At 31.1% G+C, this 144,179-nt stretch overlaps 4 protein-coding genes across 4 annotated transcripts; 2 read left to right on the plus strand and 2 right to left on the minus strand.

Moving 5' to 3' along the window:
* Window positions 1-3,448: 3,448 nt before the first annotated feature.
* LOC107451238 (uncharacterized) lies at window positions 3,449-4,894 on the minus strand. Its single transcript, XM_071180415.2, has one exon. It carries the CDS (start codon window positions 4,892-4,894, stop codon window positions 3,449-3,451), a length of 1,446 nt encoding a protein of 481 aa, XP_071036516.2.
* Window positions 4,895-10,237: 5,343 nt separating this feature from the next.
* Window positions 10,238-49,743, plus strand: LOC107451282 (glucose dehydrogenase [FAD, quinone]). The gene is made up of 11 exons (XM_071180252.2): window positions 10,238-10,479; window positions 20,364-20,566; window positions 22,268-22,457; window positions 23,724-23,855; window positions 30,737-30,858; window positions 31,302-31,472; window positions 34,685-34,838; window positions 38,266-38,429; window positions 44,959-45,136; window positions 48,049-48,271; window positions 49,464-49,743. The coding sequence occupies exons 1-11, from the start codon at window positions 10,350-10,352 to the stop codon at window positions 49,609-49,611; spliced, it is 1,815 nt and encodes a 604-aa protein (XP_071036353.2). The 5' UTR covers window positions 10,238-10,349; the 3' UTR covers window positions 49,612-49,743.
* Window positions 49,744-52,113: 2,370 nt separating this feature from the next.
* Window positions 52,114-98,827, minus strand: LOC107451275 (glucose dehydrogenase [FAD, quinone]). The gene is made up of 11 exons (XM_016067327.4): window positions 98,353-98,827; window positions 70,619-70,821; window positions 70,351-70,540; window positions 66,413-66,544; window positions 65,927-66,048; window positions 62,958-63,128; window positions 60,858-61,011; window positions 59,555-59,718; window positions 58,005-58,182; window positions 54,623-54,845; window positions 52,114-53,030 (listed from the first exon to the last, which is right to left on the minus strand). The coding sequence occupies exons 1-11, from the start codon at window positions 98,474-98,476 to the stop codon at window positions 52,874-52,876; spliced, it is 1,818 nt and encodes a 605-aa protein (XP_015922813.2). The 5' UTR covers window positions 98,477-98,827; the 3' UTR covers window positions 52,114-52,873.
* Window positions 98,828-125,317: 26,490 nt separating this feature from the next.
* Window positions 125,318-132,631, plus strand: LOC107451299 (tubulin alpha chain, testis-specific). The gene is made up of 4 exons (XM_016067355.4): window positions 125,318-125,403; window positions 126,810-127,350; window positions 130,201-130,728; window positions 132,267-132,631. Exons 2-4 carry the CDS (start codon window positions 126,823-126,825, stop codon window positions 132,564-132,566), a joined length of 1,356 nt encoding a protein of 451 aa, XP_015922841.1. The 5' UTR covers window positions 125,318-125,403; window positions 126,810-126,822; the 3' UTR covers window positions 132,567-132,631.
* Window positions 132,632-144,179: the final 11,548 nt, after the last annotated feature.

Raw genomic sequence — 144,179 nt, forward strand, 5'->3', positions numbered from 1 at the left:
AGAAAAAAAAATTAAGGGTTTACATAGAGAATTTAAGTCATATCTGTTCGATCGATAAATGCGAAAGCCAGTCTGTATGTATGTTTGTTAATTAACTCTAGTACGGGAACAACGATTTGGATCACTTTTTTTTCAGTAGTTCGAAAATTTTCTAAGGGTGGTTTATAAAAATTTATCTCTTCCTAGTGGTCCGGGTACAGTATTGAAAATCTGAAATTTCATTGATGAAAACCATTGTTATAAATTAAAACTTGCGCTGTTGTGGAAACAATAATTTTACAAAATGGTTTTAAAATGAAAGCAGACACCACTCTAAAAAGTTATCTATCATTAAAACTCGTAGTTTAAGTCGTGCAGAAGTAAAGCGTAAATTATCATAATTAAATTTTAAATTAGGGAATGTTGCAATAATATTACTTTCCTGAATAAATGACCACATGGATACAGGCGAAATAATATTTTTTTTATTTATGAAAGTCTTAAATTGCAATACTTCATTTTTCAGTTCTGCTAGGTTTAAATCTTGTTCATAACATTTTAATTCCTCTATTGAAGAGTCACTAACATCACTATCATGAAAAAAATTTTTGAATTTATTGTTAATAGTTTTATATCCCTCAGATCTTTTTTTTAATGTTGCTAATTAAAGAATTGCATGCAACAACAAAAAAATATTAACTTTAAAACATTCTTTGCCCCTGAATCTTATTTCATGTTCTGGAATTTCATCATGAAATAGTTTTCGTATTTTCTGCCGTTTTTTATCATTGGTATATCTTTAACTTTTTCTGCTTCTTTTTCTAAATTGTCAAAATCATCTCTAACAGTTTGCATGAAATCTATCAATGAATCATAGATTAAAACTGCTGTATTTAGGGATTCGTCTTTTTGTTGAAGAGTCTTGTCTGAAGCATCTATTATCTCTAAAATCTTTTCCCATATAGTAAGTAACAGTACATACTCAAATGTATAAAGTTTTTTTTTTGTGTAAATCGGCAGTTTCGGACCTTGTTAATAGTTTTTCATCTTTGTTTGAGGAAAAATGGCGTAAACAATGTTTAATTTCTTCATAATTTATACTTTTAAGGATTTCACAGCATCGGAACGAGCAGACCACCTGGTGTCACGAGTAGGTTTAATACTCAAGTTTTTGCTCTTACAAAATTTTTGTAATGCATTCCACCTTTGAAAAAAATACGTACAATCCTGAACGATATTGAAAAAAGTGGTCATTTCCATGCAACTTTCAGCAACAGCGTTTCCAATCAAATTTATTGAATGATTTGCGCATGGTATAAGATGGGCAGAAAAATATGTTGTTTTATTCTGGATTGGAGTCCTTTATATTTACTTGACATATCGAACGTATTATCATAACTCTGTCCCCGACAGTTAGTGATTTGTAAATCTATGTTATTTAAAAATTCTAAAATAACTTTCTCCAAGTTTTCACCAGTAGAAATCCCAAAACTCTTTCTTTTATACCACTTGGAAGAACATATAGCGAATAATGACGGTCAGCTGATCTACGTGAAATATATCAGATGTTGAATTAATAATTAAAGAGTAAAATTTGGCCTCCTTTATTTCGTTCACTATTGTGAGTTGTAAATCTTTCGATATAGTAGAAATAAACTCATCACATATTGTAAACGACAAATAGTTTATAATACCGGTGCCGCAGTTTGCATATTTTTTCATGTATTACCGCATAAATGGATCGAACTCGGATAAATATTCCAAAGCACCAATATAATTATAATTAATTTCAATAAAAAAACACTTTCATTTTTACCACGAAACGCAAAAGAGTATGAAGAAATAAATTTGATTGTCGCTACTACACGTTTAAGTACTTCCCTCCAATATTTTTTTTTTCATTTATAATTTGTTTTTCCAGTTCAGTGTCAATGTTTCCGGTAATTTTAGATCTTCTTCTTCTTTCAAATCCCCATTCCTAGCCTAGCTAGACAAGGTCCATGAGATTGTTCACCTTCAAAAAGTCTAAAACAAGTAAGGGTCTTTCAATAAGGTCTTGTTTTAAAAGACCGAGGCAGTCCAGTAGATGTTCAGGGGATGCTTGGGCCGAAGAGCACTTGGTACAGAGGGCAAAGCCCTTTTCTCCTCCAGAGTACCTCAGTGATTTCAGGTGTCCACAGCGGAGACGTGTGATGGCGGTTTGAGACTGACGATCTTCGTCAGCTGTCAAACAGCTACCCGATCTGGTACCAATTGTGACTGGGTGGAGTGAGCCATGCTGATTTATTTTTGGCTTTAGCAATGGAGAAGAGCTCTGAGGAGGTAAGAGACACTGGAGGCGCAGTGGCCTCAGCTGCACCTGCCTTGGCAAGACTATCTGCCATTTCATTGCCTGATATATCTACGTGTGAGGGTATCCATTGTACATGAATTCGACAATATTTGGAAAGGTGTAAAAGTTTACGAAGGATGTTCGTGCTAGTATTGTCCCTCACTCTGTGCCAGCTAGCCAAGTGCTGAACTGTCGGTAAGGATCCAAATCTCTTTCGGAATTGAAAGAGACAGTATTGAGGCAAGTCCATCATCGATTGCGATAACCTCGCTCCTAAAAACGGAACAGTGGTCGGGATTTTAGATCTTGTTATAATAATTAAAATGGAATTAATGTGGTCACAGGAGTTTTCATGCTCTGACAATTTTTATGTACATTTTTCCAATCATTCGTCCCTTTTGTCATTAGCGTTGTTTGCTTGGAAAATAATTTACAGACGTAACTGTACAATAAGTTGTTGGTTTCAGTATAAGCCAACCAATCTCTTTTAATTTGTTCCCCGCTATTAATTGTTCCGAAGAAGGAGGCAATAGTTAATTTTCTTGTGATTTGTTTTGACCCTTCGTTGCAAATGCTTCGTTTTTCTGTTAAATAAAAATAAAATTTAATTATAAAAATTAAAAACCTAATTTTCGGGCCCCAAAAATTACGGGCCCTAGGCACGTGACTAGGTTGCTTAGGCCTTAGTCCGCCCCTGTCTCCAACACAATTAATTTAGTCTCTAACAAATCATAGAGTCCTCTCAGCGATTTTCTTTGATTGCAATCTTTTTGAAGGATAAGAGAAAGTAGATCTCTTACATAAACTTGAATCAATAGCTCCTCTCTTCCAAATCTGCTTTTAAGTTGGCCTATAACTTCTTCATAGCACAATATCCACCAGGAGGAAAACTTTTAAATAACTCCTCAGCAATGCTTCCTTTCACCATGGCTTGTGATATTTACGAACATTTATCATGATTATCCACAATAGGATCTTTATCAATTATTTGAAATTGTCCCCAAAACCTAACAAGGTTCTGATATCTTCATTAAAAACTGGAAGTTGAATTTTAGGCTAACGTATTTCTTGACAAAGCATTCTCGTTAAATACAGAATCTTATTTCGCAAGACTTGCAAATTTTATAAGTTTCTGTTCTAAAAGACGCAACGATCAATATGTGTTTCTGATTCACCGGCAATAAAATTTTCTCTGGTTTTCATTTCAGTGTCTATCAGTGTGTTTGATTTTAACTTCACTAATAAAGTTTGTAAAAGAACCTCTCCAGAACAGCTTGTACTAGATAAAGAAGTTTTTCCATTGTCATTTCTCTGTACTTCTTGCGACTTCTGGTTGATTTTGAGCTCAGCGCACATCACAACCCAATGTTTTTTCCCACAATTGATGCACTTTACAAATGTTTTACACGCTTTTGATAGGTGTCCTACCTTAAGACAGCAAAAACAAGCTTTTTCTTGTTTTATCTTTTCTAGTTTTTCTTCATAAGACATCCTACTTGCCAAAAAACAATCTTTACTTTCATGTACTTTTTGGCAAAAAATACAATTGGCTAACTTTTCTTTTTTCTCGTTACCAGAAAATAAATCGTTTGCAGTTGGTACTACTTTATCATGCGCATTTGGCGATGTTTTGTCTTTCGTCAATTTAGGCTTCTTGAAGTCAAAACCGCCAACAGCCATCGAAATTCTCTGTTCACTTTCTACCTCACTTCTCATAAATGACATCAGACCATCAAGTCTATCTTTCGGAGTGTCGCCAATTTTTGACTGTCTTTGCCACACTCCAAGAAGCTCCTCAGGAATACATGACTCCAGTAACGGGAATAAAATTGCATCATACATTTTAGTGGTTGTACCTAATGATTCCAAAGTCCTCAATTGTGATTCTATTTGGTCATACAGAGAAGAAAGTGAAATAGACATTTGAGATATAGAGTTTTGTATCACTAAAGACAAGAGTTCTCGAATGTAAAATTCAACTAAAACATCATCCTTGCAGAATCTACTTTTAAAACTTTCAATTACTTTTGGGTAATTTTCGGCTGTTGCTGGATAACTTAAAACAAGTTCTCTCGCACGAGAATTGTCAATTGTACACTGTATAATATATTGAAATTTGTCGCCAAGATCTAAAGATGGATCGTCTTGTATTTTCTTAAACATTGACCAAAATGATAACCAGCCTTTTATACTACCGTCATATTTGGAAAGTTCAATTTTAGGAAGTTTGAATTTACGATTCAGCTGTTCTAAGTTTATCGATGAATTTTCTTCATTAAGCTCTTTAAAATATTCGTCAAAAATTGTTTTAACTTTATAATAATTATTACAATAATCATCAATTAACTCACTTTTATTTTCAATTTCTTCTTCTGTAACAGTATTATCGAATTGCAGCATAAGTTCCAATAATTCGTTATCCAACTTTTGAAGTTCTTCTTTCTTTATTTTCAGCGTTTCAAATTTAGCTTTAACGTCCACCAAATCTTTGGCTTCGTCTGATTTTATTCCATTTAAAATCTGATTACTTAACCGAGTGAAGGAGCTTCGAACAATCTTCCGTTGTTTTTGAATTTTCTCCATTGTATTATTGAAAATACTTCATATGCAAGTTCGGATTACTTCTTAATATCACGTCCGGGTCACCAAAATGTTACGAGACTCTATCAGAAAGTAAATTATTCTGTCGTTCTCTACTTCTAATCTAAATAATAAATTTGACTAAATAATAAAACTTCTACCAATAAAAGAACAACATTTTATTTACATAATAATTTTCAGATGATTATTTATTGTTCCACAAAAAGAAGAAGAAAAACGTTGCCATGGCAACTCGGCAGTTTTAACAGAAAACAAAAGTTAACCTTTAGCTTACATAAAAAGTAATTAACAACTTTTAACAATCAGTAAGATCGCTTCTTATTCAATGAGTTCAAGTTTAATTAATTAACTTGTCATCACTACATAAATTAGACTCTTCTGCGTCAAAATCATTGCAAGCTTTAGAGAATAATACTCGACCCTCTATTAGAGTTTCTTTAACTCGTCAATATTTTCAGAAGCCATATTCTGAAAAAAGAACAAATTTTTCACTCTGATAAATCATTTAAAAATGTAGGCAACTCAATGGCAGATTTCGCAGTCCTGCTGCTGACGCCAGATATTCCTAAAGTAGGTAGATAACAGATATAAATAAAAAAAAACAAGAGGTAATCACATAATACTTCATTTGACGACAAATACTGAATGTAGACGAATAGAAGATAGACTTGTAACAAATTCCGTGAAAATAACTCAATAAAATGGTATATTAGCTCAAATGATGCTTCATATATAAATTATAATGATGCTTCATATATATATTACTCATTTACCGCATTAAAATCAAACACTTGGATTCAGTAGTATAATTACCTACTCTCAACGAATTGTGCCATTTTGTTTTTGAGCTAAGCGCATCGCAAATAATTGATGCCTAATTTAAATAAAACACATTATGTATAAATTGTAAATCGATGATTGATTTATTGAAATTACATACATTTGCTGACTTGTGTGCTCAATATAGGCTTATAAGTCATTGTCAAGTAGAAAATACAGATAGAACAATTCAGAGAAAGACATCACAAAGAATACATCCAGGGTTACGGCGGGATTCGAACCCGCTACCTTCACGCTTAACAGAGCGTTTGGACCGGCGATACCGCTCGGCCAGGGAGGCCCCCGTAAATCGATGTAAAAAGCATTTATTAAATGTATTTATTCATCAAGCTATTCATTTCACTTCAATCCCATGTCTAATTTTCGATTGCGAGAAATATTCTAAGTTGTTGTTAGTTGCTTCATAGTTGCTTTGTTGCTTAGTTGCTTTGTTAGTTGCTTCATAGACGTCTGCTAAGGTCCACTGTGTGTTCTATCCACATTACTTCTACCATAGTTATTTATAAGACGTCTGCACTTAAATGATTGTGGATTATCCATCAATAAGCTACAGGAAAACGCCTAGCAGACGTCGATATTTGATCCACGACGTCTAAGGCAAAGAAGATATAATGTGTATATATATTCTTTGTCTAAGGGACGAATTCTGGGAGTCTACTGAAGGAATTGTGCTGTATGGGATAGGTTCATGAACGTGATCGTTATGGCTTATGCGTGTCAGTGCAACACCTCCTAGAAAAGAGCAGGCCACGGCACGGATTACCATAAATATCCTTTAGTAGTCCAAACGTAATGACATACTTCGTATTTTCAACCACTGCGCAGCTTAGTACCCCAAACGTAATGACATACTTCGTATTTTTCATCTACTGCGCAATTAACTTCGTCACATCGGACTATTAAATTGATCCGTGCTCAGGCCTTCCTACTTCTAGGAGGTGTTGGTCAGTGTCTGCAGGCATCGTGTACAATGGCCGAACACTGCTTCACATCTTTGAGGAAAGTAACGTTACATCGCAGTGGTATTGCAGAGAGATTATTTTGAATCATAATCTGTCTTTTTAGGTGTGTGGAAGGTCCTGACTGTCTGTTTATGGACGACAATGCGGGGCCACTCAACACCTCCTAGAAAAGAGCAGGCCACGGCACGGGTTACCATAAATATCCTTTAGTAGTCCAAACGTAATGACATACTTCGTATTTTCAACCACTGCGCAGCTTAGTACCCCAAACGTAATGACATCTTTCTTATTTTTCATCTACTGCGCAATTAACTTCGTCACATCGGACTACTAAATTGATCCGTGCCCAGGCCTTCCTACTTCTAGGAGGTGTTGGGCCACTCAGGAGTACTGAGGTATAGGACACACTGGAAAGTGAAGATATTGTCCGTATGCAATGGCTTTCGTACTCCCCGGATCTAAATCCTCGCTCTCTCCAAGCCGTGCAAGAGCTGAAAACCAATTTGAGAGAGGGGGGGATATCCCTCAGTACTTTTCGATAGTTTAGTAGACAACATAAATAACAGATGCAAAATGTGCATTAGTGTCCAAGGCAATCATACATCTTACTGCGGTACTCTTTTTCTGTTTCATTCTGACAAGAAGACTAATTTTTTATGGCTATTTGGAAATCATAATCATGGCTGCAACTGTTAACTCGACGCAGTTTTACACTTTATCATTTATAGTTACCACAAAATAAGAATGACGCAAATTTCAGCGCATTGAACATTATTTAATTTAGAACGTTATTTAATTTACAGCAATTACATATTTTTATTCAAACAAAATCACCGCTTCTTTGGTTTTGATATACTATCTAAATTTTTTACCATAAAAATGATTGGTAAAATTATTAAAACCAGGAGTGCATAACTATTTTGCCTTTACAAACATAAACTCACGCCCCTCTGATTCATAGGAACCTTTCGAGAGCTAATGACGGCATTGCTGATTACATTTAATTTTAATTCAGTATAGCAGAAAAAAATCAGCAGGGGCCGTAGCGATCGAAGTTGGAACTTTTTTAGCCCATTAAAGCTCAATCATTTTTTAGTTCCCTTTCATAATTCAGATTGTTTTTTCAAACGGATAAAAATTGATATAACCTTGCCCAAAATAAGGAAGAAAAGCCTAAATAACTTATAGATTTATTGATCGAATTATCAGGATGGTTCCAGGGATAGCATAAATAATTAACGCAGACTATGCAGAGATGCCTAAACTGACGTCACTTCCCTTCGCTTACTTACTACTGAAAATCCATCAATGATCAGTCAGTTACAGATTAAAACAATAGAAATGCGAATCGTCGTCTGATAGGAATAGTGCAAACTTGAATTAATTAAATGATAGTGGAAAAGTAATCTAGTTCAGCCTTGGACGTCTCTATTTTAAGTTTGTTTTTATTTGCCAATATACCCCGACCTGCTCCAATTTAGGGCATACGGGTAAATGTTTATTAAAATCAAGAAAACAAAAAAGTACATAAAATACAAAAAAGTAACATTACAGAGTAACATTATGTAAACATTACAGAGTCTGATGGCAACAGCAGTAAAACAATTAAAATGCTCCGAGAGTAAAGTGGTAAAACAAACAATTATCAAATACAATTAAAAGGAGACGCTAAAATTTGCAAAGCAAGGAAAGGCAATGTAAATAAGCCAATTAAAAAGCACAATGTAGTGAATAAATAGATTAAAACAGAATTAAAAAGCGAATGAGATAGATAAAACAACAAAACGTTGTCAAAATAACGGGAAGCGAACAGGCGGGCAGCCCAACAACCGGGACTGAGATTAATTCGTGTAGAGCGGATCCAAAATGTCATCAGGGGCGAGTGCGTCCTCCAGGGTGCGTTTAATGATGTTTTTAATAATTTGCCTCTGTTTATTAGTCCTGCACCAAGATCTTATGTCGCCTCTTCTGTCAAAACTATTTCTCCTAATGGTTGCAAATTTTTGACAGTCAAGCATCAGATGTTTAATAGTCTGATAGTGACCGCAATATTTACACGCGGAGGATTTTTGAAACATCCTAGCTTGGTGATCGCCAAATACACCATGGGAAGCTAAAAACTGATTAAAGTAAAAATCGCTGGATAAAAAACATTCGTTAACTGTAGGTATCAAATAGTGTGTGTGTCTCCCGTTTGCAGAGCTGCTCCACCTGTCCTGCCATAAAATCCTACTGACCTGCCTCTGTCTATGTTTGACCTGGGGTTTTGTTATATTTGCCAATATAAAAATAATAATTCTACTTTTGCATTTATTTATTTTCTTCCTTTTCAGAGTTTTCAAAACTACATTCCTTCAAATAAATTCAAGCATGTAATTAAATATGTACAAAATTACTTAATATATTCAAATAAACAACAATTTTATGTTTAAGTAATGTCCATTAAAATTAACTCATGTCCATTCCATTTCTAATAACATTCTTCATTAAAATAAACAGATTTATTCCATAAATATTTATTGTAATAAATGATAAAATTAACACTTTAATTGTTATATATTATCTGTAACTGCGATGAATTGATTATAACTATGTATTAACGGTTACTGTGATCATTGGAGCATTGGATAGATAAATTGAAACTAAGTTCATGGTATGCATTTTATAAAATAAACTATGTTATGGATTAAATTTATTTATATTATGCACATTCATGCATTCCATTGATTTTAATAACGCAATTTAGATGCTCATAAAATCGCGTACTTTTTCAAAGCGTTATTTTTTTTAATTACTTGCATATTGTACAATAGGATGGTATTTCAACATCGATTTTGTGACTTTTATTTCATGAGATATAAATAGAAAGGGGAAAAATATAAATCTAATTAGTTCAGCTTTAACATTCTTGATATAAAAAGAATTTTAAAAAAAAACTAACTTTGCTTATTGAAGATTTGTTACAATAAATGATAAAGATAATTATAACAAAACAGTATCAGAACTAATTAAATTACATAATTTTTCATTAAATATTGTATTTTTTATATATTGCATATAGTATTATGACTTTTCAATATCAATTATATGGCTAGTATTTCGCGTAATATTAATGGGTAAAAAATTAAAAATAGATAAAATACATATTTTAATGAATCTAAAGTTTGTCACTGTTAGTGATGCGTCTAAATAATATCTGCACCTCTTTGTTAATACCAGATCACACACAAAACACCGGAATAGATTTTTTTTTCAATATTGTTGAACATCATTCATGTATTCATTTTAGTTTAAACTTTTATGAAACACTTTACAAACGAATGCAAAAATTTAAATGATTTTGACCTTCCTATAATATTCCCTTTATTCCAAAGTGCGAAATTCGTAAATATTTATAATATTCCATCAAAAAACCAGAGTTCTTTTGGCGGTGAATCGCTTGGGTGAATTTGGCGACGTTTTTTAATGAATAACTTTTCACTCCGATTCCTTTTCATTAGCTTTCTCTAACTTCTAAAGCTCAGAAGTTAAACGTTATGGTTATGATAAACTCCTTCTTTTCCATCTCTTAGAAATGACAAGCGCCGGTAAACGGTTACAGAACAGTTAATGGATTATGGAAAGTAATCTGAATTATGGATACAACGCTTTTATCTTTTATTCCTTCTGTATTTTCCCTTCTTGCACTCCTATATATATTTTCAGATAATAGTTTTGTGCCCCCTATAACTATTGGAATTGATTTGGAATATGATTACATAGTTGGTAAGTCCATTCTATTTTTTTTTTCACGCAATATATTAAGAAATATTTATTACCTTATAGATTTTTAATTTTATACTTTAATTAAAAAAACTTGATGATGAAAATGAAACCGAATTGTTTTAATCACGGCTATAGCGAGCGATAGATTTATGGCGGGTTATGGATTATGCAAAATAACCCGACTCGAATTCGTTTTAAGGCCAACTAATGGATCATAAGAAAAAATTAAATAACAAATGATAATACCTTACCAGGGTGCGTAGCATTTTTAAAAAGTGCCTAAAGGTGATTATTTTTTATATAAGTTTTTTCAAAGCCCTTAAAAGCGCTTTTTTTATTGGTGGATTGTTAAAAGTGCTTAATTTTTTATCTTTCAAAAGGAGATTTTTTCTTTGCAGTTTCGATTGTCGTCATAAATTACAAAAAAGCATGATTTTCATAATTTTTTCTGCAATATTTATCAGAAACTAGTTATTTTATAATGACTATGTAATGTTTTGAAGATGTTTTTAAATTTTGTAGATTTTATGTTTAAAAATTAAGAACTTTAAACAATAGAAATAAAAAAAAATTATTACTGCATATATCTTAACTATAAATTTTTTTTTTTCGAAAAGTGATTAAAAATATTTTTGAGTACTTAAAAAGTGCTTAAAAGGTGCTTATTTTTTCTTGAAAAATCTGATTACGCATCCTGCTTACAATAAACTTTCATACACCGAAATATGATTGTATAAGGAACGAAAACATGCAAAAGAAAAAATGCTTTTATGAGAGATGATCCCTATTTTTGGTAAATCTTGTTTAATAGTACAGAATAAAATTTGTGGAAAATCTTTATCAACGTACGTATACTTTAAAGTACGTAATATACTAGAAAACTGATTTGAAACTTTTTAAATTTTAAAGATATTCAAATCAAGCTTTTTTTTTATTAGTTCTAAAAGACGATATATGCTACAAAATTAAGAAAAACAAATTAAAATTTTTCCAGCTCATACGCACTATAAAAGACAATTACTTACATATTACGCAGTTTTCAACGAATTCTTTTCAAATTTCAAAACAAAAAATTTTTATTTAATTTTAAACTGCTCTAAACATTTTATGGAATATTTTTAAGGTTGTAGCGAGAAAAAAAAACATAAAACAAAGAAGTTTATTTTTTTATAAAAGTGTGCTTATCTCTATAAATATTAAACCTATGCTTACGAAATTTTGTGCGATTACTACATATAATAACCAAAATAATTGTTACATTTTTTAGCATAGGGTGTTCAAAAACATTATTTTCCGTTTGTAATTGATTATCGGTCTCTTAAACCTCTAAAAAGCTTTAAATGTCATTGATAAGTATGATAAATCGCATGATCTAATTTATTCACCCCCTGTATACATACATACAGGATGTGAAAAACGTTTGTAAACTGTGAAATAGTCACATTCAATACTTTTTAAAAGTTATGCAAACATACCAAAGTGAATTCTATCACCCCCAGGCCCTAGGGAACAACTTTCAAATCTTAAGTGTGAAGCCCCCTACTTTTTTACTACAGCTTCGGATTCTCCGGGGGAAAAATTAATTCATTTGAGTTGCAGGTTTATGCATTTTGCCTTACGGATGATGCTGTAACCGAGGAAAATAAAATAGGGAAAAAGCTGTGATCCATCAACTCGAGACCCATCGGATCAAGAAGATAAAAATAGACACGTTGAAAAAAAATTTATAGATTTGTTTTTTAAAACAAATACCGAATTTTTTTTTTCTATTGGATGGGTCACGAGTAACCACCATTTTAAATAATTTATATCCTTTTTAATTTTTTTGTCACTTATGAAGCAAAAGTCAGAAATCTAACCTCAAGTAGGTTTACTTTCATCTGGAGAATCCGAATCTGTAATAAAAATGAGTGGCTCATATTTAAGATTTCAAAGCTGCCTCCTCTCCACTCGCGGGACTGGGGTTGAAAGATCGAGATTAGTATCATTGGATAGCTTTTAAAGTTTCACTTACCGATCTGATCTGTATTCCTCTAGATTTATGATCTAGATTATAAACTTTTTTTACACCCTGTATAGTTGAAAAAAAATACATAACTTTGCTACAAACTATTATTATTATTATTATTATTGCACTTAGTGTTTGTAAATAATGAACTTAGGGACAAATAATGCACTGGGCATAACACTGATTTTCATGCAATTTGCAACACATTTGGAAACATTATTAAAACATGCAATTAATTTCTTTTTAATTTGGCTGAAAAAGTTTTAATAACTGATCAACTCTACTCCTAACAAACATATGTAAGGAGAATCATTTATGTGTTCTAAATTACATGTCAATGGAACTTACACATTTCAAATTACCTCTTTTTTTTTAATAAAAAAAGGAGAAAAAAATTGTAAAAAATAAAAAAATTGTGGTCTCCGCAAGGGAATCACAAATAACCCATTGACAAAATGGTTGTTGTCGAATTTTTTGTGGAAAGGTAACTTTATTGTGTTTTCATCTTGGACATCTTTAACTGTTAATCCTGAACTGCTCGGTACTTCATTTCGCAGACATATTTGAATGCAGCTCAGACACATTCTGTGTAAATTCTTTTGATGACTGAATAGACATTGAGCATCCAATCAAGATCAATATTAACATTTTCGGATGGGTACAATGGTGTTTGTAGGAAATTGTCAGCTGCATATTGCACCCGTTCGGATTCACAAGTTCATACATGAAATATGATTTGAAAACTAGGCTTTTTTTCAATTTTACATGAACTGTGAATGAATCATTTATGTTGAGTGGAAGACAGTCTATGGTCTTGTGCAAGTCTTTGGGTACGTTGACAATGGATCCTTTTATCCCTAACTGGTGATCAACACCCAGTTCTCGTATTTGCATGAAAGGGGTACGCAGAGACGCCATTCGCTCTTCGGTAGGGTTTAATTCTCTCAACCACTTAAGTACTATTGTGAGGGACGGGCTTCACGCATGCGTTTGCGAACGGAATCCTTTCGTTCTTACGTTTGTGTGTAACGCTTAAGGTATTCCCGTCTACGTTCTTTGGCTTTTTTTTTTTTTTTTTTTTTTTCTTTTTTTTTTTTTGTTGCTTCATCTCTAACTTTTGAGAACAGTTTGAACCTTCTTTATAAGCGATATTCTCCTGAATTAGTACTTAAAACGATCCAGTTTGAACAGTAGGTTAGAATTTCTGATTCTTAATTAAAACAAGAAAAGCAAAAATATCGTTCAAATGATGAAATTCTCTTTTATTCACAACTCAAGAAGTAGTTATGGGATTTCTCTGGTCCCATATCTCAAAAATAAACTCACCCACTTAATGCATAACAAAATTAAAAGTGAAAAAATGAATTCTAAAAAAATTATCAATCAGCTGCTGTCGCCATCGCAACGCATGCAATGACGACGCGTGTGCACTGCTGACTATTACTCTTGATTATAGTAGTTGAAAAGTGCGAAGCCGCTAACTAATCCAAACCAAGACCCATTTTACCAATGGATAGTAAAACTTTTTTTTTTTTTAGTCTAACAATGCAGAAATGGTTTATCGCAATTGTCATAACTTTTGAGACTGAAACAAAATTCAAGTAGTTCACATAAAAATGGTTTCCTTTATGTTATACTAGCTGAACACACGTTTTTGGTAGAGGGTGAAAACAGGAAGTAAAGTAATCAACAAAGCTAGCGCTAGGAACTTTAAATTATTAGCCAAATATCAAAAGTATTAGACGAATTTCAAAATTCTTAATCAAAGACAAATTTTATCAATTTTTGTATGTGTCAAACCAAAATACAAATTTATTTTAAGATGAACTATTTTTTTTAAAAATAGAAATTCAAATCAAAAGTCATTTTAGGGTTGGGGGGAGAGAATATAAATGAACGTAAAAGGTTGTTTATCGTCTTTGAAGAAAAGAAATAGTTTAAGGTTAATTTTTGATAATTTCTTAGACTTAAACTAAAACATAAACATGAGGGATTTTTTTTTTTTTTTTTTTTTTTTTTTTTTTTTTTTTTTTTTTTAAGATTCCGACTATTTTTTCGATTAATATTTTTCATTTTAAATCATTCGTTCCCTTCTTTAAGTCTTGTATTTTTAAATTTTTTTACTATCTCACTTATTTTTGCTGTCACAATCGTAATTATTCAGAAAAAAAAGGATGATAGTAGAAGAGGAGTTATTTAAATCATTTAATTCTACTTTATTTTCTGTTTTATAGATTTTTATACTACTCACAGAGATTTTTTTGATCGAAATTTCGGCGGAGGATGAACACGTTCATTGCCAGCAGAGTGGCGGTGGTTATGTGTCATTTAAGAGTGGTAATTTATAAAGATAAAATTAAAGTTTAATTTTTTTATTTTAGCAACCGTTCCAGTTTTTACAATTATTTTATTTAAATAAACAGCATATGAAAACAAATTTTTTGTAACAAATAGTTGACAGATAATAGGCATCTTGGCTTCTACTTAATCTCTTTTACTGACAACTACAGGAAAAATTTCGCTCCTCGATATCGTGTGATCCGGCAACGAACCGGCTCACCTGTATTTTACGGTACTTCTTTTCATACTTACATCATCTCCCTTGTTGCTTTACATTACCTGGAGAACTTTATATAATTCTAATTGGTTATGCGACGTTTCTAACAGATATTATTGTAATCGAACAAGAAATACATTTCTTCAGAAAAATGCATTTTGGCGTCATTTTCAAAATCGAGGTGAATATATATATTTTCTTTCACAGCAGAAAAAATCATTCATCCATAATTTCACCAAAGTACACTATATTTGTCCGAATTTACGATTCTATCGCAATTGGCGAGGTGGCGAATGATCAGTATGGATCGAACGCTACGAAATGATGTGCAAAGACATCATTTGGCAGCGTTGTTCCAGCACAAAATGGAGCTAGAATAATTAATTAATTAATTTATTTATTTATTATTATTTTATCTATTTATTTGCCCTTCCTGTTGGCTGTACGTTGTTAGATTAAGCAGAACACTTTTTCAGTAGTTCCTCCTAACTGTATAAATATTGACTGTATTCAGTATAATTTGACCTGATGCTCTTGATTGAGGACAACTCGTGATAGTCAAAATTCAACACAATCAAGAGATTTTCTTTTGTTTTTATCCGTTTAGTAGGGACCGTAGAAAACTTCACAGTATGTTTTAAAACTGCATAGTAATGGTGTAGTTTTAATGGGAACCCAATATGCTAATATATTACTTTGTACCCCGGCAGCCGAAAACCTCCAACGGGCGCTGCAGATTACTACAACATGTGTAGATTATTTTTCAGTAAAGTTTTCTTTTTGCTTTTAAAAAGCAAATGAACATATGGGGGAGGGATTACTAAACATGTCTCTAATAATAATTCAAGCGCTGATTTTTTTTTTTTTTTTTTTTTTTTTTTTGTTACTTGATGACAGGCTTAACTGTACAGGGAATTTTTTTTTCATTTCTGGTGTCATTGAATAAACTGCGACTTAAATTTACACAACATTAATTTTTATGCATAATTACCATGTTAACTTGCAAATTTTTCTTTAAGTCTGTTAGATGAACCTGAATTTTTACAATAACAACCTCAGTCTAACTACGCTCAGGTCGCAGACAAATTTGTCCTGATGAAGATAATGTCACATATTTACTCCGCAAATTCTGCTACCGCATTTTGTACCTATAATAGTATATTTTGTAATTATTAAAACTGGACTAATATCAGTAGCTCCTATTACCAAGCATCTCATGAAGCATCTATAATACTATAGTGATTTTTTTTAAGTTTCTCCTAAATGAATGAGTACCAATTCTTCGTTAAATTTTGCTTTTTAATATATAGCTTATTTTGTTTTATTTCAATTAAAACCAATCATCAAAATGAGTTAAGCATCACTAGGGTCAATAATAGTAAGGCGATGTTTTATTTTTCTCCTGTATGAATTATTAGTGCCATTTCTCCATTCATTTTGCTCGTTTAGTAAATTATTTTATTTCGGTAGTAGCTATTTCGACCACAGCGCAAAATATCTTCAGTACTAGACAGATCATGGGTTAGGGTCCCCTTGTCGTCAGGTTTACCGCGGAGGTTTTCGTGTTTTTCCTTCCCATGTAACGCAAATGCGGGTAAGTTCCATAAAAAAATCCTCCACGAAGGCAAATTTCTCCTAATACTGGATCCAGGACCAACATTAACCGATATCATTTATAACTGCGATCCTTTTACTTATTGGGGAAAAGATTTATCTACGTTAACTCTACTTGCTTCCTTTTCGCCCGGTCTTTTTTAAACACCCAATCTATTTCAATAAATAACAGTGTAGCTTATTCCTTATTTCCAAATAAATCTTTCGGAATAGTTACGTCCATTTGGAGAAAAAAAATTTTTTTTTTCTTTTGTTACATTCCACGCTTTTTCATTTCTCGAGGTGTTTAATAACAAATTACAAAAGCAGCTTTAATTGCTTTTGCAAATCGCAAAATCATTTCCATTTACCATTCTTAGCCATATTATTCCTGAACGTAATCAGTATTGAAATGATGAGAGCGGTCACGGTATACCTCCCCTACATCAATGGCAGTGACACGCCCTAGATAGAAAGCCTGGTGACATTCGACCCATAAGCTCTTTTCTTTTGCTATCATGTCACCACTAAATCGAATCGTATGTTAGTTTTCTGGAAGTGAGAAAATGCTCTTTTTGTCTTACCCCCTTCTGATAGTCTCACTTCTCGCTGATCGCAAAAGCGGAACTGTGAAATTTATTGAAAGATCTCCCTCGCAATTAACCTAAGTACCACCTGCTGCCGATTTCCGCCTTTCTTCCTTAGATTTGCATTTTGACCTTTTTGCATGCGTAAACCTGCATCTGGAGTCAATTTACACGAATTTTTGTGATAAACTTTGAAAATTTATTTTAATGAAACCTAAAGTTCATGAACCCCAAGTGATGTTGTTTTCAACAACAGCAACAAAAAAGTTTTTAATAAGCAGTCAAACGAATGAATACATTCATTAATGGTAAGACGTGCTTTAGAGTTGTAAACATTGAGTCATAAAAAAATGTGTACATAATTTCTTTTTAATACTTAAACGCTTACAAACCTGAAGCACATATGTTTCATGCCTTGTTTCTAACACCCATGTGAGAATCACGAGTTTTAATGCATGTCTCATTAGATTCGTGAACAGGATGAACATTCGTCAGGGGTTCGAAGATTGAGATTTTTTGACGACAAAAAGAACTTTTATAAGCAAACATCTAGTCAATTGTGATTTCGATATATTTTGCAATTGCACGTCTTGGAGTTATATATGAACAACATTTTTATCAAAGGAAACAGTGTTTTTTTTTTTACAAAACTGTTCCTTTGTATTGTTTCCTTTCAGATAGACGCTTTACTACGTTTTTTTCTTATTTTCATTAAATGCAGAGTGCAGTAACTAAAAGCTTAATTTTTATTACATAGTGATAGTTGAATGTTTTCAAGTTCAAGCGCTTAGCTAAATAATTAGAAAATATGGCTTCTTATATGAGCCCTATCCCTTGAATTTTTTAAATCCAAGCCAACCCTTTTGGAGCCTTCATTGCTCACTTTCCTGTTCGAAAAATGAATGAACACTGTATGAGACTGATTTATGTATGTAGGACCATTAGAATTAAGTTACAGCTTTTATAACATTCTTCTATTATAAGGGAATATGAATTTTAACATCACGACTCCTTTACATTAATATTTGCAACATAGATTCTCAACTGTTACTTTTCTGTCGCGATCTTATTTAATTCCTCATATCCTTCAGAGTTAAGTTACTAACCTATATAACATAAAAATGTATCTTGATTAAATTTCAGATTAAATTAAATTTTTGGTAAACTCCCGGACTCTTGTAAACAATAACTTTTGTAAGAAACAATCTAATTCACCCTCTGTTATTTAAATGTCGATATCTAGCGATACATTTATGTACACACGCCATCTCATCGCAAAATAAAATAAATAAAACCTACCATTCTCAAATAGCTCACGCAATTCAGTTCATAGGCGTGACTATTTCCTAAGAATTAATTTAAAACATTTTTTGCTCGTTGAATAAGTAGAAACTCAACAAGCTTTTGTGAGGAAAACACATCCTGATAGAATATATTTAAGATCGGATGAGATTAAAGGAAAAATAAATTTATGAAAAAACCACATGCTTGTCCTTAGATAAAGTTACACTCAAAAACGATTGATTCACATAAAATGAATGGAACTTATTTTTCTATGTTTCCCAGTTATGAAATAAATATCGTTTATAAGAAAAACGTGTTCATTCTCCTATAAGACGTTTTCTATCCAGTCGTGAAATGAATTTTTAAGAAATAGCACTGAAGCTATATACAATACCCAAAATTCCCAAAATTCAACTCACTAAATCAGAAAGGAATACCCTCTAACATTTGAGGATTGTGTGAAAGTTTTTTTTCCAGTGGTAGTAAACTTAAACAGAAGTTTTTTTTTAAAAAAAAAATATATAATTATTAGTCTTTCGAATGTTATATAACCCAAAACAATGATAAATGAGGGCAATGATTTTTTTATGTTTAAAAGTGGCGATGAAGTTACGGCAAAATATACAATGATTTCCCTTAACTATCATAACTAACGAAAATGTAAGGGACATAATATATCGGGAAAATATTATCTTATTTAAAGGAAAAGTGAACTAAGTGATGTCACTGTTATAATGATCGAGGTTTAAATATCTTTTTATTAGCTTTAACTTTAAAATAAACTATTCAAAGCCTGAGAATTCTCCTCTATATTTTGGCCTAATCCTAGTATACCATTACACAGTAGATGCGACGACATTGGCGATGCTTGGGAGGGGATAAAGTATGAATCTGTAGGTGTAATAAGACGAGAGTCGGCAAGGCATGCTATTGCTTTTTTTATATATATGTTTTTTTTTCACGATATGTTCAACCATTTGCAATTTTCAAATTACGATTTTCTGTTTATGCATTTTCTGCTTATGCTTAAGCCAATTCTTGGCGATAAAAGTAAAAACTTCATTTCGGCGTTTGTAACAGTTTGGGGAAAAGCGTCAACGATTTACCAAAGTTTTTTTGAAATTGTGTGTTAATTACTACCATAATAAATATATCTTATGAGTCTTGCTACCATTTATAGAATTTTTAAGGACTTTGTTTCATTGCCCAAATGTGAAAAAATACATTAGAAAAATATCCTACATTTTGCATAAAAATACTAAAAATTGAAACTTATTTTTATGCAATAATGAAAATAACTAAAAAAATACTAATTAAATTTAATTGATTAAAATATTTCGAAAAAATAATATTTTATTGAATTTATCTGTTTACTTTCTTAAGATACGCATTTCTAAGTAAAAATCGAAAATTCTGACATTCTTTAGCACTCGGATTTCAAGAGGTACTCCTAGCCCCCAAAGAACCAGGGATTTTACCGCTCCAGTCGGATGATTACTCTCAACCACCAAAGATTTCACCGTTTCAGTCGTATGACTATTCTCAGCCACCATAAATATTACCATTCCTGTCGTATGATTATTCTCAACCACCAAAGATTTTACCATTCCAGTTGAATGACTAATACTGTCATCAACTTTACTTTCTAGTCTTATGATACTTATCACGAGCAATACTGTTCCCTCAAATTGATAGGTTTTGGATACAAATAAAATTCAAATACTGTTTTACTAATTAAGTTCTCTTTATAAAAAGAAATTTGCTTCTTTATTGTCATGTGTATTATGTTCTTCCAACTAAAATTACTTCCGACCAATATGGCTTCTAAATAACTCATAGATGTCTTCCTTTGCAGTTGGAGGTGGATCGGCTGGCGCGGTTGTAGCTAACAGACTCTCTGAAGATCCACACATCAGTGTTCTGTTATTAGAAGCTGGTGGAATACCAAAACTAAAAAGTGAAGTGCCAATTCTTGCTGCTCAATTACAAATGACAAGAAATGACTGGAAATATCACACCACTCCACAGAAATACTCCTGCTTTGGACTAGTTGGCAATGCAAGTAACATATTAATATTGTAAATTGTGTAGGCTCAGTAGTTAAAATCTTGGACTTCTATCTAGAGGGGCCGGTGTTCGATCTTTGAAAGCTGCTAAGATCCACCGAGTACATGCGATATATGTGCTCGCAAAATCTGCGGAATCGAGAGTCCTGTGGTCAATCACTGAGCAGTATCATCAGTATAGGGATCTGGTTCAAATTTATGTCTAAGTTAGGGGACGAGATCTCTCGAATGAATGGTACTGCCATCTATCCGGAAAGTTCTGAGCTAAAGTCGTACTTTCACCCCAGTGCTGCTTTCTTGTCCAATAGAAGGCACTCCTTCCGGATTTATTCGCAGGGCGGATGAGCATTGAGCTTGTCCGAGTGTCATTAGGAACAACAATTAATTGTGCTGACATTGGACATTATTCGATATCTCGTAACAGGTACAAAGTTTTTATTGTTGGGATGCAAACATTGTAGAGCCTCGCTAACCAGGATAATCAGGAACTAGCAATTGCATTTGAGTCGCGAGAAAGATATCGTGGAAAAAGATAATGACTCATTGTCATAATTGATAAATCACCTAAGAATGAATCGCAATACAATGTCAAAATAACTAGGGCAATTCTGATAAAGAATTTGTAATTTGTAAATCGTTCTACTAAATCTCACAATATAGCAAAGACGACAAAATCACGTGGGTACGGATAGTAATGCATTGAAAATGTGATTCGTTCGCTATGTCTCATACATTTTGTGTAGAAGAGAATGAATCGGTCATAAATTTCGAAACCTTTTCACGCAAATTATTTAAAATTTCAAATATTCCTTTTTTGTTCTATATCGAACGTAAAAACGATGCTTTCTGAAAACATTCTTTCTGTCTGTTGATATTGGAATTTTGAATTTTTCGAATTTTCGGTCTTAGGTCCCTATTAGTTCACATTATAAAGGTGCATCTAGTATATAAGATTTGATTTTTTAAAGTTTTATTTAACAGTAAACTAGTTCAAGAGAAAATTTTGTTATTTTTCGGGAATAATGTAAAGTGGGAAAAAAATATACGAGTGAATAAAAAAGTTAAAGACAGTAAATCTTTTAGATACTATAAACCAGTACCATCATTAATCTGAGACACAGAATATAACAATACCATCATTACCTGAGTAACAAGTACCATCATTAACACTAAATTGCCCAAGGAAGTCATTTTGACGGCTTTTTAATTTCAATTAGAAAAACAATGATGTATATAATGACACAATTTCTTCCAATTTTGTGACTTTTATAATTATTTTTGTTGTTGATATTTACTAATAACTTGTTATATAACTGAAAGTAATATTAAAAATATTGAAAATTAATTTTAAACAACTTTGTTTTTACATTAGTAATTCTTTCACAATGCAGTCGTTTTGACTGCTTTTGGGTAATATAGATATTTCAGTCTTTCTAGTGTTAATCTGAGACACAAAATATTATAATAGAATAGGAATAGAATAGTATTATCGAATTGATAGAATTACAAAAAATTAACATGAGAATTATTAAAGAGAAGAGGCAAAACCAGACAAGTCCTGTCAAGATGATGATAGTACAAAAACGGTTGTTTTTTTTCCCTTTTTAACATTTCTTTTTTTGTACATTATATATTGTTTTCTATCTGTTACGATAAATATTTATGTATGTTAAATTAATTTCTTTCCTTTTAGCGCATGCCTTGGCCTCGAGGCAAAGTACTTGGAGGTTCCAGTGTTCTAAACTATATGCTGTACATTCGAGGGAACAAGAGGGATTATGACCAGTGGGCAAATTATGGAGCATATGGATGGAGTTGGAACGAAGTATTTCCCTATTTTCTCAAATCGGAAGACAATCGAAATCCGGAAACTGCTTACAGTGGTTAGGATACATTCTTCATATTTTAAATTTTAATAGTCTGATTGAAAATGAAAATGGCATGATGGAAATTCTGTTATGCAATCAGCAGTGGTTTAGAAATGCTTCGAGACAATACATAGATCTGTAATACCACAAAAGCGTTATATTTTATCAAAACAGTATCCCTTCGGGTAAAACTTTTATTAACGAAATCCATATCATATTATGTGATGCCATCAATGTGCCACTCATGGAAACTTTTCAGACATACATAAGAAAACAGTTAAAAACTCAAAACCTTTTTTAAAATTTTTAAAAAAAATTTATTTGTGTGATTATAAAAATCAGTATATCTTTTTTTATTTCTAAACTGATTTTTATGGCACAAATATTAACTCTTTGGGGTCGTATGTCTGTTGTCAGCGACAAGATTCTACCGTTCCAGTCATATGACTACTCTCAGCCACCGAAAATTCTACCGTTCCGGTCGTATGACTACTCTTAGCCACCAAAGATTTCACCGTTTCAGTCGTATAACTATTCTAAGCCACCATAGATATTACCGTTCGTGTCGTATGACTATTCTCAGCCATCAAAGATTTTACCATTCCAGTCGAATAACTAATACTGTCAGCCACCAAAGAGCTTTTATCCGTTCTAGTCTTAAGTCTACTCTCAGTCACCACAAGAAAGAATGATACTTATCATGAACACTACTGTTCCCTCAAATTGACAGGTTTTGGACACAAATAATTAGTAAAATGCAAATAGTTTTCTAATAATATTTTACTAATTAATTTACTAATTGCTTCTTTATTATCATGTATATTATGCTCTTAAAACAAAAATTATTTTCGACAGCAAAGGGTTAAAAGTTTTTAAATTTATCAATTTTCACATATTCTGATAAATTTATGAGTTAAATTAAGCTTTCCTCAAACCATTTTTGCATCCTTACTCGATTACAAATGTTTGAAGAAATTTTAAAATATGTGGACCCTACACTCATGCACGAACATAAATTGTAGTTAGCTTCTGAAAAACCATACGATAACTAGTATCCTTCATAAAGATTATTTATTGAATAAAAAAAACTGTGCAATACACTCGAAAAAGGGACATATAATGTACAAAAAAATATGCTACTTCTATACATTTTTCACAAAAGAGGAAAAAAACAATCAAGAAAGCAGCTATTTTTGAAGGTATGAATATGAACTGAAAATGAAAAAAGCCTTTTATTGTTATTGCAGCATGTGATGAGTGATTTAATTATTTATTTTTTAGGTTACCATGGAATTGGTGGTCACTTAACCGTATCTACTCCACCCCATGTTACTCCTTTGGGTTATGCTTTCGAACAATCAGCTCTATATTTAGGATACCCAAACAGAGATCTCAATGGACCCTATCAAACAGGTACACCACCATTTTAATTTTAAAATTACATTTCGATTTTTTTTAATTCTTATAACTGAATAAATAGTTCGAAAATTAAAATCTGGAGATTCGATATTTTGCACCAATGTAATACGTAGTTACATATCGTTAGCTTTAAACTGATATTGAACATTCAGGTACATTTATAATGTCATAATAATGATTTTTGCAAAAAAGACCTTTCAAATATAAATACAGATTTCCTTTTTTTTTTAATTATTTTTATTTTCAGACTTTTTCTGTATATTTAATGGTTCAAAGCTGTTTTTACAAAACAGTTTTTTTTTTCTTTTTCACCCTGATCATAAACGGATTAAAACTGTTAATTCAAATTCTACTTTTTGCCATGCAGTGTTGCTTACTGTAAAATAACTTTATCTTGTTTTTTTTTTTTTTTTTTAATCATTTTACGATTATTTTCTTTATACTTGCTCCTATTTTTCAGAAATTGTTTTATGGTTTTGAACATCGTATAAACTGGCTTCACTGTAGAATGGATACTCTAAGTGATTATTACCTGTCTTCAGATATTTTTCGCAAAGTTTAATTGCCGAGCATTTTATAAGGATGGGCCAATATAGTTTTAAACATTTTTACACTTAAATATGATTTCAATAAGACTTTTAAGATAAAGACAGTTTTAGATTTTTCTTCATATCCAAACACCACTACTGCTGTGGTTAAGTGGACATAGTTCTCGTCTCTTACTGAGATGGTCCGGGTTTGAATCCCGTTATTGGCTGGTACTGCTCTCCTCTCGTACCAACCATAGACTTATAATATAGATAGACTGCTCACCATGCATTACATGCAGAAACCAGCAGCCTTATCAGGAGACTCGTTCACCGGTTCATGAATTTCCAATCAAAACTTTTTTCAATCAAAGCGTTTCAAACACGATCTCATGTTTGATGATTTTTTAAGAACGGGTGTGATTGTTGACTTTGATGCGGCGTGAAAGAGAAGAGGCGAGAAACATTTTGTTTTGTTTTTCTATTTAAAAAAAAAAGACTTTTTTTCAGTCGTTTGTTATGTTTTAAGTCGATACCAAAGTCTTATAATGAACTATATAAAACTTAGCAGTACTTTTTGGTTCACAACAATAAAGTTTAAGGGATTTTTTTGTTTTGATTATGATTATCTCATATGCCAAAAACATACCTTAATATTCTTACTTAAAAATTTTAAAAAAAATTATTACTATAAATGTTATTTAATTTTTAAGTTATGTAATGTTTATTAGAAGTTATTAAATTTTTCTCAAAATATCCTAAACTTTTGCCCAACTTGTTAAATTCAATTGATGCGAATGAAAGCTTAAAAAGGGATGCTGTAAATATTTATTTCATTTTTTATTTTAAAAGATAAGTAATTTCGTCATTTAAGACGACGTTTGTCTTAAATTTCGCCGCTATGAAAAAAACTCTTAATGAAAGGTGCCTTCTCAAAATGCATTTCATGATATCGAGAAAATATGACATCGCCAAATATAGGAATAAGTAGCCTACATTGCTTACCATTCATTCCTCCATTTTCGTCACGTGCTGAGTGGCTCAATCAGAAAGGGTTTCAAAGTGAGTGTGATTTTGCCATCGCGAGAGCAGTCTACTCATATTATTAGTACTCTATGATATTATTAGTCCACAAAGCTCAGATGGTTATTTTATAGAGCAATTTTTTGTTAAAATTTGAAAAAAATTTTTAATAACAGTACTTCTCTACAGACGTTCAACGTTAAACAACAGATTTTTTTCGTAAAATAAACTGTTTTATACTGGCACACCAGCAGACAGTTTTTTTTTTCTGTAGCAGATTTTGTTTCAGTGTACTTTCCACCAAAGTGGTGTAGTGCAACGTCTTGCGTAACCTGTGGATCTAGGTGTTTCATAACACCAAGAATGTTCTTTTACAGTAAAGTATCCCCACCTCTATTATTGCGATTCAGTAACACTAAAATATCTCATTTCAATAAGCTAGGGTATACATAAGAGTCAGTAAAATTTATTTTTCCGATATAAAACAAGAATCATTCTTTTAGGTACTCTAAATTTCTTAATATGGAACCTTCAAGGATGCTTTGCAGTATTTTAAGACGCTCTCCACTTTATTGTATTGATGGACTGTCATGTTCGAAAGAGCAGGAGAAGGACGCAATTTTTTTTAAAAAAAAACTTAAAATAAAATGAGTTTGTTTAATCAATCAAACACATAGCACAAAAATAATATTAATATGAATTACGAAACCAAAGCGGATCGAAATTGATTATAAAGTTATTGAATACATGTGACAGATTTATATAGAGAGAGCGAGAAAAAAACGGACCACCCTGAATTACTTTTAATATAATGATCGGATCTTCAAGTTCTATGGCTCAATGATTTAAGGGAGTGACGTCAAGTATGCTAATGAATGAGTGCAGTCGATATTCTAAATTATGAAACCATACATTAAACTTACTTTCTCTGGAAAAAAAAACCTACTTTTTTTGACGGATTTGGATTTCTGACCATCAAAATATATAGGGGTAGCAGCAATCTAGGAAATAGGATTCCCATAGTTTGGTCAGGAGAGCGATCCACACCTTAATGTTAGTTTTGCTTTTTGCGCCATATTTCAGGAACTTTTCAAGCAAACTGAAAAAATTTTGCCCACAATTATAAAATTTGGTTATCCAAAGATAATTACATGCAAAAAATAATAAATGCTTACTAAAATTTGCAGTAAATATAAATTTTAGTAAGTTTTTATTATTTTTTATTAAATAATTGTGGGAAAAAATTTTCAATTGTAGGATATACAATTTTTTATAGGATTTTGAAATAAGTAAATTTGCTCGGCAAAATGCAAAATTTGAGTGCAATCGATCAAATAGTTCCTGGGAAATCAATTTTACAGAAATTGATTCCCAGGAACTATCGATTGCTATTCAACCAATTTCGCACAAATTTTGTATTTTACCTTGCAAATTTACATACTTTAAAATAATGTAAAAAATTTTATTCATTACAATTCAAAAGTTTTCGGACTATTCTTAAATAAAATAATAAAAAATAAATATTTACTGAAATGTATTTTTTTGTATTGAATTATCTTTATTATTGGTTAGATTTATTATATTGATTGGAGTTGAGAATAAGCGAATTTTATAATTGTCAGCAAAAAATTTTCAATTCGCTTAAAGTTCTCGAGAAATGGTGGCAAAAAGTGAAATTCACATTAAGGGGTCCAAACTTTGGATCGCTCTCCAGACCAAAGTATGGGGTTCATATTTCACAGATTGCGGCTACCCCCTATATATTGGGGGTCCGAAATCGGAATCCATCGAATGAAAAGGTATATATATTGAGACAAAGAACTCTGATTTTATGACGTCCCGCAGTGGACTGATCGTTAAGACACGATTCCCAGGAGATCACCGAAGTCAAGCATCACTGACTACGGTCAGTGTGTGGGTGGGTGACCACTTGGATCAGTCTGCGTAGGGACCGAGGGTGTGCGGTATTGGTCCTCGTTAAACTGTGCTACAGTAAAGTGCTCGACTTCATGCGCAGGTCGTCGGGCTACCGAAGAGGGGGTGCCATCCCTTCCGCAGAGGATCAAAATTGTGATGGCATGTCTTCGGATCATCCTCCGGGATGTTTCCCAGACCGTCGCCAATAGCCCATTGTGCAGCTCTAGTGCGACGTAAATTAACAACAACAACTGATTTTATGACTTAAAATATCGTCTGCACTCATTAATTGGCATATTTGAGTTCACCCCCTTGAACCATTCAGATTAAGGTCCTAAAACGATCCGATCAATAGATCAAAAGTTACTTAGGTTTTCTTCTCTTTTTTTTTCTTGCGCACTGTACATTGTTTTACAAGAACAAAATTATCTTTATTTTTCAACTAAAAATGGAGATACAATTCGACATGACAATTTCGTTCTGCGAAATTTTCAGCATTGTGCGAGACCGAATCGAATAGTTTTTTTTTAGTTACCATATCAATTTTTAAATTTCATTTATAAAAAATAAATGTTAAACTTAAGGATAAATTATTTCATTGTATATTTCTGTGTTGCGCATTTTTTGTTGAGCAATTTTGTTTATATGGAGAATTTTATAATGTTTCGGTAAGAAAAAAAAAATACAGACGAAAAGCAAAAAGTTTAAATTAATTTCCCAAAAAATACAGCTCCGAGATTCGTTCCCTAATTCTTGATTCTATTGAAGTTTGCCAAAGCAACCTTTTTTTTTTTTTTTTTTTTTTTTAAACCTACCAGAATCCAAACGTTTGTCTTCTTTCAAACTCTCACTTCACTATGCAATAATTCAATTACTTCAGTAATTGAATTATTTTTTAATGAAAAATATATAATAGCTTATAAGAAAAATTAAAATTCTTGAATTGTGAATCAAAAATCTAATTAAGCTCATAGTATGTATTTTCAAATTATATCCAAGGCTTATACAAAAGGTCCTTGACATGCGGAACAGTAAATACTCCAAACCTAAGACACTGATTTTTATTTACTTATCTTTGAAGTTTAAATAAAAATCAAAAAATGTAAGAAAACAAAAAAGAAACTTATCCATCGACTTAACTAGTATTTATTTTTAATGCGTTTTCATAAACTTTCCCGCAACCTTTTCTCTGAAGTTAGATTAGAATTATTTTGCATTATCCGTACAGATATCTTAATGCCTTCTTATTTTGATTATCTATTGTGCATTGTTTTCTCATTTATTGTATGATGAAAATAATAGTTATTAAAAATTCAAAAGCAGCTTCAACTAAAATTTAGTTTCTAAGAGTTATTTTTCTAAATTTTTTGTAAATCATTTCTTCCAGCGAGTCATTTAGTTTTCAATCCTTTCACTTTTTCTATTTTATTTTGTAATAAATGTATTTATGCTTACAAACATTCTAATACATGTATTTATGTTTACAAACATACCAACCGGGCTGCATAGTGGTCAGGAAACTGACCTACTTTACATCAGAAAGGTCCAGGGTTTGAATCCTGGACAAAGCAGGGATCATTCTCTTAACTATCTGTCTTTACTGTGAGAGCAACATTAGCCCACCTAATGTAATGCCCCCTTAAAGAGTGGCTAAAAAAATCTGCCCTACTCATACCCGAATGACGAGTGTCAATAGAGGGGTATAAAGTCTAAGAATATTAAAAATTATCGGGCTAGCAAAAGCATGAATAAAATAAAATAAACACATAAAGAGATAAATTAAAAGCGCGAGATTTTATGGAACATCAGAGAGTTTTTAGAAAGATATTTTTTTGATTTGATGTCTTATACTAACGGGATTTTCTGTTTTTTTGTAAGTTTATTCTAACCCGTTACGGCATTTTCTATATTTAATTACTAACCCGTTACGGAAAATTTAATTTCGTTACTGTATTTATTGCTGTGAAATAAATGTTTTTTTTTTATTGAAAAAGAACTGTTTCTTAATATAGCTTGATACGTCACGGGGACCATTAGTAAAAAAAAATGTTTGCAAACATTCTACACTTTTACTGTGCTTCAATAAGATATTTATTTATAATACGTTAAAGGAAATTTAGATTATTTAGTGCAAAAAAAGGTGCAGGTCTTGTAGATAGTACGTCGATACCCCTAGCTTAATATCAGTTTTTAAACTAAAGGTTTTTTGCACTAAATCAAAATATATTTTTGAAGCATTTAGATTTCTCAAGAGTTAAAAAACTGCAAAAAGTAATCTCATTTATGACACTATATTGGTTCGATAGAAATGATTACTTTTTCATTTCCATATTATCGAAATAGCCTCTAGAATTATTGCGCTCGCTCATAAAATCTTTGATCCTTTTCAACCTGTTGATTATCTTACGCAATGAGAATTCGAAGATGTTTTTCTTAGACTTAGCATAGGACTACGCAATTTGATTCGAGACAGAACATATTGCAGCAGAATTAGGTCTAATGTTTATTCAACATTCCAGCTTATACTGGGACTTTCAAATTACCATGCTTGCACTATTAGAAATTTCTCGGTAAAAATGGTTATATAACAATTCATTTAATTGTTATTTTACCATATTCAAACAAAACAGTTAAATAACCATAACAAAAGAGGATATTCAAACTGCTAAGTGTGAGAAAAAACTTAATGGATTGTTTTTTCCTAATACGGTTAAGCAATCAGAATTTTATACGCTCCAACTAAGACCACCTTATGAAGCCAATTTGTTCCAAGCAACTGGGTCAGAGAGCTAATCGGTCCATCTCATGACCGGTTGAACAGGGGTTCGATTCCCAGCGTTGATACTACAATATTTCTTTCATTCCGTAAATGCATTAACAGTTTCCAGTGTCCTGCACTCTTCAATACACGAATCCTAAACTATAAGAATACGAAACTATCATTTACACAAAGACGGCTAATCCACAGAGCTGCAATGCCCCTTCAAGTTTCATTTTAGAAACTATGCTTGTTGTAAATGATTACAAAACCGCAGTTTTGTATTCACGGTTTCCTAACCGTACCCTATGTAAACGGTTTGAAAACCGCAAAGCTAAAAAAAAATATTTCCTAACCGTAATGGTTAATCGGATGGACAGACTGCTGCCTGTCATTTTACCGTCATTTCAGAATGAAAATTCCAACAGCGTAACATATCTTTTGGAATCCCTTTCAAAAATAAAAACACATTCAATCATTAAAAATCGTTTCAAGTTCCATAAAGAAGTAAAACTGATTTTTATCTTTTACTATTGATTCGACAGATTTCAAATTAACGTTTTGCTTCAGTACTAATTTGCGATCCTAAATGTTTATACTTTTTTTAAAAAAATTGTGTCGTTATTGACAAATTTAAATTCTCTCTGTAGGTGCTTCCATTCCTCAAGGAACAATCAGAAGAGGAACACGCTGCAGCACTTCCAAAGCATTTTTATCGTCGGCAGGAAAAAGGCCTAACCTAGATATCGCCATCAAAAGTTTTGTCGTTAAAGTAAGTATCGTAAAAATTGCTCTTGCCCTTTATGCTAAACTCTTTCGATATGAGTAGGACAGAGCTTGAAAGCATAATAATTAAAAGCTTTGTATGGATCTATTATAGATTGGAAGGTAACACCAAGTAAGTGAATAGGAACACCCCCTAAATAAATAAGCGGTTAAATTTTTAAGCATAAATGAAATGAAAATTAAAGGAGTTATTGTGTCTACGAGTTTAAAAAACGTAATTGTGAGAAAAATCCATTTAAATTTTGCAAAAACTAATTTCGCCTCAATGCAATTTTTTTTTTTACATAAATACGCTTTAACTTATAGAACTTTTAGGGTAATAGGAACAGTAAGAACTAAATAGTGCCTACTGTGGAATTTTGTATTAAAAAAAAGTGAAAATTTCGTAGTCTATCCTCCTTTGCATCTTCATTCTATTCTGTTTTGTAGATCATAATAGACAAGTCTAAACGTGCAAAAGGTGTGATTTACAAACGTGCTGGCAAACTCTACAAAGTTTATGCTCGTAAAGAAGTTATTGTATCAGCTGGTGCAGTGAACTCTCCCCAGCTCTTGATGCTCTCCGGAATTGGACCCCGACAACAATTAAAAAAATTCAGAGTGAGTATTTTTTTTTTCTAGTTACCACTTTGTCCCCTCTGGCATGAAATTGAAGAAAAATATTTCAGAAAAATATTCAGTTATTTATGAATGATATCCTTTTGTTTCCTCTGGCATGAAATTGAAGAAAAATATTCAGTTATTTATGAATGATATCCTTTTGTTTCCTCTGGCATGAAATTGAAGAAAAATATTTCAGCTTAAAAGTAATAAATGCCTGAAATTCAGAAAACCATTTCCTATTGAGGGATGACCCTCCTCTTAAATCTTCAAATTAATTCCATCATAAAACTTTAAAACGTATACGAAATTAAATTTTACTCATCATTTTATAATTTTATTAAAATGAATTTGACTAAATACGGCGCTCATACACACAGGTCATCACGTGCATATCGTCTAAATACGGCGCTTGTACTCACACTACAACATCAAGTGAATGCCAGTTTAATAAGGTGCTCATAAAGCTGAGTCCTTTAGTTTTCTCATATACCCTAAATATCTATGCTAATATAATTACTTAAAATTTTATTTGAATCATAAGTAGCTTTTTCATTCCGAAAATAAAGAATATTTAATGTGAAAAAGACTGTATTTTGGAGGTCAAATTATTTTTTGGAAGTATGCTAGGACCCGGATTTATTGAACCAGATCGGATTAAACCGGGTATACATTAAAAAAATGAAAAAATTAGTTTATAGATCAAATGGAAGAAAAAACATCACAAATAAAACTTTGAACATACTTCTTTTCATTGCAACAGGCATCATCTGCTCATCCTTTACACTCGACATAGTATATAACTTACCGAAGGTTTTTCTGCTTGAAATACTGCGCCTAAAGTTAGATTTTATTTAACTTTATAACCAACGTTGAACAGACGACCTAATTCAGAGTTTACGACTATCATGGTTCAACTTCGTAACCTAGTCATTTTGATCCCAATCCAGAAAATAGGGGAACTCCTGGATCAGGCATTAGCACAACCTAGCTTTTGTGGAGGACTTTTTGATGGAACCAACCCGCATTGGCGTTACGGGGAGAGGGAAGCCACGAACATTTTCCACTAATAGCCCAACGGCAAGGGGAATGAAACCCATTATCTTTCCACCACTGAGGGTATTTTATGTAAGCACTGCGGTCGGTGTCAGTCGGGAGCAGAATTCATATCGAATAGCAAAAGCTGAGATTCGAACCTGGTATACCTCATTAGGAGGCGAGCGCTTTATACACTGAGTCACCACTGCTAAGTTGTCTGGTACAGTGTATTTTTAATTATTTCATGCACAAATTATTCAAAATTAAATAGATTTTCCCTTTTCCTATATTTCAAAAACGAAAAATTTGATTTTTTTGAAGAAAAACAAACATTTCTAACGGAAACTCTTTCTTTGCACTATTACAGAATAATTTTTCCAGATAAGTAAATCCACACGTAGAGAACATCCATAAATCACTTTTTGGCGTGAGTATCACTTCCAGGTTTTTTGTGCGAAGCAAACATTAACTGTTCCGTTAAGTGAATCTTTTCACTACACATAATGAAATCACACCTTTCATTTTTCAAATAATAAAGATAAACTCTTATACAGTTCTTAAAGTGAGTCATTTTACTGATATTTTTTTTCCTAAATTTTAACCATTCATCAGTGAGCTTTCAATTTTAGCCATAGCTCAAAATACAGGTTTAGGAAAATGATCACAGCTTAAAGTGCGTATTTAAAAAAATGAACAGAGCTCAGTTGCGTAGTTAAGAAAATATATAGTGATATGGCATGAGCCACATTCATGTTCTTCAACACGCATTTCGGACTACGTTCAGAAAAAAAATCACTTACTTATTTTTAAATTGAATAATGATTTAATGAGTATTTCTCTTTATTGAAAAAACGCAAGGGTCGTTATTTTGGGTGTTCAACTGAAGGCTACATTTGATTTTTTTGCCGAGAGAAAACTATATGACTTAGAAACTTGAAATAACGAAAATGTGTAGAAAAATATGCAAAGAATAAAAAAAAAGTGAACATTCGATAATTAGTTAGAGTGTTATTAACTGTAGTAAAAAATACCAGAACTTTACAGGCCGCAGGACTGCAATTACTGAGTTGTAAATGGGTATGCAAAAAAGGTCATACATGTTTATGAACTTAAAGATTTTTTTTCCCCAAAATTCAAATTAGTTTGAAAATTATGACAATTGTAAGTTCTTTGTTGCAAATTTTACCCCCCTTTTTTTGCATCGCTGCTCAAAATCTATAGCACTTAGAAACTTGAAATGACTAGGGTATGTAGAAAAAGATACGAGGGAATTAAAAAAAAAAATTCGACAATGAGTTCAAGAATTATGAAGTGTTAAATGCGTAAGAAAAAATACTATGTTTGATCAATCTGTAGCCTGTTGAAATGCAACTACGGTTTGACATGCTGAAAGATCCATTTTTATGAGCGAATAAATTCCTTCGAAACTCCAATTTATTCGAATGTAATAGAAAATTTAAATACTTTTTCAAGATTTTTTCAGCTTTTGTGCTTCAAATAATGAGTATTTATCCATCGTTGAAGAAAATTTATTTTTCCCTCACGAGATCCTCATTTCTTTATTTTATTCGAGTAAATGTCAATCAAAAGTAACAATACAGGAAAAGAGAGAGATTAAATACTGCCAGATTCTAACATTTATAGTGAAATTTTTAAACATAAAAAGATTAATAAAGAGCGATACATATTGTTCCCTGATTGAATAGTCATAAGCTAGTCAACGAGTAAAATGTCTACTCTTTTATTTTTTCTTATTGAGTCACATAATCTGTATTCCTTAGCTGTTCCATTTCTTAGGTTATTTCCTTTATTTTTTTTCCAAGTACAGATTATTATTTTTCAAATCTTGATAATTGCCTGTTTCGTTACAATTAACATAGTAACAAAATGGTCTTAGATAAAGCTGCAATAATTGTATATTTAGAACATAAAATGTGTTTTTGTGGAAATGGATGATTGAGAAGCAATTATGGGGATTGTCGAGTGGAGCAAGTAGAGAGTGAAGTCTGCTAATTGGATTAAAATAATGTATTATATAAAAACATACATACATGAAATATGAACAATATAGATAAACTGAAAGCAATTTTGATTCAAACTTCTGCCTCATCACTGTACGAGTAGCTCATTCATTAAGTTTCAAAAAAAAGTAATAAATAATTGTATCTTTTCAGATTCCTGTCATAGCCGATTTGCCGGTAGGTGAAAATCTTCAAGATCATGTTGGATCGGCTGGAATTCATTTTTCCATGAATGATCCAGTTTCTCTCATACCCCATAGACTACTCAGTGTCAAGAATTTTATCAATTTTATTGCATTTGGTAAAGGTAGGAAATGCTTTTTGTACATTTTAAAGTCCGACACTCACACATAGAAATCAGTTTGGAAAGGAAGGGTTAGGTTAGAGAGTCAATGTAGTACTAAGCAATACTCTGTCAAAAGGTGACATCTCTACATAAAACTGTACCATCAGTTAGTTTCCAAATAGGTCCTTTATAAGTTTCCGAAATTACCACGTGTGGTACTTAAAGTAAGCCTGGAATATTTGAAAATGTGGCTTAACATTATATTCCTCCAAGCCCTTCGGATGTCATGAGTAAGAAGTAAATATCTTTCATATTCTAATGGGTATCATTTTTTAGCAAATATAAGTACTCGTAAGGTTAATACTTCTGAATGGTAATAATTACTCTGTTCACAATTATGGTGTAATACATTTGAAAACTAAGGATTTGAGACCCAACTTTTGGGGTTGTAAAATACGAATAGTTCCGATTATCAAAATGTTTCCTCGTTGTCGTTACGAAATGACACCTGAAAGATTTTCAATTTCTTGTACAATATCACGAATTAAAATTTTAAAAAATAAAATGTTAAGATTTTCGTCATTCGAAACTTTTTTTTTTTTTTTTGCATCTCAAACCAGAATTTTCAATTTTTTTCTTCCGAATTTTAAATTTTTTCCATACCAAAATCTGTAACTGTTCAACTACTTTTTTTCAAAACCTTATACCATATATTATTCGCTCTGTTTTCAGCAAATTTAAAAAAAAAAATGCGTAAAAAATGAAAAACGGGAAAATTATTTTACAAATTCACGGGCAGAGTAAGAAAATGAACGAGTGATTTTAAAAGTCTATCCTATAATTCCCGTGTTTTTAAAAACAAGCTTCTTCATTCTTTCTCGAGAAGTAATACCGGATACTGAAGAGTGCGCCAAAAAGAAGGGGAAAGAAAAAGAATCACCCTGAATATCTTTTGATCTAATAATCGGATCTTCACGTTCTAAGACTCAATCATAATGGTTCGTGGTGGTGACCTCACATATGCTAATTTATTAATGCAGACGATATCTTAAGTTACAAAATCAAACACAAAACGTACTTTTATTTCACCACTTTTCCAAAACTTTTTAAATGAAGTGAAAAATTGTTTCACACAATTATAAAATTCGTTTATCCAAAGATAATTCCATGCAAAAAATATTTTTTAATAATCAGTTATTATTTTGTTTTATTATTTTAGTTAACTTATCTTAAATAAATTGAGAATTGTAAGGTGTATAAATTTTTTCATCATTTTAACGAATGTAAATTTTATATGGCACAATGCAAAATTTTCGGTTGAATAGTTCCTGAGAAATTGACTTTTTTAGAATTAGATTTCTCGGGAGCTAATCGACGGATTTCGCTCCAATTTTGTATTTCGCCATGTGAAATTCGATACTTTAAAATGATGTAAACATTTGTATAACTTACAATTCAAAAAATTTTAAATTGTTATTACATAAAATATTAACGTTTAAAAAAACAATTTCGGCACGAAATTATCTTTGGTTAAACGATTTTTATAATTGCGCTTAAACTTTTTTCAATGAGCATAAAAAATTCTCGAGATACAGCAAAATACGCAAAAAATTAAATTAACATATGGGGTTCAAACTTTTTCCTGACCAAAGCTATTGTGACCCTATTCTCTAGATTGCGGCTGCCTCCTATATTTTGAGAGTCAGAAATCCGAATGCATCGAGAGAAAAAATGTATGCTTATTTAGAGAAAGTACGTTTTTGTGTCTGATTTCGTAACTTAGGATATCGTCAGCACTCAGTAAATAGTATATTCGAGGTCATTCCCTCAAACCATTAAGATTGAGTCCCAGAACGTCTAAATCCGATCATGAAAGGAAAAGTTATCAGGCTGGTCCGTTTTTCTGTCGCACTGTACTCAGTTACTATAGTGGAACCTTTTGCCAAGGTTTTTGATTTTCTTCTCTTTTTTTTCTACTTGTATAATACTTACACCAAATACGACTAATGCTGCGACTAACTCTACTCTTAATGATAAAACTAATGATTAAAATTGAAAGTTTAATTTAACGAAAAATATTTTTACTAACTTCTTCAACTGGGCTTATGTGGGTTAAATTGGCATAGTATAGTGAGTTAATGGAATAAAGACATGTTCATTAAATTCGTAAACTTTTGTTACGAATCAAATTTATCTTTTTGATTTGTTTCGAGTAAATATTTTTATAAAATTTATACGAAACATTTTTAATTTGAACTTGCAAAATTCTAATTAAAAATTTTAATTACGTTAAGAACAAATTCAAAACCGTATAGAATTACACAGCTTCATAGTTAAATAAATTAGTTTTATAGAATAAAAATCTTTAAGTGGGTAAATCTTTAAGTAATCTTGGGGGGGGGGGAGGAATTAACATTTGTTTTCAGAATTTTTTGATATTTTTTCTAGTTAGAAATATAAATTAGAAATTTCCTAGTTAGAAAATATAAAGTAATAAACTCATAAAATTACTTTAATATCCTTCTAAATAATGTAATAATAATAATACACAATGATAATTCAGTGTTGTACATGTATTATGTCATAACAATTATTTTGCACATTTATAACAATTAAAAGAATCGCAAAGAGATTGATTATAACAAACATAGAATTCAATAAAAAAAATTTGAGTGTAGATGATTTTTAAAAAAAAATTCGACGTGCTGTAAAATTATGAAATTAGACTTAGTCTAGTTTTTGGGATTAAATTATATATTTTTTTTATATGAATGTTTCCTTGATGCTTTCTTAAAACTTTATTCTGTGACTGTACTTGAGTAAAATTTGAAAAACAAAAACTTTCAAATTGAAATCGGTTTGACATCATTTAAAAGTAAAAAATAATATTTTTGTGAAAGTTTTATCTACTAAAATGTCAAAACGACAAAGTTTTCAAAATTTTATTAAAAAATAAAAAATAATAATAAAAAAGGTCAAACCATTAAAATTGTTGTACAATGAAAGTCAACAGAGTTTCCTAAATTAGAAATATATAATTTGAGATTCAATTGAGATAGTTTGAGATTTCAATCAAAGACAAGACTGTACAATAGAACACAATTTTCCAAATTTAGTTCGGCAAAAATATTTTATTTTTTTCATTTATACTTATTAAGTATTTTACCGAGTTTATTTTATACAAATATTTGTAGTGAAAAATTAACATGACACAAAAAGTTCCGTAAGAAAAACTGCGTAACATTGTTTTTAATCCCAGATACATGGAATCAAAAGATCTAAAAGTGCAAAAATAAAAAAGAGTCTCATAACATTTATATCACTGTATTTAAGAATAAATAGTGTTGAAGTATTTTCACGAACAGTTAATGCGAAAGAAAATTTTCCAGTTTTATTTTAAAAGTTGACATTTATTAAAATTTTTTGCTCTTGAATCGTTCTTGTGTAGGCCCTTTGACAATCTTGGGTGGATGTGAAGGATTAGCTTTTGTGAAGACGCCTTACGCCAATCGATCTGATGACTGGCCGGACGTAGAAATACATTTTATATCAAGTTCTCCCTCTTCTGATGAAGGAAAATCTATTCGGAAAGTGATGGGACTATCGGATAAGGTAAAATCTCAAATTGTCATATCGGCTGTTAGGTAAAACTGAAAGAGGAGGCCTTTCACCTCCTTTCAGTTTTATCACCAATCAAACTGGTTTCCATTATTTTTAATTATTCATCTCATGGTAAGTCATCAGTTTCTGAAACAGTTTTTGTGTTGTTTTTTTTTATCACTTTAATGCTAATTTACAAACCATGATGTGTTTATTTTTTACTTCATCAGAAGGCTAAATTGAATACTTTTGATAGCAGCACGTGCAGTCAAGAATTGATTATTTGGAAGAATGTGCTTTGATTTTCAATTGGGTATAATATAAAAAAAAACACAACTACTTCCACTTAGTAGGAATAACATTTACCATGACGCAATGCTAAATTCTATGCCACTATCCACATAAATGCCACTATCCACATAAATCAATTATTAATCAAAAATCGAATATCAATTACTTTTCTTGTGTGTTCAATTAAGACTTATAAGTCTTTGTCATGTAGGTAGATAGGTACTTTATTTACGTTACACTAGAGCTGCAGAATGGGCTTTTGGTGATGGTCTGAGAAACATCCCTGAAGATGATCCGAAGACATGCCATCGCAATTTTGATACTCTGCAGAGAGGATGGCTCGCCTGCCTTGGTAGCCTGACGACCTACGCGAAGTCGAGCACTTTACGCTAGAACAGTTTAACGAGAACCGATACCGCGCACCCTCGGTCTCTACAACGGCTGATCAAAGTGGTCACCCACCCGCTTACGGACAGCAGCCAGTGATGCTTGACTTCGATGTTCTACCCGAAACCGTGTCTTTGTAGATGAACAGATAGCACATTACAGAGAAAGACAGTACGAAGATACATCCAAGGTAACAGCGGAACTCGAACCCGCTACCTCCACGCTTTGCACAACGTTTGAGGGGCGATACCGCTCGGAAGGAAGTCCCCTTTCGAGGAGGATGAGCGATCTAGCCGGTCAGCTAAGCGTTCTGTAGCGTGGAGTTGGGGATTCAAATCCTACCGTAATCCTGCATGCATATTTGTGATGTCCTCCGATTTGTGCCATCTGTTCTACAATTTAACAAGGGATTAAAAGCCGTCTTTGTAATAAGCATGCAAACCGCATATGCGTGTATTGATAAACAAATAAACGCAAGATCTCAACTATAAAACAGAAAGTCATAGGTTCATGCCCTGAAGTCACTGAAAGAACTTTGACCTTTTCGTATAAGTAAAACTTGTAGATCAAAAGCGCTACGCAAGTTTGACCTCTGTTGAAGGCGTTGTCGTTGCCTAAACTATTATCAACCCATTTTTCAGATTTCCCTTCTCAGCAACTGAAGAAGATTTTGCCTCAACGCATTTAATATGCTGCATAAATATGTTGGATTTTTAATACCAGCCACAACCTCCTCTAAATTTAAAAACATGGAGGTAAGAAATGGCAGCCGCGTTTGTCACTTTAGAATCTCAGCCAACAATTGATCAAATTGAAGTCGAACCAACTTCATAATATACAACAAAGCCAAACAGCACATTTATTAACATAAAGCGATGTATTGGATTATTGACTTAAAGCAGGGCTGGATGTTTCAATTCTTAAGTACTAGAAAGACCAAAATTTTTGTTCGCCACTATATTAACGAAAAACAACAAATTACAATAAATAACAATATAAAAAAAATTCTCAGAATGTTACAAATGTAGTATAAAGAAATTCTTGGTGACCATAAAAGAATGTAGAAAATGAAAAAACTACAATTAGTTCATTGCTGAAAATCATTGCTATTAGTTTATTGTTGCAGTAGTTTATTGACGTCGTACTAGAGCTGCACAATTGGCTATTGGTGATGGTCTGAGAAACATCCCTGAGGATGATACGAAGACATGCCATCACAATTTTGATCCTCTGCAGAAGGGGTGGCGCACCCACTTCATTAGCCCGACCACCTGCGCGAGGTCAAGCCCTTTATGGTCGCTCTGTTAAGCGTGGAGGTAGCGGGTTCGAATCCCGCTGTAACCCTAGATGTATTCTTTGTGATGTCTTTCTCTGAATTGTTCTATCTGTATTTTCTACTTGACAATGACTTATAAGCCTATATTGAGCACACAAGTCAGCAAATGTATGTAATTTCAATAAACCAACCCTTTATGGTATCACTTATGGTAGAGGACCGATGCCGCACACTCTCGGTCCCTTTGCAGGCTAAGCAAGCAGGTCATTCCTCCGCCCACTGACCGCAGAAAATGATTCGATGATCACCTGGGAACAGTCTCTTAACGATCAGTTCTGTGCGAGACTGGTTTTTAAGAGACTGATATTAGTTTGATTATTAAAAAAGTTTCAAGGGTTCCATTGTTGTCCAGATATCATTAATAATTACTGAAATACAAACAAATATCAGAAATATTCCCATACTTTAAACTTTTCATATTTGTATACCACTGCTTTTTTACATTAAAATACCATTTGTAAAATTCAAGCTTAGCATCAAATTCTGTTTGGAAGAGTAGAGTGGGGGGTCAAATGTACAAAAATTCTTTTTAGAAAATCATCAAGTGTTTCTGCCTTCAAAGAATTTCTGTAAGCTGTCTTCAATCTATAAGAAAAATTAAGCCTCTCTCACAGGGAAATGTAATCACTGGTTGAATACCACAGAAATGCTATAATCTGGAATCTCGCTGGGCATTCTTCTCCGTTTTAACTCCTTTAACATCTGAGTCAATGTTAGTGAAGTGAACATAAACTTGAAATTTCTTTCTTTTTACCAACAAAACGTACTCAATAACGCTCATTATCCCCTCTCATATTTCTTCATCTCCTCTATCAGAAAGACCAACCCAAGACATCAGAAATGTTATCGAAAATTGCTGTCTTGCGCACTTTAGAGCATTGGGAAATGTGAAAGCGTTTTTGAAAATATTCGGATTAAGACCAGGGCTAAAGAGAATACAAGGGCTAGTTCACTCCGCTCTTAGAGCTGAAGCTACGATTTCCCTCCTCATGACGTCACTGTGTCCACAGATCTCGGAGATCGCAAGCAAAGATATGATAACTTTGCATCTTTCTCTTTGTAAAAATAAGTTAGACTTTTTCTGGTTATTAGCCTTCAAACTTTACGTAATTAACACATTATTTCCGTTCATAAACATAGTTCAAAAAAAACTTTCTTGGTTATTATATTAAAAAAATACCATTTTAAACTTATAAAAATGTTTTGCTAGTTGGTGAAAATGACACGATAAATACTTTATTTTACAAAGTTCAGTTTTAACTTTAACTATTAAGAAAAATGAAGGCATATATCAACACTTTTTTTATCTACATATTCTTTTATAAAGATAAGTTAAGTTAAATTTAGAATCCCTGATTTTAAAATATGTCGTTAATAGCAATTTGTTCATACTTAATCATTAGGAAACATCAATCTTAAACGCTAATTACTGAAACAAAATAATAATTTAGGTTCATAATGACATTAGAAATTTTACAATTGTTTATAGACATTTAAATTTACGATGATATAATTTATAGATATTTAAATTTAAGAGAATATACTTTTCAAAAAAAATCATAAATATTTAGAATAACTACATTAAAAAATATGTTATGAAATTAGGAGAATTTCAACTATATACTATATATTTTATTTATACTTTTTACTTACATTTTAATTTTCTTTGACTTTATCTATTTTTTAATTCTTTTCACCTGCCTTTCTTTATGAAGTAACGAGGCGGTTTCTATATAGATAATGAATTTTTATTAAAGTTCTTTACGACAGAATAAACGTACTGCTGTTTTATATTAACTGTGTCATTTCGGAATCCATTCTTTGCATAGTTGTTCATTTACTTTAGGGAACACGCGAAAAATTATACTTTTTCCTTTTGTTTTTATATCAGAATTTTTGCAAGTTGCAATCGCGCAAACTGGCATTTCGATAATAGTTTTAAATTCTTGTAAATTCACTGCAAAAACTGAGGAAAGTCATTATAGAAAATAACAAATGTCTTAGAATATCTCGCAAAAAGAAATGATCCAATATTAGTTAGAGCTAGTAAGGCCAAACGCTCCGTTCTTGAAGTAAAAGTGCGAGCTTTGAGCCAAAGTGACGTCACTGGAGTGACGTCAGAGGATCGGCGCGGCGAAAGATACTTCAAAGGAGTGAACCAGCCCTTCTATTCTCTTTAGCCCTGGGTTAAGACAGGATCCAAAATCTTTACCTAGTATGACAACTAGAATACATGAACATTTAGGCTTGTATGCTCAATTCCTTGTCTTTATTTTAACATTATTGATTTTGTAAAAGAATATCTGTTATGATCATATTTTTGTAGTTTTAATGACACTTCTAAAAAATTCAACAGTCTTTACTCGTAGCCAATATTAATTTCTAAACGGAAAATGTGAATTTCTGGAGCAAATGTCCTAGAAACTAATATTTCGCAGTGGACTGATCGTTAAGACACGGTTCCCAGCAGATCACCGAAGTCAAGCATCACTGGCTGCGGTCAGTGTGCGGGTGGTTGACCACTTGGATCGGTCTGCGTAGGGACCGAGGATGTGCGGTATTGTTCCTCGTTAAACTGTTCTACAGTCAAGTGTTCGACTTCACGCGTAGGTCGTCGGGCTACCGAAGCAAGGGTACCATCCCCTCTGCAGAGAATCAAAATTGTGATGGCATGTCTTCATATCATCCTCAGGGATGTTTCCCAGACCGCTGCCAATAGCCCATTGTGCAGCTCTATTGCGACGTAAATGAACTACTACTACTACCTAGAAACTGATTTTTGTTATACTTAGTTTTAGATACTGCTAATTAAAATCTTGTAATTAGTGATTTAGATTTTATTAAAGGAATCAAAATGTTAAGCTCCATTAAAAAGAAAGACAATTAAAAACATTTCAAGTTGTGTTGTGTATATAATTAAAGCCCCACAGGGGATAAATCGCAAAGACACGGTTCCCAGTAGAACACCGAAATCAAGCATAACTGGCTGCGGTCAGTAAGCGGGTGGGTGACCTCTTTGATCAGCTTGCGTAGAGAACGAGGGTGTGCAAGATCGATCCTCGTAAACTGTTCTACCGTAAAGTGGACTTCGCGCACAGGGCGTTGGGCAGCCATAGCGAAGTAACCATCCCCTCTGCAGAGAATCAAAATTGGGATGGCATGTCATGGGATCATCCGCAGGGATATTTACTAAACCGGCGCCAATAGCCCATTGTGCACCTGTAAAGCGACGCAATTAAAGTACCTATCTACCTGAATAATTAAACCGCATATTTCAAGAATTTAGTCAGCAATATAAAATAAAACAGACCACATCAAAATCGTACCACTTACTCTTGAGATATTTGCACCAAAAATTCATAACCTGCTACCCCATATAGTTAGAGAGTAGAAAAATTTATCACGTTATATGTATATCGATCGAAAAGGTTTAAGAATCTGGAAGCAGTAGTGCCGAAACGACGATCGGCCAATCGACGAACCGTATAGACCAATTCGTATTGAACATTAGTATTCGTAAACCCGAAAATTGGATCGGCTGTTCAACGACTGTTATAGAATGGAATAAACTGTGAATATTAGACAAAAAATGCTTAAAATATAAAAATATTAATATAATTTTTGTTGATTGGCTTGCGGTAGCAAGTTACCATTTGTTAAAAATGGTATAAACTCAAATTTTTTTAACTGTATATCTCGTCCGTGAGCTTTTCATTTTGGGAGCAGCTCAAAAAGCGTGATTAAAAAATGTAAACAGCTCAAAATGTCTTTTTAAGGAAATAGACAAAGTTGGAAATGAGAGTTAAAAAAAAAAAATTACACACCTCAAAATTAGTGTTTTAGAAAAAGTGTTTTCTCACACAAGCTTTTTTAGTTATGTCCAAAATTAAGAGCTCACCTATGATTGATTCTCTGCACCGATATTTGGATTGGTTCATTGAGGCGAAAAAGACATAAATTTAATTCTGCCATCTCTATTACCCAATCCAAACTTCGTTGCCGTTGAGGTAAAATTTTGAACAGGTATTCTATATTGTTCAAAAATGATAACTTTTAGACACTTTAGGAAAATAATTTTTTTTTTCTTCTAGTTTTGAGCATTTTTAATAAATTTTTTTCAACTTTTAGCCAACTAAGAAAGTAGAAATCAAATTCATAGTTATGAGATTTCGCATACATTTTAATAATGATGATGGATAACTTTTTTGTACTGATACTTAGATTTTTTTTTTCCGACCCAGCCTAATACCCCTGAGCACTTGTAAGCGTTGAGACTCTTCAGTAACTTCTGGAATCAAAATTCACCTTATACTTACCACAGCGATACTGATTTTAAAAATAAAATATTGTTTACATAAAATTATTGTAAAGATAAAATATTTTTAATAATATTTATTTCGAAATTAAAATAATCTAATAATTACTACAATCGGTCTCATTGCTCAATGGATGCTCTGCTTTGAATTTGCAACATTTTAAAACAAAGATCGCGACAATTAAAAAACTGAATATTTTGTGCTGTTTTAGATGTTTGAAGCAGTGTATGTGCCATACATAGGGAAGGAGACATTCACAATGTATCCTGTTCTTCTGAGACCCAAGAGCAGAGGTCGCATTACCCTTCAGTCAGCGAATCCTCACGTCAAACCAAGGATCGATCCTCATTACTTCGAAGATGAGCGAGATTTGAAAGTATTGGTCGAAGGTATACAAGTTTTATTATCTCTACTTTATACGAGTGTTAAAAGTACACACATCTCAAAAAGCTATGAGCTATTTCGATTCTTAATCTAGAAAAATTCTTGATAACAATTTACAGTGTGTCGCTAAAAATCGCGTTACATACCTTGGAGTATGGGCGCAAGAACGCGCTATGACACTAGATAACAAATCCATTCGGTGTTATAAACTACGTCTGATGCAAATTTAAGCGGAAGAAAAATCCGTAGGATGATTCGTAAGTCGTACATTTTTACAGAAAGATAAAACAATTTCGGGTACTACGATGTTAAAACAGGGTTCCTACACTATTTTAAGAAAACAATATCCTGACTTCTGCAGGTTTTTCCTGACCTTTTACAATAAAATTCCTGACCCGCCGTTTCCCACTCCAACAAAATTTTTAACATTGCAGTTTCAATTAGTAATAATATGCTACTAAGTCATAACTATCATATATTGAATAGGATAAACACTTATATATTAAAAGTGGAATTGCGTAATAGCACTTTATATCCCAAATTATATTTTCAGAAAACTTGTGAAACATATTTTTAATTATCATGATTAGATTAAACTTTCAGTGCATTTTTGTAGTTAGATACGAAAACTATTTAAATAAAAAGATCAAGAAAATCTGTTGGATTATGGAAATATTATTTTATTTAATGTTAAGTGGAACTAAATGCATGAGTGTCGTCAGGATATAAAGGGTTAATCAAATCTGCGAGATACGTATCAGTATTCTCGAATAATATTTACCCTTAAAACGTACTAGAACATTTGTTACATTAAGTTATTAATTTTTTAAAATCACCAATTCATTTCAAACTGACTTTTCTTTTAAAAGATAATATTGAAATATAAAGAGAAAAAAAGTCAAGAAAAGTTAATTATATACAAATAAAAATTCTGATCGAAAAACTATGCAACTTGTGAGAAACATAAAATCAAAAATATCTTTTTTCTTCAGTATTTTTAAATTTATTTCTGTAATACTGTAAGCTTCTGGAAAAACTCATGGGCTTCTATGTTATATAATATTTCTCAACATATTTTGTTGTTTGACAATTTCAGAATCAAGAACATTCAGTTCTGTAGCAGCAGTTTTTGTCAATTTAGATTTTCTTAATTTCAAATCATCTATCTTTTCTTTTATTCGTTTTCTAGAAATTTCAGCTTTTTTATTCTCTTCATTCTTTTTTTTTTTTTTTTTTTTTTTTTGGCTTCTAATGCATGTCTCCATCTTGTTCTAGATCCTTTTACAGCATCTAGCATTTTTTCATTAATGTCTATATTTTTTATTCCATTTATAAATGAAACGTAATTATACACACGCCTTTGTGATCAGTCTTCATTGAGGTTTTCAATCAATAAGCTTTTATTGATTGAAAACCCCCTTCGACTGTTGCGTTACTATGCGAGAGGATAAGAACAATTTTTATAACCTCCCACAAATTTTCAATTTTTTTTCCTCCGTGCAAATATTTCGAAAAAAAATTATCTAATCTCTGTTGCTGTGGATTAAACTCGAAGAAACTCTTTTGCTCTTCCTTTTTTTTGGCAGCATCACAAAACAGTAAAAATTCCTTTTTTTGCTTTTTCTGCTGTTGTTTCAGCTACCCAGTTATTAGCATGGAGAATTTCCAGACAGGTATCCATCCTTTGTTGAGCAATGGATGTTGAATGATCAATTCTGGCACTAAACTTGAAATACCACGTGTCATACTATACAACAATGGACTTTTTTTGAGTATTTTTTCGACCGTCGTCAAAAGGAATTTTCGACATTCTAACTTGAAATATCCCTTTTCTTTCTCACTAATTTTTATCATGTTCAGATATTTACTTGCTGCAAAACTTATATTCACATTATTAACACTTAATAGATTGTCATTGCTTGTCAATACTTGCTAGTTTTTTTGTAGTTGTAGCATTGTCTATGACTGACTTTTTTACACAACCAGCAAAAGATTTCGTGTTAGTTCCAATATACTGGAATATAAGTATGGACTGAGAGGTTTGGAGGTCTGAAAATTTAAAAGAAAAGGTTGAAATTCTTCAGAAATTAGCTTAAAGAATGCTAATTTTGGTAGCATTATCGGATCCTTAACACAGTTTCAGACATTTTTTATTGATATTCCGGCTGGCTGAGAATTTTTTTTCTCTTCTATGTACCTTTTAATGCTGTCAAAATTTAGTATGGCCCGCTCCACAAAAGGAAGATTTTTCAGCCACCTGATTTGGCAGAACTTATTTGGAAAAATGTTGCTACCAGATATGTTAGTATACTCTGTTCGTAAACCAGTTATTCACACAAAGAGCAATAAACCTAGCAACCCTATCAAAAATTCCTTATCATTCGATAAACAGGAGGAAATTACATATTTTGAATTACAGAATTTTTCCTTGAAATTTTATTTTTGCTTGTCAGTCTTTGAATGAACTATAGTTATTTTTTAATTTTCCTAACTTTATGAATATGAAAGAAAAATCCTGACTTTATGAATATGTAAGAAAAATCCTGACATTTTCCTGACTTTTTAGCTTAATTTTAGAATATCCTGACTTTTGCAGGTTCTGCAGGTTTTCCTGACCGTGTAGGAACCCTGTAAAAATGTGTGGAATCGAGAAAAATACAACTTTTTCACGCTACTTTCTCATATTTTCTAAAAAGGATGCGCCCTTCCTCCAAAAAAAAAATATAATAAAACCTAAATCTTATCTATCCATTTTCAAACACAATCGAAAAAAGCATTCCAGCGTAACTTACACATTTAAAGTGCTCATTTTTCCCTTCGCTAATTGTCGAATCTTTTTTACTTTCACGGTATTAAGTAGTGTAAAGAAAGAAAAACAAATGCCGATTTATAACAATAGAAATTTATTCCATTCCAGGAATGAAAATTGCACTTCAAATGGGATTTCAGCCACCTTTCTTAAGAATGGGAGCTCAGCCATTTGTCACCCAATTTCCAGGATGTGAAGCCTACACCCTATGGAGCATCAGGTACCTCGAATGCGTTGCTCGTACTTACACCATAACCATATATCATCCAGTAGGCACCTGCAAAATGGGCAGCCCTTGGGATCCCACTGCTGTGGTAGATCCACTTCTCAGGTAATTATTCATTTGACTAGATAAGTTTCTTCAGTACCATCCATGTACAGGACAAAGAAGATATCTATAACTTCTGTTCTAATATCCCAATTTTTGTTCTAATTTTCACGAAATAAGAGCCAATCCTAATGGTTACCTGAAATAGGCTGATTCATTAGTGCAAACGATATTTTAAAAACAAAAATGGGAGACACAAAAGATACTTTCTCTGGATAAACAAAAAATTCTTCCGAATTTTGACCATTTTGGTCAAAATTGGGATTTTCGACCATCAAAATAGGAGAGGTAGCAGTAATCTGAAAAGTAAAGCACAAATAGTTAAGCCAGGAGAGCATGCGAACATTTAATCCCCTTACTCTTCATTTAACTTTTTGCTTATTTCGCGGGAAATTTTACTGAGAATTAAAACATTTCGGCATAAAATTTGCTTATCCGAAAAAATAAACTAAAAAAAAAATTTCTAATAATAATTTTTATAGCTGCTAACTTGTACAGTTATTTAAGAAGTTTTGACAAAGTGGTAGCGTTAAGACTTTACTAAAAATAAAATATAAAAGCCCAATTCATATGCCTTGCATAAGTTTGAATCAGTTATTTTCTAGGGAACGTAAGACAAATTAAGATTTAACTTTTATAATTAAGATTTATACGTTAAAGTATAAAAGTCATTGAAATGAAAACTACCATTATGAAAATTTTTTATCACGGTGGCTGTTCAAGTTCGATTCCAAGAATTTTTAATAATTATTTAATAAAGACAGAAAAATGTTTGAATGGCAAGATATACAAATTTTCATACCATTTTAAAATGTACATTTACTCTACGAAATTTGAACGTCATTGGCTGAATAGTTCTTGAGAAATGAAAGTTTTAAAATTTCCGAACTTAAAAACTTCTACGTCTTGCCTCCCCTCCTGGCAAAGCATTTTTAGTTATTTATTTACTCTTTTATGACGAAGTCATAAATATCACTATGTTAGTGACTAACATGGAGTTGGTATAGTGCATCTTTAAACTCCTGCATGTTTCGGAACTCCACGGCGAGGGTGTCACTTAAAGTATGTTTAACAATTTCACAACTTTAATTAAAATGTTCAATATGTATGTATAAGAGTAATAGATAATGGCGGGTATGGCGAAACCAGTGTTAGTCCGTGGATCAAAACTAATATATTGTTTTTATTTCTGCAGGGTGAAGGGTATAAGAGGCTTAAGAGTTGTGGATGCATCTATTATGCCGACTATCGTATCTGGCAACACAAATGCACCCGTCATCATGATTGCAGAAAAAGCTGCAGATTTGATTAAACTAAGCCAGCGGACACATCAGAAAAAGTAACACATTCAAACAAAGAAATTAAAAACTTTTCAAGAAAATTATTCAAGTGTTTAAGAAAAAAAAAGACATTTTGCAGCATTGATCAATGTTTGATCAATACTGTTTATATTTCAGAAGGAAAAAAAAGCTATTTATTTTTGCATCGAATGTAAAAATGGCTGAATACAGTTCATATCAAAGGATCGAAACTGACATTTTCAGTTTGAATATGGCTACGAATTAATCATTTCTGATGAATTTCATTCTGTTTCACACGTAAACATCATAGATCTGTTTGGGGGTAATTTATTTAATTTAAAAGTATGAAACTGAAATGTATAGTGTAAATATTTTATTTATTGTAAACAAGTTTTGATAACTTGACAAAATATCTGTTTCAATTTATATGTAAAGTTGTTTCCTAAAATGAATGCCAAATGTACATATACATTGTGAAAATAAAAGTTTGTATGAAATAATTGGAACATTTGTTATCAACAGATTAAACCACAAAAAAATTATCAAATAAATAAAATTTGCACTATAAATTCTTTCAATTAAACGAACATGTCTGATCTAATATTTTTTTAAGCTAATATTAAAATTTGATATACACATTTAAAATAGTGAAGATGACACTTTTACTCGCATTTCGTAAAAAAATGTTAAGAGAAAAAAAATTCCTATAAATTTTACATTAAACTAAATTATTGAGAAGAAGTTCGTGGGTTTGAACCCCGCCGGATGAAGACTCCCTGTGCAATAAATGGTGACTGATGCACATTAAATCTGTTCCATGTTCCCATAGCAAATCAATACCTTAAGGGTACTGAATTGGAGATTGATCGTTTTCTGATTCAGGTCAAAATTACGATCTGTGGATGAATGAATGGGTCCGCCCTATAAACGGGTGTATTGTACGGGTGTGGCAGAAGATTAATCCTAGGCCATAGATGGAGCCACTGGAAAAACAAGAACAATCCCACCCCTCTGCCTTAACAGGCATAAGTCAAAAACATTGAGAAGAAGTTTAAAACTATCTTCCAACTAGCTCAAGAAATGCTTACTTCTTAATATCAAATTACAAATAAACGAAATTAATAATTTTACCAATTTAGTTTTTTAAAAAAGTGTTTTCTCTTGCTAAAAACAATCCTGAACACTTTAGTTAGAAAGCGCAATCAAAATTAACAGAAATAATTTTACTAATGAGCATGAAAATTTTATGGTCCACAAATAATTAAAATCTTGGATTTAAAAAGAACTTATCTAAGACATTTCATTAAAAGCAGTCTATTTACTAAAGAAGTCTATTTACTATTTACTAATTATTCATGTTTAAAAAGAGAATTCAATTATAAAAATATTCATGCATTAAGTTTTATATTAAAACAGTGTTCTCGAAAAAAAACAGCATATATATTAATCTCACATATATTTTAAATTTGGTATAAGTAGGTGCAATCTGAAATGTTTTAAGCTTTCACTATTTAAATTCTATATTCAACAGCTATTATAAACTGAATTCATTCTATTGATTCACAACTATGATAAGTTGTGTATGTTTAGAAGTTACAAATTTACATATAAAATGAAAAAATTATATAAACAGATTTTCAAAAAATTTGATTAAAAAAAAACTATTAGAAACAAATATATTTGATAGTAAGCATATTTTAGCTCTTAGAATGTATTAAATAATTACACATCAAAATGATAAAAGCAAAAAATGAAACTGGAAAGCAAGAGAAAATATTACGTTATACACCTTAACTTGGAATGTAGACAGCTTAAGAAATAATAATTCCTCATTTCACAATCTCATAAAGTTAATTAAAAAACATTTTATTAGTACTACATGATGCTATTGCCTTCAATACCAAAGCAAAGTTTAAAGCAAAAATTTTTTTCCAAACAAGACAAACGATACATCATAGCTTTAAAAAAAAAAGACTCAAATGATTTTAAATTTTAAATTACTACAAAATATCAGATTTTGTGTTGGAGAGTAATTTCTATAAGATATAAAAGTTTCTATTAAAATCTTTTATATTTTTACTGGGATTCCACGAATCTTAAGAGAATTTTAAGGGTAGAGATGGAAGCAAAAAAAGAAAAAATATCAAAATTAAACAATTTTGTAACCACTATTTATCATTTTTCAAAAGAAAAAATATGTTACCTTATATAATAATGTTTAAGAGGAGTTTTATTTTTGGCTTTCTGCTAGGGCTTTAATTTTTCTATCACTATAAAAATGATACCACTATATAATATACTGTTTTAAAGATGAAACCTATAATGCTCTCAATTCCGTTAAAACTTAGCAATTATAAAACCAAATTCTGCAAATATTAGTAGATAGTACTATTAAATGAACTAATTTTACAAGAAAATAATTTTAAAATTCTAATAAAATTTCATTTTTTATTCTTTAAAATTTCTTTTTTTAATTTCATTATTTTGTTTCATAATTAGATTTTAAAGAAATACATCACTAAATGAAAGACATACAATACTGAGTGCAATGAAATCAAAAGCCTTTACTTATCCCAACACATATATGTACAATTGGAGAAAAATTAAACTAACTATATGCATTTAAATTATAACAATTATAAAACTTTAAAAATGTATAACAATTTCTATAAATTCAAGGTATTGTTTTAAAAAAAGATGCAATTCAATGTTATTTCAATTTTTAAACAAATAAAAAATTTTAAAAAAAGGCAGATTTTGATTCTGTTTCCTTTTTAATTAAGAAATATATGATAATATAATACTGATACAATCTAAGTGATTCCCTAATAGTCAAAGCAGAATTTAAACTTAATACGAACACACTTACAGATTAACAATTTAATACAGAAACAAATTTTAGACACATATAGAAATCAATAAACTTTCAATTAGAAATAAATTAATTTGTTACGAACATTCAAAATCTGATAAATAAAAGTTTTAAGATTCACTTTCAAACAAGTATATTTTTAACAAAATTAAAATTTTCAAGTCCATTAAAACAAAATTCACAAAAACAATTCCTTTCGTTCAAAATTATCACCTAGTTCAATTTAACAAAGAAACAAATTGTTTTTCACCAGTTAATAAATACCCTAAATCCTTATTACCTTATAAATTTTATTTACAGTTCTGTTCATAAATTATATACATAAGTTCTTCACAGAAGACATAATTTAAAGGAACAATTTTTTTTAAAAAAAAGGGAGATAAAATTGAGCAAAAAGAGATTTTTGAAAAACCTAATATAATGGTAAGTCTATCATCTTTTTCCTTTTGGTTTTAAGAAAGTTCTTTTGCCTTTAATCATATCTGATACTTTCTCGCCAATCATAATGCATGGAGCATTAGTATTTCCAGAGACTATTTCTGGCATTATAGATGCATCCGCTACCCGCAGGCCTTGCACACCTTTAACTCTGTAAAAATTCAATAACATTTTTCACAATTTTTGAAATAAAATAAGTTTTTACACTTATGTATATATTTTATGTATCAATCAATCATTGGACTGTCAATTCTCTTATTTTTATTAATAATTAAAGAAAAGTCGATGAAACCAATCATACACAGAAAAAAAAATACAAAAATATAAATAAGGTGTGTACGATTAAAGTGAAATTTTAAATAGGCAAAACTATAAGAAAATTAAGTTTAAGTTTATATTATAAAAAGATACTTTCGCATAAGTGTAAATGGTTATGTTAATTCATTTTTAGAGAAATGAAATTGTTCCAATTTCGACATTAAATAAAATACTTAAACTTCTAATTGTATCAACATTTTATAGATCATGTCTTATGATCTCAATGACTTTACATATCTTAACCAAGAATTTAATGTAGCTTATAACATAGAGTAGAAGATCTATATAACGAAATTCTATGTACCCTAAATTTCCATAAACCACACTGGTTTTATGAATGTAAAAAATAATATTTGCAGTTAATAAATTTCCATAACTGAGCATGAACTAACAACTTTTTGCATTATTTGTTTTATTATTTGCTAAAAAAGGGAAAATGTCAAAATCTATTTAAACGAAAATGTATCACTTTGTTTGTTACTAGTTCTAATACTGCAGAAAATTTTTGGTAAATTACAAATAAAGTATGCATGCGTTTTTAAGTATCTAAAAACTATTAAGCTTTTAGAGATTGATAAGTTCTAGACTAATATTGCCATATATAGTAAAGTAAGTTTAAAGATAAAGGAAATAATCTATATAACGCAAAATTCAATAAAACCCAAATCCCCCTGGCTTCTTTGTTTGCGGTATAAGGATCTACTGTATAATAAAATAAATCCTAGAGAAAAATTATAAGCAAGGTATTCAAAAAGTATCCCGTCGTTCAGTTGTTAGGTTCAAAACTTTAAAGACAAATACAAGGAAACTCTTGAGGCAAGTATCAAGAAAAACTTGTCTTAAAGCAGAAGTTTTGGAACAAAACCAACTACAGTTGCATTTGAACTAATCCATCCTATGCAAAATTGGCAAATTTATTTCAAAAGCCATTGTAGTTACTTCGTCAGCAACTACTCATGGTAAGGGAACTTTAACTATTTACATATAGAATAATTTCTGTCCTGGTTGTATTATACATCCTTACTTTCACTGAAAACTGATTAAAAACAAAAAATTTTCCACAATATTGAGAGGGAAAAAATACTACAAATATGATCTACCTCAGAATAACACTTTCATTCAATAGAATATAAATATACAGCTATTATTAAAGGAAGAAGAAAACTTTCTAAATACAATTTAAGCTGTTTAGTCAAGAAAACCAACTTAAAAACAAATAATAATTTAATTTTGTGATAATCACAATAGCCCAAAATATTTGTTATGGAATAATTTATCATTTTTTTCTCTTCAAATCATTTTTTCTTTCTCATTCTGCAGTAGAGCAGGATTTAAAAAATATATGAACTTAGAATAACATCAAGTTACATAAAACCTTTTCTCAAATATTACAAATTAATTTTTCTCACTCTTTATTGTACTCACCTAAGCTGTGGATCCACGACAGCTGTTGGATCTGAATGATGTCCCATTTTACATGTTCCAACAGGATGATACAATGTAGCAGTATACATCCTCGCTAAACATTCCAAATAAGGATCACTGTATTTTGGATAGTGATCACAGCCTGGCAATGGGGACTCAAACAGCTTGCCTCCAAATTTTTGAATAGCAGGTGTTCTCATAGCAGATATGCAAATTTTCATAGCTAGGAAAAAAAAGTGTAGTGGCAACACCATAAGAAACATGAAATGAAAAGGAAAAAAAAAAAGTCTTCAATTGTCCTGGAGATACACCATAAATAACCACTTAAAAACGTACAGAAAAAAAAATATTTGATCCTCAAAATTAGCAACAAAATTACACATTGAATTAATACATACTTTTATGGATTACAATGAATGTAGAATTAAATGGCACAAGCTTTGAATGTCTAAAATTCAAGATTACACACGACACGATTTACAATATTATAATTAATAAGAGAAAATAGAGTATGGAAACAAGAGAAATCATGGGTGGTGCTTGTAACCATGAAACCCATATTTATAAAAAGATAAATTGCTTAAAGATGCAGAATCAAAAATAAAAAAAATCTACAAAATGGACAATTATTAAAGCATTTAACTCGTAAATTTGAGGTTGTTGATAATTTAGTTTACTTGTGTTCTGTAATCAACAACAGGAACAATATTACAATAGAAATACACAAGAGAATCACTATAGCCAATAGATGCTTGAATAGAAATCTAAATCTAATGCTTAATGTAATAAATAGAAAAAGAAAGGTTTTATAGCATAAATCTGTTAAGATCAATTTTACCATATGCTTGAGAAACCTGGACCATGTCTTGTACAGATGAAGTTATATTGGGTACCTTTGAGAGAAAGGTCTTGAGAGGTATTAAACAAAGAATAAAATGGGAAGGCCACGTTATCAAGAAATGATGAAAACCGCACCACAAAAAGAGTGCTTAATGCCAGACCAATTGACACACGAAAAAGAGGCAAGCTGAATTTCAGATGGATAGATGGCCTAGAAAAATACCTTTTGGTCTTAACTAAAAACTGGAAAATGCTAGCAGGAAAAAACTTCTTGAGGAGGAAAAGGCCCACCCTGGGCTGTCGAGCTATTGATGATGAACTTTTTATCAAGGATTCATTTCAGAATGGATGTTTGCTTTCTTACATAACAGATAGTACTAAACAAGAAAATTGTTTCATGGTTGGCCAAAGTAGCTCAGCAATAAAAGAGCTACTAAAATTTTCTTTAAATTGTTATGGACATTTTTGTTAAAAAATAATATCCTTCAATTTATGTGGATGCAAATACAAATAGCTAAGAAATAACGTATCAATTCAACTTTTTATAACATAAACTATATCTTTGTGCTAATAGAAGAAATATTAAGCTCTAAGATGGTAAATGAAAAGTTTATAATTTTGAAACAGTAACTGAGAGTTGATTTTTACTTGTTGATAAAATATGTCTTAGTTATATTTTGTATCAAATTTCAGTTACAAAGTTGAGATTGAAAGTATAAGATACAACCAAATTTTAGTAATGTTTCATAATAAACATTTTTAAAAATCTTAAAAAAGTAATCTAAATTTCTAGTTATAATAATTTTATTACAAGGTTGAATTTTATGAAGAGATAACTATATTACAAGGTTGAATTTCAGGGACAAAAAAAATTATAATAAACAAAATAAACTAGTGTAATTATTTGCAGCAATTTTAGAACTTCATTTCAAAATTAAAAGTTTAGTGAAAAATAGTTATAAATCACTTTTTATGTTTTTATGTACCATGAAAAAATAAAAAGGGGTGATGAATACTTTTTTTCGAATTGACTTCAGGCAAAATAAAGATTCAAAATATTAATGAAGAATTGCATAATTATTAATATTTTATATTCTTATAATTTGAAATTTAAATAATAGCCGATAAACATTTAGTCACAGATTGTTATTAACCTAAAAAATCCTTGTGCCTGGAAAACTTTTCAACAATTTATTATTGTAATAATTTTAAAAGCATAACTATTATTATTTATCAGACATTATTATTATTTATTTTAAAAGCATAACTATTATTATTATTATTTATTATTATTTATCAGAAAACAAATTTCAATACTAAGAATTAATAAGGAAAAGAATAAATGTTTAAAATATAAGTAGCAAATAGCTGTTTTGAAAGATCTGAAATTCTTAAAATAGCAACAAAACTTCAATGTTGAACATAAAGGATCTAAAAACAATTTATATGGACATTTATTTGAGTGGAAACAGGATAAAATGGAATGGAAAGTAACATACTGTTTGGAAGTACAGCTTAACAGTTAGAAAAGAAGGAAAATATTATATATTGGCAAAATTTTTCATAAAAATTGGTAAATTGGTAAAATAGTAATAATTTTAATATCAACGTATTTTTAATGGTTGTAAAGTAATTAATTTTTAAAAATGTTTAAAATATTTTTTAAAAATTTCAAAAAAAAAAAATTTTTTTTTGCAATAAAAAAAAAAAAAATTTCTTTCAAATTTGGTTTTCCAGTAAGCGTTTTTTGATAAAATGTACAAGAATTCAGAAAAAATTATAAAGCTAACATATAATGCAGATCAGTGATTTTCAGAAACAATCAAAATTTAAAAATAAATATTACACAATCAAAATCACTAAAATATTTTATTCGTGACTGCAGACAAATAATAGGTGCAGATATACTGTAAAAGCCAAACATAATACCATAAAAAAAAAATTCTGGTGAAAAATAAATACAAATTTTACCATAAGGAAATTAAACCTTATCTTAAATTATATGGTCAAATTTAAACAGAAAAATACATGTTAAAACACAGATTACATAGATTTCTATTAAAAAAAATTAGAATGATAGATTTTTCATATTTTTAGCTTTGCAAATCTATTTTCATATTAAAATAAGCATCACATTACTGATAGCAATCCAATTTAAGAAAGTGGTTGTTGAAATGAGTATACTATGCAGAATAGCCTATACTATGCCAAAAATGAACTTTCATTGTCTATCAAAATGCTATAAATTAAGTATTGCAAATATAATCAAAGGATAATGGGTCTCTGGATTTTCAAGCCAGTACTTATCTGAAAGTGAACCTTCAAATGTTTAAAGTTAGAAAAAGAAAATCCATATAATAAAAAGCAAAAAGTATCTAAATCAGCTTCAGTTTTTTTGTTGTTTTTTTTTTTAAGTCTGTTTAAGTTATTTGGGTTCAAAAAGACACTGAACAACTTAGGAAGGTTAAATATACTCTTTTCAATGAAAGATAAATAATTTCTAAAATTATTTAATTGAGTACAAATGAAGGGGAAAACTTACAATCAACCATAGTTAAGACATCATGTGGATGAGTTAGGTATTTTGGATCAATAATTGGGGGATCATAGGGATCAGTAGATCGCAACTTTATAAATCCTCTACTCTTAGGTCTGAGGAGAACAGGATGCATCGAAAACGTATCTTCAAAAACATATGGCTTGTAATAAGACTGCCACAACTAAAAATAAAATGATAAAAATTAATTATATGATAAAAGTATAAAAAGATTTTTAAATGAATGACAGTATTAAAAAGTTTTAAAAGAAATACAAAGAAAAGTAGCGGATTTATAACTTAACTATACTTGTTTACTTTTCAATGTAAAAACTACCCAACAGAATTAAAAGATGAAGAAAAAAACTATGAAATTTATATGGTAATTAGACTTAATTTTTAGTCAAAAAATGCAAATCTGCTGATATATATTTTTTACTACCACTCATTTTAAATGATTAAGCCTGAAATGTGTTAAATACAACATTTTTAAATGTTTTTTAATAGGAATTTAAAGAATAGAGTTCTCCTGCATTTAAAATGAAGTTCTTTCTACATAGAATAAAATAAACAAATTTTTTTTGATAAATTTTAAAAGGTTAAAAAATTTTAAATACCAAGCTCAGTTGGTACACCTGAATTCTTTAGCACAAAGGGACATAGAAAATAGAGTAAAAAAACTGCAAATTCAGCAATCTTTTTAAAAAAAATTGATAATTAAATGAATTTATAAATATTTATAATTAAAATATTTTGGTCAGATAAAAACAATATTTTTATAACGCTGAGAAATTTTAAAACCAACAAGTACAGCCAAAAACAAACATTAACTGTTAAAATTATATTTGAAAAAGCACACTCACACCTAGGTTACAAATCACATTTTTTTTTAAAAAATTGGCTATGTTAGAAAATTGAAAAACAAAAATGAATAATTTATCTTAATTTAAAAATGCATTTTGAATAGTCTAGCTATGATATGCATTAAAACAAAAAAAATATTTTGAAAGTACAAAAACTAAATTACAAAACTTATTTAATGAAATAAAATCACAAGTTAAATTTCTAAAATTTATTTCAAAATTAAATTAAATATTTTTAAAATTAATGATGCTGATAACACATTGTTAACTGTTATTGAATACATTGAATTTCCAGTAAAATATAGACACATAGCTGGGTGACAATATTTGAGAAAGGGGTACCTCAAGTATTGTTTTAGAAAATTCCTGACTCACATATAACATAATTTTTGAAAAAATTTGGGGAATTAGAACTCCCTCAAACAGCTTTGAGCTACGTCCCTGCTTAAATGCCAATAAAGTAAACAGTTATCAAATTTTGAAAAAGGATTTTCGTATTGAAGATTTTCAATATTAATGCAGCAAATGGTCAATATTAATGCAGCAAAAAAAATAATATTTAGCTTGATTATTCATTTCTAAGTTTAACTTTAATTCAGAAATTCATCTAAATTTATCAATGCAACAAACCACTATAAAAATTAAAGAAAAAACTTAACGAATAAAAAAATATAAGAGATTTCGTAAAATTACCTGGTCTGATACTCCCATAACACGTTGAAATGTTTGCCCACCATCAGAAACGGGACTGCCGGAAACAAAATGAATTTCAGCATCAGGCCAATCTTCAGAAACGTTGACATACTTTGTATGAATAAAGCCTAAAGTTTCTACCCCTCCCAGAGTTGTAAAAGGACCTGTAAGACATTAACGTCAAAATTGTGCATAGATTAAACGTAAAAACAGAAAAAGCAAACATCACAAATGAGCATTTCTCAAGCCTATTAAACACATAAATACACGGTTAAAAAAATTAAAAACAATTAAAGACACACAAATATAGTAGAACCTACTTATAATGAGCCTGAATAAATGAAAATCTGGATTTTTAACAAGCAAGAAGACATTTTTTGTTTGGCACAGTATATTAGTGGAAGAGCACTTCCTCTCAATACAAAGTATAAAATATATGTTAACATTGTAGTCTTGGTAATGAAATTTTATTTAAATTGCTTTATAAAGGAAAGATTTTAATTGAATAAATGACTGTGTAATATAGTTGTCTTCTATTATTGAAATTATTGCAGAATGATTGTTGAAAACAAATTTAAACTATTTTTTCCCTGAATAAATTAATAGTAGATAGAAAAGATGAAATGTTGAAGATAAGAAAAAAGTTTACTCAAAAAACAATGCAAATCAAATTATAATTTTAAAAAAAAAAAAACTTTAACACACTTTATTAATTCTTTGCTGATTTTTATTTCTACGCTGTTTTTCATTTTTCACTTTTTACATTTCTTCTACAGTGTGCCATAAAATCATTTATATGCATCTCTATACTCATACAAACTTAAAATGTTATAGAATGAGGAAAAATAAGTGTAAAAGTTCTTCATTGGATCTCCCCAGGAAAGGGCAACCTGATGAACCAATAAAATATTTCAAAAATATTAATTTTAGATAAAAAAATATTTTTCAAACGTTATGTGACAACAAAGGTTTATTTTCTCATCTAATCATTTTCTCATTTCCCAAGAACTAAATAAAATCATTTACAAAGATTTTGAAAATAATAATACTCATCTTGATAACTGGATCCAAAATAATTTCAATATTAAAATAAAAGCAATTTTATTAGAAAATAAATCACATTTATTTTTTATGCAAAACAAAGAAACCTAATTGGCACACTATAAATTTTTTTTTTTTTTTTTTTTTACCTTAAAGTATTTAGATTAGAAAACATAAGATGACAAGAGAACAACAGCTTCAAATGTAACAGGTTTGAAATCTATATTTTAAACAAAATCTATAAGGAAATTGGATAAGCTACCTCGTCCAAATAAAATGAAATTATTGATATCCATGAGATTAATGATACGAGGTTGCAAAATAGAATGAGGATGATCAATAAGAACATGAAGTCCCCCTGGATAAATGTGATCTTGTAAATTGTATCCAACTGGTAAATCAGAAATAACAGGAATCTATAGGAAGAAAAAAATTAATGCTATGAAGAAAAATATTCAACAAAAGCATTTTTATTACTATCAATATAATTTATCCTATTTTATTACAATATGAATTTCAAATTTGTTGATTTTTTAGATGCATTATTATCTCTTAGTAAAAATTTTATCATCCTAGTAAAAACTTATTTCAAAACTTTTGTTTTATAATAGATAAGTTAAATGCATTTCATATGAAACCATGGCAAGGCATTTCAAATAATGTGCAAGTCTTTTAAACACATTTATACTATACCCATTCGATATTTTTTAACCTCATTTGAAAGCTTGTCACAGGTTTCAAAAACATATTTTTAATTCTAAAACGATTTTAAAATAAATACCTTTCATAAATTTTTACACACATTTAAAAACAATAGTATAGTTATCAACACATGACATAGCCAAAGTTAGCATGTTAATAAAGACCTTTGAAAATAATTTTAGTCTTCAAAGAAATGCTATAAAGCAATTACTCATTTAATTATTTAGTAACTTGATTTTCTTAATTTATTAGAAATTTTAAACATTCTTTAACAATCTAAATATTCTACGTTTAATTTTTAAACACTTTTTCTTTTAAATTAACCTATTAAAACATCCTAGTCTATAAAATATACATATCAGGAAACTTGTACACATTAAGTATATTTTTGTTTTCTTTCATAATTCATTAATGCACAGTTTCAATGTCATTTTGCATTGCAGATTTTGATATTCTTTTTATAATTTATTCAATCTTTCTCATAGTCTCCAACATTATGTAAAAGAAATCTCAAGTTTTTAATGCTGATACAGCACTTCCACTAGGCTGGGATGTTTCCTACAATTCATTAAATTAGGAGGTTTTATCATGTCTTCAGTCTGACATTATGTAAAGTCTGATAAAATGTTTTATAAAAAATGCTAAAAAAAAATTCTATAGACTAGAGCCAAATATTTAGAAAAAGCATAAGAATATATCTAAAACTAATTTTATTTTTGGGTATCTAACAATGAACATTGCGTGACATTTGATAGAAAAGATATTGTGAAGTATTTCAGATAGATGCTGAAACTTTTTTGATTTTGATAAGTCTTTTGGAAGAAAAAAAAATTAAAACATTGCATATTAGAATAAAAAGAAAGTAAAACAAACTTGGAGTAGCTACATGGAAAAATTATAAAATTGACTGTTTAATAACTTATTTTCAATTGTTTAATAAATTAGGGAAAAAATTCCGTTACATTAGTTTCACCTCTAGAAATAGCATAATTCATCAACAAGCTAATATTATGTTATGCTAATATAATAAGTATGCTAAATATTTTTATTTAATTTTACCAGGAGAGCCACTTTCAAATGTTTAAAAAAAACACAACATTTGACTTTAACACAAAGACTATAAGCTTAAAATAAACTAATAAAAAATTCAGATAAAGTTATGCTTTAAAAAGCAAAAAAAGTTTAAAGATAGGCTTTAATGGAACAAAGAAAAATTTTCAAATACTTTAACCAAACACAGACTAAATATTAAATTTTTAACTTGGAGATAAGAAAAAAAAAAAAGAAAAAAATAGCATTGATGTTATTTATCTTACACTAAAGTACGAGTAATATGAACAACTAATTTAAATTAGAAATTTTTAACCAACATTTTCATAGTAATATTTTTAGTAGTTATGGAACAGAGTAAATGAAAATCAATTTCATACAAAATTTTAGGACAAATTCAACAAAAAATAACGAACAATGATAATCAAACATTTTATGAGCTGTTTATGCTATCTTTAACAGTCCATATAACAAGGCTGTATTTGATGTGCTATAGTCCATAGATACATACCATACAAGATATATATATATATATGTAAATTAATAAAACCTTAAATAAAAAATATATATAAAATTGCAGACACAAATAATTTAATGCAATCTCACCAACCCCTAGTTGTTGCAGATGATGTTTTGGGCCAATTCCTGACAGCATTAAAAGTTGTGGAGAGTTTATAGCACCAGCTGATACAATTATTTCTTTTCTTGCATGGACAGTATATGAAATACGTAATCTATCAAACTGCACTCCACGCGCCCGTTTTTTCTCATCAAAAAGAATCTAAAGGAGATTAAAAATAGACACAATCTAATTTGGAATTTAAAAACATTATACTATATTTTTGCTTAAAAGTTAGAATTTAAACCTTCGAGGAAAGAGTTTAGAAAGTTGCTTTACGTTTTGTCACACTAATAATAACACTTGTAGTTTTTAAAAGCAGATAAGTTGAAAAGGGTGGGCAAGTAATTTTTACAATTTTTCAATATTCTTGATATATAGACTCAGTCTAATTTTTAATTAACTTTCATGGATTTAAAAAAATGGCTTTTGTAAACATAATTGCTACATTAACCACTAGTTTTAATTTTAGATTCTTAAATGTATGAATACACACAAGGCCCGTTGCATAAAATTGTTACATGTTGCTACACGTACAAGTAACATTAGCTACTTCATTTCTTTTAGGTGTTATTTCCCTCTAAAATTTTAGGGATAATTATGTTTGGTATCTTAATTCAGAAGAAATTAGTTCTGTTTTTTAGCAAACAAACTCAATTATATTTTACTAGTCAAGAAGAAGGACCAGCCATAATGTTGTACTTTTGTTACTTAATTCATGGCATCTGTGTAGGTAAGTTTGTTTAGCTATGAAAACTTTTTTAAGGTTCTCTTATTTTTTAAGTAAACTTATTTATTAGTTATTACATTCATAGGAATTATTTTTAGTCCAGCTTATTATATTTTTCATAAAGATTAAATATGTAACAAACAATGAGGATTTAGTCTAATAGTAGCACTTAATGTTAAAACCCTTTCCCTTTCATGTGTATCTATGCTGGGCCCACAAAATCTGTAGTGCAGTGGAGGAAGAAGATAACTACATCATGGGCCATGCTTAGGGGAGGGCAACTGCCCAGGGCCACCAAAAATTCCAGACTGATCGATAGTTTTATTACAAGTCTCGCTAAATAGTCTAAGTCTGAAAATATACTAAATCTTGGACATTTTTTATTATTCCTTGAATATATAATTCATACAAGTTATTATAATTTACATTGCTAAATGTGAATTTCATTTCAGGTAATGCTCCTTTATATCAAGAGTAATTTTTAAAATAACAAGGAACTATTTGTTAACTCTAAACTTTTACATCACAGAAATTAATTGCATTAAAAATTTCGACTATTGCTGATTTTAAATTTAATGTGGGAGTGGTTGTGGAAGGCAATCTTCAAGAACTGCAAAAATGTCAAGAAAAATATAAAGCACGGTTAGAATTATTTAAAAATAATTTTAAAAAAATGTATTGAATCATATGATTTTTTTTTAAAATCAGAGATTTATTTAAAAAATACATACAGTAATCCATTAACTAATATATTATACTTAAGGCTGTGATAATAAACCATTGATATCAAATCCCATTTATAATAAATGTTTTATTCATAGAATCAAGAAATAAGTTAAATTAAACATAATCTCTCTTTAAGAGTTTAAATGCTGTTAAGAATGTAGCTTCTAAATTATAATTTTGCATTATTTATTTCATATTTTAATGTGCTCATTGTAGTATGTAAAATAATTTGCTGTTTTATTATCAATAAATATTATAAATATATCATTAAATCATCATATCGATAAATATCATTAAATACATTTCAATCACATTCATTTATTTCATTTTGTACACACTTATTACAATACAAGTAATTTTACAACTTATTTAATATCGACATGTAAATAAGGAATAAAGACTTGTCCTGCCAAAAATAATTTTTTTTTGAAAATGTTTTCTGATCTAAATTAATTTACTTTTCATTTGATAATTTGTTTCTCTGTCTTTGCAATTTATTAATGTTTTTAATTTGATTAAAAAAACTGACTTTATTTATTCAGTAATTTATTTGCAATAATTAAATATTACTAATCTTTTTATTATTAAGAATTTTAGTTGCAGCATTATTGTTAAATAATATCTATTATTTATACATTTTGTGAAATCGTTAAATGCAAAAACAATTTTTTTTAAAAATCTGATTGAAATAAAAAAAATATCCAATGTTTAAGAGATACTTTGCTAAACATAACCAGACTTTTATCAACCGTTATAAAATGCCTTAATGTTTCTCATGGGCCCCAGGATAAAATTAATTGTTGGCGCCTTACTCAAATCACGAAAAAACCTTACTTTCATATTTTGTAGAATTTTTGAAGATTCTTTATAGAAAATTGCATGTTTTATGTAGATAAAAAAAATTCTTCGCAATTTTATTTTTAAAAAAATAATTAATAACTTATTTCTTGTAAGGAATTTTGCTCGGGCTCTCAGCGGTACCAGCGTACGATTGCCCCTCTTTCCCTTGAGTAGTCTTGATTACATCAAGAGTTAATTACATGCATAATTTTCTCAAATTGTCATATAAAATGGGAGAAAATATCTGCCACTTTTTCAATGAAATTCTATTATTTCTAAATTTCCCCATAGAGTTCACATGTGCACAATTCTTACCCCACTAGTGGAGAAAAATTGGGTGATTTGACTTTTCCTAGAAAAAAAAAAATCATTTATTAAAAAGTAGCCCATCATTAGCCTTTCGGGAGTAATATATTGCACACAACTAAATATAATCTTGATAAAATCTGACAATTTTTAGGTCAAACAGTTTAGAAACTTTGAATCTTAGCTACATGGTCTTACCCCATTTCCCCCTACACAGGAAATACTTGAATAATCACAAACTGTAATAAAAAATATGATAGAACAAAGAAACAAACAGAAAAAAATTAATCAATGTATACTATACATGAAATTTAATAAGTGTTTAAAAAAGATTTAGAAAATCTAAACTTGTCCTTACTTTTGTTGCATGAGCAAATATTACAATGTCCAAATTAGGCCTTCCTCGAGTTGGTTGTAAAAATGCTTTAGAAGTGCTGCAACGAGCTCCTCTTCTGATGGTACCTTGGGGAATCATCCAACCTAAAAAATAAATAAGCTTTTTAGTGTAACTAAAACCTAAACAGGAGAAGGTAAAAATAAAATTAAATATTACATGACATCATAACATACTAGGCAAAATTTATGAGACAAAATAGACATAGGCAAGTAAATACTTTCAATAGCACTTATTGTATACATTGAATTCAAAATGTTACAAAAACATTTCCTAAACTATGTTAAATAAGAAAAAACTATCAAAAATATACAAATCTCATTACGATGAAGATTTTAATGAAGAATTCTTTCATAGTGCAATTACGAACTAAACATGCATACACAATAAATCTAAGCCACTTTCATTAAAACTTTTTATATGTTAACAAATAAAACTGTTTGAGCATACCTCCTTGCTTAGCACCATTTATATCAATATTTGGATACCCGATAGTTAAACCGGCTTCAACATAACTCTTTGCAAGAGGTGTTGCATACGGTGGTGTTGAAACGGTTAAATAACCACCAGTTGCGTGATAACCTACAAATCAATAAATGCATTTAAAATTTATTTCAATATAGACATCCATATTGCATTATTATAATTTAAATAATTCAGTCAAAGAAGAAAAGAGTTAATAGCTTGAAATTACAAAAACTGGCATTTTAAGGCATGTTAAATTTTTTGGAAAAAAAAAAAAAAAAAAAAGCATTTCTATCATAAAATTCAGCAGCAAATATTAAGTGTGAAACAAAATTGAGTTAAAAAAAACAATTACTCTTCTTAAGAAAATTACAGATATTATAAAATAAAGAAACAGATTTTTACAAAAAAATCTTTTTTTGAATTTCCTCATGCAACTTAAATCAAAATTAAATAAAACATGATTATTTAAATTTTTTTAACAAGTACATAAACACACACTACTTTCTGGTATCAAATAGATTCAGTATAAATTTTCTTTCCATGAATGATTAAAACCTGCAAGTAACATGTAAAAATCAAAACTGTAAGAAAGCCTCACATGAATACAGTAGAGAAATTTTTCTCTTGGATGTTTGCCAATAATAAAAGTGCATTTGTCAATGTCGACTTGATAGAAAACTTGACAAAATAATTTAGATGACAGTCTGGCAACACTAATTTAAATATATTTCATTGCAGATTCTTTTTATCCATTTTCAATCTAATAAAAAAATTCATTTTCAATCTTTTAAAATGAATTATTCAAAGTCTTTTCTCATTTCAATGTCAAGTACTCTAAACAATGCACTCTGAGCACCATAAATTCGTCCACGTTTTCTAAAATTGGCAAATAATTTAGTCTCAAACTTGAAAATATTTATGTAATCCAACTAATCACACACAGAAAATGATAGCCTTTTCATTTTTAGGATGAAAATTAACTATGTTGAAAGCAATTATGATTTAATGGCAATATTCATAAAGATTTGTGATTCTCTTTTCTTTAGGTATTACAAATACTATCTCTCCCTAATAATGAAATAGAAAAAACTATACAGATTTATTTATACATAATTCGTACCATACTGAATGAAATTGTATACACATTGAATAAAAGTATTTTAAGTAAACATATTTTATAAAGCCAAGGGTCACTATAAATTACAAACATTGCACAAACACCATTAAACTTCTAAAAAAAAATGTCTCTGGTGATGGTGTGTTAAGAAATAAAATTGTTTTTCCTCCAACTTTGCACAAAAATTGAAAGACAAAATAATTTTATTTTATCCTTCTAAAAAATAATTCTTTGACCAAGTATTTTATTAATATTTGAATTTCAAAACGGCAACAATCTCTGTAAAAATCACATTTATTAGAACATTAAAAAAGAATGCTTGGAAGTCAAAACCTTTTAAGTAATGTATAGAGAGATTTGTAAATAAATAGTAATATATTCAGATTTAAAGTTAAAGAACAGAACATATTTAAATTTTGAACACATTAATCTAAAGATTTCAATTTACTGTTTTAATTAAACAGTCAATGAATTTTTTTTCTTCATTATAAAAGCTCTATTGAATGTCATTGGCCTCCCATTGAAAGATGCATGAGATTGGAGCATAAAAGACAAAAATTAGATCAGAAAAAGGCAAAAACGTAATAAACATAATAGACATAAAACATTAAAAAAACTATTAACATAAGAGAAGTCATTTACATAAAAGGAATAATTAACATAAATCAAAAACATAAAAGAAGTGAATAAATACAAAAGAATTTAATTGGATATCATTGTATCAACTCCAGTTTGCCAATATCCAGTGTAGTTTTTTGTTCCGTTCAATGAAGAATATTTTAGAGCTGTCCATCTCAAAATTATGATTTTAAAATGTGCACAAGGGGCTTATATTTACTAAATCCATGCAAATGTCCAGCAAAACAATCATGTTTTGTCTCCAAATACAATGCCACAATTGTGAAGAGACCTGAGAGTGGAATTACTATTGGAATAATTGTATCCCTTCATTTCATATTCTTAATTTCTTCAAATAATTTAATAAAAAATTTTCTTAATAGTATTTTTTACTATTCTTTTCATTGAAATAAATGGAACCTTAAATACTTTATTGCAAAATTTCAGTTTCTTTTTTTAGGTAATTTATCATTCTTTTCAGATTATTCCAACCAGAATATACTGTAAGATAAAAGCAATCTCTTTTTTAGGTTAGAAGATAAAAAGTACTAGGGTAAACCAACCAGTGAAGGAACACTACCCAGTGAAGGAACATTTCATATATATTGATTAAAAATAAGAATTTGAAAGTTTTTCTTTAGATTGATTGGTAACAATAGCTTACTACCAAACAATAGAAAGTCATCTAGCAATGTTTTGGATTACCTGGTCAAATAGACTTCTCTGGAAAAAATTTTGAATTTGTTATTATCTCTGCAACACCTTGTTTCTTTGAAAAAATTATAAGGTGAGTGTTTGCATTTATATGTTTGAAGTGGAATTAATTGCATGTAATAGTTTTATTTTTCTCACTGTGAAAAAGAGAATTCAAAATATAGTTATTGAAGTTACGTTTTATTTTTTTTAAGCATCATAGCATAATAAAGTACTGAGATAAGGGAGTGTTTATTCACTGGATCCCCAAACGATGAAGAACCATTGAAGGAACAAGTGCTCCTTTTCTGGGTTTTTTTCTAAGTTAATGAAACTGAAAGATAAACTTTAATTTTCTTCTACCTTTAGTGATGTTCCGCATCAAAAGTATGTTAAAAATACGAAAAACAACTTCTAGCCAGTGAGGAAACAGGCATGTTCCTTTACTGGGCATAGATTTGCCAGTGAATGAACAGTGTGTATTAATATGTTGACACTTTAATTTTCAATTCATGATTACAAAAAAGTTAGCATTTTCCAAGTATTTATATGTTATCATTTCAAGAATAGGCTTGTTTTTAGATAATTGTATGGCTTATAAATTCATAAAAAGCATTAAAAAATAACCAAAATTAAGTGTTCCTTCACTGGTACGAGCTGTTCCTTCACTTGGTATTCTTACTACTTGTTATTTGAACCTCCAAAACTTTAAAACAATATTATGTAAGTTCTCTACAATATTTTTACATAATTTGCAATTAGTAACAAATATATTGACACTGTCATTTAACTAAAATTACGAATTTTGAAATTAATGATTTTTTAAAAGGCAAGCGAAGCTTAAGTGTTCCTTCACTGTTTAGTTTACCCGATAAGTGATTCTGAGACAGCATGTACAGAAATTCCTTGCAAGAAACAATACTTTCTAACAATTTGTTCAGTCCTAAAAATAACAGCTTTTAGTTCTTCAAGTCAACAATAGAATGCAAGGAATTTTGAATACACACCAGCTTTCTCTTAATCAAACATTCTCATCAACAATTACCAAATCCTCTGAAGCTATCAGAGTTTTTTTTTTCTTTACTTAAGTTTCCTTAATTTTTTTGTAACCTCCATAATTTTTCTCTTTACCAAAAAACAATTTTAAATATTTTTATTTGTACATTCAATTTTACTTTCTTTTAAAAATCAGCTTGCAATATATAAGAGCTTACAGATTATAAATTATTTATTAATAAAACTTATAAATTGAACTGCTCTAAACGGTATTTGTTTTTTGGCAGATTCTATCTTAAAATTAAAATATCAGACAAAATCATTTTATAAAATAACTAAAATGTCAAATTTATTTTAAAATATGTATTTAATATTCAGAGTTCAGATATATTCTTAAATAGATAAAATGTCATAAAAACAGTGCTAATAAATCAAAAATACAGTTGGATATTATCCTAATTATTCATAATCAAATGTTATATGAAAGTTTTCAAACCTGAATCAACTAAAGGTGGATCTCTATTATCTTCAGATTTCAAGAAATAAGGATAAACATTATTCCAAGACCATCCCTTATTACCCAAGGCTTCCCACCTGTCATAATCTTTCTTGTTCCCTCTAACATACAGCATATAATTTAAAGTACTCGAACCGCCAAGAACTCTACCTCGAGGCCATCTACTGCGCTATTGGAAAGATAATATAAATTAAGACAAAACATAAACAAATCTTATAAAAATAAACTTCAGAAAGAATTTTCATACTCTGCCTTTAAGGCCCAAACATGCTACTTCTTGAGGTTCTGTTTGATATGCCCAATCTACAGGTGTTTGTTGTAAACTTGCAGCCACTAAAGGAACGTCCGTTATTTGGTTATCCGAACCACCTGCTTCTAATAATAATACTTTCACATTTGGATCCTCTGATAATCTATTAGCAATAACAGCACCAGAAGAACCAGCACCAACTGAAACATGTATTTCAATATAATATTTTACTAAAATAATATTTACAGGCAAAGAGTATAAATATACAGTAAATTAATATTTTACAACAACACTGTGGCCAGTGCAAGCTAAGAGCAGAATTTGAATCAACTAGCTACCGCTGGAATCTAAATCTGAGTCGAACATAGATTGTGACTGCTATGAAATTAACAGTTAAACTGAGTATTATATATTTTGCCAACTGGGAAGCTTTTAAAAAAAAAGGAAAATATAATTTTTATTTCTTATTATTGCCAAGGTAACTTTAAAGCTAATTTACTGACATTTATTAAAATGCAACTTAGAATCTTACTCCACTGAACTCTTAAACTAGGTTACAAAGTCAAGCACAGAAATTTGAATTACATTGAAATGAATGCAGTGTTAAATGGCATTCTGAATAAACTCATAAGATTAAGAATTCAAGGTAACAAAAATAATCATATAAATTAAAAAAAACAAAAATGTGAAAATATTACAAAAGTACATCAGTATTCTTAAACTCTCAATTTATAAAAAGATATATTCTGTAAAGAGTAAAGACAACATAAAACTGAATTTTTCCTGAATAAACATACATTTTTCAAGCAAATTTGGAGGTAATTATCCAAATATAAAGAAGCTGCAATCTGAAAAATGTGTTCCCAATAATTTAGTCAGACTGATAAGCAACAATTTAGTGTTTATTCAAGATTTCAACCCTTTGACGTTATTTTCATATAATCTTTTTTATCAAACTTTTTGAAAAAAATTTATCAATATTATCTTTAATCAAGTAATAAAGTTTTTCTCAAAATAATTTCATCCAGAAAAAAATTATATTTCTAATTTTTCCTAAAATATAAAATGAAAATATTCTTAATGTACCTTTAAATAGCGTAATTTTCAGGGATGAGAGTAGTCAGAAAGTAAAAAAGAGGAAATCCAAGAATGAGTGAATTATCATAATTATTTTTATTTGTGTATACATATATATCCAAAAATTTGACAAAAAAAGTGTGATTTTTAAACTTGGTGATTATAAATCCCGAAGATTAATTTTAAAATTTTATGAATATATGAATATGAATTACATGCATGATTTTAAATTGAGAGAATATGAATCCCGATATGAGGCTTTTAAATCACGTGAATATGAAACTCCATATAGAATGTAAATAATGCAAAAACACAAATCACGATGCATAATTTTTAAATCACGTGAATATGAATCCCAATGTCTAATTTTCACAGCACGTATAAATACAGAAATTGATGCTTGATATTACAAGCTAAAATAGAGAAATAGCTAAAATAAGTAAAAATGCGGAAGGGTTAGCAGCAAGGACGTAGTTTGAGTTTTCTGTCAATCTTTGAAAATTGTAAATAATATAATTATTTTATTAAAACGGCTAAAGCTTAAAAAAAAAAAAAAAAAAAAAAAAAAAAAAAAAAAAAGGGATATTTATTTTTATAAAAAAAAAAAAACTTTTAGAGAATCTGAGTTTTTGATAAAAAGGCTGAAATCCGAGAGACAAAAGCAAAAAAACTCATTCCTGTATAAAGGTCAACCAGTTTTATCTCAAGGAAATGATTTTTAGAGAAACTTCAGAGAGAGGAATGAGGACTTCAATACTTTCGCTCCACGGACAATTAAATTCCTCATAAAATATTTGAACTTGTGCAAAAAAAAAAATAATAATTCGCAGAAATTAGTGGGAAAAATGGAAAAATCTGAAAATAAGCGGAAATCCGTGGAAGAATCACATCCCTGAATTTTAAATGCAAAAGTAGATCATTTAACACTAATTGGCTGAACACCTACAGAATTAATTTCGATAGAGAGATTAAAAAGCTCATCTTTAATTTCTAAATTCAACTGTTTTCATCTTTGTTTAGCAATTTCAGTCTTTAAATTTAAAGTCCACAGATTTAAACAAATAAGAAATCTAGATATTTAAATTTGATAAATCTAAAAATTTATTATTTATATTTTAATTATCCAGAAAAAAACATCTACAATAATCATACAAAAACTCTAATAAAAAACCAACTCATTCTTACGTATCATCTCATATTTATCCTATTATTATTTAGTAATATTAAATTTATTTTCTAAAGATAAAATTAATGAAAGATTTTTTTTTTTTTAAATTATCAAATTATTAAGCATCCAGTATTTTAAAAGTCCAATTACTAACTAAGTGTGTTTAAAAGTCCTAAGTATTTTAAAAGTCCATGATGTGTTAACAATCCATCAAATAAAATATAAAAGAAACCTCTCTCAAAGAAGTTACTCTCTACAATTAATTTCTCCACATGTGAACTACACAAAATAAGAAATGTTTCAGATATCACTCCACACTGAACTCTACGAGTTAAACAAATAGACAAGTTTGATGCATTTGATGAAATCTAAATTCATAAGAAAAACTTCAACTAATTTTAATATTTCATTCCTTGCTTGCTAACTCAGAGAACCAACTTGCTCTACTTTGTAAAACAAATATTTTCTAGTGGTAGGCAAAGTTTAAGTTCTTTTTAGTTTCGTAAATTTGATTCTAAATTATTTTTTTCTCACATTTTAAACATACAAAGATTGATACAAAAATTGCACTTTTGTTGTGCTAATCTTGAGGTAAAACTTTTGGAGAATTGGCAAAAATGTCCCTTATTCTATATTTTTACTTTTGCCAAAACTTGATTAAGTCACTTATTCTAAATAATTGCTTTTTTGCCATTATAGGTACTCTTTTTGTACGTTAACTGCAAACAAGTAAAGTCTTACTTCAGAACTGATCTGTCCAATTTTCAAACCTTTTTCTTGCATTGGAAGCAAACCTTTACAACTTCACCAATTGTTAAGACTCAAACGTTGTAAGCCATAAACACTTATTTTTAACTTTCATTACAAAAGCAAATACAAAATGGTGAATACTATTTCCTCTATTCTAAGAGCTTTGGCCACTTTCATAGTTTCATGTAGATGTTATCTGAATACAATCATTGCAATTACTAAATTATTAATTATTTACCAGACATAGAAGTTCGAAGTGAATCATTAAAAAAAATTCTTAACAATATAAAAAACATAATTTTTTTTTTTTTTTTTATAATATTCGTTGGGTGAGTTTATTATTTAATGTATTATTTGTTGTAAAAACTGACAGACTATTATTCAATGCCCAAAACATTTCTACTATCATTTTGTTACACAAAATTTGCGATTACATTTGGCACCCTACTTTTAAATAATTCAAACCATCATAAAAAATTAGGATCTGAAAGAATTTTCATCATTTTACATTTAAGTTCACCAAATGCAAGAAATTTGTTATTTGATTTCTTAAAATAAACATAATATTTTTGCATTTCAACCAATAACTTTAGGGCAAACTTCTTATTAAATATACACGACTTCTTATCTTGATTGATATTCTTAAAGAAGAATTCTCAACCAAATATTCCTCATAGCCTGGTTCGAAAATCTGAACTAACTATAATGCAAGTTATGTAGTTTCCCCCCCCCCTTTTATATTCTTTTTAAGAAAGCAAAGTCGAACGATTTAATATAATAAACAGAAGATATAAGGAAGATTCACAAGACGCAAATAAGTAAAATGTAAATAATTTGAGTTTCGAAACGAAACAACTATCTTCTTATCCTATAAGTTATGGAAAGAAATTGGCGCTTTAGCACTACTATCCAACTTTTATTGACACGGGAACGTTTCTATTACTGCGAGGAGCATGTTCTCCGTGCGTAAAAAAGGACCATTTTCGTTTGCAAACGAGAACTTGATTGGCGAGTTTTTAATGGGTAAATATTTTTCACCAATCAGATTCTCGGGCACAAGCGAAAACAATCGTACCCAGCAATAATGGTCGAACTTCTGTGCATGAAATCAATATTTTCATTTACCTCAACTGTTTTTGTAGTCTAGTTAAGTGGTCCCAAAAATACTTGATTGATTAACTACAAATGTAATTACAAAAATTCGGGTAGTTTTAAGTTTTTGATAAGTCATCTGAGGAGGTACTGTTATAAGGAATTAAATTTTTCCAGTTCCTCCGACAACCACGTTAGCAGTCGTCTTGAAAACGTCATTTCTATCAAAGAAAAGTTTTCCCAGTTTCTCCCAAATATTTGACCTTTAAACAGTTTCGTTTTCAATCTTTATATTTCTCATATTGAGGAGATCTCCGAAGCCAGGGAACAGGTTCAGAAGATTCTACTTCGTAGCAAGCTCCGCTTTATGCATATTTGAGAATCAAGAAAATCTCGTCAAAACCAGTTTATGTTCAGAGCAAAGATGACGCCTTTATGATAAAAATATTTACCTTTTGGTTTTCAGCTTTGTTTACAATTAGCTAATCTACGTCAAAAAAAAAAAGTAGACTAGTTACTGTTCATACTAAACACATAACACTAATACCTTTCGAAATAAAGCTCTTCAAAATTTAAGAGTTTCGAAATTTTTACTAGGTCATTATTCGATTTTCAACAAAAATGAGTTAAACGACAAATTAACGTAATAATTGTAGTAGAAACAGATGTGGGCGGCCCTTGAATATAAAGCTGCTTACCAATTGCAACCACAGAGTTCTTTGGTTCGAATCCTGTCGGCAGCAACAAACATCTCTCTCTTTCTCCATATTGGTTCTCCTCGTATTCAAATAAATTATCTCACTCCTCGACAAAGGACAGTACTACATTAAATCGCCTTGTGCTCCACAGAAGCAAATGCTGTATCTGTGTGGTTTCTCACCTTAGACTAACATTTAATTATAATAAGTGAAATGGAATAAATTCAATGTAAATTAGGCAGGAAAAATAAAATTCATAAGATTACTGAATCAGTTGGAAAAAACTTAAAACAAAGCAAAAAGTAAAGTGTAGCTTCATAATTTCAAAAAAAAAAAAAAAAAAAAAGCATTACATCTCAATATACATAACATTTCAATTTCCTCATACAATGCTACTTCTTTCTTAACAGTGCTTCAAAGGTAATAAATATTTCTCCACTTCTGTATATAAAATTAGTAGCGGTTATTGGCATTTAAGGACCAAAAGGACCAGGGCTCGAAAAACCACCCGTCCCCGGCAGTCAAAAATTCCCAGCGGACAACAAATTTCTCGAATCAGATGTCCGCGCGGACGGCCATTTTCCTGTTAATGTTCGTGATACATTTTCAATTTTAGTTATCTTACAATCTTTTTTGAAGGAGTAGAAATGCAATTATGAAAATCTACCTAAATGGAAAACCCCTTTCAGATTTCTGTGCAGAAACCTCTATAAACCATTGGCTTGTTTGTGTAACTGGAAAATGTCATATTTGATTCATTTAAATAACGCAGTACCCTCGGATAAATTGACATTCCAGATAACTTGATCTTTGTCGTTTAAATTATTTGATAAAAGAAATAAATTATTTCGTAAAAGAAATGCTAGGTTACTATTAGTAACCTAGTATTTCTTTTATTACTGTATAATGTAATCCTAGTATTTGTAATCCCAGTAACTACTAATTCATTGTGCAATTTATATATATGTTTGTAATAAATAAGAGAAAATTATATTTTAATTTATTTAGAAGCTACGGGTTAGTTTCAAAGGATGACGGGTACATTGTTGAATAAGCCGTCCTCGGGGACGGGTAAAATTTCTGAGTTTTTTCGAGCCCTGAAAAGGACTCATGTCTTAGTCTATTTTATCTAGACCAAACTAGAGAGTCAGAACATCATATTGAAGATGAGGCTGTGATAGTGGAAAAAAAAAATTTTAACCAAAACGTAATTTTGAATACAGTTGAAAAAAAAAACATTAAAAGCAATTAACAGAATCCTGCAAATATTAGAGTACGTGGTTTTACCGGTAAATAACGATTACAGTTCTTTACCATGGTCAGTCTGGTTAACCAATTCATAAGAGCAGAGCGAATGGGAAACTAAATCCTCAATCTTGCAACTATCCGAAAATTCTGCAATTTTTTTAAATAAGATGAACGTTTCTTTTATCAAAACTATGCACATTTGTACGACACAAGATATCTCAGCAAGGTGCCGTGGCTAAAAGACCTCTCGTTGGTTGTGGTGAATTTTGGTCTGAATAGTCCCAGCTCAGACGCTGTCCATGTCGTCTGACAATGATCAAATTTTCATGGCAATCCTGCCATAGCCGCTAAAAGATAGTACCCTCGAAAACGGTGGTAAGAGCTTAGCCATGGTTAAGTGAACAACTGGGATGTAAAGGGTTGGAAGCAACCGAGTGTTACTAATTGCGAACAGGGCAGCACTCCAACAATGAAGGGTTTTCTTTGCAAGAAAGGAAAAATTGGAATTTTCTATGGAAGAATTGGGAAAATTTGGTGATATCAAGAAATTGAAACTGACCAAATTTTTGTAACCATTCATGATAATTTTACAAGACTATTATACCATAAAACTGCTTTAAATATTTTATCGACTTAAATTTATACAAGTTAAAGTTTATCACTGAGTTTTGTCATTAAAAAATTCGATGTTTTATTTTTAAATTGAGCATATTCGTTCATTTAAAAGCAATATTTAGTTATTTTTCCACTAAAAATTTTAAAAAGGTGTTCTAGACTGAGTCTATCCCGAAAAGTCAGTAGGGTATCTCAGGGTCGTGGCATATCTATGCTTTCAGCCCTGAGACTGCGAAACGCATTATAGAACAAAAAACATGAATCCCCAATTTAGGCTAGACAACCATAAATGACCTACCTTCTTTACGCAGATACCTAACCAGAATAAAGTATAGAAAGACAATTGTGAAAGTATTAACCGATCAAATATAACTCTCCCCCAAAATAAAAAAATCGCAAGGTTTATTTTTCAAATTCAAATCTAGGTAATCGTCTATTTCGCAACAATTAACATGTCAACAAAATGTTTTTGCGTAAAGCTACAATATATTTTGAAAACAAAATGATCTGTGTTTTGGGGGGAACTAATAACATTAAGAAAAAACATGAATAAGAAGAAATTATGGGGGTTAGACAGCGGAGCGATCTTTGTCTAGTATTTTAAAAACACTTAATAAAAGTAATTAAAATTTTTCATCGTTATATTAGTAATAATCTTAAATTAGGTTTTATGTCCGATAGTTGAATTCGCATTAAGACAGCTGAATCTAGTCAAGTATGAATTTGTTTTTGGTATATATACACATAAGCTGAAGAAAAATTAAGTCGAATGAAGGTTTTCGTTGAAATGATGACTTAAAAAGAATTGCTATAAATGTTGAAAATTGTTATCAAGAGATAATTTTGCTATTAGTGAATTTTATTTTACCTTGATTTCATAAGCGCGATAGGAAACATAAATGAAATTGTTTTATTGTCAATTCCATAACTTATTCAATACATTGTTATTAGAAAAATTCTATTTTTTAAAAAATGGCCTTTCTTTTTGGCATTTTACAATAAATAATTTCGTAAAAGAAACCCAATGTTAAGTAAATGAAGGATTATTGATGGAATCTAAATATAATTACAGGTTTCAAGAAGAAAAAAATTTCGATTGAGAAAAAAAATATATCAGCTTGAAACCTCTAACTTTTAAACAGAATACATTGTCCCTTCGGTACTCCATTTGGGAACCGCTTCTACAGAATGTGTATTGTACAGTGGATGAAGAATGAGAATCCGGCAATTATACACTGAAGAGCCAAAAAAACTGGTATACCTGCCTAATATCGTGCAGGGTACCCGCGAGCACGCAGAAGTGCCGCAACACGACATGGCATGGATTCGATCAATGTGTAAAGTAATGCTGGAGATAATTGACACCATGAATCCTGCAGGGCTGTCCGTAAGTGGGAGTAAGAGGGGGCGGGGGTATCTTCTGAACATCACGTTGCAAGGCATCCCAAATATATTCAATAATGTTCATGTCTGGGGATTTTGGCGGCCAGCGGCACTCTTCTGAATTTAGACACTTCCGCTGGCCACCAAAATCCCCAGACAGGAACGTTATTGAACATATTTGGGATGCCTTCCAACGTGATGTTCAGAAGATACCCCCACCCCCTCTTACTCCCACTGGTTTATGGACAGCGCTGCAGTATTCATGGTGTCAATTATCTCCAGCACTACTTCACACATTGATCGAATCCATGCGACGTCGTGTTGCGGCGCTGCTGCGTACTCGCGGGTACCCTACACGATATTAGGCAGGTATACCAGTTTTTTTTGGCTCCTCAGTGTAATAAGACATCATTTATCGAATCTTCGATCGACAATTTTACGAGCAATCAAAACTGTGCAAATTTAATCACAAGGAGAAATAATTAATAAAATGCCTGAAAGAGAAATACACACAAGAAATAAATATATGTAATTAATGAATTATACTCCATTGTGTCAAAAATTTGTCAATATGATTCCTTAATAGGTTTACTGAACCACAGCGTGCAAAGCAAATCTTCAGACCAGCTAACTATTTTCCGAAAAGAAAAGTAAATCTACTTTCTGCTTCGTAATCAGTACGAAAATCTGAAGAAAAATTTTTATTCTCTAGCAACTAGAACATTTTTTTTTCCTTTCATCATAACAAAAACACGAATTCACCGATTAGAAAATCAGAAAATGCGTTTAGCAGGATTGAAGCTCTTCGTGCAATGCAGTGATTCTATTTTGTGCCTGGACGATGACTAACTGGCGTTCTTAATAATACAGTACGAACCTCTTCCGTGGATAGGAAATATTTGGTGATTTTCGTAATTCCTAAGAAACTTACAGCTGAAATTTTGTATTGTAAACCAGAAAACACATTATGTTCATTAGATTTTAACCCAAATCTTCAATGGTATTACAGCTAGACGAGAAACCAGAGTTCCTAAGGATGGTTGGATAGCTGGAATGTTCTAATGTTACAAAAGTCAGAATCGTCAATTCTCAATAAAACTTTAACTTCACAAAACTTACAACCTCCAGACAACCGAGCTTTAAATCAAAACAGGATAGCTTCGAAATGAAATATGTAGCTACGAAGAAGATGATCTTTTAAAAGCGATAAACTATTTCTTTTTAAAAATTCAATAATAAGAAATTAATTATTTTATTACTAAAAGAAATTTATTAATTTTATTTTTTTAACATTTTTTGCATAAAGTGGGATATTTTTAAAGTGTATTTCTTCACATTTTGGTCAAGAAACAAAATCTGCTGGATATTTATTTGCCATAAAACTGTCCCACTTGAGTCTGTATTTCTAATATTTCTTAGAATTGTTCATTGTTATTAAAAACTCCAACAAGAGAGGGAAAAATACATTTCATATTGACAATTTTTTCGTAAAAGTATACAAGAGTAAAAATCTTTAAATATTTTTAGGCGATATAATTGTTCCAAACATTGTCTAACATGATAGACAATCAAGCGATGTTCTTTCATAAAAAGGAAAATTGAAGGAAAAGAAAGATCACTCAGTTGCAAATTAAGAAAAGACCATTACAGTATAGGATTTAAGTAATCAGGCTTGACATTATAGTTCAGTTTAATTTTGTTATCAAACTATCCTTTGAAAACAATATAAAAGCTTTGAAAAGTTAAACAAGTCAGGCATGAATTTAATTCGTACTATCTTTTACGATAGATATATGATAAAATTATTAAAAAACGATTATAGTTTCGTAATCTTATTGGAATCCGAAACTTTGCGACACATTTCGATAACTATGGCGAACATTCGTTCTTTAAAAAGAAACTATATGACGTTACATAAGCATTGGATTTGATTGGACCACTAAAAATGGGACGTCATATACTAACATGCCCTTAAAAAATCAAATGAGAGATAAGTTTTTACTTTTGTTTCACTGTAGAAGAAAATCGTCAGAAAAACATTTTTTCCTCAGTTTTTTTAAATACGAGCAGAATAGCGTATATTTGTTACAATTTTTAGATATCATTGTAACAAAATAATTCTTACTAGGAGGCTTCGCCCCCTGCTTGCTGGCGCTCGCCAACCCCAGGAACTGCTTTCGCAGTTCATTTCGGATTGCTTCGCAATCCGATGCTCGCTTTGCGCGCTAATTGGATACGTTCTTAACGTCTAGCTTTTGTATACTTTTTTGAACACTGAAGTTCCGAAAACTTTCCACTGTAGAAAATTCTAAACCTGTGCATTTCAAAACCATGTGTTGTAAAACAATATGAAATAGTACTGAACATCGGATGTAAAGCATCGGCTTCGATGAAGATAATTTTGTGAGAACTTGTTTGATAATTCGGTGAGAATTCACCCGATTAGACATATGATGCTCACTACGTGCTCTTGTGCGCCGAAGCCTATTAATTAAAACGTATTAGCGTTTTATATAATATAGATTAGTCATATGATGCTCACTACGTGCTCTTGCGCGCCGAAGCCTATCAATTAAAAATGAAAACTGTAGCCAACGCGAGAAAAGAAATATCATCGGTTTTATTCGCGATCGCAACGCTCGAGTACGCCGTCTAGCGGGAGCCTGTAAATATCGGACATTAATTTATCACGTTTTCATTTAGTTCCATCAAAGTCATTGACTGAATCAGACGCCATTTTTTAGCAGCAAATAAGAAACAAAATTTCCCTAAGGAAAAGGCCGAAGAACTTGAAAAAAATCTCCAGAATATTAGTAAATCTTTCAGGAACAAAACACGCCAAACATTTGAAGAAAAATTCCTCAATAATTTTTAATTTCTATTATCAACAAACTTGCAACTGATGACTTCCGATTTCGGATACTTTTACAGATGTGTGTATTAAGGTAAAATGCATTTCTTCTGTCTTCAATTCATTACGAATTAAAGTGAAGTCAACATTGCTTTCGTCATTCCAGTGAATAAATATGAATTCAGAACATACAGAATTGTAATAGTTATAGCATATTCTTCTTCGTTATAGAATAGTATATATTTCTGTATCCATATAATTCGGAAAACAACAATAAAAAATTATCCAAGTTACTTGAAATAGTGCCATTTGTGCTGATTCTTAATTAATTTAAATCGTTTTCTTGGTAAGTTTTTTTTAATTTGGAAAGAATAAGTTCAACTAGAATTCAGCTATTCTGTTTTTAGCTACATATTCAAATTCATATCAATTATAAAATTTTGCTGTGTAGTATGTTATCTAAAAGTAATGAAGGTATAAACTATGTATCTATTATTTGAGAATAAAGTTTTCAAACAAGGAACTTATCATTTTGGAATTCTCCGGGAATCATAAATCAGGTAAGTGCAATGATTTTTACAATAAAAAATTTGCTTGTAAATATTTTTTTTTCATTTGATGATGGTTCTCTACAGAATGGTTTTTTACGTCTGATTAAGAACTATAAGAATAATAAAAAAAAGAAACAATATGAAAGTTTTTATTTCAATGTTAATAATTCTTAAAATCGTTTTTTTTATCCTAAGAATTCTTTATTTTCCGTTTTTTAGTTTATAATTTTTTGATAAAAATTGTTCTCAAAATACTTTTGAAAAATTAAATGGTATAACATTATGTGTTTATGTATACTTCTTGTATATTCCAATGCTTGAAGTAATATGATTCAGAAAAGTATGGAATAAAAATTCGGTACTTACGACGTATTAACGCCACCGCCGCTACAGATTTGGCGGTTTTTAAGTGCCGCCAATCTACACTTAAAATTTTTGCGACAGTTCATAAAATAAAACACTTTATTTAAAATCAAAATAGTTAATTGGATTTCGGTGGAAAATGAGCCGATATAGAGTTTAGCATAGATTCAAAACAATCATATCGCCATATGAACTCTGATGAATAAGATTCCAAATGAAATAACATTTCCAAAACGTACGTTTGCCAAGATAAAGTTTTATGTTGTGGGAATTGGTACATTTTCGTTTTTTCGGTAAAATATTTCCCTCCTGAAAAAATAAAATTGCATCTTGTTTTGTTTTTGGCAAATCCCAAAGACGAATATTCGTAGCACTAAAAATGGCGACAAAAAAGAATTGTTTTTTTTTTTTTTTTTGTTTTTGTTTCGTCAGCATTCTTTATTTTACGTTTCTTAGTTTCTAAATAATGATTTTTATTGAAACTTGAAATTTTTTGATAAAAATTGTTGTCAAAAAACGTTGTTTACAAAATTAAATTTCATAAAATTATGAGGCTTATATATACTTTTTGTTCATTTTAATTTTTGAACTAATATGATTCTTAAAACTATAGAATGTAAAGTTTAAATGGGCCTTTCATGTTATATCATTAAATTTAGTAATACTATTTCTCGGGCATTAGGTTTTAACTCTAATTAGAAGATACATATTTTTTTCTGTTTATTTACAAATATTTTTCTGATGTGTTTTGGATGTTCCTTATTTAAAAAAAAAGAGATACCATTTTGTTTTCGGTTGTACAAGAAAGAATATCAAGCATTTTTCTTTTTTAAATTTAATAAGCCACATTAAAGAAGGAACGTTGCAATGCTACACGCTACTTTAACGACGTCTCCAGAGTAACTGAATGACGGTTCATATGGAAATCGCAGGTAAGCGTCTCATACAACAACGCCCCCTATAGTTCGTTGCGATCGCGAATTGATACATACGTATTAGCGTTTTATATAATATAGATAGATTACTTGATAAATAATTCATCAAAAAGAAGGATGTGCAACGTCGCTTAAAGAGTTGGCATGTTGATATTCGTTCGCGATGGGAGTTTGGCATCCATTTGGCGTGCACTTAAATGCAGACAGACTCTTCATATGGATAATGGTTTTTTCTTAACTTGCAATATAGCTCTTCTCTCGTACCTACGGATCGTAAAATCAGTCTTTACCCGACCGAAGCATTCAAAGTTCCCAAAATTGCGAGTTTCTTAGAATGCAGATAGTTTCATTGTTAATTGTATTCTTTAATTATTTATGTAATTTAAAAGCTTCATATTTATAGAATACGTATCAGATTTTCCATTGGAAAATGATAAGATAACATTGTTATTGTAAGACAGTGATAAACGTACCCTTCATCGTGAGTCTTGATTATTTTGCTAGTGTGTGTATAGATATATATATATATGTAACATCTAAAATAATAGCTTAATAGAATTAAATGGATTTTAAAACTAAACCTAAAAAGAAATATATTTTAATTGTAGACTAGCTCTTCTAACAGATGAGAAATTTAAATAATTTCTTTCACATAATAAACTAAGGTCTTCGCATATATATTGACTTTAATTGAATAGAAATTTAATCTTTATTTATAAAATGAGTTCATACTACGTAGTAAAATGCCTTTATGACACCGAAAATCATTCAAGTTAATAAATATTTTGAGATATTGATTCATCTTCATCCGGTCGTATGATTGCATCTTACCGCGTCAATTCGCTTATATGCGCTACTTATGGATTTTTAAACATAAAGTATGAAAACAATTCGAACCATATTTCTCTCTATCTCCTTTCAAAACATAATAAAGCCTGTAAAGAAATTATAAATAAACTCCTATTTATTAAAAGAAATTTAAAAAGAAAAAAGTGTAAATATTTTTCATTTGCATCTTAAATGTTCATTTAAGTAACATTTCTTGTAAATATGTACAATCCAAACAACACTTCATAATAAATAAACATAGATGCGCGTTATCAAATTACATGCTTGTAAAGTTTGTAGTTATAATTACATCTTTGCATTTTACCATTAAAAATATTTTAATTGCAGTTAATATTTAACGGAACCTCCATTAGCTTTAATAACTGAAAATATTCTATTTGAGACACTCTTAAAGTTGGAATGCATCCTGTATCGATTTTGTCCCAACATCATAAATTGCTACTTTCAATTCATGAACTGAAGAATATTGTTTATTATTGGCATACACAATATTTGCTAGTTGACCCCAGGCGTTTTAAATTGGATTGAGGCATGAGCTTCGTGATGGTCAGCCTATGACATCAAATTTTTTGTTGCAGTGTGGCAAGAGCATTATCTTTCAAAAATATCCAATTATGTCCTTCTAATAAAGGCCCAAACTGTAATAAATGATCATATAACATAGATTGATAGGTTTTTGCATTCATATGTCAATTATTGCTAAATCAGATTTTTTACCGAAACCAATACATGCCCATATCATCAGACCCCCCTGCTTGGCTACAAAGAACAAAAACAAACAAAAAAAACTCTTTCGGTTTGTGGCACAAATTTTGCCAACAGCATTTATTGGCATCAGGGCCATCCAAATTAAGATAGGTTGAACTCCGACCCACCCCAGGGGGGTATACGGAGATAAAAGTAAAATTATTACAATAAATTTCTCTAAAAACCAAAATTACAGTAAAATTTTGCCAAATGACAGTGGTGGTGATCAGTTAAAAATGGATTAACAATAACACTTGACAATTAAAAACATGTGTTAAAGGCAATGAAGCCCAATAGCGCCGGTGTGAATGTCGAGAATTAAATGATTATAATAATAAGGAAACAAGAGATAAAAAAAAATTCTCAAAACTAAAATCAATGAAAGCTAAAAGTCCAAATAGTAAATATCTAAAAGTAAAAGTCTGACTAGAAGTCTATGAAGTCTAAAATCAAAAGTAGATAATTCAAAATGTAAGGCTAAAAGTTGATTAGAAAAAATTAACGATGACATGCTCTATTGTTGGTTCATGACTGGGGTCAGTTGATCTGGGGCTAGAATGTCCTCAAGGGTTTGTTTAATAATTTGAGTCACAATTTTCCTGCAATTCAATATAGCGAAGAATTGATGTTCCTCTTCGCAAATATTCATGTGGGTTCCACGAAGTGCCCGGTATCTTGGACAGTGCTTAATTAGATGATCAATGTCCTGTCTCACTCCACAGTAATTGCATGAAGCTGATTTTTTGAAATATTTTTGTTTATAGGTCCCGAACACTCCGTGGCCAGTAAAGAGCTGGTTTAAATAAAAATTAGCCTGCAGGCGCTTTATGCTTGGGTCTTTAAAAAATTTATAGGTTTGTCTTCCCTTGTCACTAGACCTCCAGTCATCTCTCCAGCGGTTAAAAGTAATGTTCTTAATGTAAGATTTAATTTCGCATTTTTCACCCGGGATCTCAAAATCAATCTGACCAAGCTTAGTGGCTTCTTTAGCAACCCAGTCGGCCTCTTCATTCCCTTCAATGCCTGAGTGTGCTTTAATCCAATTTATATTATAGTTGCTACTCCACATGGCTTTGGTGTCTTCTATAAGTTTGTGGTGTTTACGTGTCCTCCAGGCTCATAAGTGAAGAAAGGGAATCTGTAAATGCTTGCCATTGGAGAACCCTGGTTTTTAAGCCATTGGAGCGCTGTCTGTATCGCAAGGAGCTCAGCCAGATGAATACTGCAGTTGTTATTTAAACGCGCCGAGATGGTACTGATGGTTTTTGCCATTTATCTTCATTACAACACCATATGCAGATTTGTTTATAAGTCTACCATTGTTCTCAGTTTGAATTCTCGACCCGTCTGTGAAGATTTCAATGCCATGGTTAGTTGGAAGAAATTTCCCCTGTGCAACGCGAGAGAGTTTGAGGGATGAACCAGTTTGGGAGGTAGTAAGAGGTGATCAGGAAAGTACATATGATTTTCAAGCCAATTGATGTCTTCTATCCTCCATTTCCAGATATTTCTTTTAATGTAGATCTCATCAATGATTTTATAGTAGATTGGTTTTACTCCGGCCAGTATCTGGAGTGCATCAGTACTGACAGTCCTATAAGATTTGGTAATGGTAATAAGCGGAATTCTTTGAATTGATTTTAGTTTTTCTCTTATTTTGACTGTGTTTCTAAACCAGACACAGGCCGCATAGATGATGATTCTCTCGGTTGCCTGGAGGTAGATCTTTTTTAGAACTTGATGGTTGAGACCCCAGGTGACTCTAGCAATCCTCTTTAATTTGTGATTGAACATTTGTACACGATCCTTAACTTCGTCAAGATGGGGAATCCAGGTGAGTTGTGGATCCAAGATAACACCAAGATACTTTACAGTTTTCACATTCTTTATATTAGCGTTATCCGGAAGATCCATCTTGACACAAGGAAGCCTAGCAATTCTTTTGTTAGATTTCGGAAAAGTGATTAATTTGGTTTTTTCCTTGCTAAAGTTGAGATGCTGGGTTTCAGCCCAGGTCAGGATCGTGCCGAGAATTTGTGTAGCCAGAGAGTCAAAGTGATACAAGATGGTACGCCTCAAAAGTAAAAACATGTCATCAGCAAAAATGATAAGTTTAAAATCAGTAGAATTAAAATTATTAAAACGGCTAAAATATTCCTCGTTAAAGATATTAAAAACTTGATCAATAAGGATTAGCCATAAAATGGGCCCGAGGGAAGAACCCTGAGGAACACCAACGTTAAAAGCTCTTCGAGTTAAAATGTGACCCGCACTGTTTTCATATAAAACACTTCTGTCGTTTAAAAAACTGAAAAGAATCTTGAGTATGTTGATTGGAAGATCCAGGTTGTTAAGTCTCTCCCTGAGTATAGCCCATCTCGCGTTGTTAAAAGCACCCTTGATGTCTAGGGCCACCCCAATTGTATGTTTGCTGGATTGTTTAGCCTCACCAATAAAATCCACTACAGCTTCAATGCGTCATCCGTCCCCCTACCAGATCTGAAGCCATATTGATTATCATTCAAGCTATTTTTACTTTCCAAGTAATGTGTAAGTCTTTTGCATAAAAGCTTATCTAGAATTTTTCCCCAGACTGGCAGTAGGGAAATGGGCCTGTAGGAATCTGGATTGACAAGATCTTTGTTTGGTTTACCAATTAGGGCAATCCTGGCAATTTTCCAGCATTTTGGGAAGTGACCCAAAGAGAGACATTTATTCATGATACTAGTGAACCAGATCTTATTTGTGTAAAATAGGTCTCTGATGACCTCTCCCGGGATTCCATCTGGTCCTGGAGCCTTGCCACTTTTTAAGTCTCTAATTACACACTCAATTTCATAAATGCCAAAAGGATCATCCTCAGCCTCCTGCCCAAAGCATGTGATCATTTCTTCTACCTCTTGAAAATGATAAGCAAGGATATTATCAATCGATTCTTTAAGCTCTATTGTGGTGGTCCCATCAGATCTGATTGTGTTATAGAGATTCTGTCTTCTAAGGTCTTGACCGTCAACAATCTGACAATCTGACCGTCAACAACCGCCGAGAAAAGGCCATCCAAATTAAATTTTTTCTCGGCGGAGAAAGCAAACAGTTTTCTATCTAGCAGCAATTATTTCCCTTAAGAATAGTTGCTGATTAAGAATTTCTAGCAACTATTCTTAAGAATAGTTGCTGCTAGATTAAGAATTTTTAGTAGCAGCTATCAACAACTATTTTTGCCCCAAAATAGTCTAGTACTTTTATGCTTTTGAGTTAACAAAGGGTTCGCCTTTACTTTCACAGATTTAGCATTCCGAATTTGCCTCAGAATTTTTCGAACTGTTGTATGAGAAACATTAATATGCATTGTTCGAGAAATTTTCTTATGGGCACATTTTTTTTATACAGCAGCTCAGGGAAAAACACTCATTTTTTGTCGATCAGTTAGTGCTGATTTCTAGCCTGTTCTTTTAATCTTACTGAAATTAAATTTTTTTCTAGCTACTGCTTGCACAGTACTGACAGATCTACTATTAATTATTAACAGTTCTATAAGAATTTCTTTTGACCAAGAAAAAACAAAATTTGTCTGAATTTTTTTTCTCACTAAGATCAGTATTTCTCGGCATTTTAACTCAGCGCTCTGTTTTTGTTGACAGAATATCCAAATGTTTGATTCTTACTTTTAACTTTCATTGCGAAAGTTTGTGACATAAGAAAAATTTTCATATCATTTTCTGAGTATTTGTCTTGGTGTATTTCCTTTTTGGTACTACTATTTCAACAGCAATAACGATAAACCACCAAATCATGTGTAAAAAAAACAGCCAAAAGTAGCCAAACTAGGAGTAACCATTCACACTTTCACTTTAGGCTCCATTTAAGCTTTGCATTATTCAAACCGAGTGATATAGTAATTTATTTTTTTCCAATTTAAACATTGAAAAAAAAATGGAGCAGATTTTTAATTTACCGAGGAACGAGGTAGATTATAACCATCTAAATGGTTATGGGTGGGGTAGATGCCGTTTCGTTTTTCCAGGAAAGAGAGGTACTACCTCGCTATGCGCAATTGGACGCGAAATAAAACTGTAAAGGAAAGTTTGTGGAGGTGCTATGGGAAAAGTTGTCAACAAAAGGAGCCTTTTTTTAATTTAGGAACGAAATAAAAAAAACTCGTCATAGTCTAGAGTCTTATCTTGCAGTATTCATGTGGCGAAATTCTTAAGGGAAAGAGTGCTTTCAATATTAAATCTTTTGATTTAATATTGAAAGTTAATTTTTGTAGATGTTGACTAAAATGTCAGTAATTCATATGCGTATTTATAATTTCCTTACACACTATATACAGAAAACATTTTTTACGAAAAGGCGAAATCAACATAACGCCAGGACTTATTACCCATCAATAAACCTCATAAAACAAATAGAAAAACTTTCTACATTGAACAACAGAACGGATGCACTAACCTAAATGGAATTGAGTAAATAAATAAACGGAGCTGAAAAATTTCTTATGGAAAAAAAAACATTCTCTCTCATTCTACTAAGGTCAGGGTTAAACTAGCTCTCAGTAGACACACGAAGAATGTGCCACTGACCTGTTTAGCAAAGAGATTCATTTTCAAGTCAGATGCGATAAACTGATAAAAGAATTATTCTCGCTGGAATAATTGTTAATGCAGAAAATGGTTACAACCTAATTAAAAACTTGCACATTTCACAACTAATAGAATATGCTTGTAGAAGATCCGGAGTTTAGAAGTCAGAAATGGCAGAACATTAGGCCATTCCAACAAGAACCAAAAACTGTATAATCGGTGGTGTAGTGTTCTTTTCATCCCAGGAACCTTAAATAATCAACCTCATTTGGCGGAATCCAAACTTTAAAAAAAAAATCAGTAGCAATCGTGAACATATAAACCAAAGAAAAACTACTAAATTACTTTGAAAATATTGAATGATGAAAATTAGTTTTTTCATAGTTTCATCAGTCGTCAGATATTGAATTAGTCTAGTTTAGTTTAGAAGCGTCTATTCTAGTTCAGAATTTATTTTTCATGTATACAAAAGCTTAAATGAATAAACTAAGCTAAATTTCTTGGATTTTGATAAAGTGAAAGTCAAAAAGAACAGTTATAAAAGTTAAACAATGCTTAGATTAGAGAGCAAGGAGGCAGATTCTTGTATTATTGAATTTAGTTATTTTATTGAGTCGAATTCTCGGATGAGAAATAATGTAATTTTTTATAATTTGTTCAATATTTATGTTATTAGAGAATATAGATTTCTTTCTCACTGGAAATTTACTTAATTTCATTAAAATAACCGAATAATGAAATAAATATTTGATTATTGTTTGGATATGCAAATAATTACATGTTTCAATTATTATAATTGGTTAAAAGAAAAAAACTACTCTCGGATCCCCTTTTACGAAACTATCAGGTTCCATGTAACATTTTTCGATAATCGTAAGTGTAGTGAACTGCGAGGCTAACGTCGATTATAGTATAACGTAAAGAGTAGTGACACATTTTTCAGTGGGAGAATACCAAAATTTGATGAAGATTGTTTTAAACACCATGTAGAAGATAAATAATCGAAAGAAACTGAAGAGGTAAGATATTACTCGATTAAAAATTTCATTCGCTTAAAAACTATACAAATTAATAAAAATAACAGTCGACATGTTTCGAGCCCTCAAAAATAAGCTCCCATTTTCAAGACTTGCCAGACGATAATGAGAAGCAACAAAAATGAGTTGCCAACAAAAAAAATGGAAAAATAAAGGTGAGAAAACACATTTTTCCATTTTTCGTTGGCAACTTTAAGTTTTATATTTCAGATCACTTATTCTCATTCACGCCTGGAAGTCTTGAAAATGGCACTTATTTTTGAACGCTCGAAACATGTCGACTGTTATTTCTAATTTGTATAGTTTTGAAGCGAATGAAATTTTTAATCAAGTAATACCACGTAGAAGTGTTATAGAAACTTTTGTTCCCAATTACATTTGGTCTAAAATGAACTAAAACCATAAAAACTTATAAAGTAAGGTTTCACCCATTCCATTTCAATTCATATTTCGTGCTAAATAAATCGTAATATATAGAATATAATATCGTAATCGTATATATAATCGTAATATATATAATAATCTAAATAAGAAATTAAAATGGTTCATTTGAATTGTTATCTGGGACGGAAAAGGGTGATTATGGTATTTTGGGCCAAATATGTCTCCAGCAGGTGTAAGCGATGCTTTTCAACCAACTTTGTAAGAACAACAAAAATAACGTACATAAAGATGAGAAAAATAAAATTTTATGTCAAGTAAAAAAAAACTGCAAAATTAACGATAAATTTAGATGTTATTCAGGGATTATGTCATTCTTCTCAGCAACTATTAATATTAATTTTTATCTAAAGGCTTTTTCTGAAGTTAACTTTTAGGATAGAGGAGTCCTCAGAACTAAGAAACGGGTAATTGGAAACTCTCAGTTCATGAATGACGACAAGATTCATCAAACAGACAGTGCTAAAACAAATGGTATGAATAAATAATTTCAATAATTCTCGGGAGGAAAATATATTATTATCGTATGCCATTGAGGCACTAGGAGTGCGATTGTCCTTGTTTTCCAGTAGCGTCATCTATGGCCGAGCACTCGACTTCTAATCCACCCATACGTCACACCCGTTTATAGGACGGACCCATTCATTCAATCACAGATCATGATGCTGATCTAAAGCAGAGCACGATCCATCTCCGATCCAGTACCCCCAGAGCTACTAATTTATTATGGAAACTAGGGGGATTTTGTAATCCCAACAGATTTAAGGTGCATCAGACACCATTTTGTATACTGTGAGTCTATGGTCGGCGGATATCGAGCTCACGACCTCTTGGATAAGGCCCAAACGCCCAACCCAACCAGGCTATCCGGGCCCTTATAAACTGTTAAAACGATGTTTTGAACCAAGTCTGTTGTCCAAGTAAAAAACAGAGAAGATATTAAGGTAATAAAAATGAGTGGAAAAATCTCAAGAATGTTTGACCATGGATTTGAGCAAATATATCGACTGAAACATTCTCTTTACTTCTGTAATATTACTTTATTATAACAGCATTGAACCGCTCATTCGCTTTACGGGTTACGCTAAGCTCGGAAATGTTAAATAAAATCACCAGGAGTTAGCCAATCAATGAAACGTACGATTGTTTCAGGGGAAATCACCCGAATCGAGTGGAAATAACTTTAAAACATCAACATCACGCTGTTAGTTCTACGGCATAAGATTGGCAAAATATTTCCTACTATTCGAGATATAGTTGCGTCAACAATGAGGTTGGTACGAACCGAAGACATTCAAACTGAAAGACTTTCTATGCGGGATTCGAACCTGGGTCGGTTCAATGGGGAGCAAATCAAATTGAGAAATCGATGCATAATTACCATATCAGCTTACTTTCAAGTATTATTGCGAGTATTGAGCGTATCAGCTTTGTGGCAACTAATGTTCAATTCCACATCCGTGTCATTTTGAACTCCACCTAACCCAGAATACAAGGGAACTTCTAAGTCAAGAATAGGGACAAATTTAATCCGCTAAGAACTGAGTAAAAGTTAACTGAATGTACGATGAATGGATAGGATAATCACAAAAATACCTATGGTTAGACCAACGACAAGTGGAGTGTCCCATGTTTTACATCAACGCTGATTTGTAAGAACCTTTAACCGGTGATTTAATGTTGTTGTTGTTGTTGCACGCCCCCATTGGCCAGCAGTGCTAGACCAGGTCCATGACGCTATACACCCTCAAAAAATCCAACACCGTCAATGGATCATCTGCTAAATTCTGTTTGGTGAGCCCCCCCCCCCAGGCATGCGAGGATGTGGTGAGGCGAAGCCTGGTCTGAAGAACAGTTGGTACAAATTTCAAAGTTCTTATATCCTTCCGAAAATCTCATTGATTTAAGATGACCACTTCAAAAGCGGGCAAGAATAGTTTGTTCCTGTCTATTAAAACCTTGGGCCAGGGAGCCTCCACGTCGAGAACACTGATACCATGGGTGCTTTGGGGGGGGGGCATTCCAAGTGGTCTTGTTTGTGTTTTAATTTTGAGAAGATTTCCAAAAAGGTGAGGGGTGCCGATGGCATAGAGGCCTCGCAAAGACCAGCTTTAGCCAAAGTGTCCGCAATCTCGTTTCCTTCAAGATCGACGTCGGAAGGAATCCACTGCAGATTAATTTGATGCGAAATGAAAAGCCGTTTCAACTTTTTGAGTATTGACACTCCAGTACTATCTCTCACGCTTTGTCAATTGGTCAAGTGCTGTATTGCTCTTCTGCTATCAGACAGAACACAAATCTCGTTTCCACAGGGAAGAAACACAAGAGAGTCAAGGGTTTCATCAATGGCTATTAGGTGATTTTATACCTAACTCTGAAGACGAAGACGCTCCTAAATCAGCGACACATCAAATTTGCAAACTTCCAAGGTGAAATTTTACGCATTTGAATTATGATAAAGAAAAGGTTCATAATTTTTCACAGAAGGTATAAGAACTATTACTAGTTTCTCCTTGATGAGTGAGTTAACCATAATTGTTAAAATTTTGGAAAGCTCCGATTTTGGTTTCTTTTTAAATTAAAAATTTACAATTAATGTTACCATGAGTTAAGTTAATATTTTAATTTCTGTTATGTATAAAAATAAAAACTTAATGCGTTTCATTTTTCAGATTATTGATAAGCAATTTAAAATGAGAAAATAAAACTTCAAATTTACGATTCTGTAAATGACTCATTCATTTTAAACGTTTTAATAATCCCTTTTAAACTTTTGCTGTTAAACAAATGAAAACTAGACTCTCTTTAGGGAGGGGATAATAAATTATACAAAACCAAAACTTGTCAGTACTGAAGCTAATTTTTTTATGTATTTCTTATATAAAATTCACCAATACATTAGTCACATTACATTAACATAATGCATTAAAATAGTAACAGACTAAAAAAACAACAACGCTGAACTAGATCATATTTAAATCCTTCAGCAGACATCGACAATCATATATCGTATGGCATAGTAAAATTTTCGATAACAATACATTTGTTAAATAGTAACAAAAGTCTCACAATAAAGATTACGATTTAAATAGAGACATTAAAAATCGCGTGACAGAATTCTTTCTTTCTAAAGCTTCATTAAAATAAGTAACTTTGTATACGAGTGTTGCTCGTTGTTCTAATAACATTCGAATAAGTCAGGCGTCAAATTGTTAAAATAATTTTCATCCATCATTTTTCAATCTCCCGCTTATTCGTTTCTTTTTTAACCTAATTGAAAGACGTTTAAGGATCATTCAAAACATCAATTCATGTAATTTGAAAAATTAGTTTTTTAAGGACACTTACATTTAATTAAAAGCTACCACAAAGTACTTTTTTTTCCGCTTGTGTTACGAGAAAAAAAAATTATCTTTAAAATTTGTTTATGTAGGAAAAATGAGCACGATATTTGATTCAAAATAAATATAATTTATTGTAAATCACCTATTTACTGTCACGTTAGAGTCTAACTTCTTTGGCATAAAATATTAATACAGGTAAAATATAACAGTAAAAGCTTGTAATACTTATTTAAAAATATAAAAAATTTAAAAACTTATAAAATCTTCGGAATTACTACTTTTTATTCTTCCATTTCACAAATGTGATAATAATTGATACGCAACTATGCAAAGTGGAATTTCCAAATCATGCGAAATGAAACTTACGTAAGTTTGTGAAAAAAACTGAAGGGAAAAAAAAGATCCTTGTACAGGGCAAAAGAAGTTACTCAAGAGTGAGTTTTAGTAAAATCGATATTTTTTTTAAACTTTATTATCATTTGTTTTAAGTTATCGTACTTCAGTATTTATTTAATACAAAAGACAAAAAAAAATTATACGAATTTTAATTGAACCTTAAAAAAGGTTAACAAAAATAGACGTAAGTAGAAATTTCAATAGCGGAATAGATTGAATGTAGTGTCCATGCCATAATTAAGTACTCAAAACATAATTAAGTACACATAATTAATAAACATAATTAAGTACTCAACTTAAGGAAACCAAACGGTATTATAAACTGAGTCTGACAAGAAAAATTACTGGATTTAGTTACGGATTTCTTGTTTACTTTTCTTTTCAGGTAGAGAAGCGTTTGTCACAAAACAAGTCAATAGGAAATATAAAAAAAATTTTAACTATCTCAATGATTGTATAATGAAATTGTTTAAACATTAAGCTACATATTTATTTACGAAATCTTTCTTCCGTGTTTTAAAAAATAATTAATATAGTAGTATTAAGTAAATAAAATTAAGTCCCGCAGTGGACTGATCGTTAAGACACGGTTCCCAGCAGATCACCGAAGTCAAGCATCACTGGCTGCGGTCAGTGTGCGGGTGGCAGACTGATCCAAGTAGTCACCACTTGAATCAGTCTGCGTAGGGACCAAGGGTGTGCTGTATTGGTCCTCGTTAAACTGTTCTACCGTAAAGTGCTCGACTTCGCGTGCAGGTCGCCTGTCTACAGAAGCGGGGGTGCCATCCCCTCTGCTGAGGATCAAAACTGTGATGGCATGTCTTCGGATCATCCTCAGGGATGTTTCCCAGATCGTCGCCAATAGCCCATTGCGCAACTCTAGTGAGACGTAAATGAACAAATCAAATAAAATTAAGATTAACGAATTCTCACATTTCCCAAATTACAAATTATTTTAAAGATAAATAAAAAGAAATGATACGATTAAAATCACTATGCTCAAAAGGGGTACAATCCTTTATTTTTTAACAATATTATGGATTAAATAAAAGCCATATTATGGATTTATAAAACTTATGCTCTTACACAAACAGATTCCCGTCTTAAGAATATTAAGAAAAATTTATTTTTTAACTTAAAAAATAAAATAAGTAATTTTCCATCACTAAGTTAAAAAACAAACAAAATGTTTTAAAATAACTCTTTCTCTACAATTTCGATGCATTGTGATGACTTAGTTAAGCGAAAAAAAAACTTTGGTTGCCATAAAAATTATTTTTGTCTATCCCGGGAAGCAACGGAAATAATTTGGATTCCATTTAAGCCCATTCAATAGGAAAAATAAATTTAGCAATTCCAATATAGATTTAAAACGAGGTTATATTCAATGTTTCTAGGAATAGAATTTTAAGTAAATGTGGTCAAATATACAAAATTACGCAAGAAGTTATTGATTTGTTTTTAATAGTTTCATTCATACTGAAAATGAAAAAAAAAAAGAAAATCATTTTCAAAAAAATTTTAATTTCTGTGCAAATTTTCTTAAGACAAATAGCTATTTCAAAATAATTTGTTCTATTTGTAATAAATTTTCCAGTCAATTAAAACAAAAATTTGAAAATAACTGCATTTGAAATAAATGCATTTAAAGGTATTCCAAATTCTTCTACGAATTCCATGTGCATTTTAATCAACTATTCCAGAACTGTATCATCCGAACATTTTTTTTTACATAAAATTCGACAATTTCACGTTCAAAAGAAAATTTATAAATCGTGAATGTTACGCCACTTAAATCCGTGTCTCAGTTGCACAAAAAATGAATTTTCTGTGAAATTTACGATTTTATTTTTATTTTGAAGTGAAGTTCCCTTGAATGTACAGTAATCGAATCACCCTAAATAACTTATAATCCAATGATCGAATCTTCACGTTCTAGGACTCAATCTTAATGGCTGATGTGGTTGACCTCAAATACGTTAATTAATCCAAACGATATTTTAAGTTGCTAGATACACGAAATGTTACTTTCTCTTAGTAAACATTCGCATTTTTGACCCCCAAAATATAGGATTCAGCCACAATCAAGGAAATAGGGTCCCTATAGTTTGGTCAGGAAGATCTTATCCCTTGGATCCCTTAATGTTAATTATCACCATATCTCGTAAACTTCTTAAGCGAATTGAAAAACTTCAGCACTCAGTTATAACTTTCATTTATCTAAAGATAATTATTTCGTGACAAACTAATTAGCATATATTTCCCAATTAATAGTTAATTAGCATATGTGAGTTCACCCTCTTCCACCATTAAGATTGAGTCCTAGAACGTGAAGATCCGATTATTAGATCAGAACTTATTATGGGTGGCCTTTTTTTTCATTTTGCGCACAGTACAGGGCATACTATTTTTCAAAAAAAGGTAGTGAGTCAATGCAATATGTGCAGATCAAAATTGAATATTAGGAATGAGTAGTCAGGTTCTGTTGTATGGTTTCTTTCAGAACTACAGTTATAAATATCAGTATAGAAGTTACAGCTGTTACCATTTATTGTGGATTTCAAAATTCATTATGTAATTCAATTTCAAAGAATAAGCTAATATTTCAAATATGAAATATACGATATGTATACATAGTATATAAATAATTTATTACTACTTGATCTATAAAATGTTTTCGACAACAATAATATTTTTCCAAGTCTACTTAATGAAGTTTTTGCTGATTAAAATTTCGATCTGCTGAATTCAGGAACTTCATTTGATTATTATTTTTAAGGGTGAGATTTCTAAAAACTAGTAACGAATACCTCAATCCTTAGTATAAAGTTAAAAAAAACTTTTGTTTTTAATAAAGAGGTAAATATTTCATTTTTATAGAGTTATGTAGTTAGTTGCATTTTCACTCTATACAAAGAAAATAAAACACAAAGAAGGTAAATAGGATTCCTCGCGCAGAAAATTATCCCATTACATTTAGATAAGAATAAAATTTAAATTAGTTTTTATTAATTTTTAAAACTATTTTAAGAATAGGAAATCAATTAAAATTATGCAAACTTTAAAAAGTTTTTCTTAAGGTAAATCCGAATGATCCTTCACTAGCCACAGTGATTTTTTTTAAAAATAAAATCTACACTTTAGGTTTTGCTTTTTTTTTTAAATTTATTGTTTAAATAACAACTACGCGAAATTTTAAACTAAATGAATTAAACAAAAGTAGTCCTTAGTTTAATTAATTTTTAAAAAGGCTTTTAAGTGATGACACAATTTCTTAGACACACTAAAATTAAACTAACATTGAAGTTTGCCTATATTCATGTTTTAATAAAGAATAAATTTCATCATCATCAAAATTTGGGTGCCTGAGTCAGGTTGCGGCCCTTTTCCCAAAAAGTAAATTTATTGAAAAACAATAATTTAAATACACTTTCACGTGAATATCTAGCTTATTTTAAGAAATTTTTAATATGCACGCGTTAAATGCTCTGAAGCAGATACAGTGAATTATAAAATATCTTCATTAAAAGCCACTGAAACATTAACACAAACATTCGTATTTCTCTTAACACAACATAAAGCAAAACAAAATTTGAAACTTACTAATTATATAGTCATATTCGGGTTCCCATTTGTCTTTTAGCAGAGGGGATGCAATATCCTGTACCCTCATGTACATAAGAGCGGCCAAAGGTAAAAGCGAAGGTAAATACTGAAGCACTCCCATGTTTTGACTGATTAAAAATCCTCCATTTATTCGTTGCGAACTAACACCATTCGAAGATTCATCAAGAACATCTCACAACAGACTGCTATTTGGTCAGCAGGTCAGTGTTGCTCGCTCTTGTTTGGGTTAGGGAAGGAAACCAATCATAGGCTTGGAAGTCAGGAAAAGAAATTACCGGAAGGGTTAAAAGTTTTGATGTCAGTGAGGAACTTGCGGGCAAAGATGGTCTCGATTTCATCGAATTTTCGTTGGAGAGAGATAATAGAACTTTCGCACGCGAGAAGAATGCGACAGTAAAACCTTTCTCTACTTATGAAGTGGCAAAAAAAATATTTCTTTCACCAAAACATTATATTGTTTCCTTATTTAATAAAAAAAATTAAGCAGTGGCACAGTTGCGTTTATTTATTCTATATATTTTTGCCTTTCAACCACCGTATTTGTTTTCCATTGCATAAACCGGGGTTCGATTCCCTGGTGGTAAAGAACGGGAGGCTATAAACGAAATGCATTTTATCCGATCCTATGAGAGACTTACATCAGCAAAGTCCCATGAGTGCAGCTGTCGTGTGACATCTACAATCGAATCAAATCAAATCTAACTCTTTTTAACTTTCTGTTTCTGCCTGTGTGTGTGCCCAGTAGGGTGGTTGGGGAATACGAGGCTGATATCGAGTGATCACAAAAATTTACTTACTAAAACACGAGAAATGTTTAGAATGTCTCTGTTTTTAAGATGTCTTTTTGCCGAACACTTGGAAGCGAAGCAGCGGGTTCTAATCCTGGATAGTCTTTCTCTATTTTGTGTTCTTCCATTCGACAAGAGTTTACTAGACACTCTTTGTATTGAACACACAAACCTGTATCTGCATATGTAACAATAAGTATTTAACTGTTAATTTTGCTTGGGATCTTTTCAGTACCTTCAGGGAAAGAATCAGTGATCTCGTCTGTCGCGATTTAGTTTTCGATTTAAGGGATAATTTCCTTCAGTGATTTGTTGTTGTTGTTGTTGTTAATTTACGTCGCACTAGAGCTGCACAATGGGCTATTGGCGACGGTCTGGGAAACATCTCGGAGGATGATCCGAAGACATGCCATCACAATTTTGATCCTCTGTTCAGTGATTTGGAGACTAGAAATTGCGATCGCATTTGTCACAGACCAAGACTTTGTATCTAATCCACTATTCAACTATGTTGACCTGCAGCTTGTAAGTTCGAATAATAAAAAACGCCCTTTCACAAACATTAAAAATGTTAGCGTTCAATTCTAGTTCTAGTTCATTTACGTCACACTAGAGCTGCATAATGGGCAATTGGCGACGGTCTGGGAAGCATCACTGAGGTTGATCCGAAGACATGCCATCACAGTTTTGATCCTCAGCAGAGGGGATGGCACCCCCTCTTCGGTAGACAGACGACCTGCACACGAAGTCAAGCACTTTACGGTAGAACAGTTTAACGAGGACCAATACAGCACACCCTTGGTCCCTACGCAGACTGATTCAAGTGGTGACTACTTGGATCAGTCTGCCACCCGCACACTGACCGCAGCCAGTGATGCTTGACTTCGTTGATCTGCTGGGAACCGTGTCTTAACGATCAGTCCACTGCGGGACTTAATTTTATTTACTTAATACTACTACATTAATTATTTTTTAAAACACTGAAGAAAGATTTCGTAAATAAATATGTAGCTCAATATTTAAACAATTTCATTATACAACCATTGAGATAGAGTTGAAAAAAATTTTATATTTCCTGTTGACTTATTTTGTGACAAACGCATCTCTACCTGAAAAGAAACGTAAACAAGAAATCCGTAACTAAGTACCCCAGTAATTTTTCTTGTCAGACTCAGTTTATAATACCGTTTGGTTTCTTTAAGTTGAGTACTTAATTACGTTTATTGCATGGACACTACATTTGATTTGTTCATTTACGTCGCACTAGAGCTGCACAATGGGCTATTGGCGACGGTCTGGGAAACATCTCTGAGGATGATCCGAAGACATGCCATCACAGTTTTGATCCTCAGCAGAGGGGATGGCATCCCCGCTTCAGTAGCCCGACGACAGTCCACTTCTTAACGATCACTTCACGTGTCTTAACGATCAGTCCAATGCGGGACTTGTTACCGTTCAATTATGAGTTTTTTAATAATTGCGCGTCTTTAATATAATAGTTGTTGGGAAGTATTAATTACGAAACACAGTAAAAATTAATATATATTGAATTTAATTGTTTCATATAGTAATAAATTGAATTATAATTGACAGATTAATAGAAATTTTCAGAGATTTTTCATGAATGATCTTTGTAAGAAAATTTCAGGCAGTTATGAAACTGATAAAAAGATTAATCAGTTTTGTTGCAATTGCCTAAAATTTTCTTATAAAAATCACTCATGGAAAATGTTCGGTCCCGCAGTGCACTGATCTTTAAGACACGGTTCCCAGCAGATCACCGAAGTCAAGCATCACTGGCTACGGTCAGTGTGCGGGTGGGTGACCACTTGGATCAGTCTGCGTAGGGACCGAGGGTGTGCGGGTATGGGTCCTCGTTAAACTGTGCTACCGTAAAGTGCTCGACTTCGCGCGCAGGTTGTCGGGCTACCGAAGCGGGGGTGCCATCCCCTCCGCAGAGGATCAAAATTGTGATGGCATGCCTTCGGATCATCCTCCGAGATGTTTCCCAGACCGTCGCCAATAGCCCATTGTGCAGCTCTAGTGCGACGTAAATTAACAACAACAACAACATGGAAAATGTTCGAAAATTTCAATTAATTCGATCCCAGAAAAAAATAGATATAATTTGATGACAATGATAATGGGCGAGTCAAAGTAAAAAACAAAAACATTTGGGAAAGTTGGGCACGCCCCATAATTTCTATTTTACTTCATTTTATAACCGTCATTGAATGGCTGACCCAATTCTGAGTTTACGACTACCAATGTCCACACTAGCACTCCGTAACTTTTAATTTCGAACCCAATCCAGAAAACAAAGGAACTTCTGTATAAAGTATTAGAAGAATTTTGCTTTCGTGGAGGACTTTTTGATGGAACTAACCCAAATTTGCGTTACATGGAGAGGAGAACCACGAGAACCTCCCACGGTTAGCTTGAGAGCAAGGGGATTCTAACCCATGATCCGTCTGCCACTGAGGATATTTTATGTCAGCACTGTGGTCGGTGTGAGCTGGGTGCGGAATTCGTATCGACCAGCCATCGCTGAGATTCGAACCCGTTCACCTCATTGGAAGGCGAGCCCTCTCTCCCATGAGCCACCACGGCTTGGATCAATGATTGAGATATATTGAATGGCAACATAATGGTTGAAAAAGTGAAGGTTAGTTTCGCTTGTGAAAAGAATCTCTGGTTTTGTTAGCCAAACAATTTGCAACAAGGAGAGTACCGTATTCGAATCCCGGCACGGTTCTTCGTGCTGTCTTTCTGAGAATTGTGCTATTTGCCGTTCTACTTGACAAATGCCGTACTTGTGTAATTGAGCACTCAAGCCTGCATGTGTATGAGCAGCAATAAATAAATAAATACACATGCGATTGCCAACATGAGAAAGTCGAAAGAAAAGAAACTCATTGCTCCCAATAAACAATTAAATAAATAATCTTATCCAAAGAAGCTTCTGTGTTATAAAGTCTTTGAATGAATATTAGTTATAGGTGTTTTCTTAAAATATCTTAAATAGAAGTTCTTGAAAGATATTTTTCGATAAGAAAGTAAAACATTTAATTTTCGTGCATGAAACATAATCCTTCAAAATTAGCTTTTAACTTAACAAAAATCAATAATATCATCCACGGATTTAGTAAGCATCAACAAATAATTGTCAAGTCACGACTGTGTTAACAACTAATCTTTAGTCACTATTCCCAACTTGCTGTTAAAAAGGCCTAGCAAAGGGCTCGAGTTTTTGGTATAGACAGACAGCTAATGTAAGCTAGCTCTGTTCTTCAGGAACAGCTCTTGACAGATGAACCTTTTAATGACATTAGAGGCACAATGGTTCAGGGGATGAGCGTTCGCCTTCCAATGCGGCGAACCGGTTCGAATCCCAGTCGATACGAATTCCGCATCCGGCTTGCACTGACCACAGTGCTGACGTGAAATATCCTCGTAGACGGACCATGGGTTAGAGTCCCCTTGCCGTCAGGCTAAGCGTGGGAGGTTCTCGTGGTCTTCCTCTTCATGTAACGCAAATGCGGGCTAGCTACATCGAAAAGTCCTCCACGAAGACAAATTTCTCCCAATACTTGAACCAGGAGTTCCCTTGTCTTCTGCATTGGGTTCAAAATTATAAGGCTACGGAGTTGAACATTAGAAGTCGTAAACCCATAAAAATTGGGTCGGCTGTTCAACGACGGTTATAAAATTATAAAGGATAGCATTTAACAAACAAGGCTTCCCATTACTGCAAAAAAGATTTCGTAACTTGAAATATCGTTTACACTAATTAATTAGCATATTTAAGGTCAACCGCTCGAACTATTATGATTGTGTCCTATAGAACGTAAAAATCCGATCATTAGAGCAAAATTTATTCTGAGTGATCCGTTTATTTTATTCAAAATAATGCCCTGAGTTGCTGCGGCTTTTTCGCTTAGGTAATGCTACATCAATATTATGTCATTTAATTAATCACAAACCGTTTAATGAAATAATTTATTTTTATTAATTACGTTTTTGATTCTACCTAATGCAGGATAATTTCTCCTATAATTTAGTTTCTTAAATACATTCAATAAGATCTTTTTCATTATCAACGTTATGTTTATCACAAAGTGATCTAAGCAACGATTAATACTTCAAAAATAGAGAAAAGAAACGAAGTGTATAAAATTTTTTTGCTGCTCTGTTTTATTTTTTTCTCTCTCTAATCTAAGTATTGCAATTTTGAGATTTTTGTTGTCTCCCTATATGTTAGATATATGCCACAGTCAAACTAATGCGCCTGGTTATGCTGGTAACAAAGATAATTTGATTATGTTATAAATTATGACACATCATCGAGTCAACCGGTCCCTATTAATAAGTTTTATTGAAATTTCGCAATTTCTAATAATGACCGCTTAACGCTGTTTTTCGAAGTTCTGTCGCCTATGAAAACAAAATCATACTTTAAGTGCCTTACACTTGAAGCAATGCGATGACTTTAATCTATATATACAATCTTGCCGTGAAGAATTATCTGGGCTTTAAAACCGACAAATAACTTAAATATTTTAAAAGTTATCAAACTTTTTTAAAATCCGTCAATTTGGGGACTTATCAAAATCACTGCCGTATTCTTAGTTTTTGCAAGTTTTCATGAGCCCAGGTAATGCAGAATGGGAGTAAGTTCTTAAATATTAAAAAATTATACCACCAACGCTTTTCATTTTCACAAAGCTGTGGCTTTTCTCCGTATGGACTTTTTGTGCCATTTTTTAAAATAAGTGCTGGCTTTAGATATAGGCTAAACTTGACCCAACAGTCATGAGTATAACAGTTGCAAACTCACAGCAGTTATAAAAATAGCATATTAATCGAGAAAAAGCATTGTTTCCTAGAACGACGGATCCTTCGAAAAACAGCCTTTTATGACCAGATTTATAAATATATCATTCTAAACAGTCATTATTAGATTTATGTTGACCATAACATTTACTACACAAAAATAGTTACTGGCTTTTGACGGCTCATAACTACATATACCTGAAATTTTAGTCAAGATTTTATTTTTTATAACAGACAAAGGACAGCTAAATACTAATAATAAATAAAAGTCTTTACTTTTAATTTGTAATTTGAATATAAAACATAATCAAAATAAAGAAATGACTCCCAATTCTAAATCTATATAAATAGGCAAAGGAAATGATGTGATAGCGTGCAATCTTTTAGAATAACTTCCTCAAAGAATAATTAAGAGTGTGATGCTTTACTAAGCAAACTAGTGCTTAATACATACTATCGAACGGAAAATTACTTATTTTGATTGAAAAGCGTAAAGAAAAAATTGTTTTTGCCTCACACTATTTTTTTATAAAACAGTTTTGTTGATTTTTCAGTTATTTGATAAAAATCTGAGCATAAAAGAGAGTTAATCGCATTATATAGTTACTATTAGCCTCTTTTTCAATATTTCCTGACATTTTTCAAACTTCTTTATCGAATCTGTGTCATAGTTCAAAGTATTACGAATACAATCTAATTTAAATGAATATACATGTCTTTCACATTTTTGCGATCCATTTTTGTGTTTTTTATGTAAAACATAATTTTTGGCCAAAAAAGAAACAAAAAAAAAACTTTTTTTGAAGGAGGAAAAAAAAGAAATCTAAATTTTATTATTATCATTTTTTTTTCATAAGTAAAAGAAACTCAATTTTTATTGAGACAATCGTCTTCTTTTTAATACATAAAAAATAACTAGGCGTCGAATATTTTTTTTTCTTTTGAAATATATCTGTTTTTTTTCTTTTCGTTGTACAGTCGAACCTCGAACCTTTCGAGCCTATCGTTTTCCCGTATGTACTACTATATTGTGTGTTATTCTTGATGTCAATAATTCCTGATAGTTATTGAAACTAGCAGATTCCCGCAATCTACCGACATCAGAAAAAAAAAACATTGAAGTTAATTTATTTTACAAAGAAAAACAGTAACGGCTAATAATGAAAAGAAAATGTACAGTTAAGGTAAAACGCCTCAAAGATCAGGTTTGATGTTTATGCATCCTTTGATGAAATGTCGATTTGAGAAATGGTTACAGAAGCTGAAGATGGACAGAGTGGTTACCGATGAAGATTGAACACAATCCATTAACGGAAGGCCTTGTATAAATATACTTATGTGTATTTATATAATAGTGATGGTTATCAATTCTACTTACATATGTAATTAGTATGCATGTGGACAATCATTTTTAAAATAAAATGAATTAAAATTGTTTCTATGCAGGACAATTTAAAGTTCATGAATTTCAAATTAAATTATAAATATATTTAACTCAATTAAAATCGCCTCATTTTTGTTTCACTCCTCTGCTTAAAAGTCCCTCTCATATTCTTCTCATTTTTTGTCTTGCTTGCTAATGGGTCATATTCTTGGAACAGGTTTCGTCTTCAATGAAGGACTTTTTAAAGGCAACATTCACAAACACTTCCAATGGTTCGATGTGTCTGCTGTGGGGAATAATTTATATCACAACTGTGGTCGGATGACGCTCTTTCGGTTTACTTTTTCTTTCCGAAGTAAATGATGAAAATCGAGATATGATTGAATCCCCGATCTAGCAGTTGTTTTAGTGGGAAGATGAAAAGTCAGGACCTCACACAGCTTCATGTTTCGCTTGTTACCACTTTCTTTAACCTCACAGCTTCCTCCGATGAATGAAGAGAACGCGGTTATTGATAATATAGCCTGATTGGCAGGGCGCTGGACTCATGCTCCTGAGAATAGGAGTTTGAATCCAGCTGACCGAAGACTCCCCGTGTAGTAAATGATAACTGGTGCACGTTAAATTTTTCGAGTCACGAAGTTCTCCCTGTTCCCATAACAAATTATACCTCAAGGGGTACCGAATTGGAAATGGATCGTTCTCTGGTTTAGATCAAAATGACAATCTGTGGATGAATGAATGGATGTGTAAATCTGTCCACATTATAAAACGGGTGTGGCGTGTGGATGTGGTAGAAGTCGAATTCCCGGCCATAGATGGCGCCACTAGAAAACAAGAACAATCGCACTCCCTTGATCGCCTTAATGGCCGACGACGACAACATCGATAATAATCGTTATTAACTATTTTTAATAATAGGATTCATCAGTGCCGTTACCCGATTTATCTCACACTGAAGTTTTTTTTTAAAGGTTAAGTGTTTCTGCTCGGTATATATATATTTTTTGTCCCGAAAAACCCAGTCCCGCAGTGGACTGATCGTTAAGACACGGTTCCCAGCAGATCACCGAAGTCAAGCATCACTGGTTGCGGTGAGTGTGCGGGTGGGTGACCACTTGGATCAGTCTGCGTAGGGACCGAGGGTGTGCGGTATTGGTCCTCGTTAAACTGTGCTACCGTAAAGTGCTCGACTTCGCGCGCAGGTCGTCGGGGTACCGAAGCGGGGGTGCCATCCCCTCCGCAGAGGATCAAAATTGTGATGGCATGCCTTCGGATCATCCTCCGGGATGTTTCCCAGACCGTCGCCAATAGCCCATTGTGCAGCTCTAGTGCGACGTAAATGAACTACAACAACGAAAAACACAACACAGAGGCTTTTTTTTAAGGGTTAAGTGCCTTAAAAACAGAAACTTAAAAATGAATAAACAGATAATCAAAACCTTCTAACAAAAAGTATTCGAGCAATAAATGTGCGACGCCATACAAAGTGCGGGCGTCAGTATCCGAAGTAAACCAACCACTGATATTGTCCAGCTGCTTAGAAATATCTTGCGAAATGATTATTAAATCGACGAAACTTCGGAGGTAATTATTAATAACAGCAACAGGTAATTGTGATAGATTATTCCCTTTACTTGACTTGATTATTACAGTCAACCCCACTTAAAGGAATACCATTGGTTCCATCCAAATCTATTCAATTAGATTAAAAGGGCATTATACAATCTTAAATTTTTTTGGAAATTCTACTTTTCACTCTTATTCAATGCATAGTATAGTGTTTTGATTAAATAAACTCAATTTTATGATCAATAAAAAATTATATTTAAAACTGTCTGCGTTAGTATCGTACGATATAAATATCATTTTACAAATTAAGTCATTTTACAGATTTATTTTATAAAAATAAATCAATACTAATGAAAAGTATAATTTAAGTAGTAAAATATTATTTTATAAATTCCGAAAAAAAATCTATCATTGAAAAATGTATCATTTGTACCCGTTTATTTCATCAATTTATCAAAATTTGATTTTCTCTTTCTGTTTCTACAAGGAATTTCATGACTTGGGTATTCCTTTTAAATACTTTCCGAATTTATTTATTTTTGTATTTTCGAAACTTGAGAAATTCCAAATTGATTTGCCATTTTAGTTTGGGATTTTTTGAAATTTGTTGTTTCCAAGATTGTTTTTTTTTTCCCCCGATTCATTCAAATTATTCCTTTTCGCGCTCATCTTGCAACCCACTCAGAGTTATTCTCTAGAATAAGAAAATGATTATTTTACTTAAGAGAAAGACACACACTGTACTACACTAATGTGTTAGGGTTTTGAAACTTTTTCTTATCAAAGCTAATAGCGCACCAGGAGGGGACCCTAAGTCTTAACTAGAAAACAAATCACTATCAATACCTTTTTTACATTCTAAATGATGTGTGAGTGAATGAAATAAAAGAAGAACCTTCATTTACTTTTATGTATAACTAACTGCCAGCAAGATTTCATCCATTTTTAAACTATATCCCTAACTCCTGCAACACGTGAACCGGAAGTCCCCATTGAAGTGACCACATTTTGTATTTTTATTTTCTTAACTGAAAAACGGAAATTTCATTCTAGCTGATGAAACATTTCTTAAAAATGAACCTTTCATTTCAGTAGGGGAGAGTGGGGTCAATTGTAACATTTTTTACTTACTATTTTTAACTTACAAAAAATCGAATATATTATTAGTATTAATTGACAGACGAGTAAAGTAGACTATCCTCTACTAGAAAAAATAAATAAATACCTTATTTTAAATATTATTATATTAGTTATTAACAATTTTTGACAGTCGTGCACTTGTTACAATTGTCCCCACTTACGGGGTCAATTGTAACTGTTCATAAATTCAACTAAAACATAGTTAATTATTCATATTATCATAGTTGTGATATATTTTTTATTGATCAAAATAGTAGTGATATTTTAGGAGTAAAAATAATAATGAGTAGAGACCTAAAGGGTTAAACTTTTAACTTTAAGGGGTTAAAAATTTTAATTTATGCTGTGAAAGGTGACAAATAAAATAATGTACATGCAACATAATATAAATGATATAGGAAACTATTGGTGGTTCTTAAAGAGTCAAGTAATGGTTTGTAAACGTACGATTATTTATTTTCAGCTGTTACAATCGTCCCTTTACTTATTGTTACAATCGTCCCCAAGACGCCATTTCAGCTGCATTTGTTAAAAACAATGCTTGTTAATTAACAAAACTAATCTTTTTTTTCTTGAAATGTTAATTAAGGTGTCCACTTACATATTCTGTTAATAATTTTTATTTGTTTAAACAAAATTACTTTGTTACAATATAATATTCTAATACCGAAAAAAGTACTTACGTAGCGTGAAAATATCTTTTGTGATATAACTCTTTCAAAAGTACATAAAAATGGTTGCCAGCAGGGGTGTACATGTAGATTTATTAAATACACCTTTTGCGCCACCTAGGAACCAAATCTAGAACCCGACACTCGAAATTTTTGCTCTGTTACAATCGTACCCTGTTACAATTGACCCCACTCTCCCCTATACCTCTTCTTTATGCAATGAAGCGAGGCAACAAATATCCATTTAAAAGGTGAAATGTAACAGTAGTTTCATATAAATTGATTGGGGGGTGCCATTAAATTTTATTGTATATTCGATTATCCGGTATGCAATTTAGTGGGGACGACTGTATTAATAATAACCGGCGATTATAAATATTAATCGCATAATTACACATAGATTGTAATATTAAGGAAACCATCCCTCAGGGTTGTTATTTCAAATTGTTATTCGGAGTTCATTATCTAGGATTAGATTTTAATTAACATCTCCGTTTTTATCATCTCCCTGCAACCACTACTGTACCCAGTCATTACGTCACGTTTGAGCAGTGGTGTTTTATTTAAACAAAGAAAAGGTTTTTAAATTGAATTAAAGGTGCATTCACACTGTCGACATTTGAACATGGGATCTTTTACGAAAGAAGCGAGAGAGCAATATCACCAGATCAAACCATTGACGAGCTATGCAGATGCACCTATTTTCTTAATTCATTTCAATGAAACTCATTCAGGGAAATGTAAAAATACTACTGTGACATTTTTTTTAAACGTTCAGTTAGTTACATTTAATCCAATCCATTCATTTTTTTTTCATGCCGATAATGTAATACTTTTTGCTATATATTTTTAACATTTTGCAGGAAAAAGTCTGTAATGATGTGACCATTGTTTCTTTACTCACGCATTTCTGTTCCTAGAATTTATAATTTTCCTTTTTTTTCAATTATCAAAGGATAATAACCAGGAAAGATTAGATGACCCTACATTTGACAAAATAGGCTTTATTGTATAATTACCCTATCGATGTTTTTTTAGTCATTGTCTATTTCTAAGAAAAAAATTGGGTAGATGGTATGTCTTTTTTTTAAAAAAAAGAATGTAAAATAATGGGGAGAAAATACATTTAAGCGTAAAGATATCAATTTATTTTAAACCTTTATGCACTAAAGACTTATTATTCCAGTTCTGGTTACAAGAGAGAGAGTTTATTAGAAAAGTTCAACATTTCTTTTCAGATGAAGCGAGAATTTCAACCTCAAGGACATTCACCTCGACGAGCCGTACCGTAAAGGTCAATCAAGGTGGATAGAGTTTATTGCATGCTTTCACAAGCACTTGGAACTTTCATTTTAATAGTATTTAGAAATGCTTGGGTTTTCACACAGCTTAATACTGAAAAAAAATAATTGTACGTAAATTATTCTACAGCAACAGGTTTTAAGTTTGGTTAAATCTGAAGGTTCATTTTAAAATATTTCTGTCAGAAAATAAGAATATAGAATTTCTCATTGCTTTAACAATTTATTAACAAAAGGAGACAACAGCATTAAGAGGGAATTTTGTACAGCTAAAAATGTGGAAAATCTCTTTTATTATTTTTTCTCAACTAGAATGTAATAAGTTCGAAAACACAATTCCTATAAATTGGGGAGAAAAAACAGCTGAATATTATGTTGTCATGCATGTGTGCTTTATATTTTTTATTTTATAAGCGTCGTTGAACAGCCAACCCAATTTTGGGTTTACGACTACTGATGTTTTCAACTCTGTAGCCTTGTCATTTTGAACAGAATTCAGAAAGCAAGGGAACTCCTGGATCAAGTATTGAGAGAAATTTGCCTTCGTGGAGGACATTTCGATGGAATTAACCCGCATTTGCGTTACATGGGGAGGAAAACCACGAAAACCTCCCATGGTTAGTCTGACTGCTAGAGGAGTCTGACTTTCGCTCTCTGCCTCTCGCAGAACCCTTACGATTACTTTGCAATCATTTCTTATTCTTGATGATTAACAGATTTTAAACCAAAATTAAAATGTATTCAACTGAAATTTTTTTTAAATTTTTATTCAATTTATGCAGATTTTGTTTTTAATTTTATAAACATCTAGTGAAATGCTAAACATAATTTATGCAAATAATTCCGAATGGCAAAAGTAATGAACCTTTATCCCTCATAAAGAAGATGAATTTAGTTTAATATAGTTCTCATAGACCAAAATTAACCATGTCATTATCTAATATATATAATTCTCTTACTTGGCTCCCAAATTTTGGCTGTATTTCTTTTCCGCCGGTGGCAACGTTTGTTTTGTTTTGTTTACGTTACTATTTCTCAGGGCTATTTCTCTTACACGGCGACTAAAATATGCCTCATTACAACTCCCCGAATGGCAACGCAAGAAAATCGACTAATGATTGCCGCTAAAAATGTCACATGCCAAATCGAGCTGAGGTGGCTCAACATATAGCGCTTTTAAAAACGGAAACTGAAATAACCAGAGAGCATCAGCTGCGACAATCTCATACTATTAAGCTATGCAGAAATGAATAGTCTTTGTCGATAGATCTCTATTTTAGTATTTTGTCGAAAGCGCTTTTTTCACGAATTTATTTGACGATTTTTGATTTATATCACGAATTATACTATAGCACATTTCTAATAGGTTTAACGAATTACATGTCATTTATTTGACTTCAAATTTATTTTAATGACTTAGTATGTATTTACTAAAAAGATGTAATTTTTTTTTTAAAGTTTTTATATGGATTTGAATGATTGTTTTGAATTCTTAGAATTTTATGCATTTGCAATGCATTTTATGCAATGTACCTAAGTTAGTAGCGAGTAAAGCGAGCTTGGTTTGCGTAGCAAACCATATAAGATTGCGTAGCAATTTTCGGGGGTTGGCGAGCGTTAGCGAGCAGGGGGCGCAGCCCACAAGTAAGAAGAATTTGCTTAACAACCCTATTTATGCTCGCAACAAGTGTAATGTAATATTTAATAATTTATTACAGCTGTGAAATTACATTAGTTACCAAACGTCGTTTTTTTCTTGGACGGTAAAGAGTTAAAAACTTTCTTCTTAGAAAAATCTTCCGGCAGCTTTTAAATATTTATTTCTTATGTATATATACTTTTTATTTGGATAATAAAGTTGTCTACAGCCAGATGCTGAGTATTCTTTAAAGATCACCCTTCATATGTATTTTTCGAATCATAGTAAAAAAATTAGGTCGAAAACATTAAAAGTCATACATTGAAATTTGAGAGCCGCTATGGCTCGAAGGTAGAGCGCTCGCCTCCCAATGAGAAGAGCCAAGTTCAAATCTCAGCGTTGGTTGATCGATACGAACTCTGTCACAGACCGATCACAGTGCTAACATAAAAATATCCTCAGTGGTAGACCGATCATGGATCAGAATCCCCTTGCTCTCGGGCTAACCTAGGGAAGTTTTCGTGGTTTTCCTCTCCATGTATCCTCCTCTATTTAGTTTTATGAAATAGTCCTGCGCGAAGGCTAGTTTGCCCCACTGCTACATCCTCAATCATTATTATCTATTTTAATCGTCTTTCCAAACACATTAATGTAAAAATAAATACATATAGTTTTATTTATGAGTCGACCCTATAAGTTTTCTCCAATCTGGCACAATTGAGTAACAAAAGGATTTTCCTTAACGGGAAATAATAAATGAGTTTCTCGAAATAGACATATTCATTCAGATCATTAAAAAAATATGTATATCATAGATTAAATTTTTGATGATTCAATCAACTCTATTTTAGTTACTCAACAATCGATCCGATTTTTTTTAAAGAACTGTTATAGCAGAGAGATTTGAAATACGTTGTCGATTTGTTCTTTTTTACAGAAGTCAATCCCAATTCTGCAGAAAAACTATTTTAAAATTCCCATTTGTCATTATCCATTTTACGATACTCTGATTTATATCGTCTTTTGATGTATTACTTTAAAAATATCATTCATAAATTAAAGAGACCCTAAACAATTGGAACAAACTTTCAGTTTTTATTTATTAATTTAATCAGTATTCGATTATTACGTTTATTTTCGGTTATTTTTCTAGAAGTTCTTTCACTGGAATGAAAAATTTTTATTTCTTTTATTCAGTTCAACTGCTAAATATTTCTGTTTTAAAATAACTGCGCATCTTTTCATTTTTTAAGCTAAAAATTAAAAAAACGTGTGATGAAGTTAAAGCAATTTAGACGAAATGAAGTATTTAAGCACGTCATTTTAATGAAATAATCAAAAAATTCTTTTATAGCAATGGTTCTTTGTAACGAGCTATTTTCACCAAACTTCGGGTTTCGTAGTTCAAATTCAACTGCATTTTTAACAGTCAAATAATTGCTTTTTAGAGCCTAAAATCGCCTTCAATTTGAAATAACAGAACAACATCTGGAGGAGAAGCTACGAGATAATTGGAAAAGACTCTATAAAATGTAAAAATTAATAAACTAATCTAGAAAAAAATTTAGGAGGCAAGAAAACGGGCCAGGGCTTAAAAAAACTATCAAAAAAAATATTACTTTTATTTTCAGCCTATATCGAAGAAGAAACTAAAGCAAATCAAACAAGAATATGAGGGGTAAGACACATGTTGACCTCCGATCGATCAAAAATTGCTATTTTTTCAAAACGATAACATGGTGGACGCCTACAATTAAAGGGCTTTGCGCATGCGTTTGGATGTTTTTATCGTTAAGTCATTCTGAAGATTTCCATTCTTCTCAACAGAATCAATTTTAATAAATTCTCCAAACAATTTTATTTAATTTTCTTCGAAAATCGGGCCTTGAAGGTCACGAAATTTTTTCGATAACTAACAGCACGTAAAACTTCGTTACCGTAAGTGTCATCATTTGATAGAAACACACGCATTATTTTTTTCATCATTTGTTTAACGCATGATTGGTGCAAAACGCGTTTATTTTTATATACAATAAGCAATAACGATTCTTTTGGCATAAAAATAAACAATAAAAACTTAAAGAACTCATTTTAAACATGCTAGTTAGTTAGAATTTTCTTTTTAAATCTATGGTGTCGATGATAGAATCGATTGTTGCCACACATAAATAAAATAAAACATAACCATACCATAATATGGAAACGTTTTTATTTTCAAAACTATTAATGAAACAATTTTTATACTAGCTGCTTTTGATTTGATTTTCGAAATTCGGATAAATAAAAATTATAAAGAGAAAATAAATAAGACTGAAGTTGGAAAATTTTAAGAGTTGCTTGAAAACAACAAAATGCATGTGGAATTGTGCAGAGCGCAAAATTAAAATGTAAATACTCTAAATAACGTTTCATCTAATGATCGGATATTCCCGCCTTGTAACTCAATCTTAATGATTCGAAGGCCTGAACATACTTTCTTTGAATAAAAAATGTACCTTTATTGTCGACAGATTTGGATTCTTGACCCTCAAAATATTGCTTTTTTTTTTTCTTATTTCGCCCTACTTCTTCCTAACTCATAAAGAAAATAAAAAACTTTTGCACACAATTCTAAAACTTATTATCGAAGATAATTCGATGTGAACAATTATTTTTTATAGTTAAGGTATTGTTTTTTATTATTTAATTTAGTAATGGGTGAAAAAAAATTGAATTGAATGATACACAAATTATTACATTATTTTTACATTAAAACAGCATAATTTTAAATGACGTAATCCGAACTCTGAAGAGAATAGGTTGAATGATTCTTAAGAAATAAAAATTTAAAAATACAACTTATTTTGAATAATGCTCAAACTGGTAAATTATAACATTAAGAGGCCCAAACTTTCGATCGCTCCCCTGTTTAAACAATTAGAATCATATATCTTCATTACTGCTACCCAGTGCTAAAGAGAATAGAAGGGCTGGTTCACTCCTTTGAAGAAACTCTCGCCGCGCCAATCCTCCGATATTCTCTAGTGACGTCACTTTGGCGCAAAGCTCGCACTTTTACTTCAAGAACGGAGCTTTCGGCCTTACTAGCTCTAACTAATAGTGGAGCATTTCTTTTTGTGACATATTCTAAGACATTTGTTATTTTCTATAATGACTTTCCTCAGTTTTTGCCATGAATTTACAAAATTTTAAAACTATTAATGAAATGCCAGTTTGCGCGATTGCAACTTGCAAAAATTCTGATGGAAAAACAAAAGGAAATAATATAATTTTCCGCGTGTTCCCTAAAGTAAATGAACAACTATGTAAAGAATGGATTCCGAAATGATACAGTTAATATAAAACAGCAATGCGTTTTCTCTATCGTTAAGAACTTTTATAAAAATTATTTATCTAAATAGAAACCGCCTCGTTACTTCAAAAAGAAAGGCATGTGAAAAAAATTAAAAAATGGATGAAGTCAAAGTAAATTAAAACGTAAGTAAAAAGTATAAATAAAATATATAGTGTACAGTTGAAATTCTCCTAATTTCATAACTTATTTTTTAATGTAGTTATTCTAAATATTTATGATTCTTTTAAAAATTATATTCTCTTGAATTTAAATATCTATAAATTATATCATCTTAAATTTAAATATCTCTAAGCAATTGTAAAATTTCTAATGTCATCATGAAAATAAATTATTATTTTGTTTCAGTAATTAGCGTTTAAAGTTAATGTTTCTTAATGATTTGGTATGAACAAATTGCTATTAACGGCATATTTTAAAATCGGGGATTCTAAATTTAATTCAACTTATTGTTATAAAATAATATGTAGATAAAAAAGCGTCGATATATGCTTTCATTTTTCTTAATAATTAAAGTTAAAACTGAACTTTTTAAAATAAAGTATTTATAGTGTTATTTTCGCCAACTAGTAAAATATTTTTATAAGTTCAAAATGGTATTTTTTTAATATAATGGCCAAGAAAGTTTTTTTGAACTATGTTTATGAATGGAAATAATGTGTTAATTACGTAAAGTTTGAAAGCTAATAACCAGAAAAAGTCTAACTTATTTTTACAAAGAGAAAGATGCAAAGTTATCATAATATCTTTGTGTGCGATCTTCCGAGATCTGTGGACACAGTGACGTCATGAGGAGGGAAATCGTAGCTTCAGCTCTAAGAGCGGAGTGAACTAGCCCTTCTATTCTCTTTAGCCCTGACTGCTACCCCCATATTTTGGGGCACACGAGTTCAGAACCACTGATGTTTAATCAGAGACAGTACGTCTTTGCACCTGATTTTGTCTTTACGTCTGATTTTGAACTTAAATTGCAATCTACATTAACTAATCAGAAAATTTAAGATTAAGTCTTCAAACTATTAAGAGTGAAATCCTTGTACTTGAAAATCCAATTATTAGATCAATAGTTATTTAGGGTGTACCGTCTTTTTTTTTCCTCTCACTCTATCTCTCTCTCCCCTCGAATAAGAATTTTGTATATTTTGTAAATCAGATAATGATCTTCCCATATTTCTTTAAATAAAGCTTCTTTTCTTTCTTTTTTTTTTCCTTTCGAATCGAACATTTGTTTCGAATCTCGCCATTTTTTACATTCCTACTCATTTTTTTAATAGTATAAGATTAAAAAAGCTCAACCCTTTTTACAATCATAATAAATTATTAACCTGGTTGAAACTTACCAAATACACCCTTTGACGCAGAATGTTTATTAAGCATATTTTCATACTTTTTTCATTACTTTGTATTTAAAGTCAGAATAAGTGAAAAATAATATATTTAGTATCGCAATAGTTTTGCAGCGAAAAACACCGGTGTCTTATTTTGCATAAAAGACTCCCAACACGGCTCTCTTCCAAAACAATACATGTATTCTTTTTCTTTTTTTTTAATTTACAGTTATTTAGATCTAAGAGAAGCAGTTATTCATCACTATAATTTCTTTCATTTACAAAATCAATTCTTGATACCTTTTTAAACATGAATGAAAAAAAAAATTTCAACAATTTTTTTTTTTCTTCTTTTTTTTTGTATTTTATATTTTAGAACAATGTGGCTGGGTGGCGCAGTTGGTTTGTCGTCGGCCTTCTGAGCCCAAGTCTGCGGACTTGGGATACAGAATACCGGATTTTCGGGATATAGAAAATCCTCAGCGGCCATGTCGTATGATTACGCGGCATGTAAAAGACCCCTGGAATGCCTTATTGACTCTTAGCATTTCCGGCAAAATTAAATTCCTATAAGTGGAGCACTTTAGTGCACTTTAGCATCCAAATAGAGTCCCGGTGCTGCCGTCTAGTGTGGCAGAAACAAGACGTCTAAATTAACATGACTAACGGTATCTCACCCATTGTGGTGTTCCTGAAAGAGTGGATACCACCTCTGGAGAACGCACTAGGTCTGTTCATCATCTGTCCGATTGTGCAGCTCATTGGAAGGAAAAAAAACGAAGAAATATTTTAGAACAAATATAATTTCGATAATCTTACAGATTTTTTTTGTCACTATTAGACTGTTTCTTATAATTGAAATAATCCCAAAATATGTTTTTACTTGTCATGAGAGAGTCAGAAAAAATGTATATACTTGTCCCATCTGTGTCAAAGGGATTAAAAAAAAAGAGGGAATATTATTTTTAAATAAATATGAATAATATATTTCCCAAAATTATTAAACTATTTAAATGTATGATTTCAAAGCAGCTGTTAAATTAATAAATGGGTAGGTTTCGTCCAATTTCTTTTTTTTTTTTTTCAATCCTACTCTAAACTTTTGTCCTTGAAATGTCAACTAGATTTCAGTTAGTGAATGGAGAGAAGGTGGGCGATTTATAGATGTGCTTTACTTTCGTTTCCTCTCACTCTGTAACTACTAGTCGTGGGCTGATTAATCTGTTGAAGACCTACACAAATTTTTGAAGGTAAAAATCGTTCTTCCCACGCAGGTTCTTGGTCTTACTCAATACCTTTTCATTACCTTCCCCCCCCCCCACTTAAATTGGTTTTAATGATTTAAGTTTTAAAATAGACTAAATAATATGCTAATAAGCTCACCTCTTTATTTATGAAACGTACAAATGAAAAGGCTTTTCTTGTATGAGATTTTGATAAGAAAAAATGACATGTTTCGCAAAATTCTTAATATTTGCCCATTTGGAAATGTGTAGTCCGAAACAATTAGAAATTTGTTCCAACAATTGAATTTCTTCTTGAAATTCTCAATGTATTGATAGTTAGCTCTGAAGAAAAGTAGGCCCAACTATGGAACATTCAAAAACCTGCCACGTGATTATTTCTGTTTTGTTTATTGACTTTCAACGGTAGCGTACATAGAGCTCCCCCCCCCCTGCAAGATTTATAAGTGTACCCTATATTGGAATTACCGTAAAAAAATTAAAATTATAATATGAAGCAAAAAACACTGTTGTGAAGGATATTTATAATCATTCATTTTATTTTAATTTAAGAAAATTAAAAGAGTAATGACGTTCTTGAAAAATTCTAGGCAAAAGATTCTAGAAAAAGATTGATTTCAACCTTCTCACTTTCGATTTAACATGAAAGTTTTTTCTTCTCCCTTTTCTCTGTTTTGTAGGGTTCAAAAAATAACACAGATTTCTTCCATAATTTTCTATTTTTCATTTTTTTTAGTGATTTAAATTAGAAAAGGTGTGCAAATGAGTCAGTAATTCCTATAGTGTCAATATAAGTTTTATGAATCAATACATTTTTTTAAAAAATTACCTTCATAATAATTTAAGTTATAACTAGTCCTGTTCCTTTTTTTTCCTCTCTAAAAAAAAAAGACAGTCCTGTCATTTCTATATGATATGGAACCTTATTGATTAGGTGTTTTCCCTTTGAACGATAATTTCTCTTTGTCATGCAGAAAATAAAAATGGCTTACTCATCCGATGGAAACCATTAGGTTCATAAATCTTGTCTAGACATGTACTTCGAATTCACCCAACCATAGTTCCCATGGTTGCGGAGTTATTCTTATCCAAAACATTCCATGTAATAGTTACTTGCATAATGAAAAAAAAAGGTTTGTTTTTCGGTATTTGTCGGGCTAATATAGGGCTAAGAAGCTTCATGACACACGATTAGAATTTATTTTTAGCAATAACTTCCAAATGCGAAAAATTCCATACAATAGTTATTTAAATTCCCAGTGTCCCCATAATTCTATTCGAGAAATTACCGACTGATAATTTTGTGTGTGGTAAATCATAAAAGTTATTCTTCGAATTGCAATTTAGTAGAATAATATGAAAGTAGATTAAAAAGAAAAGGCAATGTGGTATTTTTATAAGAATAAATGGTTAAAGTGACCAGATTTATAGCTATTGTTTGAGGGCACATAAGCCGTGCGTCTATTTGAGGATATATTTCTGGAAAGTGCATCAAAGATTTTTATTTTCGAATTGATATCAGGTGCATGACCACCTAACTTGATTTCGTTACTGACCACGATATCATATAATATTCTAAACTTGAAAATGAATGACTACATGATTATAAAAATTTGTTTACTTTCTTGCTGAAATTATTTGAAAACGAGTGTGTCGTTAGTTATTAGCATAGTGCTTTTTTGTTGTTTTTCTTTTGTATTCTATCTTATATTTGCATGCAAAACTATGCCTTTTTTTAAAAATAAATAAAAACATGCAAATTTTTTTAAAAAATTTTATTGATGTTTCACTGCATACAAAAATTATTATATGTTTTCGGTGAAGTTGTTAGACATGAATGCATGTTAAAATTTGGATTACATGCGTCCTTAATTCGAGATGTGAGGACGTCTGGTAGGGGGACTGGTGGACGGTAAATCAGCCATGTCACAAAGTCCTCCATGTTCCCATAACAAATAGAACCTCTGGGGGTACTGAATGAGAGATGGGTCGTTCCCTGGTCAAAATGACGATCTGTGGATGGATGTATGAATGGATCCGCCTTAAAACGGGTGTAACGTAACCGTGAGTCAGAAGTCGAATTCTTGGCCATAGATGGCGCCACTGGAAAACAAGAACAATCTCACCCCTTGCCTTAATGGCCCGCGACAACAACAACAGAACGTCTGGTCACTTTATGTATGATGTAAAGTGGAAATGAAAATAGTTATCCCTGACTCATTCCTAGGAGCTCCTCATCAGGGAACAGAACACCTCCAATTAGGAGAGGTTTTTTTTTTTTTTTTCGTATGTGATCGAAGGTTATTAATAGGGCAGATATCCGTAAGTTGTAGACGAACCAATCATCTGTGGAACTTGTAAAAAGTTTTAAAGGGTTGGCAAAAGTGCATGAGTATTTTTCTCTATCTCTGATGAATGTGTTAGTAAACGTGATATGTATGCGAGAAATTGTTATATTTTATTTTATAACAGGTGTTGAACAGTTGACCTATTTCTGAGATTCCGGCAATCAATGTTCAACTCCGTAGGCAGAAGACAACCATCCAAAAAGACAAGGGGACTTTTGGATCAAGTAATGGGACTAGGTAGGGCTTTTTAAGGGATTAATCCGCATTTGCATTACATGTGAAGTGGAATATACACGATAACCTTCTGTGGTGAGCCCAACGGAAAGGGGAATCTAACCTATGATCCTTCTACCACTGAGTACATTATATGTTAGCACTGCGGTCAGTGCATGCTGGGAGTAGACTCCAAACCGTGAGCTGATTCTAGGTCACATCTTAGGAAGGCAAACGCTCTATCTTCTGAGTCACTACGGGTCACAAGGAATCATTTTATTTAATAACCGTCTTTGAACGGTCAATCCAATTTTCGACTTTACGACTTCCAATGTTCAACTCCGCTGTTTATCAATGTTTTGAACCCAATACAGGAAACAAGGGAACTCGTGGATCAAATAGTGGAAGAACTTTTGCTTTGGAGGATTTTTAATGATGGAACTAGCTCGCATTTGAGCTACGTGAAGAAGAAAACATCTTACTGTTAACCTGACAGCAAAAAAATTATAATTTATGATCCCTCTACCACTGACACCTAATTCTCTTTAACGAAAAAAATATCCCTTGTGAAAAATAATTAAGTTTGGGAATAAACATTAAAAAAATGTAGGTATTCATACAAAAGCATTTGCAAAGATTTTCATTTTACTAATAACAGGGGGGGGGGGCGAACCCTCAAACATTTTATTTCGAAATACTTGAATAGTCCCAAATATTCCTAATCACGCGTTTAATTACTCTCGCTTTACTTAATGTTGAATTAGTTTTTTATTGAAATTCGAAGGCATTCAAAGAAACTTGCGAATTTTAATAAATAAAATCAGCAAGTGTTTCATTTTTATCATAACTTTTGTTCGCAATTCGCGAAACAAAATTATTTTTCAACCAAGACTTGGACAATACACAAACTTCCAACTTGTAATAAAGTTAATCTCCCGAGCAACAATTTCACCTTAGCTCCAGTTGTTCTAATAATTGGCTCAATATGGGTCCTACATGAATATGCACCTCGGGACCATTATTGGAATGCCTCGATTTTTAATATTGGTCTCATATAGGGCCAATATCGGCCTATATAGAACAAATATAAGGCCTATATTGGCTGAATAATAAATATAAAATATCGGGTGAATCGGCCATTTCTATATGAGGCCGATATCGGAGATATAACGGCTCTATGAACCCTTATTGAGCCAAGATTCGTGAATATTGGTCCAATGAGAGCCCAAGTTGATGTAGGGCTCTTATTTGCATTGTTATACAAAGCCTTGCACAATTAAACTTGCTCAATAAGGTTAGAGATTTATTAACGTAATTAACATAGACTGTGATTAAAATACAAATTCGATTTTTACAATTGAAATTAGAACTTCGGTCGCTTGTTAAAGTTAAAAAAAAAGTTATTGTTTGAGCTATCTATTCCTTTCTTATTATTTGTGTTTTTCTTACCTCTGTTTTAATTATAACTTTTTTTTAAATTTCAAATTTCTTATGCTTTTTTAGTAAATTGTGCTTTTGAAATAAAGTTATAAAATTGATACAAAATATTACAATTTACCCTAAATTGAACAGATTTACGACAAAAATAAAAAATTAAGATTAGAAGATGAAAACAATGGCTGATTGATTGCGAATGAAACTGATTAAATATTTCATTCTTATGACCTTATCCGTAAAAAATTATCAGAAAATTGAAAGAAAAAAAATAAACTTAGATATTAATAAATAACGAGAACAAAATGTAACATTAATATTATTATAGGAATCAGAACAACTGTAACGAAAATATAACACCATTCCGTCTTGCACATTAAAAAAAAAGTTCATAATAATAAAAAAAAATATTAGTATTACAGTGCTGAAAAAAAAGGATAAAGTCACTAAAGAAAATGATAAAACGTAGGAAGAAAGGACTTATGTGGTTTTATTTTACAATACAGTCATCAATTATGACATAATAAAATCAAAAGCAAGATGAAATGAATAGCAAAATACTTTACACATTATGCGTCATAATAAAATTTCAACAGAATGTAAGTTGGAAAAAGTATTCTGTCAGCACAATTTTTACATCAATGTGAGATCCTTTTTTTGTTTTTTTTACGATTACATTTATCAATCTCGCATTCGTGGATCCAGATAGAGTTCGTAAAATGCTGGTATCAATATTGCTCCAAGGCATCTCGATTGCTTCAATCCATTCTGACTCGCTCTTGAATTGTCGGCCGGATCTATGAACGTTTCTGGCCAACGTGCCATAAAGGTTTTCTACCGGATTCAGATCTGGGCAGCAAGATGGCTACTCAAGGGATTTAACCTCATTTGCTTTCCTCCAGGATTTAGTTGAATATGAAGTATGGTCTGCCGCATTATCCTATTGGAACCTATCTATCTCCGGATGTTATAAGAGGAGCAACATGCAAATATAGTATTTCCCAATATATTCTGATACATCATAACTGAATTCATTTTAATTTGTATAATCACAATTGAGGTTGTGCCTCCTGCTGCAAAAGCGGCCCAAATGATAACGGACTCACCACCCAATCGACGTTTTGAAAACAACTGTGGTTCAGTCCAGGCCCGCAGCCAGGGGGGGGGGACCGTCGGGACAAATCCCCCCTCCCCCCCGAAATTCTGGGATTCAAACTTTTTAGTCTTTCTTTGAGCCTCTCAGTAAAAAGAAAAACAAAAACTGTCGAATCAAACCTTTTATTAACTAATTTTATTAAGCATATTTCGGGATATTTCTGGTTTGTCCTAAAAAAGTAATCAAAAATTTTTCTACAAATCCCCGTCGCATGTCTTTGTAAACTTTGTTTACAAATTGATTATAATTATTATGTAATATTAATTTAAAAATAAGTATTATGTAATATTTTTTAACTAGGAGGCTCCGCCCCCTGCTCGCTAACGCTCGCCAACCCCCGAGAATCGCTACGCAATCCTATGTGGCTCACGCAGTGAACCATGGCTCGCTGCGCTCGCTCGCCAATGAACACAATGTTCTAGCACAAAGACATAGTATAAGAGAAATCTAATGATATCTAATAATCTAATCTAATAAATAATCTAATAATGAATTACTCTACCGTGTAAGAGAAATATATATATAGATTACTAGTTCAACTTTTGCAAACAACAGAATGAACAATATTTGTTACAATGTTTTCCCCCTACTTTGCATGTCTGAAACTGTCCTCCGAAAAAATATCCTGGCTACGGCCTTGGTTCAGTCCGTATAAGTCGCACCCAAAATATCGACAGTCGTCTGGTCCATCCCAAATTAAGCTTCTTTTCATCAGAAAGGACCCCATCACTCCAATTCGCGCCTTTCATAAGATGTTTTCTTTGTAATTGCTAAACGAGCCTCTTTGTGTCATTCAGTAATCGGAGGTTTTACTTTCATATTTATAAATCGAATGTTCAGATTATCACTTAAATAATTCCTAACCGTGCGACTGCTGCATGGTAACTGTAGTTCATTTTTAATGTGTGCTGACGACATCTCATCGTGACAACAGCAAAGATTTGTTCTTCTTACCATGATTTTTCTTCTTCTTTCCAATATGCTGTTTGCTGCCCTAGCTTTCTGGTTTCCAGTAGCTTTCCTATTTTTCTTTCAATTTGAAAACCACTCAAGTCCATTTCTTTAAGAGCTAAAATTTTATCTTGTTCTCTTTCCCGAAAATGAGTTTCCCTTGGCATTGTATTGCATGCGTTAAACTGCAAAAAATCTGCATTTTTACAACTCGGATATTCTTCGTGTACTGGTGCAAACCGCTTTTTCCTTATTTTATTCCTGACAATGACGTCATTAGTATCGATTTTATATTTTTTTCCAATTTGCTTTTCTATGATTTAGCCATGATTTAAATAATATGCGGATTAAAAGTAAAATTGTGATGCATAGCAATTAAACTCTACATTTTCAAGTAGAAAATAAATGAGCATATTCAGCCATAACAGTGGTGTTTCATATTTGGCAGCTTTTCGTTTGACTGTATACTTATTTTCCAACACTGTACTCATATTTTATAAATAATATTTTATTTTATAACCGTTGTTGTGTGAATAACCGACCCAAATTAAAGTTTACGGCTACCCATGTTCAACTCCGTAGCCTTGTCATTTTTAACCTAATCCAGAAGACAAGGGAACTCCATAATTAAGAATTGGAGAGATTTTGCTTTCGTGGATGACTTTTAAACCTGCATTTGCGTTACACGACGAGGAAAACGACGAAGCCCTCTCACGGTTAGACTGACGCAAAGGGTCCCATGAACCGTCTACCACTGAGGATATATTTTACACCGGCACTGTGATCGGTGCGAGCCGGGTGTGGAATTCGTATCGATACTGGTAACTTTATTTAGCGAACATCATTTTTATTATTTTAAAAGATAGCGGCTTTGAATTAATATTTATCTATGTCTTTTTTTTTCTTTTATCAATACTTATAATAAAGTTCAATTTTGAACGACAATGAGCATTTGTGAGTGTCACGTTTGTCACGAATGCCTTTCAGCCATAAAATACTAAATAAAAATACCAATTTTTTTATGATTCCCGCTAATGAAGTTCGGATTTAAATATAATTTATTCATGGACAAATAGATATTTTTGCTAGCTAACCAAGAGGAGAAAAGAAGCAGTGAAATCTTTGTAAATGATAAAAATTAAACAAATAAGTGTCATTCAGCTAAAAATATATGTAAAATTCGGAAATGCTTTTTCGAAAAATGTCAAATCTAAATCACTTTTAGAAACATATTTAGAACATATTTTACATTTATTTAAAATATTTTAAAATTTTTTGGAATTTAATTGCAATTGTTATTTTTTTTTTTGTTTCACTTATTGATCACACTAACAACAAATAATTAATATGTATGATATCTGGGTGAATAGTTAATTGAACATTTCCTAATTTGGTAATAGCAGTTGGTCAGTTTAAAAGGCATAATAAAGAAAAACGGTTTTTTGCGAATGGATTGGCTTATGGCGCGACCGATCGTCTACCTCACAGAGTGATGTCATCGAGGTAGATGACGAATTCGAATCCTATTGGTTGAAATGAACTGACAGCCCGGGCTCCTTAGAAAGTTAGCGCTACTTCGACACTTTGGTTTCCGACTCGAGATTCGTTGCACGTCTCGCTGGAAAACCTCCCATATTTCTTTAATTGAATTTATCTTCTTCCTTTCCTCATTCGTAAGTTATTAAATTATTATTTTATATCAATTATTGTCAAAAGCAAGTATTTTTAAATATTTTATCTAAGAAATTTACAATTAATACTCTTTAGGTGTGGTTAACGCCCATTTCCGTTGTAACATTAGTTGAAAGAAAATTTAGTATTTATAATTAATAACCTTTGGTTTTGAACTTTCATTATTTTTGTGAAAATAAAATTAACTTTTAATGTAACTAAAGTAATTTAATTTCTTAAATTAGGTTTCTCTCGTACACTCACTGTTAGATGGCATTCTCAATTGATATCGATTTTAAAATAATTCCAATACGTTTAATAAAATAAGTAAACGCATGATTGTATTCTTGTGTTTAAATGTGTGTTTATGGTCCTTTTAATCTAGGAAAACTATTTTTCTCCTCTTGCTTGATGTGGTTTTTTAAAAATGTGGCAGTTCCGCCATCTTGTTTAAATGCCGGTTTTAGGGTGGAGCGCCGACAATGACCGCTTTTCTAGTAGAAATAATGTTACGGAATTTAATGTTAGAGTAAATAAAAAAATTTAATGTTTTAGGTAATTTCGAAAGGAAGATTTGTTTAAAAGAAACATAATCAGATGTTAAGCTTCATGTGTGTAATTGTTTTATTGGTACCTAAAGATCAAGATCTATAGTTTTCTTCTGCTGATAGAAACATATTTTTTGGTGTATTGAAATAATTTAGTCTCCTATACCCAGGGCTGATTGTGCTCCGGAAAAAATCCGGATTTTTCGCTAACAGTGATCCGGAAGTTTCCGGAGATCAAGGGTCCAGACGTTTCAAAAAATCATTGATCACAGAAGTTTCCGGAAATCAAATTTTAAGTGGAACTTAAAAACACAGTTTATTTTGTTTGTAAGGGAGAGCCAGATACATTTTTTATCAGTAAATAGTTATAATCATAAACTCAGGAAAGTAAGACATATTTGTAAATTTTAATTACTTCTAGAAAAACCTAGTTTAAATTTTTTTTTTTTTTTTAAACTCTGGAAATTTTCCGGAATTTTTACTTAGGCTCACAATCACCCCTGTACACCAGACAGGCTACCAATCCCACAGCATTAGTTGCATCAGTCTTAATTCAATTTCGGATTAATTTATTCGCATTTGAAAGTCTGTTTCTTTGGCCACTCTTAAAGATATCCGAAAGTTGACGCTTGATTTAACTAAAGTAAGAACTGTTGTAAATAATGGCAGTAGTGATTTTAGTGATAATTGATAATACTGAAATAAAAAAAATTCTTTTTTAGAAATACAAAAATTTTTCGGCCATTTTGCAATGGTAGTAAGGACGGGTACAATATCTACCTAATCTTTTTGCATTAGATTTAGTACTAATAAATTGTAATATGTCTTTAAAGGATTTTGTTTGATATTTTTCTTCCTAGATAAAATCTCATCATGCGTGAATGTATCAGTGTACATGTTGGTCAAGCTGGTGTCCAAATTGGTAATGCCTGCTGGGAATTGTACTGTCTTGAGCACGGCATCCAACCTGATGGCCAAATGCCCAGTGACAAGACCATCGGAGGTGGAGACGACTCTTTCAACACTTTCTTCAGTGAAACTGGAGCTGGAAAGCACGTTCCACGAGCAGTCTACGTAGATTTAGAACCGACAGTAGTGGATGAAGTACGTACTGGTACGTATAGACAACTTTTCCACCCTGAACAACTTATCACTGGCAAAGAAGATGCTGCCAACAACTATGCAAGAGGCCATTACACGATAGGAAAAGAGATTGTCGATCTCGTATTAGACCGAATCAGGAAGCTTGCTGATCAATGTACTGGACTTCAAGGCTTCTTGATCTTTCACAGCTTTGGTGGTGGTACTGGCTCAGGCTTCACATCCCTTTTGATGGAAAGGCTGTCAGTCGATTACGGAAAGAAATCTAAGTTGGAGTTTGCAATTTACCCTGCTCCTCAAGTAAGTATTCCATGTTCTTATTATTTATGCATTGTTGAGCATGAATGATTGTTTTTTGTACCATTCTTTTGGATCTAGAAGCAAAGCCTGTAAATTTCCCACATATTCGTAAAACCAGTAGTTCTCTTACCCTTTAATCTAACGAAATTTTTATTTGGTTTGGTCTCGATTCTTACTCGTGCCATTTTAAATGTCAGACATTGATTTTCGTATTGTTATTTCAGTGTTTTCATCTCAGAAAAAAAATGGGTGAGAATTTCTCACCCTTTCTCAAAAACAGGGTGAGATTTCAAAAAGTTAAGTGAGATTTCAAAAATTAAATTAAAAAAAAAAAAAAAAAAAAAACACCAAGAGACTTGAAAAAAAAATCATTTCTTTAATCATAATGCATTTTTAATATCTTCTAATTTTTAAAGCATTGAATATTTTTGCAGCATCATCAAATGGAAAATGTTCTACATCTACTTTTTCATCAGCTATTCTCATTAGGTTGCTCAAATGCGTATTTGTTTCGTTTTGATCGTTTCTACCCACATTTGTTTCATTTTTATTAATCCGTTTCGGAGTAGAAGATATTGGCTTTACAAGGTATTTGTCCATCTTACATTAACGAGCAAAAAATTTGAACATCTTACATGAAGAAACCTTACCTACGGTGGTTGCAGAGAAATGCGTTCTGAAAGAGGTTCCGTGGTTCGGAAGGATGGTGGTGTTCTGTTGTTCTTAAAGGTTCTGAACAATACTGGTAAATAGGGAAGTTAGATAATGGGGCAGATTTTGAAAATAATAAAAGATCCAGGAAGAAAAATGAAACGGATTTTATTCTAAATGGCGCAAATGAGAAATGTTTTTCAAAATGCGAGATATTCGCGAATTTTGAAATAGGTTTATAGAATGCGCGAATTTCTCGCGGTTATCATTTTTTAATGCGAGAATATAAAAAAATATGCGAGATTCTCGCGTTCTCGCGCTGTAGTGAAAACACTGTATTTGTATTCCTGTTGTACTATCTAACATCAAATTTCATAGTCATGCAAGCTTTCATACGTCACGATTCTTATTGATGGGAATTGAAAATCCTATATCTTAGTTGTATTTACATGATTTTAACACCCAATATTGCAAATCATGTATCCAAGATTTTAAGCTCCGATACTGCTATTCTTGTATAAATTAAGTTTTTTCTTGAATTAGTTGCTATGAAGGTGAAATTCTTTAGTAGATAACTTGAATATAAATTCTAATTCAGAATATGTCATTAAAATTTTCTTTGTTACAATCACCCCTGCTAAATAATTAAATTTCTCTAAATTTTATTAACTAGACTAATATGTACGTTATTCTTTCGCTAAATTGACTATTAATTTGGGGAATTTTATTTTAAAAATTTGGAATTGCATCAGAATCTGCTAATGTGGCGATTCGTGTTAGCAAGATTTTAACATCGAACGTAGATTTTTGTACTTACCTGAATTTTTGTACTTACCTGAATTCATAATTAGCTATTTGCGTTTGTGCAATAAAAAAAAAATTGCAATCCTCATATTTTTATTTGATTTTAGAGGTATACATTGTGGTTCAAGTTCTCACAATCTGAAGATCAATTATTTCGATTCAAATTTTTCAAATCTAGTGTTAAAATTTATTTACATGATTTTAAAGCTCATTATTGTAACTCTTTTTTAAGAACCAATTTTTTAATATATGGTGTCATATTGCATTAGTAGGTAATTTAATTAAAATGTTAGTGTTATAAATTTTATGAGTTTTTATACATATAATTTACAGGGTTTTTCACTGTCTCAAATGTTCCTTTCAGTTACCCAGACACAAGTAAATTGAGAAAATTTTATCTCAATCTGTGGCAGAATAAGTGCTTCATTTCAGCAACTTCCCCATAAAAATATTTCACACTCTGATGGTTTTAATTCTTAACCATCCCTAAGCAAACTTTTTTTTCTTCCGTTCGGCACTCAGTCATTGTAGTAAGCCTGACAGATCATGGTTCAGAAATACCCCCTCTAAATTCAATATTTTCACAAATGTGATGGTCGATAGCTTTTAAAAAAATTAAACTAAACAAAAAGTACAAATTAAACTTAATGCTTAGAACTTAAATGCAGGTATTCTCTATTGTGAAAGATATATTTTTACAATTTTATTTATAATTTAATTTGGGTAAAAGAAAAGTCCCATAGAAGGGATAGTTCCGTAGTGTGATCTTTTGCGCCGACTGCAATCACCAAGCTGCAAGATAGATTTTTAATCTTGTAAATTTGGTGTTTGCTCTATATTTTTGAGTTTCTTATGGGCCACTGTCTGGAAGTTGTCAAGACTTGGCGATTACTCTACTGCAGATCATGATACAGAAATCTTCCCCATGCGTCGTTAGATAGTATACAAGTACACTGTACTTGAATACTTTAGCAGAGATTCTCCAATTTTGCAATTAATTTTTTTATATATAAAAAAAATTATCCATGAAAGCAAATAACTTGCAGATGAAAGATAAAATAAACAGACCATAATTTATGACAAGAAAAAAGTTGTATGTTTGCTGCTACCTAAGGGAATTATTATTATTAAAATTATTATTAAATTCTTAATATGATAATAATTAGTTAACATGAATACAATTCTTTAATTTAATTCATTTTAAACTTGGAAAATTTAAAAAAAAAAAAAGAAATAAGTGTAATGGTTTTGCCCAGGGATTGTGTTTCCACCTCATTATTATTATTACTTTCTTGCAAACCGCTGCTCAGAAATTGCTTCGCCATATTGTGGAATTTCATAATTTGAGTGAAATTTAAAATGACAATTGTATATAAAATTTCACCTTCTTTTTAGGTGTCCACAGCTGTAGTTGAGCCATACAACTCTATCTTGACCACCCACACCACATTAGAACATTCCGATTGTGCTTTCATGGTAGACAATGAAGCTATTTATGACATCTGTCGAAGAAACTTAGATATCGAGCGTCCTACTTACACAAATTTGAACAGATTGATCGGCCAGATCGTATCTTCTATCACAGCTTCTCTGAGGTTCGACGGAGCTTTGAATGTCGATTTAACAGAGTTCCAGACCAATCTTGTACCCTATCCCAGAATCCACTTCCCTCTCGTAACTTATGCTCCGGTTATATCTGCAGAAAAGGCTTACCATGAACAGCTTACTGTTGCTGAAATTACTAATGCTTGCTTTGAGCCTGCTAACCAGATGGTAAAATGTGATCCTAGACATGGCAAATACATGGCTTGCTGCCTTCTCTATAGAGGTGATGTAGTACCAAAAGACGTTAATGCTGCTATTGCTGCCATCAAGACCAAACGCACTATTCAGTTTGTTGATTGGTGTCCAACTGGTTTCAAGGTAACTATTTATTTTGTGGTCACTATTAAAAATTTCTATTCTCTCTACTGCATCTATGCTAGTTATTAACATTTGATTTCGATGTTCTTAATAGTTTTTAGTGTCTCTGTGGCTTGCTAAAGTTATAGATATTAAAACTCCTATTGATTTTTGAGAGCAATTTGCTTAGTCCAGCTGAATTATGACTTTAGGAGGTGAAAATAAAGAATAAAATCATAAACAGAAAGAAAAGCTTTAGAAGCATACAATTTATTTATAGAAATTAAATTTAAAACCTAATCAATTTTCCTGCATCAAAGAACTTAGAAACACTATATGCTTGTTGTGCATTCAGTTCACTGGGTATAAAAAAATTTTAATCAATAAATACTTTGTTTTTTTTTTTCCAAACTGCAATTGCAATCACATGATTTAAATTACATATTGCGATTCATATTCATGTGGTTTAAAAGTATTCGTAGAGGTATTAAAGTTATTTAAAATTGAGATCCATACTTTTTTCCTTGTTAAAATATTGTTCATGAAAATGTGAACAATTAAGTTTCTGTTTGATTTTTTCCAACTCATCCCTGGTTTTGAAATACTTTTTTAAAATAAAAATAAACTTTGGTTCAACTGAAGTAAAGGTTGCGTGGCTTTTAATTCCATGGAGTAACGATACTTACTTGGAGCTTATTTATTCCAAGCTGCAAATAAATTTCAATGGAAAACAAACTGAACTTATAACTTTTCTTAACTTGTTAATTTAACACTAGGATTATGAGGCATGTCATTTTGGTGCATTTCGAATTTTATAAGGAAAATACAAAACTCGTTTGCATTTTTATTTTATCTCTTGTAATGACTTTTATCCATTGATCGAGGTAAATATATTAAAGTCGTATTTTCTTCAAAAGCGTTGAAATATTGGTGTACCTATCTCTACGGATATGCGTCAATCTGATGCGATTATAATTTAGACAAAATTTTGAGTAAACATGCAAACATCATCACATCAATAATAAATAGGAATGTACCGACAATACTTTGATCCAATATCATTATCTCAAATTAAACAAGCAAAAAGCAACTGTTTCATCTCATATTTTCATTTCCCCCCCATTATAGTATGTAATTACATTGCTCTCTAAGTGCAGAGATGCCATCTGTTCCGGACACGCCAAACTAATTTTAAAAAACTGTAGATAACTACTAAGTGAATTTTGCAAACATAAAATTCTGCATTCTATAAATAAGCCTACGGATTATTTAGAAATAGTGGTGGATAAAAATCTACTTAATTGAATTTATTAAACCATGAACTACCACTTTAAAATATATATATTTGCAGTCTGAAGCGAGTTGGCATCTCTGTTAGTGCTGTTATAGGTATTCGTCAAATTGATGTGTGGTTATAGAAATAGGTGTACAAGAAATGTCCGTAAACCTAGTGTTAAATACTGTTATTGTCTGATACTGATCATAGCTCCTAGTGTATTTGAAATTAAGTACATTCTTTTTCCTTTCAATTTTTTTCATTTATTTGAAATCCTTTTTAGGTTGGCATTAACTATCAACCCCCAACTGTTGTACCAGGAGGTGATTTAGCGAAGGTTCAACGTGCTGTCTGCATGCTTTCAAATACCACTGCTATTGCTGAAGCTTGGGCTCGTCTTGACCATAAGTTTGATCTCATGTATGCCAAACGTGCTTTTGTTCATTGGTATGTTGGAGAAGGTATGGAAGAAGGGGAATTTTCTGAGGCCCGTGAAGATTTGGCTGCTTTAGAAAAAGATTACGAAGAAGTCGGAATCGATTCCACCGAAGGGGGAGAAGATGAAGGCGATGAAGAATTCTAAATTTTTATACCATCGATTTTTCTTTTATACTTTAATGTGTTAATTCATTAAAATATTGTTCTGCATTTGTGTTCTTTTTTAAGACAGTCCTCACGTTCTTCTCAAACTGAGGGTTTTTTATTTAAAACAGTTAATTGATTTCAATCAAGGATGTTTTAAAAAAAATTTTTAGGAAATCTATTAAAATTTACGAAGCAATATTTCTCATAGAAATTAAATTAATAGTACATGTATTGCGGGGTTAGTTTCAATCAGCAAAATTTCTTCTCTAAATGCGTATTAGTATGAAATTTTAAAATAGCATTGCAAACATATTTTTGATTCTTAATTCATATCTTTTTTAAAGAAGATATGAAATTAAGCTTCTTAACTGAGCTATTAGCATCAGAGATGATTGGTTTATGTATAAAAATTTTAGTATATTTTATTTAAAAAATATTAGTACTAGAATTTATGCTTGGCATCTCTTTCATTTGTAAATATTTTTTCTGATAGAATAATAAATACAACTAGAGATAAAAGTAAGCTTTAAGACAGGTTCAAATTTCCGAGACCACCTAGCTCCCTTTAATATTAAGTTATAATTTTCAAACTTGGACCGTAGGTAGGCCTCTATGGTCCAATCATGGCCGCTGAACAAAATTTTTATAAATGAATTAGGGTGGTCCCCTAAAGCAGTGTTCCCCAACCCACGGACCGGTCCGCGCATTTTATTGAAACTGAATTTAAATTCCTAGGTTTGTACCCCAAATTAAAAATATCTTCGTTCCATTAAAATTTTATTTATTTTGAAAAATGGCCCCCGCATTTAGTGACATAAATTTTTTAATGTTTGTAATGTATCATTGTTCCCGATTACCCCCAGGTGGAACCGTCTCATTGCAAAGAAACAAGCTCAGGACTCTCATTGATTTAACGTTCTAGTAAGTTAAATCACTATATATATTTTTTGGTGTAACTGTATTTTATTTTGAAGGTATGTTTAAATGCAATTAAATTAAAATTAATAGATTAAAGTAGTCTAAAATATAAACAATCTACTCCCCCAGCGGGCCGCTGTAAGATTATCAAACTTTGACAGGTCTGCGGTGATAAAAAGGTTGGGGAACACTGCCCTAAAGGTCTATTGCGAAGCTGACGAGAAGGGATGTAAAGAATCGAAATATATTAATCTTATTACTAATTGAAAATGTCCTGTGTCTTGTAATCCTAGGATAACGCGGAAAACCTTATATTACGATGAACTGAAGCAGATGGAATTTCTTATTAATTACTGTTAGTGAGGTATCGTTTGACTAATATCCATATTTTAATGGGAAACTTAACAATTTATTAACTTTGACAATTTCTATTCATAATAACCGGAATTATCACTTAAATTTCAACACTTGTACCAATGCGATGCGAACCGTTAGATCATATTTACCAAACTTCATTGATTATTATTAATAATGAGTGGATTTAACACTAATACCGTGACTTGCCGTAAGTTGAATTATGGTTTTAATTATTAAATAGTTATTTTGAATTGAAAAGCTAGATAAGAAATACTATATTTTTTTCAATATACAGGAGAAAAAATATATAGTATTTTAAATTTTGCACTCTTTCATTTCCAAAAGATTTTCTGTGTAGAGAACCGATATATATTATAAATCTTATTACTATTCGAAAATGTCTTAACTCTTGTAATCCTAGGATACCACTGAACTGCTGCTATAGTGATGCAGGTTGAATTTATAATGACTAGAGCCCGGATTTTGATGACCTAAAAATTTCGCAAAAAATGCCTTAAATAAAGTAAAAATATTGAATTAAAAAAAATTTTTTTTTTTGCTCTTTAAAATTATTATGAGTCATTTAAAAAATATAAAGCAATGCAATACTTGTTCTACGTTCATTAAAGTTTGAAAAATTTGTTTTATATCCTAAAATAAAAAAAGGAAAATATATTGACACCAAAACATTTTCATTTTGTATAGAAACTTTAATGAATATAACAACTTCCATCTCATAATATTACTAAATGTCAGAATTACATTGGATTATTAAATGTTTTTTTGATAATTTGAAATGTAAACGAGCGTCTCTTGTCTGAAAGTAAATTTTCATTCCTGCAGAAGCTTCTTTCAACGTCTACTGATGTTATAGGTGCGTACTTGAAAAAGACGGTCTCACTGACAATTCTTCAATTTGAAAAGATTTTGCTTCACCTGTTAATATTCTGTAGATTTTCTTCATTGTTTGAAAGCCAGTGTAATAATGAAAATTGATTAATAAAAATTGGAAAAAATTAACAAAGAACTTTAAAAAATGCAAAATTTAAAGAAAAATGCCCAATAAATCTAAAAAAATGCTCTAAAAGACAAAAAAAGGTCCAAAAATGCAAATGTCATCAAAATCCGGGCCTTAATAATGACTTACTGTTAGTAGTGAGGTAGCGTTTGACAAATTTTCGTGGAAATCTGAACAAATAAAAAAGTTTAAAAATTATTGAGATCTTGTAAGTAACTGAAGGTTAATTATGATCGAGAATAATTAAACAAATTAATCTGCTACCGCTTTTACGAAATAATTTAAATCGTCTGAAGAATCCGTTCAACTCAATTTTTTGTTTCAAAATTAGCTTTTAGCAACAACAAAAATTAAGTCTATGCAGAAAATAATTCTTTGGTGTCTGTGAATTGAGTTTTTCTGAAAATGTAGTTTTTGTTTCTAAGTTCAAAAGGCTAAAATTTAATCTATATTTGTGCAGAAATGAAAATAATGTTTTATCACCGAAAAAGGGAATTCGTAATTTTTGAATTAAATTTTTATCAAATTGTGTTATGATACTGTATACTTACTTTATGTACGAATTTAATTTTTTTTATAAAAATACTTAACGTAACATGCTTACTAATATAAAGTTAGCTTACAATATATACTAATTAATAACAGCTTAAAAACGAATGTTTTGCGAAAGCATCGGAAAAGACCAATGAAAAATATGAACAAAACAAAAAAAAAGGATAATAAAAACAATTATAACAATAAAAGGTACAAACTTCTCCGGTGGACCATTTTCACCGAACCTGAAAATATATTTGGAAAGCTGGATTGTATTGTTTTTTTCCAATGTTTTTTTTTTCTTCATTACTCTACATTTATTTTCTATATACTTGATTTATTTATTATGTCGCAGATAGAAAGTAATGCATTTTATTTCACATGTTAATGTTTTTTTTCTTGAAAATTTTTTTTATGTACGGTAAAGTGGGATCCTTTTCAAATTTGCATGGGAGCTTTTTTTTTTTTTTTTTTTGGATCATGAAAAAATATCAAAATTCAACAGATAATCTACCTATTACATCTTAAATGAACTTGCTAGTCGAATATAGATGGCAGCACCAATCTCACCTTCAGAATATTTATTTCAAAATTGTTATAAATTGCACAAAATATAAAAATACTGTCTTGTGCTGCCATCTTTTGAAGATTGTTGATATACGTCCATAAAACTTTGTGTTTTGATGATGTTTTTGATTTAACATATTGAAAGAAAAATACAGTTTTTTTTTTAAAAACACTTGAATATGTAAGAAGTGTTTGCTTTAATACTGGGGAAGAATAAAATGGCCTTTACATCTAATAGAATTAAAAGGCGCTATCTCTTCAAATAAATATTGTAATTTTAGTTTTCCGCAATACAAATTATTTTTCAACTTCGGCATTATTTATTTTTCTTTCGGACATTTTTATTGCGTGAGTTTAAATATCTAGTAAAACTTAATCATTTTAATTACATTTTTTTAATTTTTGAAAATTCGTCAAAAAACAGAAATTTTTTTTTATCAAAATGATTCAATTACTTGCATTTTTTTTAAATATTGCCACAAATAATGTTATAATATTTCTATATTAAGTCCAAAAATTATTTTATCATTTTGATGCATTTGAAAATGATTATGAAATATATTGAAGTATTTCTAAAAGATTCGGTGCGTCTGCGTAGTTTGTCAAACAAAGACCATTTACTAGGACGGCTTAAGACTGAACTATAATTGCAAACAATATATTTTTGTTTATAGTCTATTCATTTCAGAATGAATGATAATTGCTAAACTTTCTTCCTGGTTCGCCCCCTTCAACTCTGCAAACTTGGAAACATGAATGATATGCTCAACAATTTTATTTCTGGTGTTTTAGGATAAAGAAATTTAATATTGAAATTAAAAATATATATATTTGTTTAGGAAGCATATGTTTTATCAATAGTATATTAAAAAATGTAATACATATATATTTAAACTAAGTAATGATTCTTTGTTCAACGTTTCTAAAGCGTTAAATAATTATGAGATAGAAATTTTTGGAATACATATTTTTTTAAACATATTTGTTCTGAATTTCTATTTTCAGAATGGGCCATCACTACTTTAAGAAAGCGAGATGACAAATTTATTTCAAAGTTGCATGTTTTCATTTATTTATTTATTTTCGTAGAATTTATAATGAGTGTATGATGAGAAATTTTTATTTACAATTTTGCATAATTTTCTAACTAAAATTGGAGTGATGATACTTTGTTCAATATCACAAGCATTTTTATTTATTTATTTACTTACTTTTGAAAAAAGTTTTTCCAATTTCAAAAACTGCCAAAATTTTATACACGCGAGCGAACCGTGGTTTTTCCACAGGTTCCTGGAAAAATAAATAACTTAAACAAATTATTATAAACATCAATGCAATAAATTGCTGAAACAAAATAATTTCTAAAATTTTAACCCTGTATAAAAAGTACAAAAAGTCATTTTTTAAACAATCACATATATAAAGGCCCGTTTACATCTTACAAAGGTATATTTTTGGCAATTTCGGACCCTTCTTCAGCCAAAATAAACAAATGACAAACCCCCACTCGTGCTTACTAAAAAAAAGTACATAAAGAAGTCGAACCTTCTCCCCGGCTTTTTCTTTGACTTTGAATGTAGTAATTCGAATAAAATATATAACTTGGGCAAAAAAGTTACTTTTTTACTAATTTTATAAAATTTTGAGTAAAATTTACTTTAGGAATCGTGTGTTCCTTTTCTGTTGGATAATCTCAACACCTGTAACTGTTCCAAGAATTTTTTTCCAATTCTTTTCGTTCTTTTTATTTCTAATTTGAGCATGAACAAGAAAATATTTCCATGTTTCCACACGAAAAAAAAATTTCTTGTATATTTAATTTTGTTTTTTTTTACTAATTTTATAAAATTTTGATAAAAAGTGGAGTTTAATGCCATACGCAAGCATTGCTCATGCCCCACTTTCCCCCTTATCAGCAGAAATAAGCAAATCACAAAACCCCTCTCCCATAATTAGGCCGTCAAATATTATATAAGCACCAAACGGGGGAAGGGGTTCGTCATTTGCTTATTTTCGCTCACAAGAGGGGAACAATGCTCACGTAAAACATTAAAATCCTGTTATTTTCATTAAAAAAGAATCGAAATATTACACATGATAAAATTTCAAATATTGAATAAAAGTTTTGGAGAAAGAAAAAATTGAAAATTTTTTTTTCGAATAGTTTAATAGGTAAAGAGTTTTACAAAAAAGGGCAACTCAAAAAACTCAAATTTTTCTTTTCTTTTCTGAAATGAAATGTAAATTTTTTCTAAAACAGAGTTGAATTTAATCTTGAAACTGGATAACTATACAAAAACCAAAGTTAAAGCAAAAAGTCAGGTTGGAAAGATTTGCAACTTATTTAAGCTGCAAATCGTTAATTTTGCTCACTAGGTGAAGGAAACTCCACACAAATATACATTTACCTAATATTTAAACGGTGCCTTTGGTGCCAAATTTGAGCAACCCTTATTTTTATAGTTAGTCTATTCGAAAATAAGTAAACATACTTATAAACTCTAATATTTATTGCATAATTTTAATTATAGAATATTTTGAAATACCAAGTTGGAAAATTATCCGATGTTTAACATGGATAAAGGCTATACGAAAATATTGAAAATAAATAAAAATGTTAGTAAATTTTCTTCGCTTTTTCAATAAACACTGAACATTAATAGACAATGTTAAAATAAAAATTGCTTTGTTTTCCCAGATTTGACTTTAAGACAAACACTTAATTTTATCATTAATTAATGTCATTAATGTGAAATTTCTTTTTTTTATTCCATTTTCTTAAAGTTAATCGTAATCCCCAAAATCCATACGGGAATAAGTCAAATAAGGACGTATAAGAGAATTTAATCTCTCCATAACGCGCGGAAATGCATTTTACTCCGATTTGCCCCTCTCTGCCACTGTGGTTCTTCTTGTTTTTGTTTTTTTTCTTCCTCTCTCGGCAAGTGTGGTTCTTATAGTTGTGTATCTAACTTTTATTTTTCCATTTTCCATAGACAACTTTTTGTTATATATTTCAAATCACTTTTGTTTCTTCTCATTCACGTCTTGAAAATGGACACTTGTTTTCGAGAGCTTGAAACATGTCGAATGTTATTTCCTATTAATATATTTTTAAAGCGAATGATGTTTTTAATCAGGTAGTTAGTATAAGAGGATTTTTGTCACCTTGTGGAACATTTCAATGTTTTTAAAATGCAAAAAGCAGGATTACATACAGTAGAATCGATTTTTATTAAAATTCATTATATATGAGATATTTACATACAAAAGTAAATAAACAAACAAAAATATAATAACTGAGGAATTAATGATAATTTTTTACTCCCTTCTGAATAACTGCTCATGAAGTTGATGATTCTGTAAAAATATAAAAATTCAATAATTCATTTTTTTTTGGGGGGGGGGTTATTTTAATGCCCACCACATTTTTTAAATGGGTCATGAGAATAAGAGTTTAAAGTAAACGTTCAAAAATGCAATCATCCAGTAAGCACAAGCTTCTGGGGAAAACATGCATAAAAGCTTTCCTTTCCTAATCGCGGAATCAGATTCAATTTGGTTTTTAGTACTCCATTCAACTTGTGGTTTTATCAGATGAAAACGATGACTTTTTTCTCCCAAAATAGCCATTTATTGGATAGCGATTGCTATTTTTATGCAATCAATTACATGTCATCTATCTGTTTCACATTATTTTCTAGAATGAGTGCGATAAATCGGGCAAGAGTAGCAACCGATCTTGAAAACACCATCACGCTCCACAATCCGTCTCGATCACCCTCCCCACCTCCAGAATTCAACTTCTGTTTTTTAGCTCAGCGTGATCTGCGTATAAACTCACACCCCCACATTAAACTGATTATTAGACTATTAAGGTAGTAGATGTTTATTGTTAGATGAGTCATCAGCCCTATTAGGGGAAGAAAAAAAACTTATCTTTTACATTGACTACTGATTCATGAACAGCAAAATTATATTTTGAAAACAAATCTCCATTGTTTTGTCCCAGGAAGATAAAACTGTGAGATAAAATTACAAAAGAGCAAAGTGAAGCTTATTCATTTATTTTTTTTATTTTTATCTCTTATGATAAGTTTTAATGAAGCATCTACATTTAATGAGTGTAAATCGGCGAAGCAGAGTTCTATGTGAAACCGATATTTAAAATTAAAAAAAATAATCATTTAATCGGCTTAAAGATTTCAACAGGAAAAAAAATTTACATTTTAACTTAGTAATTGTGATACGGTAAATGACTAAGCTGAGGAGGAGAGATACTGAGAATATGTATAATTTCAGTCTATTCTGATATATTTATATTACATTTTCTGATCTTTTCAAATGATCTTTCTTTACCAATTTGATTCTTACTATGTACTAAGTACTTAAAAAGGTTTTGATCCTTATACCGGCGTTGAACAGCCAACCTGAATTCTGAGTTTACAACTATCAATCCAATCCAGAAGACACAGGGGAACTCCTGGATCCAGAATGGGGAGAAATTTGCGGACTTTTTAATGGAACTAATCCGCATTTTCGTTACACGGAGAGGAAAAACCACGAAAAATTCCCACGGTTAGACCGATGGCAAGAGAAATCTAAACCATGATCCGTCTACCACTGGGGGGATATTTTAAGTCAGCACAGTGTGCGGAATTCGTATCTACCAGCTATCGCTGGAATTTGAACCTGGGTCACCTATCCCCTGAGATCTGATAAAAAAATCTGTAGCTTTCAGGAGTAAAACTAATTTCAGATTTGAAATTCCCCGAATTAGGCAAGTCTTTCTATTAAAGCTACGCAGTGTGATTGAAGGGGCGTGGATGATGCAGTTTAGAAGAACACAACCACCGGTGTTAAATGCGGCTCTCGAATGTTCAATGCTAGAAACTTTCAGCGTTCATTGTTAATTTGTGCATTTAAAAAGCGTCAATATTTTAGTTATGTTTCGAATGAATAGTGGTTTTTAAAATGACGCTTTAAATGTATGCGACTTCTACAAGTTGTAAAATATTTGATTTATATAAATTTTATACATAATTTTAGTTTGATCTATTTACATTTTGTACACAATTTTGTTTTGATTTATATATACATTTCATTCGATTTATATACGTTTGGTTTACACATATTTCATGCAATTTATCTACATTTGATTTGAATGTCTTTCATTTAATTTATGTAAAGTTTGCACAATAAAAAAAGGACCACCCTTAATAACTTTTGACCTAATGATCGGATCTTAACGTTCTAGGTTCACATTCTTAGTTATTCTTAAGTTCCTCAAATATGCCAATTTGTTACTGGAAACAATATTTTAAGTTACGAAATCAGACACAGAAACGCACTTTCTTTGAATAAACATACCTTTTATTTCGCCATATCTCGAGAAAGTTTTAAGCGAATTGTAAAATTTTTGCACACAATTATAAAATAAATTTTTCCAAAGATAAATCCATTCAAAAAATTACTTTTAGCAAATATTTATCATAATTTTTTTATTTTGTTTAATATAAGTCTAAAACATTTTGAATTGTAAGGTATACAATTTTTTGCATAATTTAAAGAATATAATGCATGACAAAATACAAAATTTGAGCAAAATCGGCCGAAGAGCTCCTTAGAAATTGTATTTTTTAAAATATGATTTATTTGAAATTCGATTTCTCAGAAACTATTCAATCGATTAAAATATGTAGCTTGTGTAAATTGTTAACAAGGCTTCCGTTCTTTTTTACAATTTCTGGTTTAGGTTCTTTGTAGTGGCAGCGATATAGCAATTGTAAACAAGAACTATTTTAACTGTGAAAACACTGAAAACTTTTAAAGGACTTAGTTAGAACTTCTATAATCACTCCTTATAACTTTCCCGAAAAAATCTTTTTAAGATCAACTTTCAACAAAGGTAAAAATAGTAACTTACACATTTTGTTACTACTTGAAAAAGAAAAAGAAAATAGCCCGTTAAAATCAAGAGACTCAGCAATTAAAACCGTGCCGTAAAAACAAAACTTTGGTCCAAAATTGTTGCGTAAACTGCATAAATTGATAAACGTAATGAAAACAAAAATCTGCACAGTTTATTTGCTTGTAAGCGATTCTGTTTTAATCTCTCATTTGTGGCCGACTGTTTGTTTCTGTTTTTCGTTGCCATCACGAGAAGACAAATTCCATCCGCTTTGTGACCTCATACATAAGTATAAATATTTTATATAATAGTAGGGGGTCTACTCGCTGAGCTGAAACCATTGATTGACACACGTTTCTGTGCTATTTTATTTCCGCTGTCATTAGCACTGAAGGTTTATCATTTCGGTTGTTTGTAAATTATTAAATAATATTTTATCATTTGAAATTATGTGTTAACTGTTGGGCCTTTAAAGAGAGATCTTAATGATCGAAGGTTCAAAGTGGTGAATTTAGAGACATCACCCTCACACAATGAAGTGAGTCCAGGAAGAACACATTTTTCCATTAAAATTATTCAACGACTTGGCATAATTATTATCTCAATGGATCCTATCGCGTTTTTAAACCAAAGATATTTATATCACACCAAGAATGAACTCACTTTTTCAGAATTTTAAGAACATAAAATACAACTCTTTTATGTTTCTAAGTTAGATGACGTGGGTGGTAGTTACATGACGTACATGGGTTCACTTTGAAACAATTCTGACTTTAATCTCTACAGTTTTAAGAAGAAGAAAAAAAGAGCTACAAATTTATTACTCGAAATGACGAAATTCGAGCAATCTCGGAGTTGGTAAACAGTGAACTAATTTCCTGAGTAATTTATTTTCTATTTCCAAAGACGATATTTGCATCGGATTAAAAGCATTAAATCCTTTTCTATTGAACTCTAAAGAGAGCGAGGACATTCACATTTATCCTTTCTGATCTATCCATAATATATTTTGGGGTCTTAAAAAAGTCATGTAAAAACTGCTATAAACGTCACTTCCAAACGTTTGCTCTTTGATAACACCCCTTTTTAAAGTATTCCGCGAATTCTTCTTGTATTTGACAAGTTAAGCTCTTATCTTTATGATCTCTTAAAAAAGTCAACAGATTGTATACATAAGCTTCAAAACTTTATATAAAAATAATAAATTATTTCATCATAAAGTTATTATCTGATGTGCTTTTTATAAAAATATGATCTTTCACTGTGCAAAATCTCGCTTCATCTGGATCTGGGCATTCCGTTGTAATCTTTTAATGTCCAGATGGAAGACAGAAATGTTGTAATAATAATGGCGAAATAGGAGACATTTTTCTTCCTTTCAATTGGGGTCTAAGGAAGGTTTTAAAAATGAAACAAATAAATAAGTAAAATTAAATAGTTGACGACGAGATAAAGGGTTGTTCAAAGCATTGCTCTCGGCAAATTTGGACCCCCCCCCTCCCTCCCATGCTTGCGTAAGAAAGTCGCAACAGCTTCCTTTTTTTTTTTTTTTTTTTTTTTGCTTTAACTCTGACCTTAACGGTAATAAACTAATTTTAGGATTGAATTCAAATAAACGATGTAACTTTGTATAAAACAAAATTTATCTTTCTTTTCATTTTTATAAAATGTTGAGAGAAAAAATATTCGTTACAGAAATCTTCTAGAAGTATTTTTTTCTAATATTTTCTTACCTCACATTTGCATTTTATTTCTAATGTTTCCAGTGTAATTTTTTCTTCTTTTTCTTGTAATAGCTTTTTTCTTTTTTACAATTTAAAAAAATGTCAAAAATAATATTATAATAATGTTTTACCACAACATTGCTAAGATCCCTCTCCCCCCATGTCAGCATAAATACGCAAATCATAAACCCCTTCGCCGTCAGGTTCTTGCGTCATTTTTGATCGGCCCCTAAGAATACAGAATGGAATATCTACATTCATGACATATCAGTTTATACTGTACTAAAATTGAATACTTTGATAGTGTGATAAAGCAGGATGTTGTGTAGCATGTAGACTGAAATGATTTAAAAAAAATGTTTTGAATAGAGGAAATTAAATGCTGGACCAAGGGCGCCGGCAGCGGGGTGCAAGGGGGTGCACTTGCACCCCCCTGGCTTTTTTTTAAACAATTAAAGAGATACAGAAAAAAAAATTTATAAATTTTTTTTATTAAACATATTTTTATGGAAAAACAAATAATTAAGTAATTATTGATACATAACAATTAAAAAATTGCTTAATCAAACAAGAATTGTAATC

The sequence above is a fragment of the Parasteatoda tepidariorum genome, chromosome 1, assembly GCF_982258835.1.
Source record: "Parasteatoda tepidariorum strain Cologne lab strain chromosome 1, Ptep-v5.0, whole genome shotgun sequence".
NCBI classification, from domain to species: domain Eukaryota; kingdom Metazoa; phylum Arthropoda; class Arachnida; order Araneae; family Theridiidae; genus Parasteatoda; species Parasteatoda tepidariorum.

What these genes read in the sequence shown, in the direction of transcription:
- LOC107451299 (XM_016067355.4), top strand. Translation starts at nt 126,823, where the DNA reads ATGCGTGAATGTATCAGTGTACATGTTGGTCAAGCTGGTGTCCAAATT. An exon ending in CAATTTACCCTGCTCCTCAA is followed by an intron (nt 127,351 to 130,200) that starts GTAAGTATTCCA and finishes CCTTCTTTTTAG; the next exon opens with GTGTCCACAGCTGTAGTTGA. An exon ending in GGTGTCCAACTGGTTTCAAG is followed by an intron (nt 130,729 to 132,266) that starts GTAACTATTTAT and finishes AATCCTTTTTAG; the next exon opens with GTTGGCATTAACTATCAACC.
- LOC107451238 (XM_071180415.2), bottom strand. Translation starts at nt 4,894, where the DNA reads ATGGAGAAAATTCAAAAACAACGGAAGATTGTTCGAAGCTCCTTCACT.
- LOC107451282 (XM_071180252.2), top strand. Translation starts at nt 10,350, where the DNA reads ATGGATACAACGCTTTTATCTTTTATTCCTTCTGTATTTTCCCTTCTT. An exon ending in GGAATATGATTACATAGTTG is followed by an intron (nt 10,480 to 20,363) that starts GTAAGTCCATTC and finishes CTTCCTTTGCAG; the next exon opens with TTGGAGGTGGATCGGCTGGC. An exon ending in TGATGGGACTATCGGATAAG is followed by an intron (nt 38,430 to 44,958) that starts GTAAAATCTCAA and finishes GTGCTGTTTTAG; the next exon opens with ATGTTTGAAGCAGTGTATGT.
- LOC107451275 (XM_016067327.4), bottom strand. Translation starts at nt 98,476, where the DNA reads ATGGGAGTGCTTCAGTATTTACCTTCGCTTTTACCTTTGGCCGCTCTT. An exon ending in GTTTGGGCCTTAAAGGCAGA is followed by an intron (nt 70,541 to 70,618) that starts GTATGAAAATTC and finishes TCTTTCCAATAG; the next exon opens with CGCAGTAGATGGCCTCGAGG. An exon ending in TGTCTTAACTATGGTTGATT is followed by an intron (nt 54,846 to 58,004) that starts GTAAGTTTTCCC and finishes TTTTTTTCCTAG; the next exon opens with CTATGAAAATTTGCATATCT.